General features: G+C 44.2%; 1 protein-coding gene across 1 annotated transcript; it reads left to right on the forward strand.

Annotated features, from left to right (window-relative positions):
- Window positions 1-12,384: 12,384 nt before the first annotated feature.
- Window positions 12,385-105,214, forward strand: TBX15 (T-box transcription factor 15; the record flags this gene model as incomplete). Its single annotated transcript, XM_079762117.1, has 8 exons — window positions 12,385-12,589; window positions 63,977-64,190; window positions 68,580-68,681; window positions 70,356-70,527; window positions 71,625-71,792; window positions 79,813-79,877; window positions 93,502-93,599; window positions 104,430-105,214. 8 exons carry the CDS (start codon window positions 12,385-12,387, stop codon window positions 105,212-105,214), a joined length of 1,809 nt encoding a protein of 602 aa, XP_079618243.1.
- Between the last annotated feature and the right edge of the window lie 38,965 nt (window positions 105,215-144,179).

Raw genomic sequence — 144,179 nt, forward strand, 5'->3', positions numbered from 1 at the left:
CCGCGTTAACCCTTCCTGCCCGGGCAAGGAAACCTGAAGTTCAAACCACCAGGAATGGCCACTCGGGGACCACTCAGACCAAGAGCAATGGAAGCGACTTGACGTGAGCACTGGGTCTTTCCAGGAAAAGAAACGCTGCCACGGTGTGGGAGCAGCCCGGGCTCCTGGCTTCAGCCCCCTCCCCCGGGCCCGCCCGGAGCGCAGGGCGCCCAGCAGGGACGTGGCGGTCCCTCACGCTCCCGGCCCCGGGAGGCGGCGGCCGCCGGGCTCCGCGACAGCCCGCCCGCGAGGGTGCTGGCGGCCGCCCCCTCCCCGGGACCCGGCCCAACCTGGATTCACGGCTTTGGCCGCAAAAACTCAAAACCTTGCGAATTAGCGGCGCTCCCCTCGCGGCTGCGGGCGCTGGCGCCCCGGCCCGCTCGGAGCTCTGGGCTGGGTGGCTGCCAGCCCCAGACTTTGCCCCGTGAAGCGCGTGGGGGCCGAGGGGGCGCCGGCCGCAGCCACCAGGCCTGCAGGGCCGCCGGCGGGCTGTCCCACAAACACAAATCCGTCTCCCAGGGCCTCGCTACCCAAAGCCTGGGACCGACCCGGGTCCCCCGAATAATCGGAATCCTAGCCTAGTCCCCAGTCCTGCGGGCGGCGCAGAAGTGACCTGGCAGCCTGGGCGCAGGGGGGGCTGGCACGGCGCCTCAGGCAGGCACTGGAGTAGGAGCAGAGCGACTTGGGGGCGTCTCCGCGGGTTATTTGGGAATTTGGTGACTTGACGGCCCTCGATTAGCCACCCTCACTCACCACGCCCCACCCCACCCCCCCGCACCGTCCGCAGTGAGGTCTCAGCGGGAGCCTCAGGCTCCGGCCCAGCGCGGGCACCTAGGCGTCGAGGCCAGGTTTCTCCGCGCGCCCCGAGGCTCCCCCCACCACGCCCCCCGCGAAGCTGGAGGGAAAGAGAGTCTAAAATGCACGGGCTAAAACCCACTCTGAGAACACTTTGAAGTCGGGTAACTGTGACTGCACCACTCTCCCCCTCTCCTCCCCCATCTCCCGCTCAGCCAGATGCACCAGAAAGCGGCACTTTGATCTTGCAAAGCAGCAATTTATATTTCTTTAAATTTTTTTTCTGTAAAACGATGATTGGACCGGGGAGAAAATAATGTAATTCCGCGGACACAGGGCTGAGGAGCCGCTTTCTGGGCCGGACCAAGGGTGGGCCCGGGGCGCCAGGCACATCTGTTCGCCCGGGTTTGCAGCGCATTCCTCTCCGCTAGGCTTTTGCTTCCCCTCCCCTGGCGGACCGTCCGTCCCTGTGATTTACCCCAGGCAGGAAGCTGGGCATTATTCGTACCTGACCTGGAGATGCTGGGAGAGGTGTGTGTGTGTGTGGGGGGGGGGGGGGGGAGGCGGGGGTGCAGTAGGAAAAGCTAAGACTGAGGCTCCACGTCCGGTGAATTGAATTGGAAGACAGGGGAGGAGGAGCTCAGAGAGAAAAACCACCTCCTGCCTTCAGCCTTCAAGTGGAGAACTCGCTACATCTCTCCCCCCCACACACACACCTCCAGGAAAGGGGAGAGGGCAGCTGCAAACGTGGTGGGGGAGGGCTATATCCACCCGTTCCCATCGGTCTTTGCAGCCAGGGGATTTACTGAAATAAAACCCACCGGTAACCTTTCCCAGCATTTGGACTAATAACCTCAAATTGGATTAAAATTTGGGAGAATATTAAACTCCTAGAGCGCCGAGCTCCAGACTTTCCACCAACTCCTCCCACCCTCACACCCAGCTGGAAGGCCCTCCCTCCTCTGCCTAGGCGCCCTGGCCCAACGCCCGCCCCACCAGGGCCTGAGCGGAGTCTCTGATTCCCCGAGGTCCTCAGCCCTTTCTCCTCAGAACTATGCTCTTTTTTCCTGTTCTCTAACGGAATCTTTTCCCTTTCCCCTCCCCAGACCCGGGGTCCTATCCAACACCTCAGTGCTTGAGCAAGTGGTGCAGGAGACGCCCCCATCCCTGCCCTTCGGTCTGCAGGTCTGCAGGCTGGTCCATGGAGGCCATGGGGGTCTCTCTCTGCAGGAGTTTGGTTTGTGCTAAGAACCCTTAGCCGAGGGCGGCAAACTCTAGGCGGTGGGCCACAGGGGCTCTGCCGTGCTCAGAAGACCCATTCCAGGCCTCCGCCCTAAACCTCTGCTCTGACTCACCCCAATCCTACTGCGGGAAGATGGTTCAGAGTGGGAACCCCAATTTTACGCCCAGACCAGGAGTGGGGCTGGGTTTCAGGAATTGGAACAGTCCTAGCCTCTTCTACTTTTCTTTCTCTTGGTTTTCTTTCCTATTTTTAAATTTTCCCTTTCTCTTCTTTACTTCTTCCTTAACCTTTGTCTGTTTCTTGCTCCCTTCCTTTCCCTCTTACGTTTCCCTGGTCCTTACGTTCTCCAGCCTAGAGAGGGACTCGGTGGTCTTCCCAGCACGCCCTTTCCTCTTCTTTGCCTAACACCACCTCTCACCCACCTCTCCCCACAGCCTTCCCCAAAAGACACTTGCGAGCTCAACTTCCAATTGTAACACGTAAGTCAGGAAAAGCAGATGGAAAGACAGCAGGCGGATGTCCAGGGCAGGTAGGAGAGAAGACGTGGCCAGCTGGCTGGGTGGAAAAATGCATCTGTGGCACCGAGGGGGAGGGACACGGATGGAGGTTACTGGTGAGAATGTGAGAGACTGAGGAGCAGCGTGGCTCTCCAGCCTGGGGCAACACCCCCTGCAGGCGGTTACTGTGGTGTCTGCGCGCAGCAAGTCTGCCAGTGAGACTGGGTTTGCCATCAGGGAGAGAAAGCGCCTCAGAGGATGGCTGTCAGCATTCCGCGGAGACACCAGAATGGGGAGAAGGGAGAGGGAGGCGGGAAGGTCTTGCATGTCATCACTTCCAGGGTCTCTCAGCTCCCTTAGCCCTGCAGCCCCAACTCCCAGGCCAGCCTTGGGGGGTGGGGGGGAGGGCTGAGCCAGGCCTGCGACCTGGGCGGAGGGAGGAGGCTGCAGCCACCCCTACAGGAGACAGGACCAAACTCAACTTGAGCCTCTCAGAGCCTGAAGGTGGCGTAGGACTTTGGGGCATCACTGCCTAGATGCACCCTTTAAGAAATGGGGACACCGATGACAAGTCTGGGTCTCTGTGCAGCCCCACTTCCCAGGCTGGCCTGTGGCTTCGATAGAAGCTCTTCTTGGATGCTGGGACCTCTGCTTTACACCCTCTTCCCACCAAATTAAGCCCCAAAGCCCCCCTCCCCCCGCCCCCTCACATACACACCAAGCCGAGGTTTTTCTTAGATGCTCCGGAGTTCTCCCTTCCCCGGAACCTGGGTATTTTCCCCTCGTTTGCAACAAATCTGAGTTTGGAACCCTCAGCTACTCTGAGGAATAAAAGTAAATGACCCACGGGTGGAAGTCAGTGGTTTTTAGTGGCATGTCAAACGGATCCGAGCTGTAGAACTGGGGATTACAAGAGGAAGGACGTGGGAACCCAGCCCTGTGAATGAATGTGTGTGTGGGTGACGGAGGCAAGAGGGGAACTCAGTGTAAAGACATTGGAGGGCCCTAGGGGGGCGGGGCAGGCATCAGGGGATGCAGGGAGAGGGCCCCCAGGCCTGATGGACACACCCCGCCCTCTGGAAGCTCCGGGTCCGAGAGCGGAAATGGCCTGCACGGCACTACCTTCCTGGACCTCGAGGACAAAAACCACTGGAGAAGGACAGGTGCTGCCAGCCGACCTGGATGGAGTCGCTCAGTTGCCAACCCGCACGTGTTGTGTGGAGGACGGGGAGCTTGGGGAGGGTGGGCGTGGAGAGAAACCAGGAGACATTCGGGAATAGATTGTTTGGGGTTGAATCAATAGTGGTTCGGAGCCCCGGAAAAACGAAGCTTTACAATGAAGCAGCCCAAGCCGTGAGGGAGGGCCCGGGGCCGGCGAGTCCGAGGGGAGCGGCCGGCTAGAGGCGGGTGCCCGGGAGCCACGGGAGCCCAACGGAGTTTTGCGCCTTGATCTTAGTTGACGGAGCCCGCGCCAGGGACGACAGTTCCCTCCCCAGAAGCAACCAGTGGGGCTGGCAGCTTCGCCTTTCCTGCTGAGCGCCAGGCCACACCATGCCCGGAGGAAAGACCATGGAAACGCTGCAAAGATGCTGCACTCACGCTGGGAAGGCCTCCTGCGCGTGTGCGTTTTAGATGGGGGCAAACTGTGTTCGCCCGTATTAGCCAGTTCCACCAGGGCCCTCTCCCCAACGCCAGCCCCTCTGCCAGTCACTTGTAGGCAGAGAGAGTGGGTTTGCGCCTGGAGCGACTGGAGGCGTAGGGAGGAAGAATTCTGGCTCTAGAGCTAGGTGACCCGCATTAAGAGCTGTGAGACCCATACCGAGTTACACAACCCCTCTGTACCTCCGTGTTCTCCTGTGTAAATGGGGCTGGTTGACACTGGTTCTTGGTTCACAGAACGTGAAGTGGGGGGAATGAGTTAGGGTATATAAAGCACTTGGCACGGGCCTGGCACAGAGTATAGGCTGAACGATATCAGCTCCTCATGAGTGGTGCCAACCAAAGAGAGGAGATACAGAACGGTCCTGGCGGCAGGAGGGGAAGGTTGTGAAAGGAAACACTTATCCTTTCTCTCTCCGATCCTCCTGGAAGCAGGGGCCTCTGGCTGGAACCGCCTTCTGCTGTCTTTTGAGATGGGTCAGACGCTCTCATTTCCAGTGAAGGCGGCCAAGGAAAGCGATGTTGGGGGCATGTGTCCGTGGTACAGTTCCAGCCCACCGTGGTGCGCCGGCCCCAAACCTGCCAGGCCCGGGGCCGAAGATGCTGCTGAGAATTAGGAGAAGGGGGATTCACGCATTGTTCGGCCGAGGGAACGCCTTCATTTGCCTGGAGTTGTTGACTGTCCTGTGAAGTCGTTGGAAAGTATGTGAAGTTAAGTGAGTATTTTTCCTGATTAGGGAGAGAGAGCTTTCCTCGCCCCTAGCTTTCTGGGTTGCCTGGCTGTGGGCCAGAGCGCAATGCCTCCTGCAGCTGTTTGAGTGAGACCAGTGTGGGGCTGCTCCCTTCCCCCACCTCTTCCGAAGCAGCGGGCCCTGGAACTCCGGAGATGTGGGCCTCTCCACAGAAACCCAACATATGTCTTTGCTCTGAAAAACCCCGGTCAAGATAGAAAGCTGATATATAATATATAATACGTATAATATATATTATATAATGGCTTTTTAATATATAAAATATATTATATAATGGCTTTTTAATATATAAAAGTCAATTTCGAGGGCTCATTTGTCCAGCCATCTGGGGCTCCCCACATTAGTAAGCTTCCTACCCCGTTAGTTTTGGTGTCACTGGAAACGCCACACACTTCACCCAGGAGTTCTGGATTCTTTTTCACCCCCTTCCTTTGATTTGGTTTTGCCTAAGGGTCAGAAAGGTGGCCTGTGAGTTACGGACTGAAACTAACCAAAAGCCTCCCACGAACGAGCTCACCTGCCCCCTGCCAGTTCCTCCCTCCCCAGTCCAAGGGCAAGTGGCCAGCTACCCTGACCTCCACACACCAAGGACTTATTCCGAAGGCCCTCCTTGGAGCTGGTCCGTGGTTTCCACTCTCCTTGTATAATGGACAATTCGTCTCCACTCGTGGAGAGGGAGCGATTGATCCATAAGGAGGCTGTAAAAACCTACTTATTCTCGTTTGCAGGGAATGGCTCCGGGCCGGGCCAGCTGGCATAATTCTACCAAGGGCATTTTGCTCCTGGGTGGCCGATTTTTATTAGTGACAAGTGAAATCTAAACATTTCTGGCAAAAAAAAAAGGAAAGAAAAAAGTCATCACATCAAGGCCCTATGCCTCAAATCATTTGACTTTAGCTGGTGGTCCTCGTGACTCCCCCCTCCCGCCAGCAGTGCCCTCTCCCCTGCCTCCCCTGCATAACTCCTACCAGCCCCCTCCCCGGAACTTCAGGTACCCTGTTTAGGTGCCAGCTGGCTGTGTTAGACTTTGAGGCCTGGCTCTTCCTTCCCCTTGACCCCCAGAAACTTTAGATAATCCTTTCTCTCAAAACCAAAGGGAACTCTTAACCTTGCTTAATCAAGCACCTGCAAACCCAGCAGGAAGGGGGAGATGGAGTCACTTCTAGGGGACAAACTTGGAGGACCTGGTACTCCAGGTGTCAAAGGAACTGAAAAGTGTGCTCTGCCTAGGAGGTGTCTGGCTCCAGGAGTTCGGCTTTCTGGCTGGCAGCCTGCTGGCTGGAGGGTGGAAGGGGCTACATGTGCTTAAAAACAAGGAGACCAACCCCTGCTCGCTCCTCCTGCCTGGTGCCAGTATTTCCCGCTGTCCAGTCTGCCAGTCCCTGCTGGGTCTCCCTCAGGCACTGGATGGCTCTCCCAAGGGGTGAGGTCTCAGAGCTGGGGGTTTAGCATGTTTCCCTGCTTTTGTCACCTAAGAGACTTTTGTCACCTCACAGGTAGCTCCGTGCAGATGAAAGAGAGGAGGTGGGGGACAGCCACATGGATTAAGCTTCAGGGGCCAGGGTTAGCCCCGAGGGAGCTGTGGAGTCAGGGAGCTATGAAGCAGGCTGCGGAATTCACTCGTGTACATTTCTGCAGGCTTTGGGCAGGTTGAGTGTGTGGCCAGGATGCTTCCCCATATGCCTGTGTGCACCCAGGCATGTGTTGTTTCTTTGTGCATGTTTGATTCTAGAAAGGTATGTGTGTGTACACAAGTGTAGCTGTACATGGTGTGTACATGCACGGGTGTGCAGCTGGATGGATATAACCATGGCTTTGTGCAATCGGGGAAAATACATGTTGAACCCTGTGCTTATAAGCTTACTATACAAGTACATAGTAGTTACTGATGTGTGCACATTTATTTCGGGAGGTGGGCACTTTGGTGGCTTCCAAAATCCGCTGACTTAGGGTTGAGTTGCCTAGGGCTGCCAGGCAACCTGAGTTCCTGAGGGTGTGGATGTCACCTTCCAGCCCAGCCGAGCTGGTGGAGGAGAGGGGCGGAGGGCCTTCCTGGAAGGCCCCTCGCCTGGAGCCCTTTGCTTAGCATCTGGGTGCCCAGAGCCAGGCTCCTCCCTTGCACTCAGTGGGCTCAGCGCAGGCTGGAGGTTTCGCTTCCGGCGAAAGCTGGCAGGGCCGGACTGGCAGGGCTGGAGCTGGCTCCCAACAGGGCAGGCGGACACTGAAGGCCAAGGTCAGGCTGCCGGGTGGCAAGATTTGCCCAGGGGGGAGAGCAGCGGGGCCAGGGGGAACAGGATTTCCTCCCCTCCCGGCCGCACAGGCCCCCTTTGTGGAGGGCCCAGCTCCAGCGCAGACCCAAGTCAGCGAACAATAGCGCAATGTTGCTGCCCGCTGGCCAGGCTCTCCCGGTTACACTGCGGCCCGCCGAAGGCGAGGAAACCGGGTGGCGCTTTTTTATAGTCGCAAATATAAAATTGGGGCTTTCTCCCCTTTCGCTGCCCCCTACCCCAACGCCGATAGAAAGCAGATAAATTTATGAAGGGCGAGCTAAGAGAATAATTACAGAGTGAAGGCCGTTAAATTTTATTTCCAGTCCCAAAGGCAAAACCTGCGATTTTATTGCAAACATCTGGAAGGACCGAGAGGAGGGCACGCTGCTGGTTTAAAATAAAAACAAAAGATTTTATTTCGCGAAAACAAAAAAACATCATTAATGACCCTTTTGCCCCACGGACTTTTATTTTTGAAAAGTGTGAGGGGGCAGTTGAATAGTCAACGACTCACGGACCCGCAGCTCCCCTCGACTGGAGGTGCCATCTACAAAAGTGGGCCCGTGCCATCTCTGCGGAACTGGCACTGGGCAGATATTTCTAGAAACCAGCTCCCTCTCGAGCCCACCTGAAGGCTCCAGGACAGTTAAACCACCCCATAACTGGGCGCCAATTTGGGAAAAGAAGTGAAAAGTGGGTACTTGGCCTCACATTCCCGGAAGATTCAATCACAATAATAAGATCCTGGGTCTGTCCAGCCTCCCACCCATTATCTTGCCTGCTTTGCTTGCCTGTAAAGTATTTAGGGCCCCTTCACCCTGCCGACAGGGAAACTGAGGCACAAGCCATTAAGTGACTTACCTAAGGTCACAGTGTAGAGCTGAATGGGACCTGGCTGCTAGGCTCCGCTTGTCTTGGAGTCGTATGGTTTCCTCGCACACCATAGTCCTCTTAATGTTTTATACCTGCCCAGTCAGGTTGAATTCATTGTAAGTCCCAAGCTCCCTGCCCACGTGTTTAAGGGCAGCCTAACATGGCCTGCTGGCCAACTATTTTTAAACTTTGTTTTCAATTACTCACTCAAAACTGCAAAAGCACAGCGTCTGGTGGCTCACCTTGAGGCATTAGCAGTGGTGGGATTGCGGGGGATGTTCAGTGTGGAGAGAAATACAGAGCATTTGGAGGGGGTCGGGCTCCGGACTCTTGTCCCTAAGCCGGAGAATTCTGTCTGGTTTCTTTGAAAACATTCCAAAGTATAGGACGGTGCCCGTTTTAGGTGAGCACTGTGCTGTCCTTCCTTTCTTGGTGTTCCTCCTATAAGGCTAGTTCTGGCTTTCTATCTCGCCCCCCCACCCCACAGGTGGTCAGTGAGTTCATCTTCCCCTCCCCCCTCCCAGATCCCCCCTAGAATTTTCAGTAATTAATTATCCTCTTTGGGGCCCCTGCAGGGGGTAGGGTGGGGCCTCCTGCTTGGTCCTTGTCAATGAGCTTCAGACCTGAAATAGACCTGAACTGGATTCACCACCTACAGACTCTACCCAGGGCCCTAAGTTGGAGCCTGTGGTTGGGAAACTCCAGGATTGCCTTGGAACATAGCCTCATACATGGGGACCCCCCTACTCTTATTCCTAAGAGTTAAAGGAGCGAGAAACCTGGGTAACCAGAGGAGAATCTGAAAGCCCTTTGATGCAATTCGTGGAAGGAAAATGCATCCATTACTCCCAGATTTTCACATGTAATCCCCTAACCCTCTTTTTCTTCTCCCCAATCACATAAATGTAAACACCCAAGTCACAGACATTACCCGTGGTCGGCAAACTGCGGCTTGCGAGCCACATGCGGCTCTTTGGCCCCTTGACTGTGGCTCTTCCACAAAATACCACAGCCTGGGCGAGTCTATTTTGAAGAAGTGGCGTTAGAAGAAGTTTAAGTTTAAAAAATTTGGCTCTCAAAAGAAATTTCAATCATTGTACTGTTGCTATTTGGCTCTGTTGACTAATGAGTTTGCCGACCACTGCATTAAACCCTCCTGCTTAATCTTTCTCCAGACTCTTCCCCATCAGCACAGGTCACAAGTCAAGGAGTGCATGCCCCTGGGAAAAAACTTAGATTGACCCCTATGGTCACAAAAAGAAAATGTCCCTGCCCCTTCCATATTTACCTAGAGGAAAACTCCTATTTTCCTGATTGTTCCGAACCAGCCTGGCTTCATTACCATCTGATTTGTTTTCATGGCCTAACCTACTCTTAAGGACATGAGTGTATATAGAATGGGGTGGGACAACCTATGTAACCTGAAGGATGCAGGGGCTCTTTCTGAACACTCTGCTGAGCGAATGCTTTGGGGAGGCGGGGGGGCCTAATGCCTGCCCTTGAAAGCTTTGCTCACTTCTCTAGGTATGTCTCTGGGACTTGTGTCTGTGGACACCTACATAGAGCAGGCCTTTTGGACCTGTATGGAGGTGTGTGGATAACCCAAAATTCCTCTTTTGGAGAAGCTTTTACAGCCTCAGGGAGAGTGTGTGGCCTATGGTGCACCTACTTCTTAATCCAAATCAGGTCTGTGCGAGAAGGCCAAGGCAAGAGGCTGCCGGAGGGAGATGTGAGGTACAGACGATGGGGAGAACACAGGCTACCCCACTGGGCCTGGTCCCACTGGGCAAACTCCAGCCACCAGTGGTGACACCAGAACCGGGAACCCAAAGAGTGGTCAGAGCCTCCGGGGAACATAACTGAGAGCTCTTGGACTGTGTCGTCTCACTGAAGCCCAGGGGTGGTGAATGCTCCGTCACTTTAGGCAGCGGCTCCTGGAAGCAATGCCAGGTGGTGACTGAAGCGGGAGACACTGTGCCGAGACACCCCAGCTCCTGGGGAGTTTGCGAGGCAGCGTGGCGGGAGACACTGAGGGGCTCAGCACCCAGCTTCTACATTCCAGGGTTTTTAAGAGCAAGTCAGAGACGCAGGCTCCTGGAAGGCCGGGGAGGCCAAGCCTGGCTGAATCACACTCATCCGGTGGTTTTTCCATTATTCTTTCTGCATTTGCTGCCCTGCTGGCTGATTCTCATCTGGGATGAGGGGGCTCCAAAAGTGGCCTGTTTTGCTCTCCTGTGAAAAGGCCAAGTACATTCAGGCACTAGGTTGTTGCCTCCAGCTCCAGAGCACTTCCAAATACAACAGCAAGGACGAGATTTCCCCGGCCCCTCCGTGGTCAGGAGGGGAATGTGGCTCTTCAGAGGACTTACAAGCCCTCCCTTCTCACCCCAGGGTGGGAGGATCACTGGGCGCTCCTTCCAGGGGGGCCTATGACAGGCCTGGGCCCCTCTGCCCTAGGCCTGCGGGTTCAGACCCTGCTCAAGGCCTGGCTGTCGGCACGAATAGTCTGCTGGGCCTGGAGATCCGTTATTCTCACACCAGGGAGCTGACTCTTTCCTGCCCCTTCTCAGGGGCATAGAAGTGTCTCCACCAGGGCTTTGGCACGGGGACGTCAGGCTGTGGCGAGGAGGTGGTCCTCTGGGAAACCCGAGACCCTTTTCCAGCTTGGTAAGACCAACAACTTCTGGCCCCTCTGAACGTGCTCTGCGTTGGCCTGGGCTCGGGCTTTCCCTGTGGCCCGGGACCAGTAGCGCAACCTAGGAAGGGGTGTGGGAATCAGAATAGCCAGAAGAATTGGACTTTAAGTTCCTCAGAAATCCCTAGCGACCGCACTGCCCTGAAATTTTTAAAAAAATTTTTTTTTGGTAAGGGTGGTGGGAGGATCAGCGGGGCGGGGAGAGCCGTGCTCCCGAATGATCGGATTTGAAGGGAATTTTGAAAAAGTTCCTTCTCTTCAGTCCAAGTTCCCGGGCTGCACTTGTGCAGCCCTCTCCGCGGGTTCTCCAGAACAAGCGCCCTGAGCGGGCGCAGCTCCTCGGCTCCGCGTCCCGCGCCGAAGGCCAGGCGCGCCTTTGTTGCGTGCGGGCCCAGTCGGGATCCGTCTGCAGAGCGTGCGGTAAGCCGGGCGCCCCACCCGGCCTCCGGCTTTGAGGGGCCTACCTCTCTTTCTCCAACAGGTAGAGATGGAAGGAGGAAGCGGTCCTTAGATTTTCAACAAGATTCTGGCTAGCAACGGGGGGTTATAGTTTGTTTCTTTCGTTTTGCGTTCACCAGAGTTGTTTAGAAGTAGTTCAATCGGCAAATAAGAACCTTGTGTCGAAATCCTTAGGAACCAGTGAATTTAAAAGCATCTGGGGGCAAGCGCGAGATTACTAGAGTCGTTTTCTGGCATTTTGGTCAGGTTGACGTTTTGTCTGAGCCCCCAAATGACAGATTTGTAATGAAAATGACTCTGGGCTTGCAGCATCTTTGAAACCTAGCAGATTTGGGAGGAAAAGGTACGGACTGGAGGCTGGCAGGCGTTTGTAACCGCACAAATCTGACCTCGACCTTCAGCTCCCCTTCTCCCGCCACGAGGAACCCACGGGACACTGGGAAGCCAGGAGTTAAAGTCAGCCCTGGAGCATCTCGGGGACAACGGGCGCTGAGCCCTGGCCCGAGCCTCAGTCTCTCCCCTCTGCTCATTGGCCCGTGCTCTCAGGGTTTCTCCTGTTCCCTCCTCGCCATTGGTCGGGGGCTTGCTTTTTCCCCCCCACAGTCTTTCTCTTCCTCCCCCCTCCCTCTCCCTCGCCCCAAGGACAGGAGCGCACAGCCTGCCCCCAGCTCCTTGGGAAGGGAGGAATTCAGAAAAAAAGTTTCCCAGAAGTTTGGATCAGAGGAAGGACGGGAAGACCGAGAGAGGAAGAGGGAGAGGGAGGAGAGGAAGGGAGAGGGAGGGGAGAGAGAGAATAAAAAAAAAGATGAAGTCCAGTCTACACAGCCTGTGAGCGCCTGCCCGGGTGGGTGGGAAGCAGGACGCGGGCGCTCATGCTGCGAGCGGGCGGCGCTCCGGGCGCTCGTGCTTAGCCGCTGGGGCAGCTAGGGGCGCCGGTCCCAGCCAGCGGCGGAAGGAGGGGGAGGGCGCAGGGGGAGGGTGCCAAGTACCCGCGGAGCTGCCGCCTCTCCCGGGCCCGGCCCGGCGGGCGCTCGGAGCGTGAGGGCGCGGGCTGCTCCCTCAGTAGCGGGGGCGAGCGGGGGCCAGGGTGCGGGCGGCTAAGATGAGTGAAAGGAGAAGATCTGCAGTCGCCCTGAGCTCGCGAGCACATGCCTTCTCCGTTGAAGCCTTGATCGGCTCAAATAAAAAACGGAAACTGCGAGACTGGGAGGAGAAGGGGCTGGACCTGTCCATGGAGGCGCTGAGCCCCGCGGGCCCACTCGGAGACGCGGAGGACGCGGCCGCACACGGCCTGGAGCCTCACCCGGGTGAGTGCGTAGGGCCAGACCGCGGGAGGCGGGCGGCGCGCCGGCGGGCCGAGTGGTGAGGAGGGAGGCCCTGGCCGCGGACGCCCTGCCCTGCCTTGCTCGGCTCCTACGCGGCTGTTTCTGAGCACAAATGCCTTGAGTCTGCCCCAAATTCGCCGGAACCAATTTGGGAGAACTGGCCCAAGCTTTGCATTTCGTCGCCAAATTCAAGCAAGGAGGCCTCCTTGCTCGCATCCCCTTCTCCTCGGGGAGCGGGGCGCGGCGTTCCTGGTGCCTGCGGCGGAGGGGCTCGCAGGGCCCTGGGGTGAGGAGGGGCGCCGACGGCCGGCAAGGACGGGAAAGGAGGGGGGCTAAGACTAACTTCTGAGAGCCCGGGAGATCGAGCGCGGAGGTCCTAGGTCCTGGCCCGACATCCCCTCTTAGGGAAATGCCCCGTTAGCGTTCAACCTCGGCCCTAGCCCTCCCCCTTCCCCCACCAATTTTTCTAGGGCTTAAGTTGTCGAATTTCCCCTCCTCCAGTGACAAGGGAGCATGGTCATATTTCTACTTCGTTGACTTTTACCGAAAGAGGCATGTTAGACCCCTTACCCTGCGCCCTGGGTCCGTATCTCCGTGTATTGGAGGGCATCGGTACGATTGATTTGTATCTCGGATCCATATGCACACATCGCGTGTGACAAGAGGAGGAGGTCGATGTCAGTATTTTAACGGAATGGGGGGGTGGGATGGGGAGGGGAGACGACTTAACGTTTTGTATTAAGTGCCAAGATTTCAACTGTGCAAAACAGTCGGGGGAACAGCTGTTATCAGAGGAATCTTGTACACACACACACACACACACACACACACACACACACACACACCCGGCTCGCAGCTGGGGTTAGCGACTTCAGAAACTTTCCAGCCAGGACTTCTAAAACTATTCTGGAGGTGCTCCTTCTGACCAGCTAAGGCTGGGAATGAACCTGGGTCAGCGCACAGGCCAGCGCGGGGGGAGGAGGCGGCGGTGGCCTGCGTAGGGATGGGGGAGGCCTCGGGCCCAGGAACTTGGGGGCTGGAAAACTGGCCGACCCACGGAGGGACAGCTGTCGCTTACCATTTTCCCTTTCGGCAGTGACAGTTCAATTTCCATGCTCCCGGGGCTAATAATAACGCGATTAGCGGGTGACCTGCAGAGACAGAGTTTTATGAATTCTCCGTGTTCTTGCGGCCCGTTATGGTATTTGGGTTTAGTGTTGGGGAATTATTTTTATTAGTCGATGAAAAGAAAATTAAAAGGAGATTTATTTCATCCGCTCAAGTTTTCCCCTGTATCTGGATGCGGGTGCCTGCCCACTCGGATAACTGAGTGGGCAATCCAGAAAGAAATTCTCGGCTAATGTGTTTCCCGTCTCCGGCCAGACTATTTCCTCACCGCATTTATTTGTTGTTAAAATCTTGCTTGGGCCTTCACATGGTTTAGTGGCAGTTCTTTCAGGCCTTATGACAACGGACGATTTGGAGGGTGGATTTACTTTACTTTCCCAACGGCAGCAAAGGCACACGTTATTTAATTGCGCGTGGCAGACGCCCTGTCCTCCTCCACCCCCGCCCCCTGCACTTTTCTCTAGGTAGCAGGCCCCAGGAGCCCGCCTCAGTCCGCATGTTAAAAAAGGACCAACATGCAGGGTCATAATCGGACTCAGCAGGAAGTTTTCTTTCGTCTGGTCTTCTCAGCCATAAGCCAGGAGAAAACAGTGAGGGCTTGGGCAAGGGGATGCCAGTCCAGGGCCATGAACGCGAGGACCTGGTATCCAGAATGCTGTTCCCTCGCTGGAGCTGGGAGTGAGTAGGTGGTGAGGACCTCACCCTGAACTCCACATAACAGAGTTCAGTGGATCCGTTCTCATTACCTTTATCACTTTTTTTAAAAAAGAAAAAAATATGGCCTTTGGGTTAGAAAAAACCGAAATAAGTCTGTGGGGCAAAGGTCCAGGAGGAGGAAGAAGCCGGAAACCGAGAGCACTCGCGGGCTTTCTGCCGAGTGAGCGGGCCTACGGGCGGGTCCTGGGCACATCGTGGGCTGAGGGGACTCCAAATTGGAGATCTCAAAACCCTTAGAAATCTCCAACGTGGAGTCCCCCAATGGCCAAGGTTTTCGTAGCAACCGGACATAGGGTGAGAAAAGATCTCTCAGGAAAAGGGCGAGGTGGCGTGGAGACTCAGCAGGCAGGGGAGCTGAGGAGGCTGAGCTGTGTGGGCTCCAGCGCCTTGGGATGGAAGCAGAAGGCAGGGCCAGGGTTTGGGGTCCCCTGCCGGTACTTTTTTTTCTTGTTTGTCTCTCATTCAGCGCCCTAACAGCCGCACACAGGGCCTCATTTAAAAGTGTGTATACGGTGGTGGAGGTGAGAGATGCGGCCCTTGTGACTCCATTGTGCCCAGGGCCATGCCTCTGCCCAGCCGGGCCTCACAATTCTGTTTTACCTCTTTTCCCAATTAGGACCGAGGGGAGGGGGTTTGGACCTGCTGCGTGGCTCGCCCGTCTGCCTTGATAAAAGTCTGGAACAGAAAACAAAAACCAAAAACTACAAGAAAAACAAAATTGCCGCGGGGCTGGGGAAGGATAAACGCTGGGTCGTGAGCGCGCGCTCCCACACCCACAGGACGATGGCTTAGCGCGACTGTATTTGTCAATCTCTCCATCCCCGCTCTTTGACTGATACCCTTCTCTCCTGCCCTCCCTGTCCCAGCCTCAAAACCCCGGGAACTCAGGTAACTCACGGAGCAGATTTAACGTTTCGCTTTTATTCAAAGACGCGGCCTTTGCCTTTTCGCAGCCCGTTTTTCTTTCCGCCGGACAGAGCTGGCTTTAGTTGGCACGGCGCGCCGGCAGCCCGAGGCGCCAACCTGCGGCAGCGGGGGACCAGCCCGGCCTGCACACTGTGGGCACCCACACATCAGAGGGCACACAGTATGTATTTCAAAAATTTCCACCGAGCCTGGTGGTCCCGAAAACTCCCCGAGGCCTCAGGGCTTTGGAGAAGGGCCTGCGAGGTGCTTTCAATATTACACCCGGGCCAGCGCTCCGCGTCTTTGGGGGAAGCCGCCAGGCCTTGGCCACGGCGGACTGGGGAGGGTCTCAGAACCCATCTTGGAGGAGCGTGGCTCTTGAGCCCGCTCGCTCCCCCGCTTCCGTCCGTCCCCCAGCGGGCAACGGAGGAAACTTTCTCCGGGAACAGCTGCTCGGGCTCGGTGGCCTTGGAAGTATGTTCCAGGCACGTGGCGGCGCCAACGGCGCTCTTACCGCAACCCCGGCTCCCCTGCTTGAGTTTGGGCCTTTCCCGCCCAAATCCGTAGCCCTGTGCACCGAGGCCCGGTCTCCCGCGGAGCGAAATAATGTAAACCTTCTGCGGGGGCATTTAGGCATCTCCCGCTACAGAGCCCGCAGACTTGAGTCTTGAAGCCACAGCGTCCGGCGGTCTTAGGAGGTGGCGAAACATGCGGGTGGGCGCACGGAACCGCACGCCGGGGAACACGCGGGTAGCGGCACTTCGTGCACTTGCACCCACGACAGGCGCCCGCGCTCGCTTTCCCCTGCGCACCCGTCTACACAACCCTAGTGAACCGGGACAAGAAAAGCCCTCGCGGTGCCCCAGGGCATTTTATTCTCTGGAATTATCAACTGCCTCTGAGCATTAATATGCCAGTTTATGGCTTGTTTGCTCAGAGTAGAGCTCCAATATTTTAATTCTGACACCACCCCTCTACCCACCCCTAACGCCCAGCAGGGAAACACAGACCCGTTACTGACATTTAAATAAGGCAGAGAAAGTGACCAGCGAGAAGTCCGAAGCCAGTGGGGAGAATGTGCTTAGGCGGGGCAAGCACCAGCCAGGTCTGGCTGGACCAAAGTGCAAGGGTGCGCAGCGCGCGAGGTGAGCCGCGCAAGGGTCTGCCTGGGGTACAGTTCCCGGATGGTGCGCGCGCCCCGGCACCCGTGAAGGCCTCAGGGGTGCCCCGCCTGCGCCCCCAACGTGCCCAAGGCTCCTCCTGCTTGGTCCAAGCAGCCTTTCTCGGTGGTTGTCCCTTTGGTAAGTAACCTTGCGTGAAGGGGAATGGGGCGGGGCGGGGGGTAGGCAAGATCTGAATTCTTCCTAGGCCGGTGAGGATGGTGATTTGCTTGAGATGACGGCCAAATCATTTTTTCGTGCGCCCGTGGGATGGTGGCTAAATCAGACGCCCTCTGGATGTGCGGGCCCTGGAGGGCACCCCCAATGGCTTGCAGGCGTGGGGAGGGTTATGAAGCCTGTCTTGTGTAACAGTGCGGCCTTGGCCTTGGCGCAGTGGCACAACAGAAGTCACTAGGAATAAGGAGATAATTCTAACTTCTTCCATCCCCCAGACGGAGCAAACTGTGGGAGACCGGTGGGGAGGACAGGGAATGGGGAGAACCCTGGTGCCCAGAATTTGGACTGCAATGGAAAGAAGGTGGAGTGTGCTGTGGTTTGCACCTCCTTACATCCTCCTCTTTCCCCAGAGGTGTTCAGAAATCCTTGTGATGGGTGCGAAAGGTCTGAGGTTAACAAGGGAGTGTGGGGGGAAGTCTTCTGGATTCTTGGCGAGGGCAGCCCCTGGCCCTTGGGAGACCCGTCCAAGGGCAGAGGCCTAACAGGGGACAAAAGCCGTCCCAGACAGATCAGCCCACAGGCCAGGAACACAGCAATTCTGAATTCGTGACTCCACCGCCCACCCAGCACTATTTCTCATTAAACTTTTTTTTTTGGTTCAGAGTTAGCCACTTTGGGTTTCCTGATTTTATAGGTGAAACTCCCAGAAAGAAAAGTTCACGAGGTGATGCTCATGCAGACGAAGGGGGAATTCAATTTCTTATAGTGCAGTTCGGACTGAAATTATATTGACGCGTACCCACTGTTTTCCTGCCCCCCCCCCCGCATACCAATTACTTCAAATGGTATCATAAACGTTTTTAATTATTAAAATTGGTTTAAAGCCTCTTTAGTTAGCACAACCCGAACATGAGTGAGTGAAGAATGGTTTGAGATGCCTAACCTGGGAGCCAAAATTAAATGATGGGACTGGTGGTTTGTATTCCCCTACTGATTTGTATAATTTCCTTTGCGTGTGTGGACTAGAGTTTAATGGAAGCAAGTCCCTCATTATTAATCCTTCATATTAGGCCACAAGGAGAGAAGGACAAGTACGTTTTGGCTCCAAAGACTGAAACATTTTGTTCATCCAAGCCTCTCCAAGGGCATTGCTAGCATTATTGAGTGAAATATTCCAGGTCTGTCACAATCGTTCTCTCTATTGCCAAAAATATTAAGAAGACGAGAACCCTTTTTGAGATCCTGATTATGGACTCTGATAAAAATTTATTTCTCGTACTAGGGAGGGAAATGATTGCAGCACTTCTTAAATCTGTAAGTTCCTTCTCTAAGTGACTGCAGGGGTGTGTGTGTGTGTGTGTGTGTGTGTGTGTATGTTTAAAAGCAAGGCTGAACTGTGCATATTCCACAGGGATAAAGAGCAGACTGGCATTTCACTTTCTGGAAATACAGACATCCATCCAATGATTATTCTGGGGTGTAGCTGGTTATTGCTTTCTTAGCCCCCCAAAGACGAAGATGTTCAGCAGGAGAGAATATTTTAAGTGGTTTTCGAGTTTTGACCTTTTGGGGATACTTTTCCACAGAGAAAAGTAGGGAACTGGTGGAATGTGGACTCTTCCCCCCTTCTTTCTCTCCTCCATGTGGTTTATTTTTGTTTTGCCTTTCCTGGTTTCTAGTGAGCTTTGAGTTTTATATGTGCATGACTGGGATACTCAGGGGTCTGCACTGGGAAGGGCAATTAGCAAATTTATCAATTAGGGTCTGTTTACACTGCTTCGGGCAAGGATAATCATTAGTTAATTTAAGTGAGGCCCTGGCTCTAAGTGTCAGGGTGGAAAATGAGACTCAGTAGGGAGGACCGGAGGTGAAATGAAAAGAGGTGGGGAATTCAAGAGACTGGTGACGACAAATCAACATTTATTCATTGCCATTAATGGCCTCACTTTGAGACAGGACATTTTGCTGACTACAAACTGATGACGAGCTTTTGATACCAGAGTGAAAATAGGTCTTGAAATCATACATAGGAGTATAAAGTGTATTAAAGCGTCTGTACACAAATTTAGCCGTTTATGCACAGATTTATGTGGGAACACCAAGTTCTGAATGGAACGTAGACAATATTTCAGAGAAAAGAAACTGCCGTGTGTGTGTGTGTGTGTGTGTGTGTGTGTGTGTGTGTGTGTGTTTGGAGCCAGTTTAAAATAGTAGGAACACATAAAATTTGGAGGCCAAACATTTTTGTCAATTCTAGAGAGAATCCCAAATTTGAAAATTCTAGTTATTGGGAGAAAACAAGACTCATACAGATGCAATTTAAAAGAAAAGGGTGAGTGGGAGTTTTCCTACCTTCATTGGCATTTAATTTTGTGTAAAATGCCATCTTCATTTCGGATGCATTCTGCCGAGCAATTAACTCACTGGGAGAAACTCGGATAATAATAATAATGATGGTTAATAGAAGTAACCAGTAAAACACTGTGATTCGGGGAAAATAATTTTAGAACGTAGGTGACATATGCAAAAATATAGTTGCTGAGGCTCTAATGGGCTGTTTCCAAATTGTCACACACTTTAGCGGATTAAAAAAACAATCCCCTAATTCTGGATTGCGCACGTAATAGCCTAATATAGTCTCCTTTTAAAAACCAACATACTAGAAATAACATTAGAGCTCCCTCGGAAGGGATGACTGGAGGTCATTACCATACACCCAGCCTGCCTCGGAGTTTTAGCGCCTAGTTCACCGGGTGAATCGAAATGATTCGGAACTCCTGCTGCCTTCTTTTTACAGTCCCACAGCCTAGAGTGTATTGCCAGAACGGGGCTCGGAGAGCAGTTAGCCCGCCTTTTCTTCGTCCCCCACCTATTTCCCCTCACCTCGACATCCTGTTCCCTTCCCCCAACCTCCTATGCACACATTGAAAACGCCCATATTTCCCCCCACTCTCAAAAAAGCGTCAGCGACATTTCACCAAGGAGAAGGAATCCGGATTACGTCGTGTCCCGTGAAACCGTGCTGGGGACAGCGGGTAGCTCAGGGGACCTTCACGGGTCAGGGCGACCGGCTGCCCGCGCCCGGTCTGGCGGCGGGAGTTGTGGCTGGCCTCGGTGCGCACTGGCCCCGCGCTCCTGCCCCGCACAAGGGAATGGTGGGTACCTTTCTCAGCCCTGGAGAAATGCGGGGACTCAGCAGTCCTTGGGAAGGCCTTGACCCCCATTCCCCCTCCCCCACAAAAAAAGATCAGGGGGAAAAAACCCTCAAACCAACCAAACACCAAACGGAACCCACGGGCCCTACACCTCGCGCCGGAGGGGAGTTTGAATTTTTGCTTTCATCAGGCTGAACAAATTTTCGAGGAATCAGATTGACTTCAAACATTAGCAATTAGGAACCAAGAATCCCTGGGCCCGAAGAATTTTTAATCCCTAACCATTTCCAAATGGGTAATTCTAGGGTCGGTAAATATCCTAGCCGGCGTTAGAAAGGAAAGTCAGAGGTTCCCCGGGTGCTTAGGACCCGGAGAGGCGGAGGCGCCCCCGCCCAGAGACCCGCATTGCCCGCCACCGAGACAAAGGGATAGCAAATAGTTGCCCTCCATGTTCTTAAGGAGATGAAAAACAATGAAGTAATTCACATCTTAAAAAAAAGAAAGAAAGAAACCACTCAACCTTGCAAAGTAGACTGAGAAATGGCTAGTTCTGGAAGAAGCAGGCAGGACTGGCTGAATATTAGCAGAGAGGGAAGTCCAGCCTCCAGCCATCCTTGCTTCAAAAAGTCAGTCACATCAGAATTGTAACCTTGGGGTTAGGTGACTTGGGTGGCTCAGGGCTTCTAAAAAGTACGACTTGATTTTCACAGTGGGGAGGGTCAGGCATTTGTGCCAATAAGTGACTGTGAACAATGCAGAGTTTTCTCTGGGTTTGACAAAACTACCTTAACTCAGAAGCCTAATAATTTGATTTCTTTATTTCATTTTATTTTTTGTAGCGAGCTGGGGAAGGGCTATACATCTATGCACAATTTAGAAAAAGGAGGTTTAGTTAGAAAACAAATAGTATAAGCAAGCTAGCAAAGGAATACTGAATTCTAAAACATTTCAGAAACCATAATTGCTCATGCGCGTGTATCTATGAGACTTCACTATACTACAAAGCTTTCATATTCTAGATTATATCCACGTATCCTGGTAGGAAGAGGGCTAGCCCTGCTTAAATTAGACTTAGATTGTAGTGCTAGCTTAGCCACTGATATTGGAACCAGGGATGTTTGTTTTAAATGCAGACGTGTAAATGTTGAAAAAAAAAAGTTTTAAAGTTGCTGCATAGCCACTGATGGGGCCTCAATGCCTGGTTTGTGAAATGAGGGTGAGAGGCTCAAATGACACCTGAGGCCCCGTCAGCTGTAAGAATCCGTGATTCTGTTAATTTTTTTTAAAAAATTACCATTTTCTTCTAATGCACCTTGGCCATCACTTGGCTCATCTTTACTTTGTTGCAATGAGGAAAGCTTTGCTGCGGTTGTAGAAAGTAACAGTGCAGCAATACAAAGCCAAAAAAAAAAAAAAGATTTTTACAGCTAGAATTAAGAGCTTTCATAAAGCTCTTGAAAAGTTTTTAGATTAATATCACATGTTCAGAAGTCCTGGATCGGTGATTCTGAGTTCTTTGTGTTTAATGTAACCTGTTGTTGCTTGTGTGAACGCCCAGGACCTTCTTGCCAAAAGAATTCTATGGCATTTGTGAATTTAAAGGAAATGTGCGTTATTTTATGCTCTCACCATTTTTTGTGCCATTCCCAAAAAAGGCTGGGAAAATTCTGTGGATTTGAAAAGTGAAGACTGAGAAAAGCAACTTCATCACTGGTAAACTGAATTGGTGGAATCCCACCCCCCCAAAAAAAAATCAGTTGCCCCTTATTACTATTTGAGCCTAATGGAAAGCCCTCATAACTATTTTCCATGTCTAGTCTGCTAAGCCGAGATCTTGATCTGGCAGAGAGTAAGAATGCTAAAAGGATGACTTAGTAACAGGCAAAACGCTTGTCAACAAGATAGATCAGAAGACAGCTTAGCATTCAAGACCTCTATTCATAGCTGCTGAACTTGAAGGCAGGGTCAGACAAAAAAACTGGGCCCAGCACTCACTTAGGAGGGTTTCTCATGTTTTTATCTTGTGGGACTTTATTTCCTCACCGACTTCTACAGCTGGGCTTCAAATTCCGGTGACAGCTCCCCACCCTCAGTGGACGCCCCCCGTTCTCCGCAGCCCCCACCCCTGTGCAGGACCCTGTCAGCACGGAGCTTGTGGAATGACTGGTCATCCAATCTCTCTACTGCCCTATGAACTGCTGTGGGGCAGGGACCTTGTCTTATTGCCTTTTTATCTCCAGAGCCTACCACAAGTGGCTGCTACGGAGCAAACACTTAATAAATAATAAAAATATAAGGATAATACAACAAAAATAATGATAACTAGTAACATATATTGAACACTATGTGCCAGCCAGTGTACTGTTTTATATATATATATATATATATATATATATATATATATATATATAATTATATATAGTGCTGTTATATATATGTATACATATTCAAAATGTGTATCTACATATATAACATATATCCTAAATACTAATATGCAACAATTATATATTTCAAATAATATATAATTCCATACATACACACACACACACACATATACCAAATATCATTACTTATATATAATACATAAAATTCCAAAACACTCATTTCTATTTGGCATGATGCGTGAATGAGTGATATAGGATAGTGGTTCAGGCTCAGGTTCTTGGGGTTAGACTGCCTGTGTCTGAGTCTGGGTTCCAACACGTGCTAGTTGTATGACCTTGAGCAAGTTTCTAAATCTCTCCCAAGCCCAATTTCTGCATCTGTGAAATTGTACTAGTAAACGTATTCATCAAAACATGGTCGTGAGGATTAATGAGATAATGTACACGAAGGAACAAAGGATTGCGCACCGTGCCTATTATTCCTACACAGTCGAACTGACAGGGATTACTCACCTCAGTGACTAACCTGGGTAAGAAGCTGTTGCAGATTTCATGTGTAGTGGCACCGCCCGTTCCTCCAGTTGTTTGCTTTCAAGGAGATGTTGGACTGGGAGTGGGCTCACACCTGGCGTATAGCCTATGGTTAGAAACAGAACACAGAATCTGAGTACACGTGCTAATCAGGTGAAATACTGAGTTGAGAGCTGCTGCTATTCAGGGTTTCACTGAGGCAAAAAGTCAGTACCTGCGGGAGCACCTGAAGGAGGAAAAGAGGGCTCCCAAGGGTGGGGATCAGCCTCTGATATAAGGTAGGAAGAGGGGGTGGGCAGAAGGCGGGGCTGGGGAGCCCCAGCTTTACCAGCTCCCCAGCTTGGCTCTGGCAGAAGGCAGAAGAGCCTTTCTGAATGCAGGGAAGTAAAATAACACACTCATGTTTCTTTATGGAACATATTTCTATCGGAAGCCCAGAAATCCCCACAAGGTTAGGTTAGGAAATAAGGAAGATTCGTTTGTTTAAGGCCTTATGGACCCTAGGATTCTGGGCACGATGAGCCAGTTGTAGCAATTAGTTGGGGCTACAGTAAAGGATATGTAGGTGTTGCTTGGTTCAGTTTTTTGTTCTTCTCCCCTAAGTGTAAGGGAAACCTCTGATTAAGCTGACTATCTGGGAAGAAGAGGTTGGGAAGTCTTTTTAGGGAAACAGCAGAAGCCCCAGCCGTTGCGTTAGAATTCACATTTGACCACACAGTTTTGCATAGTTTTCTTCGAGAAAACAGAAGTCTGGATTTGATCATTTACTATTTTAAAAAAATAAATAAAACCAGTTACACCCTAGATTTTATTTAAGTTGATTTCTGGCAGTGGAGGGCAAAGGTGCATTCCCAGGGGGAGAGGAACAGAGAAAGGGTCCTATTGAAGCCCCCCCCCCCCATTCAGGGAGCCCAGGGCACGTCATCAGCAGTGCTCAGCCCCTGCCTGACCCTCCAGAGGAGCAGGGAGCTGCTCGGCGTTAGCTGGAATCCAGGCCTCAGTGTTCCAAACAGCCTCCCTGCCCCCCACTTTATTTTCAGGACAGATGTTTCTCTACCTCCCCAGCACCATCTTATCTCACAGAGTGCCCACAATGCCCTCCAAAAGAACTTCCATGGATCGAGGGTGCGTGCTGTACCAGGCACTGCACTGATGTTTTTATTCACCTTCTCTCATTGCATCCCCCCGAATAGTCCTCAAAGCAAGCTCATTGTTTCCCCATTTCACAGAGTAGGAAATTGAGGCTCAAACAGACTAAATAACTTGCCCACAGACACACAGCTCCAATCCAGTTGAAGTGGACTGGCCAGAATTTAAACCCAGGTCCCTGTGTCTCCAGAGTCAATGTCCTTAACCACTAGACTATATTGCCTCCCCCTGCAGATGGCTTTTCAGTACTCTATGGAGAACTTTGAACTTTTGTAGATGGAACTTGATGCTTGCTGTTCATTCTGCCCTTCCAAACAGAAATTGTTAAGTCATAAATGTGAGAGAGCTGGTTATAGTTTCTGGTCTCTATCTTCATTTCCTACTGTTATTTTAAAAATGTATGTTTTTATTGATTTCAGAGGAAGAGAGGGAGAGAGAGAAAGAAACGTCACTGATGAGAGAATCATTGATCGGCTGCCTCCTGTGTGCCCCACACTGGGGGCTGAGCCAGCAACCTGGGCATGTGCCCTGATGGAATGGAACCGTGACCTCCTGGTTCATAGGTTGACGCTCAACCACGTGGGCCAGGCTCCTATTGTTATTAGTCTGTCCAGTCCTCAGGTGCCTTCTTCTCTACCAGCTAGCAGAAGCTTCTGTGACCGTGATGTAGGGTTGAGTTTCTAAGCCACGGCTTTGGATTGGCACATGCACAGCCTTCCCAACATGACTTGCTTTTTCTCTGACTGTAATGCACAGAAATCTCAGTGTCTGAAATGCGGTGGCTACATATTGAATTTGATCTAAAACCCCCTCATCCTAAATCTCCCTGTGCAGTGAAATGCAGTGAGCTCTGTTTTACCCATTGCCTTCTCCATTCACAACGGGATGGAAAGAATCTGATTGGTAATTGATTCAAAATGGAACAGCTTAGAAATGTATCAGTTGCAGTGACGAGCAATTCGTGCATTTCTAAGTATGGTTGATTTTTTTCAAACTCAGCAATCACAGCTGAAATCCCTTTGCCATGGATTGAATTTACAAAGGAAGAGATTCTGATTTCCACAGTGGCTTCTTTTTAATGCCCAAGGATTAAGAAACCGCCTCGAGGACCCACAGCAAGTACACCCGCTCTCAGAGTTGTGGCTTTAACTTTAACCTCTGAGTGACTGCTCTGAGTCATTTATTTTGTAACAGCTCTATTTAGAGTGGCCTTGTTTGGTATGGGACCAGTTAATTGCAGAAATCTCTCATGCCGTCAAACACTGACACCCCTTTGCTCCTCTGACATGGTAAAAGTGAATGTGAGCCAGGCAGTGAGTTTTAGGGAACTTAACATTGGTTTTCAGGGCTTCTTGGTCCACCTGTTCACTGTTTCTCCATCACTTTTCCTCCCACTCCCACTAAGCATCCTCTTAGGAAGTCTGGTGTCTCCAACAGGGATTTGGAGAAAAACTACACCCTCCGGAGCTTTTGGTGGGCGGACTTCATCATTAATGCATTTCTTGGCTGTTGGACTGTAAGGTCTCTCATATTCCTGTCTGTTGTGCCCAGTGATAGAAAGTGGCTTTTATAACTGAAGAGAGAAAGATGTAAAATCCATGTCTGTTTTAAATCTTTGCTTTCTCCTATTGCCCACCCCACTCTGTGCAGGCAACGATTGATGGGATTTGATAAGCTCTTGTAGCAACAGAAGCATATGAATCTCCGGGCCCATTTCCTTTCCCAAAGAACCCAGGTGGAGCCAAACTCTTGAAATATAGAGTGTGGCAGAGGATAAGGTGAATGCTGCAATTTCGGTGATTTACTGGATCTTACCCAGGAGGTCCGTCCTATGAAAAGTGTAGATTCTGCAAGATAGGAAACCAGCCAGGCCTGGGCCGTTCGTTTTCCCTCCAGTGTTCAGAGCACTAGTTGCATGACCAGCAGTAATCCTGGGAGTGTTGGATCTCAACTGTTGCAAGAGCGAGTTACCCAGAGATCTGACACATATCTGTGATATTCTGATGGCCTGGTAGGGACTGCAGGATGTGCTTCCTGAAGACATAGGAACATAGGACCACTTAACTGGTATAGGGGCCAGCAAATGGTAAACCAAGCCCGAGAAAGAGAGGGAGGGAGGGAGAGAGGGGGGGAAAAGAGAGAGAGAGAGAGAGAGAGAGAGAGAGAGAGAGAGAGAGAGAGGGAGGAGGGCTGAGGCAGAGGCCTCAGGCATGTTATGAAGGGCTGGGTGTAACGGTTCCCCAGCCTGCGTGGGCGAATTGGTTCCGGATGTTAACATTTTTTTGCTTGGGGCTTGAATACATTCTCCTTTTTCTTTGCCTGTTTTCCTGCCCAAACTGTTAGGCCTCCACAGCTGTGTGGCTCATTGCTGGCGAATGTTGAGAATGACAGATCTGGCTTTATTGCTGGGCCAGTTTGGGGGCATGTGTTTAGGTAGACTTTTGAGACGTTTTCACCTACCCACTTTCCTGAACTTTGAGGCCTTTTTCTGTCCATCTTGTCGGCTGAGTACCAACTCTCTACCGCACTGGATGGCCTGTGCTAGGGAATGAGGATGATGTGGTCCTTCATATCCTAGAAGCAGAAGAAATGGCTGGTGTGGGAAACTAAGACAACAGAAAGCTTGGGGTCCGGGTCAGGGAGGCCTGACCCAAGCACACAGTTCTGGCTGTGACCTTGGGCAAGTGACTTAATTCTGTGCCTCAGTCGTGTACATGTGAAACAAGATACCCGCTTCCAGGCTATGGTGAGAATTAAGTGCAAAATGCGTGGCATGGTGCCAGGAACATAGAAAATGCTCAGTATTAGCACCTGTCTACCTTGCTCATAATTAGACTTTTGGTAAAGTGAGAAAACTCAGAAACTCTTCAGTATTCTTATGAGAAACTGTTTGATCAGTGTCAGACATAGGATGGCCCCAAACTACCCTCCTTAGCTTAGCCACTGATGCCCTATTTATAGCACACAGTCTCTGTTTATAATTGACATGTACATTGTATAAGTTTAAGGTGTACAACGTGTTGATTTGGTACACTTATATTTTGCCATATGATTACCATATCTTATGGTGAGACATTTAAAATATAGTCTCTTGGCAACTTTAAAGTATTGTTGACTGTAATCACAATGCTATGGGTTAGACCACCAGAACTTATTTAGCTTCTAACTGCAAGTTAGTATCCTTGGATCAACATCTTCCATTTTCCCACTCCCAGCCCATGGCAATCACAATCCTACTCAATTTCTATTTCAGCTTTTGAGATTCCATATGTAAGTGATAGCACACAGTATCTGTCTTTTTCTGTCTGACTTATTTCACTTAGCACAATACCTTTGAGGTCAATCCATATTCTCACAAATGATAGGATTTCCTTCTTTTTTCATGGCTGAATAATATTCCTGTGTGTGTGTGCATGTGTGTGTCTATCTCACATCTTCTTTACCCATTTATTCATTGAGGAACACTTAGGTAGTTTTCATGTCTTGGCTATTTTGAATAATATGTAATAAACACAGGAGTGTGGATACATTTTCAAGATCCTGTTTTCATTTCCTTTGGACACAGGCTGACTTTTTATCATCCTCCATGCAGTTGCTCCTGCTCCTCTTCTGTCCAGAGCACTTTCTCCTTTTCCTCCCTTAAGTTCCTTCTGAAGAAAGTTTAGCCTATTTTCAAGACCCAATTTAAGCACCTAACGTGACAGAAATATTCCAAGATGAAAAAGGGCGATTTGGTATAAATATTAACTGACAGGATGTACAGATTCAAACGTGTGATGACTTCAGAAGAAAACTGCATATGTCTATGCAGAGCTCACATATAGTTTGGGTATTGCCACGATGGAAGGAAGTCCTCAGTTGTCATCAACTTTATTTTCACTTGGAGCCTGCTGGAGGGAGATCTTCTTTTGGGGTCTACCTATGGTTTCCTTTCAAAATGGTGCTAGTGTGCTTCTGTGATTTTATAGTCACAAGGGAGTCTCAGCTGGGTAATCTGTAACGCTCAAAGGTGTAGCCAAGATGGTAAAAACACAGGGGTCTTCCAATGGCGACCACCATCAGAAAGCTCCTCTTGAGATGAAGTCTTCCCTTCGTAGCCTGATTAGACTATTTCTGAGCAAGGCTCCTGTCCTGCCCTTAGCTTCATAGAATCCCCACAGGCTTCATATTACCAGCAGTCCAGTAATTCCACTTTAGTCCTTTCTTTCTGTGGAAGGATATACACCTGTTCTCTTCTAGTTGTCCTACTGGATTGGCATTAACCTTTAGGCTCTTGGACAATGGATGCCTGTAGCCAAGGAGAAAGTGGCTTTGGCTGACTCTGTTCTGTGGCTCTCTTTGTGCACATGAACACACCCAGACATGCTCACACAATGCTTCTGATTGACCTTTTCTACATTTTTAAAATTGGTCACAGAAAAATGGGTAAAGTAGAAGCCTATGCAAGTATAGTACATTGTACCTTTCTTACATTAAACAATGAAAGCTTTTTGGAGGGTGCATTTGTTTTGTAAGTTGGTGAGATAGGGGAGCCCTGGAGAGCACTGTGTCTTACTCATCTCAGAATCCCTGTTAGCACTCCGTGAACATTTGTTGAACTCAATTGGTAGTTGTCAGAAGTTAGCGATGGGTTTTGTAGCCACTACAGCCACTTTACAGGTGATTTGGCTTCAAGATGGTCCTGGAGGCCCGGTAGGAGGTGTCTGCCAGTTGCTTCTAGGTGTGATCTTGGATGTGTCAATTGATATCTTCATACTCTCAAGTCTCTATCTCTAATGGAGATAGACCAGTGGGTTTTAGTAAGAAGGAAAGGATATCAAATTATACTACTGACAAGGCATTTTGTAGCTAGAAATTGCTGAATGTTCTCTGCCTGGAGTCTATTTCAGAGCTCTCTTATGTCAAGGTATTAGCATTTAGAAATACAATGAGTCTGTGAGAATAACTGTACCGCATCTTTCCCTATTTGTTTCAGGTCTTATGTTCATGACAGCCTCTGTTTTCTGCCCAGCAAGGAAGAAAAAGAAATAGAGTAAAGGCAGTTTGAAAATCCCCAGAGTTAAACAGAAGTGTAAAAATATCTCTAAATGAAAGACAGATTGCCCGAGGTTGCCTAAGAACATAGAGTTGGGTTAAGCTGAAGCAGAATGAAATTCTTCTTGCCTTCCCATGAGCAGTGAGAAATATGTGCGTGAACTGATGTGGGTGGGGGTTCCCAACTCCGGTCTCAGCCCCATGATGGGGGAGAAAACATGTTGTCAGGAGAAAGCCCTCTGAAACACAGGTAATCTTTGAGCAACATGGAGGGCTGAGGGAGGTGAGACAGCTCCTCTATGGGAATGCATTCATAGTCAGCACAGTCACGGTGACAAGTCAGGGACAGATATACAAAGTGCCAGGTACTTTTTGGTAACCATCAAATTACTTATGAGATCCGTAGTACTGTCCTGGGTCTGGCTCAGATGGTCAAGGAGAAGAAGAGCCTTACTTTGCTATTTCCTTGTGTCCCTTGTCTCCTGACCTGCCTGCCTCCTGCTCTGTGTGGCTGGACCTTGCTTTGGAGGAAAAGGCTCTCTAAACTCGTCTTTGTGTGGGCTCTCAGCTACCATGTTCATAGTGGTGGCTGATGGCTGGGACCCACCCAGTGCCATTATGGATTCTGCAGGGATGGTGGCCTCCAACCCATTGTTAAATTGTAAACACAGCAAAGTGGAGACAGACCTACATGGAGGTTGACAGACTGGTGCGAGTTGATGTCTTGAGCTTCAAGTTGTAGGTACTATGAGAGTAAATGACCAGGTGACTCTGAGTCTCTTTCTCTGGTGATGATCTTTGATCCTGAATCATGAGGATACTTCTTCAAGATGAGTTTTTGGACCCCTACGTCTTTTTAAACAATTAGTACAAGTAGCTTCCTATTGTATTTGCTTTATATCTTGCTTTACAAAGTTATGAAGTTCACAGCTTTATACCAAAATGCAAGAAGGTTAAGCTATTTGCTTATAAATATTTTGCAGCCGAATGTCATCTGATTTAATTGTTCTGATCCATATTCAATATAAAAATTCAGATATCAGGGATACTGGAGCAGCTCTGGATAAGCATTTCTCTCAAGCAGGAGAAAAAACTTCACCAACCTGACTCACTCCTCCTCCAGTCCTGTTGGGCTACTGCCTTGACTTTAGAGCAAATCTGGAAAACTCTGGTTGCCATTGACCCAGCAGGGCCACATACCCAATCACAGGTTCCAGAAGGTCAGAATTAATAATCTCGTGCTCCCTGTATTAATCACACAGATTGAGCTCCCTTCTTTTCTGTTTCACAAAGATGTGAGCCCTATTGAGGGAAGGAGAGCATGGGATGAACTTGAGCTGCAGGATTCTGGGAGAAACCTCTCCATTGAGCTGCACTAGGTACAGGGAGAATGCATATTTGCCCAGGATGCTAAGCAACGCAGTGCACATGCTCTGGGAAAAAAGATGTTCTGACCACCATGCCTGTGGCCGTTCATTACTTGCAAGACAGCTTAACCCAGATCTTGCTAACAGTCCCTGCTGTAGTGAGTGTGACATTTGGGCCATTTTGTCTTAGGGAAATAAAAAGAACTTCCTAATCCTACCCACATTTATACTTTTCAAAAAATCGGGAAGCACCTAAGATTGAATTTGAAGCCTGGTGTCTTAATCTGATCAAACAGGGAAGCTCCCTGTGCCTGGCTCAGGGCCTGTGTTCATTGCAGACTGCAATCCAACACCCACATCACATGCTTCTCTATAGATGGGAAGTTATGAACCACCAGCCCCCAAACAAATTTCCATGATCAGAACATTCAGGTTTATCCTCCTAACGGGCAGTAGGTAAACAAACCATCCTGTTTACCTACAAGTGCCAAATATTCTTACCACCACTTCTGATATCTGAGTAGCCTATGTCAATAAATTTATACTTAATTTTAACCAGTGGTGGGACTGTTGACATTTAGGTAGGTGCTGCTATACCTCAGTTTTTTTTAAAAAGTATTTTTATTGATTTCAGAAAGGGAGGGAGAGGGAGAAAGAGATGGAAACACCAATGATGAGAGAGAATCTTTGATTGGCTGCCTCCTGCATGCTCCCTATTGGGGATCAAGCCCGCAACCCAGGCATGTGAACTGTGACCTCCTGGTTCACAGGTTGATGCTCAACCACCGAGCCATGCCAGCCAGACTATATTTTACTTTTTGGAGTATACAGATTTTCACCAAATATGTACATTGACTCTTTGGGCACTAAACTTACTTCTCATAGTACAAAGAGTATTTATTTTTTGGGATGTTCCAGCATGAAATGCTATGAGAGAGAAAAAATAAAACCGTTGATAAAATGAAGACTAATTCCTATCACTTTGTCAATGCCAGAGTTTCACATACCAAATTTACTAAGATGAAGTTACAGCTTCCTGTACCAGATTCTGTATTTGTGTTGGGATTTGAAAGTAGACTTGTTTTGTACACTTGATGACTTGAATTTCACCTTCTGCATTGCCAAGCTCACCAATTCAATGTAATTTTAATTGAAAACCAAAGTGCCTAGTTTCAGGGAACTTCTTAAAGAAAAATTCAAAATACTTTACAGAGGTCAACTTCTAAGACATTGCTTAAGTCATGGCTCGGGAAAGGGCCCTGATTCCATTTGCAGTAGAATACTGAATGGAAAGTCCTACAAGGGAAAATGTCAGAGGCTGCAAGTATCAGGTAACTGGCAATACAGTGCAATCATCTACCCTCTCTGCATCCTTGTTTCTCATGTAAATGGACAAGAACACAGCCTTCCAACCAGCTATCTTTCAGAGGCAGTGCAAAATAGCCTTGAATGGCAGAGACAGGCTCCGGTTATTACTGCTGTTCTCTTTCAATTAAAAAACATTTCATTATGAAAAATTTTCAATATGAAAACACCATGAACCCTGATGATCCCCATCATCCACATTCAATACCATCTATACTTTTGCTGCACGTGGCATCTCTCTGTCTGTCTCTCTCTCTCTGTCTCTCTCTGGAGCACTTTAAAGCAAACCTCAAACTTTACGCCATTTCACCACTGAGTACTTAGGGTCATTTTCTGACCTACATACAATGCCATCATCCTATCTAATAAAAGAGTAATATGCAAATTGTCACTCAAACACACAAGATGGCCGCTCCCTTATGGTCAAAGATGGCTGCCCCCCTGTGGACACAAGATGGCCACTACAAGATGGCCAGCAGGGGAGGGCATTTGGGAGGGACCAGGCTGGCAAGTGAGGGCAGTTGGGGGTGATCAGGCCTGCAGGGGAGGGCAGTTAGGGGCAACCAGGCTGGCAGGGGAGGGCAGTTAGGGGCAACCAGGCTGGCAGGGAGGGCAGTTAGGGGTGACCAGGCCAGCAGGGGAGGGCAGTTGGGGGGGACCAGGCCTGCAAGGGAGGGCAGCTGGGGTGACCAGGCTTGCAGGGGAGGACAGTTAGGGGCAACCAGGTCGGCAGGAGAGGGCAGTTAGGGATGACCAGGCCAGCAGGGGAGGGCAGTTAGGGGAAGTTGGGCTGGCAGGGGAGCAGTTAGGCTTTAATCAGGCTGACAGGGGAGTGGTTAGGGGGTGATCAGGCTGGCAGGCAGAAGCAGTTAGGGGCAATCAGGCAGGCAGGCAGGTGAGCGGTTGGGAGCCAGCAGTCCGGGATCGGGCCTAAACGGGCAGTTGGACATCCCTCAAGGGGTACCAGATTGGAGAAGCTGCAGGCTGCGCTGAGGGACACCCCCTTGCCCCCGTGCATGAATTTCGTGCACCGGGCCTCTAGTTATATATAACATGATTAATACTAATTCCTTGATATCATCTTAGTCAATCATACAAATTTCCTGATTTGTTCAGAAGCTGTTATACCACCAACCTTTCTCCTCTGATATGCTTATTTTTTAAATTGATTTTTAGAGGAAGGGAGAGGGAGAAGGAGGGGGGGATCAATTGGCTGACTCCTGCACCCCCCTACCGGGGATCAAGCCTGCAACCTGGGCATGTGCCCTAACCAGGAATCGAACTGGAAACTTTTTGGTGCATGGGATGATGCCCAATTAACTAAGCTGCACTGGCCAGGGCAGTTTTTTTTTAAAGGATGCCTCACACCAAACAAGAGTCTATATACTAGGTTGACTGCCCAATGTACCTGAACAGTACTTCACCAGTATGGATTCTGGGGTCCCAACCTGGAGGCCTGGACAGGGAGGAGGAGGTGAAGTCTGTGCTTTAGAAAAGTACTCAGATTATTTTGAGGGGCAATCAGGTTTGGAAACCACTATTCTACATTGCTGTCTTTTCCTTAGAAAGGTCTAGGAGACAAGGGACGAGTTAGTCCATGATTGGCATATGATAAGAGTGCTCTGGAGCCTGTATTTTAAAAATTTATTATAATAGTTCTACCAGCACCTAAATAAATGCCACAACTGAGAACATTCCTTACTGTAGCAAGGCCAGAAAATTACTTTTTTGCTTTAATAGGAATGACTTGTGGCAACTGAAATAACGTGGGGGCAGTAAGTAATATTTGATTCCTGGCTCTCTAGGCAAGTGAGGCTCAGGACGTTTCTCTGGTTGTAGCAAATACAACTTGTTATTTTACAGAGGTCAGGGAAAATGAAACTCCTCCAGGGTTTTCCCATTCGCAACAGAATACCATTCTGGAAGTGAATTAAATTAGAATGAAATTTAATTTTATGCAGGTTAACTCAGGGAGCTCTGCCTAACATTTGCGACTCAGAATGTTATTTAGACCTAAATGAAACACCAAGTTGAACAAAACACAAGTTTAAAAGTGAAACATTTGGTTAACCTTTTCTTTTGCCTACATGGCTTTAAACCACTGTTTTGTCTGTTTTATCTGTACTTGTCCCTTTCTTTCACTTCATGGATGGTTGTGATCCACCAAATTGGTGGAGAGCTGCTGTTTGGATGGAATACAGCTTATGTTTGTCTGGCACATGGAGGAATAAAACCCGAGCTCCATGCTGGTGAACATAATATTTGAAGTTATCTTAATTGAAATATTGCCTAATAATGCTGCCACGTACAGGCCATTTATTTAACTACCAGTGTTCATACCACTGTGAAATTTGAAATGACCACCAATAATGAGGTCATTTTTGGTCCTTTAGATTTGAAATTGTTCAATGAAAGGGTTGACTAAATCAAAACAATACTAAATGAATATATTGACTAATATGCTATTACAAAAGACTACTACTAATCACTCGAAGATTTCCTTACAAAGAAATGTACAGTTTAGTAAGCATTTGGCATTTTGCTTGTACCCCTAATAGAGTACTGTAGTAATGATGTTCATGTGTCCCTTTGTCTAGACCGGACCTCGCATTCTCCAAAGGGCAAGAGTCTGTCTTCTCTTTGTATTTTCAATCCTCACACCACCCCTTGCTTTTAATGAGTGCTCAATAAATGTGTGTGGTAATTAATGATTTAATTGATGTTTGGGTTTGTGCTGGACTCTCAGTATTACTGTTTTGACTGAACCAACTGACTTGGACAATTTAGTCAAATTGCTGAAAAGTTCACCTGTATATACTGTTAATATTTTACATTTGTATAGCCGTTTATTTTTTCAAAGCACTGTGTGCCTTAGGATGGAATATCATGTTGAAAATCCCATTCTTCTCTCAAAACCACACAAAATGGAGCCAACAGTCATCTTATTTTAGAAGTGGAAAAACAAATGAAGACAAATGGCCCCAGATCACAGCCAGGTATGAGCACTTGTGGACTTCCCATGTCTCAGTACACCCCACTTCCCTTACCCTGGGCAAATAATGTGGTGGGAGGTTGGAGGATGTGCTGGAGGAAGGCTGTATTCTTTCTTTATTTTTAAAATATATTTTTATTGATTTCAGAGAGGAAGAGAGAGATAGAAACATCAATGATGAGAGTGAATAACTGGCGCCTCCTGTACACCCCCCACTGGGGATCAAGCCCACAACCTGGACATGTGCCCTGACTGGGAATTGAACCGTGACCTCCTAGTTCATAGGTCGATGCTCAACCACTGAGCCACACCAGCCAGGCCAGAATACTGTTCTAGATTCTGAGGGCCTCTGGCTGTGCAGTGGTTTCCTTTAGTTCTGGAAGGATCTAGCTGAGGGTTGGGCCACAGGCAGGTGGTAGGAATGTGGAAGGTTTCCTTTACTCTTTTTGAGGAGACAGTGGTTCTGGGCCCAGAATGTCTGTTGTGTGTTCCCCCAGCTCTGCCCAGCAGGCCCAGGAGCACTGCCCTGCACTGTTAGCTAAATCCTTGCTGAGTAATAGTACTCCTTAGGTACCTCCTTCCGGGCATGGGCCTCTGGTTACCTCTACACCTGTTAAACCGCTGCTTGGCAAGTTCGTTTACAGATTTTCCCTGAATCACAAGATGGGTTCTTCCTTAAAGTACCAGGCCCACCTCTAAGTCTCAGATGATCATATTGATGTGCAAGATTCTGCCCTCTAATAGGCTCTGACAGTTGTTTGTCTCCTCTTTTACTTACAATTTTTTAAAAACTCAGATAATTTGTACACATGTAAACAGTTCAAATAGCACCAAGAAAATCGCTGAAAAGCATCCATTAAAAAGTAATCTCCCACTCATAGTCTCCTAGTTATCATCCCTGAGTCATTGTATGAATGATGTATATGAATCACTATGTATGTATACAAACATTAAAATTAAAAACACAAATTGGGGCATAATACCAGTAAATAGTACTCTGGACTTTATGACTTCAATTTCAAACTGTTATACTGGAGATTGTTAAATAAACATACTTATAGGTTCCTCCTTCCTGCTGTTTTAAAAGAACCAAATATTTCATTGTGTGGATTTGTCATAATTTTCATTGAACCTATTTTAACAGACCTGTAGGTTGTTTTTAATCATTTGCTTCTATAAATAAAACTCCATGATTACGTTTGGACAAGTTTGTGATAACATTTATAGAATAAATTCTGGAAGTAGAGTTGTAGTGGAAGTTAGATCACTTAAAATTATGATGGATGTTCCAAGTTTCCCCCCCAAAAAGGTTGTTCAATTTACACTTCCACCCACAGGGTATGACAACCTATTTTCCTACCCACTTGCCATCAATATACTAGAAAATGTTTCCACCTTTGCTAACTAATGCCTTTGTCTTTGAAAAATGTTTGCAAAAGTGGTCTTGTCATTAGTCCTCTTCAGCTCTGCCTCCACTTCCCTATGCTTTGCAGGTACAGAGCTCAAGTTTATAGGTCTGCAGGGCAATTCTTCCCTGTAAACAGGCATAGGGTTTTATTTAATCTCTCAGGCTTCCATGCTTCTCCATTTATTACCAATCTACTTTAACTTAATTCTTTTAGGATCCCGGGGTGCAAGTCATCAGTGCCCGAGGCTTTCAAGGTATTGAGTAAATAAGATATGGCAGCAAACACTTCTTGTTAGTGAGGGAGAGAATAAAAGGCATGTCACTCAGGGTTTCTGGGCGCAACTTTGGTTCAATTATCTTCAGATGTTTAAAATCAAGGCTGTTTCCAGACCATTTCAAAGAACAGCAGGGCAACCTGCTGAGAACTGTGTGAAATGAACACCCTGTTACAACTAATTAGTGTACTGTTTTCCTTGCAGTTGGGGGTGAGAGGAAATATATGAAGGGTGTTTATCCCTTCCTGTAGTAGGAAAGAATTGGAACCACTGGAAAGGCCTAGAGGGGGACCTAGAGGAGGTTTGTCCCCACCTTTCTCCAAAGAATGGCTGAGAGCAGTTATGATCACGTTGCTGATTTGATTGCAGTGCTCATGCTTTTTTGGAGCCCTGCACCAGCTCTTCTGGTTGTTTTTACAACAAACCTAAGACAAATAGTTCATTCAATGAAATCCAGTAACTACTCACTGAACACTTAGAGTATGTAGATGAGTAAGGCATGAGCTCTTCCCTAAGGTTTTTAAAATCTAGGCACAAAAAATAAGTGAGTAGGTAGGTGTGTGAGCCCCCGTAAGATTTCGAGGAGAATAGAGGTCATGGGCTTAGACTAGGTTTGAATTGTGACTTTGCCCCTTACTGGCTCTGAAAATTGGGGCAGGCTGCTTAACTTCCCTTGACTTCAGTTTCCTAATCTCTTATAAGAATGGCATAAAAGTTATCCATGGCTTGTGATTAATTAATATTAGTAGGTGTTTTGTCATTAGGGCTATGCCTCAGGAAGATTCATGTGACAATAGTAACTGAGATGACAGAGTGTGGAATGGGAAAGATAAGGGGGAGATCAGAGATCATTTATTTTTTAAAACTGATGAGAGAGAGAGAGAGAGAGAGAGAGAGAGAGAGAGAGAGAGAGAGAGAGAAAGAAAGAAGAGAAACATCAATTTGCTGTCTCCAGCATGTACCAGACCAGGGATCAAACCTGAAATCTGAATATGTGCCCTGACCAGGAATTGAAACCACCACCTTTTTGGTGCATATGATGACACTCCAACCAACTGAACCACACTGACCAGGGCAGGAGATCACAGTTTAGTCAGGATAAGTTGTGCAGCTGTGACAAACATGCCCTGAGTAATGCTCCTTTGCTCCAGCAAAGATGGCCACCTCATCCCAACCAGTGTTGTGAAAACAAGGACTGCTCTCCAACACAGCAGTACCCCCTCCATTTCAGTGGAAGGAATGACTCACACTTTATCATGGCAGTAGTTCACTCACTCATTCCACAAGCATTAACCTAGGCCAGTGATGGCGAACCTATGACACACGTGTCAGCACTGACACGTGTAGCCATTTCTGATGACACGCGGCCGCTGAGGCAGCTGCATGCCGAGGATGAAACATTTGCTGCTCCTGAGGATGAAACATTTGCGAAATAATGTTTTTTCCTCAAAGTGACACACTACCCGAGTTATGCTCAGTTTTTTGGTGAAGTTTGACACACCAAGCTCAAAAGGTAGCCCATCACTGACCTAGGCAGACAGAGAGGTGAATAAAAAGAATCCCTGCTCTCAATAAGACAGATATGCAAACAGGAAAAGGAAATACAGGGTGATGAGTGTCCCGACAAGGTATGCACAGCCTGGGGGAGCACAGGGCAAGGACACCTGGCCCAGTCTGGGTGAGGAAGGAGCCAGGAAGTCATTTTTAGTCTCCTGATTCCCACCAGGTTTCCTGGAAGCAGGGGCTGGATGAAGGAAGACCTGGTGTGAATGTCCAGTCCCTGTGTGGTCACCCCTTCACTGCTGTCCCACAGCCCAGTACCTCTGCCACTCCCCTTCTGCTCCCAGCCTCTCCTGCTACTCCTGTCTGTGGGTCTCTGGCTATGGCTGCCCAGTGTCCATGACCACAGCAGTAATAAATTGTCCCCCCCTCACACCAAGAGGATGGGTTGGGCTAAGCCCAGGATGATTAAATTGCACCACGAGTCACTGCTGGGTTGACCAGACCCTGGTTCCTGCCCTCCTTCCTCTCCTCCTGACTTCAAAGCAACGAGTAGCAAAAATTCTGTCTGACTGAGTCAGAGTGGCCACTTGTCTCTATTTCCTCACACCCGCTTAGCTTCAGAACACGAAGGCATGATGCTGAGGGGAAGTCTGCCGGCTCACACGCTAGCCTGCTTGCGAGGCTGTGTCATGTCCTATAAATGACAACCCTGTGCTTCCTGCCCTGACATGCATTCCCTCAGCCCTTCCCTTCATTCTCCAATATGGCTCCTGCTCGCCAAAGCCCAGACTTGGGTGCTTCCTGGGACCGGCTCCCTCTTCTGGGGTCCTGGGAACCTGGCAGCTATGGACACCAAAGCCCAGAGATGCCCAGTCATTGAATCTGGTCACTCAAGCTGGTCACTTCCAAGGTTAGACAGGGGGGCTGGTGGCAAGTGCAGTGACGAGCTACAGATGTTCTCTAGGTCTGATTTGCACTGTTGTTTCCATCCGATGGCAACAATGCATTGGGCTCTTGAAAGCAGAGCTTCCTGGTGTGAGTCCACGGAACCTGAACTGTGGAAGGTGGCATGTTTTCCAGGGTAAGCCCAGTGAGTGTACTTGGGTGGAAAGTCACGTTGGGCCTGTAAACACAGCAAGGTGGACAGACTGCCCAAAGCAGAAGCAGAAAATAGCTGAGGGGTCCCCCCCACATCCTGTCTGCCTCTCCCTAACCCATTAGCTCCTGCCAGACATCCATCTCCCTTATTCCACCTTCTCTTTCTCATCCTTGTTTTTCTTTCTCTCTCTGCAGTTGTCTTGCCAATCTCTGAGTTGCTAGAGCTTTTCTTGGGGTGCAGGAAGACACAGGGAAGCTGTTTTCCCCACAGGCTTCTCCTCGCTGGGAAGCCACAGGAAGCATGCGTTCTCTGCTCCACCCCAAGGCAATGTAGTCCAGGTGTCTGGACAGGAGGCGGCATTGGCTCCCAACTCAAATTATAATCAGAGTGTTTTTGGATGTGTTGAATTTACTGCAGATAGTTGTGCTTATTCTGGTTTCGAAGTCAGATTTCATCTCTTTCTCATTTGGTCTACAGGTAGCTCTCCTTACACACTGAACTGAGTTCATTCTCTATTCTTCACTAATGAACCGGGAGACTGGAGCAGGACGGACACCGTTCTGGAGAACAAAGCTCAGTATTTTGCTAGTGCTCAGAGTGTTAAGATTTTGGGAAACGGGTAAAATGCAATAGGAATGAAATAGGTGCTGTACGCAGGCAGCTCCAGGGAGGTGTCAGCTCAGCTTGGCAGGGATGGTGAGGTTTTTGCAGCTACAGAGAGAGGAGCCCCTGCAGTGCTGACAGAGGTCAGGCACCGGCAATATCAAGGATCATCTCTTAGACACCAGCCCGAGACATTTTGTACATTTCATGTTCCGATGCAAAAGGCCTTGCACACCTGGCAGACCATAGCTTTCTGCCTTCCAACAGGGAGAGCGGATGGTCTCTCTTGCAGATGTCGGTAAAAACATACTCTTATTCGCCTGAAAGCTTTCGGGTATGGAGCAGAGTGTACCCTCCATAGCCCGGCGCTGAGGTGGGAGGGTTCAGTGCGGCCATGTGGGAAGGAGCACCTAGCATGCGTCGAGGTGCAGAGTAGGCACATAATCACTGACCTTTCTTTCTCTATTCCACCTCCCTTTTCTTCCTTATTCTGACCTTCTCCCTCAAGGAAAGTTACCAGAACCTGCGTTTAATTTCCCACTACATATATAATGGAAGATGTTACACTCTTTGCTGTCTGTTAAGGCATCATCTCTCAGAGTGAGACTTCTCATGAAATAGTATTGATAATACTGGGACACTAACCATGATCTACCATCCTTTATCAATTTGCCATCTCACTATGCTGATCTCTCTCTTTGCCCCTCCCAGGGTAAAGACATCTGTTTAATATTTTCCTTCTTTGGAACTAGGCCATTGAAAGCAGAAGAGGCAGGGCTGGCCAGGTGGTGTTGCCTAACGAGGCAAGACATTGCTAAAATGCAGACCAGAAACCATGGAATGTGGCTACTTCGCTGTGGGAGTGTGGGCTGGTGGTGATATGTGAGGATATTGTGGTGGGAACAGAGAGGAAGCCTTAGACTGTGTTTCCTAGGGCAGGGCCAGGACTAGAGTGAGGCAAAACTTCCTTACTAATCAAGATAGGTAATATTTTAGGACATTATTTTTATTTTTAGTATTTTGAGAGTGGAAGGGAGGGGAGAAAGAGAAATATCGATGTGAGAGAGACACATTGGTTTTAGGGCAGTATTTTTAAAAAAAGTTAATGTAAAAAAATCTATGGTTAACATATTATATAAGAAATGTAGAGTGATACTGGCACCTGAGGCTAAAGGAAACGTTAGCAATACTGATATTGTCTGTATGAGTGGGCTTGGGCTGCCATAGAAAAATATGATAGACTGGGTGGCTTCAACAGTAGAAACTTATTTAGCACAGTTGGAGGCTGGGAAGTCCAAGATCAAGGTCCAGCAGAGTTGGTTTCTAGTGAGATCTCTTTTTTCAGCTTTCAGAAGACTGCCTTCTCACTGTGTCCTCATATAGTGGGGGCAGAGGTGAGAGAATTAATTCTCCAGTGTCTCTTCTTATAAGGATACTAATCCCATCAGGAGGGCCCCATCCTCATGACCTCATTTATCCCTAATTATCTATCCCAGAGGCCCCATCTATAATAATATAAGCGTAATGTGCTAATTAGATCTTCCAAACGTCCTTCGGATGGCCTTCAGGACGAAGCTGGGGCTGCGAGGGCAGAGCCCCTTGCACAAATTTCATGCATCGGGCCTCTAGTTTCCAAATAATATCACATTGGGGGGGGGGGGGGCGCGGAGACACAGACATTCAGTACATAACACTGTCTTTAATATTTTCTCTTGAAATTTTTGTTGCCTCCTTAAATTTTGCACTCCAGGCCAGTGCCTCACTCACTTCACATTAATCCTGGACCTGCCCTAGTGAAACCCCACCTCTTGGGGTCTGGGGTTGGAGCACTGGGCCAAGGCATCACCATGAGCTAAAGGATCAAGGTCTGACCTCTCATTGGATTGGTCCAATGCTGACCAAATCCTTTATTTCCTTTTCCTGGCTTGATTTTTGTCAAGTATTTGGTTGCATTTTCAACACTTAATTATTTTTACTGTTTCACAGTATTTTGCATTTCATCCAACACTGCAGTAATGAGTCAAATATAATATTCCATAATCAAGTCTAATTTCCTAAATTTCTCATTTGAATGGAGATAGGCAGGAAGCAGAGAATCCATTGGAGACTTCAGCTTTGTTAAGTAGACTTTTGTTAGGACTTCTGTAGTTTGGGTGTGCCAGCAGATTTCATCTGATCTAAGGAGTATGGATGTCTCTTCAGCTCTCTGATATTGTAGTGACATTTTCAGTCTTTTTAATATTTTCTCAAAATTAAACATTTTTTTAACTTTTGGTTTTGATATAATATAGTGTTTATAAAAATATTATAGGAACTGTACAAGGAACTTCTGTCTGTATACCCTGTACTAGTTTCACTTATTGTTTATATTTTGCTTTATTTGCTTTATGTGTGTGTGTATGCTTATATGTTGCTGATATATATACTTATGCATGTATATATACACATAAGCATACATAAATAAGCATATACACATAAATGCTTATGTGTGTGGGTATATATATCTTGCTTATGGGAGGCAACCAATCGATGTTTCTCTCTCACATTGATGTTTCTCTCTCTCTCTCCCTCCCTTCCTCTCTTTCTCAAAATCTATAAAAACATATCCTCGGGTGAGGATTAAAAAAAACCTCATAGAAGTCTGGAGCCCCACTATGACTGTGTCCCCCTAGAGTTTTTAACTCTCAGATTTGTCCATGTGGAGCCTCAGCAATTCATCAGTTTCAGGTCAGGTTTTCCTACCTGGCTCTGGTGCCTGTGGAGGTCTGTGCTCATGGGTTTGTTCTCCAGTAAGTCATGATTCTCAGGACCCTGTCTCTTCAATTTTTGAGGAAGTTATTTGCTCTGTGATCTCATTTCTCTGACACATCTGAGAAGAGTTGTTGATTTTCCAGTTTGTTTGGGTTTTTACTTGTTGCTAAGATGGAGTGATGACGTCTGCTCCTTACATGCTGGACCAGAGACTGGAAGTCCATTGACGATAATATTTTCATCTTCATCATCCCTTCTATATTTATTAGTTGACCCTCTATTTTAAGGAAGAGCTTTTATTTTTTTATTAGTTAATTAAAGTATTTATGTATCTCTTTATTTATCTATGTATCTATTTAAGTGAACCCAGGGACTCATGGACTCAGATCTATTTTATTTAATGGATTATAATCTGTTCTTATCATTATTTATTTTGATACTCATATCATTCTGATTAACATTTTTTAAAAAATATATATTTTATTGATTTTATTACAGAGAGGAAGAGAGAGGGATAGAGAGTTAGAAACATCGATGATAGAGAACATCGACCAGCTGCCTCTTGCACACCCCCTACTGGGGATGTGCCCGCAACCAAGGTACATGCCCTTGACCGGAATCGAACCTGGGACCTTTCAGTCCGCAGGCCAACGCTCTATCTACTGAGCCAAACCGGTTTCGGCCCGATTAACTTCTGACATGTTCCCAATACTTGAGCATTTTTTCTTTCTTTCTGATGCAACAAGATGTTCCAGGCTGGTCTTGCATTTTCTCTGCCCCAGGGCTAAAACAATATGATTACATTTTAATTAATTATTTTCCTTCTGGGGGAGGTTATTGTAGCAGAGGATGGAGTTTGGATGTGGAGTCCAAACTGGTTATTTGTTGTGTTCACTGTACTTTGCAGCACATTCTCTGTGTGATGTCATCAGCATTTCCAGTGCAAAGGGGTCATCTGTTAGCCTTCTTTGAATCCCCTGTTCTCCTTTGGTTTGACATTTCAAGCCTGGGTGTGATTCATACAGGTGCAATGCCTTATCATTTTGATTTATGTGATTGATTTATTTGGATACATTTGTTAAGAACTGCAATAAGCACCCTAGTTAATTCAATATGCTTCTTTCTAGTGCTCTGAGCTTAGACTTTGTTAATTCTGTAGAGCATAAAACATGGTCCCTGTACTCGGACGCTGTGGCTAAGTGGTTGAGCTTTGACCTATGAACCAGGAGGTCACAGTTCGATTCCAGGTCAGGGCACATGCCCAGGTTGCTGGCCTGATCCCCAGTGTGGGGTGTGCAAGAGGCAGCTGATCAATGATTCTTTCTCATCATTCATGTTTCTCTCTCTCTCCCCATCTCCCTTTTTCTCGAAATCAATACAAATATTAAAGAACAAACAAACATGGTCCCTGCTCTCATGAAGTTTTATATACTAGTAGGGAATACAAAAAGAGCATCTACTAAGCCATGGCAAATACCACACGAAAGCATGTAAATCATCACCATGTTTTACGGTGCCAACAGTAAGTCTACCAATTCTAAGGAGGAGGTTATGGATGGGACAGAGAAGACAAGCAAGACCCCACAGCTCATAACTGTCAGGACAGGAGGTCTTTGCAGACCTAGGATGAACTCTGTGCACATTTACCTTGCCTGGAAAGAGAAACTCTTTTCTAGGCCACCTTTTCACACCTGAGCTCTATGGCTAACGGGACGCACATCAGGAAGAATGGGCTGCTGTTACCAAGCCTTGAGTCTCACTAAATTTCCATTCCTGAGCATTCCTTGCAGCCTAGAACAGGGTTGTGGAGAAACAGGAGAGCATAACATTAAGAGATTCTCTGTCTTTTTTCACTCCCTGATGGGTCCTAGAGCAGGGAGCTCTTACTTTTTGTAAAATTGCTGCGTGAGCTGTGTTTCCTGGGCCTCACAGAAAGAGTATCACCTAGCAGAAAAGCATGCCAGGATTTTTTTCTGGCCCAGCAATTTTATATTTCCATGGTGTCTACAGAATAAGTTGTAAATGCCTTGGAAGCAGGGCCCTCCACTGTACAAATTAGCACCCACCCCTCCACTGTATGTACTCAGTGATTGATTGGCTCCCTGTAACAACCCTGTCTGCTTTGGGATGTGTGAGATGGGAGATAGATGATGAGATTTGTTAATTCGTATAAATACAAAGCGTCTGTGGTGTTTGCTTAACCTTATGGCCCTGGGGTGGCTCTAGACTTTCACTCGTAGAAGCAAAATCACTATAGCAGATCCAGACCTCACTTTTCCTAAACATTTTTTTAAACCACATTATTCCTTATTTAAAAAGCAGATGGCCTTTTTAAAAGAAGGGGGCTCCTATATATTGCAAAGTGTCTTTTAAATAAAAATAAAACCATAGTCTAGATCAGCGGTTGCTAACCTTTCGGACCTCAGGAACCACTGGTTGCCGACCGCTGGTTTAGATGACTTCCAATGTTGAGTTGTAGGAAAACTTAGGGCAAGAGCGGTCTTCCTGGCAAAACTAAAATGACTTCTGTGCTGCCCATGAAGACGACTTCTGGAAAGATGGCTTCCATTCTTCAGACTTGATGTTATATTGGGCCTTCCTCTTGGGCCTGATGATACCTGCAGCTTGGTTTTGAGTAATTCTTCCAGCCAAGGAGGTGTTGGAATTCTGTCCTCTTAATGGGAGGGGCAGGAGAAAGTGCTGGTGGAGCTTGAAGGTTGTACTGGACCCGTTGGATCATGTGGTGCTCCCACTGGGATGTTCGTGAGCATCACTTTTAAAAACCAACACTTGGATTAGGGAAATCCCCCAACCTGAAATGAATATTGGCTTGAGTTATTAAGCCCAGAAATATTTCCTGTCTTTCAGATTTGCTGGTAGGCCAAGCTCGCCTTAAGTTAAGGGGTTGGATTTTCCCGTAAGCACTTGAGCTCTCTTGCTATTTTGGGTAATCACCTCTCTGCACACGTATGCTTCATCAGGAGCCGGGGCACAGTGAGTTTTGTTGACTTTGTCCTGTGCTGCATTAGGGTCTCTTCTGTGGCCAAGTGAATGCTCTCGATGAGTTTGTTCCCTTCCGTGAGCAAGTTGTAGGGCTTTGGATTAGACATTGTTGTGTGTAATCCATCCCCATGTTAACAGGCGTTCCTCCAAGTGACGACAAGATCCGTCCCGTGGTGGATGACGGCTCTCCCCTGGGATCTGCTGGGGACAGACTGGTGCTTTTAGAACTGCCGTGTGCCTTGATCTTAATTTATCTGTTGTATTCAATATCATTGGAAGCCGGGAAAAGGCCACATACCTGACCTCTGTTCCAGGGCTGTGATATTGCACCCACTCCAAGCTCCCTTTGATTCCTTTGATCCTTGCCTTGGCAAGCCAAGTAGGGGAACTCCTTAGCTTTCTCTAGTCCCCAAAGATTCATCTGACTCTGTTGATTTGTGACATTTAGTCTTCAGATTAGAGTTTGATTTGATTGCAGGCTGCAGAAAAAGAAGGCTTTGACCCTATACTGGAAAGTAGCTGATCAGACTGAGGCTTTCCCATGCGTCTTCATGAAGATCAGTATTTCTCTGTCATTAGCTGGCTGTCATGTGACAGTTCTTGAGGGATAGGACACTGGGCTTTATTTGGGCTTCCTGGTTATGAGAGCTTAGAAGGGTGGGCAAGGGCCACTATAGACAGCTAACAGTATTTCTGTGAAGTCTGCTCCCGTTCTAAATAAGGATGACTCTTTGGCCCTGTTTATTTTAGAATGTTTATTTGGAATGAAATCAACTCTACTGAAATATTATCTACCTTTGTGTGTGGGGAGAGCAAGAAAATATTCACTAAATATTTTCATGCAGTAAAGAGGAAAATTGTTGACTTTCTTGAGCATCAAGACCAATAAACTTGAAAGAAGGAAAGGAAGAAAGAAAAAAGAAAGAAAAGAAACTTGAAACACCCTGCATGTCAAATATTAGTGCTGGGTTAGGAGGACATGGGTTTCAGATATAGTTCCCATATATGTAACATTATACATATTATAGGCACACAGCCTTTCTCGTGTATTTTCCATTCCCATCTGAAATCTTATGTGAACTGTGAAATAATGAAAGTGCATTTTAAAATGTATTTTATAATTAGAATCAGTGGCCTTAATGAATTTTATCACAAAGTAAAGTCTTATAGAGAATATTCTCAGCTGTCTCCAGCCCAGAAACAAGTCCATGGCAATATAGAAAAAATGTCAGAATTTGGGTAATATATTTTTAAAACTACCCCCCTTTCCTCCTGCCTCCTTTCGTGGCTGCTTTCTCAATTTCTACACTGCTTTAAGAGGCCCGAGCTGAGCTTAGATCTAAATATAGGATGCACCATTCCTTCAAGTGCTGAGGGCTTTTTTCTTGGTGGTTTCCTGCGCTTGGTTTCTGAGACAGCAGAATTTCAAGTACAAGAAGTACTTGACTTCTGTCTTTTATGGGCTCTAGTGCAGGTTCTTAGCCCAGAAAAAAAGTCTTTGTCAGGTTTCCCAGAGCAAAGAGTAGCTCTAATTCTTTTGCTGAGCTTCCTTTGGCTAGTCCACTGGGGAAGTTCAGCAACACTTCATGAGAATGCCCAGTCTGGACATTGGTGGGTGTTTAAGGCTCTGTTAGGGCAGGTTGCCCAGGAGACGGAGGGATTAAACACCTGGAACTGATGGTTGGCTCCAGGATTGTAAAAAGTCTTATAGAAAGAGTGGGCCTCTCAGTGAGGTCCCTGGGTAGGGAGAGAACTCACACTGAAAATAATTGAGAATGCAGAGTCTTGGTCTCAATCTGAAGATATGGTTGGCTTTGAGCACAGAAATTATTTTAAAAATTACACTGTTTGATGTATACTCACATCATCTTCCATTCCAGCGCTACATTCCTGTAAGCTGAAGGCACTGTTAGAGTTACAGGGTGGGACAGGGTCCTCTCACACCCGTGGTAGGGATGGCACGGGCGAGAGAGGGAACTTGTAGGGGCCATCGGTCTGGAGAAGCAGCGAGGTGGGTGTAGGGAAGGGGACATCAGACTGGTGACCTTCAGAGTGACTGCTGCAAACTGGCAGGGATGGGAGCAGGTCAATAGTGCCCTTCAGCTCCCCCTCCGCCCCCCCTCCCCCAATCCCCAGCCAAGGCCAAGAGGTGAAGCAGAAATGGCCCCTGTGGCTGCAGCAGGTGAACTTTAATGACAGCCAAGGAGAGTTCAGGAGCCATATGGAGACCCTGCCAGGCAGAGGGAGGACCAGGGCCTGGGATTCCACACATCTCCTGCCCCGGGCTAGGAGCCAATGACTGATGTTACTGTGAGTGAAAACCCCTCCAGGGCCTTTCTCCAGCAGGGAGAAGCAGAACAGCACAGCTCACTACTGTTCCTCAGCAGAGACACGTCCCGGCTTCTCATTCTGTGCACTTGCTCTTTTGCAACGACCCGTGTATGGCACAGCACAGAACTCAATGGAGGACTTGGCTAAGAATTTAGAATACCACACCAACTGGGGACAGTGCCTCCTACTGATGGGAGCTTAAACTTCTTCCCCATTATTTTGTTACCCTTCCGATAGCTGGAACTTGGACATTTCTAGACTTTGAGGGAGGAGAGGCAGAAAAGGTAGCACCTGCTTCTGTTGTGCTCAGACTCCAAGGCCTCAGCTGAGGGCCTCCCCACCAGGTCCCTGCCAAGGCCTTTTGCTTTCTTGAATGACTTGATAGCACACTGATGTTTCAAGGCTGGGTGCTCCCCAGCTGGAGCCCTGGAAATGCTTGCGTGGCATGCTAGAGAAAGGAACTAACTTGAAAGAAACTCCCATGAAGTAAATCACCAGGACCGGATGGTTTTCATCCAAGAGTGGAGGAAGGAAATGAAGTGTGAAATAGCACAGATACTGATGAAGACATTAGTTCTCCATTAGATCCACAGACGTGTCAGAGTGGAGGAAGTTTGCTAACATGGTGACCTATTGCTACCGGACAGAGATCAGTGGCCCGCCTGCTGCCTCTGGATAACCTGCCCCATCTGAAAAGAATGACACAAAATATAAACGACACAATAGCTTTTGTCACCTTAAAACAGGTAAGAGAGACAGGTGGCTATTCATGCATGGCAGCATTTTAGTACAAACCCTTGGAAAAAGATAGTGAGTATACAACATGTGGGGTGCTATCCCCTCATCCTGTGCCCATGGCAGACATCACTAATCAATCCCGTACTCTCCTCTCTAAGCTTGGATCGGTCTTCGTACTCTTTAATTTTGTGCTCTCAACTGCCACCATCCAATGACCAGAGTTGACATATATGTTAAAACTCACTCACCATTCTTGCCTAAGAGGATGTATTTTATCATGGACCATACTGGCTTCTAATTAAATTGTAAATAATGGCACAAAGGAAGCCCTTCACAGGTAGTTTGGTTTAGGAGCATGACAAGAAACACGCCACATTCTTTCTTCTAAAGGCCGAGTTAGCAGAACATCTATCTCCAGGGACAGCAGTTTTGTGAGAACTGAATCCAGATGTGTAATCCCCGCCCCAAACCAGGGGAGGGTCTCTGGGAAAGCAGGGGAAGTCACTTCCTCTGAGGCAAGAAGCAGGCTGCTTCAGAAGGTCCTTTTAATAAATGAGAATCAGCGGCAACATCTTTCATTAGCCTGTCCTTGTAGAGTTTAAAGGAAGTTGTAAGCATGGTTGAATCCTGCCACAGCAGCGGCTCTGTGGGGCTAAGGTGTGAGCTAGGTTTTGAGAGAAGAGCTACATGGAGGCCAAGAGAGAAGAGACAGGAACGTTGGATCCTGGGGAAGCTGAATAACTTGGAAAACTGGAGGTTTCACTGGGACTGGCCTTTATTTCACATGTAGGGAGCAGAGGCCAGGGACTCCCAAGGGCTATGCACACAGCACTTTGCCATGGAATTGAGCAGAGCCTCCTGTCACTGGTAAGGATTGAAGTGATTTGGCTACTACAACCACTATCCTACAGCTTAGTAACCTCCATGTTGAGGGGTGTGTGATGGGGCAGACCTCCTGGAGTGGACTGAAATCTGGCCATTTGAAGAATGAACTCGCCTGCCCCATTAGGGAATGGGCTGTTTAGCTTGATCAGTGAAAAGATGCTACATAATTTGATTAACAGAGAATCAGAATGCAGTAAAATGCACTTAGCATGTGCGAGACCCTCATTGTCCTGTGATTTCTCATTGATAATTCAGGATCTTTGTACCACAGGTTGTCACTGGGGGCAGGGCAGGTGCTGTGGTTCTGAGGCCATGGCAGCAATGATAGGATGGCATCTAATTGGTCAGCAGACCCAGGTGCTAGTTCCCACTGCACCCGTGACCTTGGTCACATCCAAGTGGAGTCATAGGTCATGGAACGAGATGCTGGTTGACTATTTTGTCTGGATCTTTGCCTCATGGGAGCCAGGGATTATAACCTTCATCTTCGGGACACTCAGTAGATGAAGTAAGCAGCACGGGGAGGTGTGGATAAGCGAGAGAAGAGACGTCAGGCCCAGACTTCACAGCTTCCTGAGTCTCAGTTTCCTGTCTTTAGTGGGTGCTGTGAAGTGAGTGTGGGTTTAGCGTGATGTTTACAGCCCTGGGGAGAACTCTCTGTGGGGAGATGATTAAATGTAGTGCTGATAATGTACATTTCTAAGGCACTCACAGTTTTCCAAGTGCTTTCATCTCCGTAATTTCACCCTGCTGAAGACTCACTGAGTTGGGTAAGCAGTTGGATTCCTTAACCGCTTTCCACAGACGCATTTACCGGGACTCAGCTGGATGGAAAGGCTTCCTCAAGGTCAGATAAAGTTCAGCACCAAGGCTCAAACTCCTCCTACCTTCTGATTCTGAATCCAGGGTTCTTTTCCCCATAGAATGATAAAGAATGGAGAGTTTACTGTAATGATTTTGACAGTAGTCTTCGGCGTCACAGTGTGGTAAAAATAGATTGTGAGGACAGGGAGGATCTTGGGAGCAAACAAACTGAGCTCACCAAGGTGTTCTCGCCCGGCAGCTTGGTAGCCGTGGCCTTTAGGAAAGTCTTGGCAGTCCCGCCGCAGGCATTGGGCAGCAGGCAGGGGCAGCGTCACCTTCTCACTGTACCCAGCTTTCCCTGAGAAGCTGTCCTGGAGGCCCTAGGGCAGGGGTGGGGGGAGAAGGACTTCTTTTGAGGTGTGGGGACCAGGGACGAGACTACATCCCAGGTGAAGGGCCTGAACTGTATGTCCCCCATAGCAAACAGGCCGTGGTTGTGGCACATGTGGGGAAAAACAGCCTGGGAGCCCCGGGTTCCTGTGCCACAGAAGTTTTTCTGAGAGGCAGGGGGATGGAGGGGGAGAGTCCGGGAGAGTTAATGCAGTCTCATTTTCATTCACATAAAGATAACTTCTATTAATTTGTATATATTAATACATTTAATAACCATTAATATTACTAATAATTCCCTACTTCCCAAAGTGATTTGATATGGCATATAGTAAAAAACAAACCCATATATACATACATGTATATGTGGCTAAAATAAAGGTAAAGGGGACTTGGAAGCACACAGAGAAAGTTGGGGCGGTCCCACCGGGCCATTTCACACTCACAGAGAAACACAAACACTCTGTCTTTGTAAAAGAGACAAAGGATAGGTGTTTATTAAGCTGCAACTCTATATTTTATGTCACATTCTTTGGGATCTCTCTCCCATTGGAACTATCTGGCTGAGGGGAAAGGCTGTATATGACAGAAGAGAGCTGGGCAAGTGGATGTTTGTCACACGTGAGGAAACCGAGGCTGCCAGCAGTCGTCTTTTCAGGTCTTCGATTCCTTTGTGAACCCCATAAACACCATCCTCTTCCCAGAAACATGCAAGCTCCTGCAAACGTGACTTAAGATATTAGGCCACTGACAAACTCCCTAAGCCCATCCACTGACTTTAGGTGAATAAGCTCGCTATTTAAAAAATGGGAAATGAAAATTTTATAGATTTTTTTTTCTTTACAAAAAGGTTCATTGCATGCAGGTGAGATGATTGCAAAGGAAAATGTTCTATTATAAAATATTCTGATGTCTATGAAATTCCCTAGCCTATAACATTTACTTTTACACATGTAGTCATCGTACATTCACTTATAATTTTTCTTAGTCTTTTACTGGTTCTTTTAAAGATGCTATATAATGTGTACTCCACTGTAATTTGTATCTGATAACATGAGCAATATTTGATATAATAAGGAAAATGTGCCTTTACTGTTAAGTCCATTTTGATTACATGTAGAGTATGGCATATAAAGTAATACTTTAATATATTCCACAGCCCACACGCCATCAATAAGATCTCATCCTCCAGACTTGTGAATTCTTGGAAAAAAATTACTTCCACATGTTCTTAAAACTACTTAAGATTTTTGACTGGTTGGTGGTCTATTGATTCTAAATATGTGACCTGTCAAAACGCCATCTTTAAACTTCAGTGATGCATAGAGGTTTGGAATTAGCAGGGCTGAATTTATTACAGAACAAAGGGAGGCGATGATTAACACACGCATCTGAGCAGTAGGGGAGAAAATAATCCTTGAATGGATTAGATGCCATGATCCTAAAACCACATTCTCTGAATGTTGGGTCCTTGCCCAGAAACGGGGTGAGGCCAAACACTGATGTCTTTTATATGATGGGGTATCTCCATGGAACTCTGATCAGGAACACTGGGGCTGAGAGTAGGGGACCTAGACCACTGTGTGCGCAGTGACCCTCAAAACTGGGAGCCCACTTATTGAGTGTCATGCAGTTATCAGTCTGCCTGCCGGGTGGACGTTACATGAAAATGTAAATGAGATTTTATTTTATTTTACCACTAACCAGGAATCACTTACAGGCTGTTGTTTTTTTTTGGACTCCAGTTGGCTACTTCCAAGGCTGGCACAGGGGCTGCCAAGATGAAGCCAATTATTTTTCACTGTCCCACTAGAAGCCAAGAGTCATAGGCAGGCTCTGTTTACTGGCAAATTCTGGTAGATTCTGAACTCCCAGGACGTAATTTCAGGGAAACTGATCTTTGTAAGAATAGTCCATGAACAGAGAACACTAAACCCATTTTCTGGTTGACTTTCCCCATTATTTCCTACTGATTCCACCATGTCTTGCAAGCTTTACAGAAAGCAAGTATTTTTCAAATATCATAGAATGGCATTGATGGAGACTGACACTATGAGAGAGGTCTCTGACAGACAGGTACCTTTCCGAGAAGAAAACAGACCATTAGGAAAGTCATTGTGACCCCCATTCCCTGGAGGGAGGAGGAGCATTTGAATCACAAGCCCAGGTGCTCAGGAAATCTCCTGTCACTCTGAGATGGGCTGGGACATGGTGCCATGCCCGAAGCTTCTAAATACAGTTCAGGCTGGGTCATCATGACAGATGCTGAACTGGCACCACTACAGGGACCGGAGTGGGAACTCTGACAGCACTTAAATGCCACAGCCCCTGGGCTCGAAGTCTTCCTGGGCAGGGACAGGGACAGGCAGTGCAGAGCCTTATGGGGAGGCAGGCAGGAGCCGCTTTGGCAAGGAGATCCTGCTGCTTCGGTAACACCACTGCTCCTTCAGAAGGCAACGGACACCCAGCCACACTTCAGCTATTTTAGAAGTGGTCAGTTTCTGAATTGCTGGCACACTTGGAGGACACTGTCTCTTCAATGGTCATTCTGACCCTTCAAGGTAGGTAGGCCTGGGAAAAAAGAGGCATGCTTTGTATGGCCAAGGCGGTGGATGAGGAATGAGTGCAATGAAGTGAGCTGATCAAGATGACTCAAGGAGTCAGGAATGGGGAGGTAGGAATAGTCTGTTGACTTTGGGATTCCCAAATCGGTCTTTAGTACACAGAAGACAGTGTTAGGCACTTCCTTACCTTGCTCCACCCTCTTCTTTTTGGCCATCACCAAAAATCTACCCTGGGGTTAGCTTCCTTTAACAACTCATTCTCTTCTGGGGAGGGCTTTAGAGGAAAAAAGGAGACAGGAGGACAGGAGAGACTCGAGAGAGACAGGATTTTGCTGGTGTGTGTGTGTGTGTGTGTGTGTGTGTGTGTGTGTGTGTGTGTGTCTATGACGTGGGATGTGAGGGTGGGGTTCTAAGTTTTGCAGGTGTCCCAAGCTGGAGTTGGTGAGATGTAAATATAAAGACACTACTACAAATACAATTAATCCAGGGTATTTGTTTCACTCTCAATGCTTGCCCCGTGCCCCCAAAGTGGATCTCTTTCTGTTGTCAAAGCATTTGATTTTAGGGTTTCTGTAGGTAGTGTGGGGTGGTGAGTGAGTTCAAGCCTTGGAGTAAGACCATGCATGGTTCTTCTCTTCTCTCTGATGCTTCTTGAGTGTTGCTTCTTGGGTGAGTGTTGCTGGGCACGTTTATTACCTTGGCTAAGTCTCAGTGATCTCACTTGTCAAAAAGGGTTATAATGCCCAAGTCTCGGTCAGCCTCACTCTCATTACTCTGGAGACCCCTTAGGCACTAGACCTTTTCTGCCTCCTCAGTCTGTACTTTTCTCATCCTGAGCCACAGGGTGAGTGCTTTTGACAAGGTTGCCAATTTGGAGTCAGGGGACCCTGCGGTCTCCCAGTTGTCTTTCCATATTCCCACCTCTCATGGAATCTAGGGCTGCCTCTTCTGCTAAGGTTGATCTCTCTCCTTCTCTATTAAAGGCCCCATTTCCTTACTGAAGGTCCAACATATATAATTTTTCAATGGACCACCTGTTCTCTCTTCTTTCAGATTCTAGTCACGTTCCTTCTCAAATAGTGTGGCAGTCAACTTGGGCCAGGAGAAGTAGACCCACTGAAGTAGACCCACACAGAAACAGGCTCTCTCGGCTGCATGTTTGCTGTTTCTTTGCTTTACATCCTGCCTTTCTGAAATTTCTCCTTCTAACACCGTTTAATTTTGATAGTTTTTGCTTGAGGCCCTGGAATCTTTCCTTCACCAAGCGATTGATCGCTTCCTGTTCTACATTAAAATTTTTCTTTATTAGGATTTGCTTTTTGCTTTTCTCCATTTGAAAGAACACAAACCTTCTTTTTTCCTCTCAGATATGGTCAGAGAAATGACCAGGAAAGATCTAACCCTTGTGGTCACCCCCTTTTCCAAATGATGGAAGGAACTAACATTTAAAATACTTCTACTATGTGTGAGCCATAAGCATCTCTGTTTTGATGAGGAGATTGGCTCAGATAGGTTAAATTGCTTGCCCAAGGTCATGGCTGGGTGTGTGCGATTCTAGAGGACTGTGCTCTTTCCCCTTCCAGGTGGCTTCTCTGGAAACCCCACTTCACTGCAGGCAGTAGGAACACCAGGGGTATAGAGGGTGCAGCAGCTGTCTGTGCAAGAGTCATTCTGTTCTCAAAGGGAAGGACATCTCCGCCATCCTTCCTGCCACCCCCAACAGCTTCACTAGCTCCAGCACTTGGGGAAAGAGATTGTTTCTTCCCCTATTTTATCCTCAGGACCACAGGCACCTATCTGAGTTACTGAGAATTTTCTAGATGATTGACCTTGACTCCTACTCATAGAAGTGACTAAATTCACGGAATTCATTTGATGCCCCTGAAAGATTTGATGCCACTGAACTCATTTGATGCCCCTGAAAGTTTTAACACAACTCATAGTTGTGGAAGGAAAAGCTAGTTTCCAATAGTTCAGATTGTGTGTGGAGATGACATTTCTGAGATTTCATTGGGAACATGGCATTCAATGAAGACACCTCATTATTAGGGATATACTGGTCTCCTAAAGAAGATCAGAAGACTGGCATTCCAGGTTCTACATCTGGCTCAGCTTACCCTTCCTCCCAGCCCTTCTCTGGATACACCTCTTCTCTTACTTGGTTACATATACAGCAATTCATTCATTCATTCACTCACTCACTCATTCATTCAACTAAAACAACATTTTATTGAGTGCATAATAGGTACCAGACCTTGTCACTGGTGCTGAGGATACAAGAGGAATAACACAGGTGTGTCTGAATTACTTGCTGTTCTCTAATCTGCTAGACTCTACTGCCATGCCTTTTCCATAAAATTCCCTTTTCCCAGAAGATCCTTCTCCTTTCGCCAGCTCTGCCTTTTCATCTTGCAGACATCTCTTCATTAGGCCCAGAAAAGACCCCTGGGCTGGAAGAGGTGCTTTCCCCATAGCATTTGGTTGATACTGCTCTTACATAATAAAATACATGGAAATTAGCATTTATATATTCCTTTTACTATTGATAAATGTTTACATGCACACACTATGTTAGTGATTCATAAAAATTTCACCAAGTGGAAATAATAATTTCATTTTTTTTTACAAATGATAAAACTAAGGCTTAAAAAGGTTAGGTGACTTGGTCAAGATTAGACAGTTGATAAAAGAGGAGGTGAGCTTTGGAACTCAGTTCTTAACATGTTATGTGACATGCTGGATTTTGACTTTTAATTTTATTAGCTTATTTATTGACCTGTCCTGTTACTTTCCCCTCACCATTTATCCTCCATCTATCCTCTTCCATCTTCCCCCTTTCCCCTCTGCACTCACCACAGTTTTCTGTGTCTATGAGTTCTTTCTTTTTTGTTCAGTCAGGTTTGAGTGGATTTTAAACCTCGAGTAGCTGGTGGTCTCCCAAGCATAATTTGAAAGGCATTGCATATTCCTGGCTATACTCAAATGTCCTACTTACATGTTTGCAATTTCCACCTCCAAAGGGGACTGTCTCCAGAAGTCATTGTTAAATTACACTTGTTGCTTAGAAATTGGCGGCTTCGTTCTTCCCTTGTAGGTTGTTAGCATGAACTTGTTTATTCATCGGTGCACGGTGAGAATATCCTAACCAGGTATAAGGCGAGTTCTTCTAGGGCCTTTGGGGGAAGGCTTCCTTTCACTTCATGGACGTTTAAAGAACAACCAACGTGGCACACGACTGTCGGTGGTGGTGTTGGGAGGTTGCAAGTAGTTGTGGTTGCAAAGAGCAAACAAGCGCTGGCTTGGGGATGAGTGAATGTGTCACTTCTCCCAGAAAAAAAAAAGCCAAGAGCCTCAGGAGGGGCCTATGTTGACAGCTGCTGGCCTAACATTGACTGGCAAATCTTGAAGACCACCCAATCAGGATCAACTTTTGGAGGACCTCTGATGCAAGAGGTATTTAGATTGAATATTGCCATATGGCTTGTGACCAATTATTGATTATTCTATCTATGCATTGTCTGTGCTTTCATCAGGGACATTTTCTGAACCAAAAGTTGGTCTTAAGAATTTTAGCTCTAGCCGATTTGGCTCAGTAGATAGAGCGTCGGCCTGTGGACCAAACGGTCCTGGGTTTAATTCTTGTCAAGGGCATGTACCTTGGTTGCAGGGTCCTCCCTGGCCTGGGCCCTGGTCAAGGCTCGTGCAGGAGGCAACCAACTGATGTGTTTCTCTCACATTGATGTTTCTCTCTGTCTTTCCCTATCACTTCCACTCTCCCTAAAAATCAATGGAAAAATATCATCGGGTGAGGATCAACAAAAAAACAACAACAAAGAAGAATTTTAATTTCATGGGGAGAAAGACATAAAATATTTGAATTAGGACCATTCTAGAAAATCCAGTACATGTAGGTATTCTTATTTTTTCTTGGTCTTCCCGATTAACTTGGTTATTGGCACATAACGTTATATGTTAATTTGATATATTACTATTTATAAAGTGCTTATAGTTACATTATTATCAGATGAATTCTCTTCAAGAATATATATCCATTTAAAATCAACAACTTTGGGGCCTGAACTCTGACCCGAGTTAAGCCTAAATAAACCAAATTTTGCACAAGAACTATTTCAGCTGCCTTTTATGTCTTTCAATGCTGTCATTACACATTTCTTCAAGTCCAGACATCTTCCAATGTTATTTTGTACCTTCTAATGTTACGTTGCTTATGGTCTAGGCCAGTGGTTCTCAACCTTTCTAATGCCGCGACCCTTTAATACAGTTCCTCATGTTGTGGTGACCCCCAACCATAAAATTATTTTCGTTGCTACTTCACAACTGTAATTTTGCTACTGTTATGAATCGTAATGTAAATATCTGTGTTTTCTGATGGTCTTAGGCTCTACAGCAGCGGTTCTCAACCTGTAGGTCGCAACCCACAGGTTGAGAACCGCTAGCAGGGTCGCCTAAGACCATCGGAAAGCACAGATATTTACATTACGATTCATAACAGTAGCAAAATTACAGTTGTGAAGTAGCAACGAAAATAATTTTATGGTTGGGGGTCACCACAACATGAGGAACTGTATTAAAGGGTCGCGGCATTAGAAAGGTTGAGAACCACTGGTCTAGGATAAAGCAAAAGAGTGATTGATGTTGACTGTGACTTCAGTGGTCTGTCACATTTGGATGTTTTACCCAGAGGGTATGGCGACAGGAAATAAAATAAACAAAGATGCCAAAACTGGTTTTGCTCAGTGGTTAGAGCATCAGCCTGCGAACTGAAAGGTCCCAGGTTCGATTCCGGTCAAGGGCATGTAACTTGGTTTTGGGCACATCCCCAGAAGGGCGTGTGCAGGAGGCAGCTGATCGATGTTTCTAACTCTCTATCTCTCTCCCTTCCTCTCTGTAAAAAATCAATAAAATATATTTTAAAAAATACAACAAAGAGGACCTTTACCAATGTACTTATTTATTAAATAATGTTAAGTTTGAGACGATACCTAAAAGATTCATGAACATAACTACCATGCTACTGAGAAAGACAAAGTCCCATATGACCTTGGGTTTGAATATTCTCCTCTCCCAAAAGAACTGACGATGTTTTAGTTTCCATAGAGCTATCTTCTGACTGAGCCTGAATATGAGGTCTGCATTGCCAAGTTCAGATCGGGAAGCACACAGTTTTGCAGGCCTGGTTCTGAAAATGGGCAACAGTGTCTGGTGGCCAGAGCATCACCTCTAATGTCAGATTAACTGAAGTCCCACTTTGACTCCTCCCAGTTATGTAATGTGAGAAAAGCCCCTTCATCTTGCCAAGCCTCAGTGTCTCCATAGCAGCAATCATGCCTACTTTCTAGGGTTTTCTGTGAAAAATTGTGTAAGATGATAGAGATAACTATCTAGTGTAGTGCCTGCTACTTCTAACCCTTTTTTTTGCTCCCACCTTCAAAGCATGCTGGAGCCCTTTAAGGCTGAACCTTTGATGGACATTGGGCCTTTGATCGACAAGAAATAGATATAAAAATTACTGCTGCCACTTCTTTGCAGAGCCTCTTTAAAAGGCTTAGATCTCAGGGATGACTTTGGGTCCTCACCTCTGGTTCTATGTACCACCAAGAGAGGTGCTGGTTGTCGGGTGGAGAGATATGTGCTCTTACTCTCCTTAATTGGCTTATTGGCATGAAAACTGCAGGCTTCAGGTTACCTCCTCCTTTCTCCCAAATAGAACTCGGAGGACATGGATTGCTTAGAGACTTCATTCCATTACTAATCATCTAATGGGCTCATTTGAGTGTTTGCTATCATCATAATTTTATTTTAATCCAACCTGGGTTATAGTTCATTCGCTTGAAACTCTGGACTGGGTATCAAATTTGGGCTCAGTCCGTACTCAGGTCAATGCCAAATGCTCTGCTTCTGCCCTATTTAAAATTACTCTGAAAATTTTCATCACCAGATTTCTCTAAGCTCCCTGATAAAATCTGACATCCCAGAACCAATTTCCACTGCAGAGGTCCTCTGGAAATAGTTTACTTGAGCCTGGTACAGAGAGTACTGCCCGGGTTATAAGCTTCTGATGTCTGCCCTGGTATGAAGGGGAGCCCAGAGATGGCTGTGAGAGTGTTGGTTTTAGAAACTTCGGGGCTTAGGAAGTAGACCAAGGAATGGTTGCCCTACCAATATCAGATAGGAATTAACACTCAATACAGTTGTGTCCCAGTTATTGGCAGGAAAATACCCCAACCAAAACCACCACGATTGTTTATCATATAGGTGGGGGTCTTTCTCCTTTGTTTCAAACTATTTTCTTCCTTGGGGTAAAATATGACAGCTGAGGTGCAGTATTATGGAAGTTGCACTGTGCATCTAATCTCAGATGCGCATCTCTTATCTACATCTCTTTTTTTCTAAATATATTTTTATTGATTTCAGAGAGGGAAAAGGAGAGATAGAAACATCAATGATGAGATAGAATCATTGATTGGCTGCCTCTTGCACACCTCCTGCTGGGGATCGAGCCCACAACCCAGGCATGTGCCCCTAACCAGAATCAAACCTGGGACCCTTCAGTCCCAAGGCCGACATTCTATCCACTGAGCCAAACCAGCCATGGGATCTGACTATAGTAGTCTTCCAACACCCATCTCCAACAATGACACCAGGCTATCATATCATACATCATTGATTCAGGAGAGACCTACCTTCTAAGTCATATTGTTTTCTATTTTTCTTAGACTCAATTTTCTCATTCACAAAATGGACATAAAAATATATGCCATGGCTACCTCATCACATGGAAAGGCATGTTAGATAATGTACAATATATAAATTAAGAAACTATTTCATAATTGTTAGTATTTTGCATAAATTGAGAATTGAACTTGCTCTAAGCTAACCCTCACTTTCTGTGGGAATTGAGTATCCATTTTATCCAAACGAGATAAGTAGAGATAGAAAGTGAGTAACACTATGAACTGATGGTTAGAATTTCTTTAAGGATTTTTTCGATGGGATATGTTGATTTGACCCTATGAGTCACACAGTGTTCTTCAGTGACTTTTAACTGACTCAGTGCAGGTCCCCTAAGTTTTCTCCTCTAACTTCCTTAGTTATGTGGGATGTTATCATTTATGCTCCTGATTTACTGAAATTCCCCTTGCTAAAGTACTATGCACAGGAGACATCTCATAGCCAAGAAGTCTTTCCGGGTCATTCAAATGAGTTTCTAATGGTTATTTTTTGAAGGCAGGAAGTCACAAATTGCCAAGGATAAAAGAACTTGAAAACACAGAGGTATTTTCTGATCTTCAAGGGACTGATTATATTTCTGAATGGAAGGTCTGATTTGATTGAAATAACCTGTTATGCATTTCTTATGTTCATGACTTAGGTAACTCGAGTATACATTCTGATTAATAGCTGAAATAATTGATCTGATTAGCCTATTTTACATGACTATGATTTAGAAATGTATTTTAAAAATAAGTAAACTTTATTTTTACCTAAGCTGTAGATCTTGACTCTGAGATTACTATTTTAAGGATATTATAGGTAGCTTATATCACAGGTAGCCCTAACTACTCTAGAAATTTATACATATAGTGTCCCAAAAAATGTATATACACACATTGAATAATTATAAAGGAAGTGTTTATTAAAATACATTTCATTTTCAAAATTGAGCTATCAGCTGTTAAAGTATGTATACATTTCTTGGGGATACCCTGTGTATATATATAAAATATGACATTCATTTTATTTCCAAATTATGACATGTAAGAAACAACTGAAAATGAAAAATTACATAGTGCCTTCATGTTATTGCAAGTGTGGGCCAGTGTCTGTATTCTGTATATAATAGTCACTTGGGTTCTATTTTGTGGGGGATGGAGAATCTAGGAGCACCAAATACTTCCAGGGAAACAAATGAACGTCTCTGGAAATCCTCTTCATGGGCAAATATGACCTATGCCTCCGTAGACTTGTCCATTTCTTTGCCAGTAACCATGGGTTCCCCAGGACTGTTCTCAGACCCCTCTCTTTTCTGGATTCCTATAACACACCAGACTGTATATAATGGTGTGAAAAACTGTGATAGCATTTGGCCTTGTCTCTAATTATTTGTGAATGTGCCCAGTTTCCACTTGTACTGTAAGTACCTTTAAGAGGAGCCCCATTATGTACTTCGATATTTCCCAGAATCTAGCACAGTACTGGGCACATAGTAAGCACTCAATAAACACATAGTTAATCAACATTAACTGGGAAACTTCTCAAGGTCTGGAATTCTGTTTCAAATTATCTACATGGTACCTCATATAAGGCCACATGCTAATAGGTGCTTATTGATTGATTTGATTGAAACTATAAACAGAATACCCATTCAAGTCTTTAACTCCTGTGATGATGCAAACTTGGGCCCCCAGTCTTTTTCCTCATTAAACTTATCTGGCCCAAACAGTTTTAAATTTGATGCTTCTATCTGAGATTGCCTCTAAAAGTTACATTATAGAAGATTCTTAATTCTTCAAGTCATCAGAGGTAGAAGAGATTAGAAAAGTTTTCACTTCATTCCTTCTAACGGCATGATGAGGAAATAGGTCCATTGTGGCTAAGTAACTTGTCCAAGATTATCCATTCATCCATTTAATGTCACATTTGAGCACCCATTTTATTCCAGATGACATGGTGAGTTAAGAGTAGAGCCTCTTATTTCCTAACTCTCCAGTCATAGTCCCTGTTTCAATCTCAACCTCAATTTGGCTACCATTAAATATTTATCACTTAGTGCAGTGATATTGTTCCCTCCTCTCCCCTTTCCTAAACACACATCAGAGAAATCAAATGTCCAAGTTTTCTGCTGGGCCCTACTTAAGATGTCTATTTCCAACTTTTTCATAATTATAGTAGCCCTTATGGCAAGGAGATTTCATAACAAAGGTAAGACAAGACTATTTAAAAAAAAAAACTTGCCGGGAAGTTTTTGAAAAATTTACAATGTTCATGGTAAGTGAGGAACTCTTGGCAAATTACAGAAACAAAATGGGATTTGGGAATCCATGTCTCAGAGGATCAGAATGACTGTGTTTGGCCGAGTATGTGATGACATAAGGGCTCTGCTACTGAAAGGCATATAGGACCGGGCTAGGAAAGAGATTTGTCACTCCACAGCAGCTCTCGTCTTAGATAAATAGCTTCACTTTTCTGTGCTTGAAGGAGACCAAAATTAGTAGCTCCTGTTAAGTCCAGGGTATAAAATTATATGCTTAGCCATGTAAAACTAAGTCATAATTTTTTTTTTGTAAGATGGTGACTGGACTTGTGATTGTGGATACACTAAAGATCATGGGCAGAGACTTTTGTGTGATTTAGGAGCTTGGTACAGTTCTGCAGCCCCCCAAATGCCGTCAGCAGTGAAGGGTGAGGAACTGGGAAGGACGCAGAGAGGTGGCACTTTGTTCCCTGTGGCCTTTGGCAAAGCTGTGGGATTTTCCTGCCAGAAATGCTGCCTGGGTTTGAGAGAGGAACACACCAGGGCTACAGGAAATGGAAATTAAAGGTATCATGGGCTGGGTTGTTCCCAAGCCTAGAACCTGCTACAGGTAAGTGAACATGGCAGCAAGGTGGCCTGGCCTTCTGTGCCATCCTCCCCCCACCCTGCTGGTGTCAAGGACTGATGCTCAAAAGATCATAACCTCTGACAGCATTGCAAAGTCAGGTGCCAGGGTAACACACCGCTGTCTCCAACCTTTATGTATGTACCTATTTCCGGGGGAAGCAATCAGATGTTAAGGTTGGTTTAGAGAAACAGCTTCTTAGGTTTGGCTTGAAGTATCATTTGGCCTAAGAAAATTGTCCTAGCTAATCGGAGCTTAAAAATTCTTAAGAGATACAGTTCTTGGCACTGGGCCCCTGAAAGTAAAAGTTAAAAAATTACAGAAAATTCTCTGGTAAATCTGACACGGTCCTTCTCCATTAGTCTACTTGCCACCCCTTCCTCCCCCATGGGTATGGAAGACACACAAGGAAAGGACCATCTGGCTCAGCATGACAGCTTTTTATTTGGTTGCTCTCAATCCTACCTTCCTGTTTGGATCACCACTCTCCTCTGCCCATACTTCAGAAACCAATCAAGGTGTCTCCTGAGCTCATTTATTCCCTTTGTTTCAGCCGCCTTCTTGGGTAACTTTTTCCATATGCTTACATCCTTGCCTCACAACGGATTTTTTTTTTCTTTCTCATCCAAAATGGCCTGATTGAACTCTTAGAAAAGGCCATATACTTGGATATAGGACAAAGTGCTTCTAAAGATCCCCAACAACATTTCATTACTTTTGATGACCAGGATATATACAGGAGGCGGGGGGGGGGGGGGGGGGGGGAGAGGGGAAGGAGAATCGCTGTGTTTAAAAGTTATTGACTGATGGGCAGTGATGCCAAGTAGGATGGAATTCAAGAACATGTTGTTGTTAGCATTGAACTCCCCACTCCCTCCGCCCCCCTGAAGTGCACGAGACCAATCTAGGTTTGGAGCTAGAGTCTGTTGTTGTTGTTGTTGTTATTATTATTACTATTACTAAAATGTGGCCTTTATGTAATCTGTTGCCCCAGCTTGGCTTCAAGCCCTTCAACATGGTGACATTAGTATTCTTTATATTGCCTGTTGTGGACCAATTTTCTTCAGCTGTTGCTAAAACTTACTAAAATGCCAGATGTCATGTTGGAAACCTGAAACCTGAAAGAAGGTCGTAAATCACAAAAACAAACCATAAAAAAAATAATAAAATACCCTGAGTGCTGTGCTCTGGAGCTTCCCAGCTTCAAGTCTCCCTTTGTTCACCTCTCCCCCTCTCCACTCTGCCGCTCTCCCCACCTCCATCTTTCAGGGTCGGGGTGTTGAGGGTGTCCAGCAGTTTCTCACCCAAGGCTTGATGGTGTGTTTTGCAGATTCTGAGCAGAGCACTGGTTCAGACTCGGAGGTGCTGGCTGAGCGGACTTCCTGCTCCTTTGACACGCACGCTGACCTGGGCCCGGGTGCTGCAGGCCCTGTGCCTGCTGCCATGGCTTCCATGGAGGAGATCCAGGTGGAGCTGCAGTGCGCTGACCTTTGGAAGCGGTTCCATGACATTGGGACGGAGATGATCATCACCAAAGCGGGCAGGTAAGGACATGTTCCTTTGAATGGCCACATTTAAAGAATGGAGGTCAAAGTAGGAGCTGTTCCATTTCTTTTTTTCACTTATTGGTGGTAGGTAGCACTGGTGAAGCCAAAGTCATGTGCACTCAGGTTTTTGCATCTGGACATCTTGGCGAAGCGATCTTGTGTTTTCTGTGACTTTGCCATTTTTCTCCAAGGGCCACAGAAACCTAAAACACCTCTAGCCTCACAAACATTTCTGCCTACACGTTTCAGTTAATATTGGAGATCCACGGTACATAACAGCCAAACCGACTGCCAAAGCAAGTGTTTCTTCACCATCCATCGTTCTCAACAGAACAAGTTTGCTCCCCAAGCAACAGCTTGCATCTTCTAAGGCTTTTTAAAGCAGCCAGATGTTTTTGTAAGAATTTTGGTTTTGGTACGAATTGGGTTTGGTTTATCTTCTGAGCCCTGCTGTCGATCCATTGTATTTATTGAAAGTATTAGAAAACTTTCATGCATCCTGGTGGAAACTCTTGCAAATATTTATGTAGGATAATAAAAGTTTTTAAAACACAATTTCTCTTTAAAATACACTAAGCTACTCCTTCATCGGTATCTTTCAATTTTCTTGAAGGACACAGTTTTGTTAGTTATCTATTTGCGCTGGATACTCAATGTACACTACATTATTTAAAATTCACGGAAATTCTATGAGGTCAGATATGATAATTCAAAATATGGATGAGGATGTGAAGGCCGAAAGAGATTAACTAACTTGACTACAGCCACATGAGCAATAATGGGCAGCTCCAGAATTCTACACAACTCTGGCTCTAAAACAATGGTCTCAACTATTTATAACTCTGCACTGTTAAGAAATGGTTGTAGTTCTTGCCCCTTGGGTTCAAAATGAAAATGATTTAAATAAAGATAAACTGGGGCTACACTTCTTGAGTACATAGGGATACTTCACTGAAATAAAAACAACAATGCTGCTTTCATATTTTCCAAGCCATTCTATGCAGTCTCACATCCTGGAGACCAAAAAGACCTACCTCATTGATCAAAAGCTGTCTTCATGAACATGGACATTTAAAGTAAAAGAACATTTTGATTGGGTTCAGTTATCTTCAATGAATATAGAGAAACCTCCAAGTATAATAAACCACCACAAAAACATGAGGTTAAAACGAACCTGAAATATTGTTCATTTTCTTTCTCTTCTAGAATTGTTTTCCTTCTCTAAGTTTTAGCAGTGAATAAAACTATTAAAACGCTTCTTAGGAGGCACAACTTTGAAGGAGAATTACTTTCCATACCATCTCCTTTTTGTTGCTTGGGTTTCAGTTCTACATTTTGAGATGTTATGGCGTAGAAGGAAATAGAACAATTCAAGGAAAAAGTGTTTATTCTTTTTCTTAGTTTTGAGCAAGAGGCTTGGTTTGGAGAGAGAGGGAAAATTACTTTTTTATTTGTCTATAAGATTTTCCAGTTTTTGTCTTGGATTTTCACTTTCTACTATTGGGTCTGTGTATTTTGGCCATTTTTGTTCTCAGTATCATACCCTTGTTTCCTGCACTTCATTGAATTCAGTTCATCTGCAAAGTTCATCGACAACTCTTCTGTGACCTCCTTTTGTGATTTCTTCTGCAGTGTTTTCTTTTCCATATCTCTACCTTCACAGATTGACTTTGATTCCTGAATCTATGTGGATAACCACAGGACAGACAGACAGTTTGTTCTTTAGTCGTACCCCTTTATTTAGGTTTAGAAATTACATTCATTGCTTCTGTATCACATTGCCTCAGGTGTTTCAAAGAAGGCTTTCTCTTCTGTTGTTCCCTCCCTCCCCATTCCCACAGTTGTTTTCTTCCTTTTCACTTCCTTTTTCTCTTCCTATGTAGTCTCCTTTTCAATTTTCATTTCAATTTCCATTTTCTTAGTTAATGTTAGTTATGTATGACTCTCTTTTATTTTTCCTGCTCAGGGGGGCTTAGTTATCATCTACTCCTCACACCCAAACTGTAATCCTGTTATTTAGAAACACTGTTGTCTACAAAGCTCTGTCTTTGAATATAGCAACATAATCTGTGTAATCAGCACCATGGACAGAGGTGCGTGTAGGGCCTAACGGCCTTAGAAGACAAAAGAATTGGCCTAAATTTAGTCATAAAAATAAAACCAAGCACATCTCACTTTGTAAACCTGAAAAATTATTTTTTCTCTAGGGTTCTGACTTCACTTGGTATTCTGTGCTAAAATGCTAACAAAAAGAAAAAGCAACTTTTGATATATTTTTAAGAAGAGAATTAAAATATAGTCATAGAGTTTTGAAGCAAGAGGGCACTTTGGAGATGATCTAGTTCCTTTCATTTGTGTTAGAAGGGATTCCAGTCAAGGGCACATGCCCGGGTTGCAGGTTCAATCCCCAGTAAGGGGCTTGAAAAGGCAGCCAATCAATGATGAATGAGCTGGGTCCCTTTGGATAAGTCCTTACTGGGGATTGAACCTGCAACCCGGGCATGTGCCCTTGACTGGAATCGAACCCAGGACCCTTCAGTCTGCAGGCAGATGCTCTATCCACGGAGCCAAACCAGCTAGGGTGACAGGTAGCTTTTCTACTTTAGGTCATATAAAATGTTCCTGATAAAACAGTTAATCAGTTTAAAAACACCTAATCCCTTTTTTTGAAATAACCAGAAAATAAGTTAATCTTTTTCAATGTAACAAACAAATCTCTATAGGTGGCTGAAAGGAACCACATTTTCTTATCACAGATAGCAAGTTAGAGGACTTCCTCTCTATCTCTGGCAAGATGCTCTTCAGCCACTTATACATATAGGACAATTCTAAGTCATTGTTATTAAAAAGGCAATTACTAATCTATATTTAAATCTATAACCAAGGTTCTCAAATTTTTGGAATTAGTGTGGATCAAGGTGCTTAACAAATGTTAGATTTAGTCATTATGAGTAGCCCACCATCAAATTTCATTAGTGCAGTATAATACTAAAACATAGGGCTTCTTAATTAAACTTGTGAGGGCAGAGGGAGAAAATCTAAATATACCAATAGAAGCTTCTGAAAAATTATAAAGTGGGAAAGAAGGAACAGTTAATTACATATTCTTTGAAAATACTTAAGAATTAGCCATCATCCCTGTTATAAAGACTATGGTCTCTCTTATGCTTTCCCCAAATATGATTATGATGTCACTGACCTCATACGGAAGACATTTGCTTTTTGAGTTGCTTTTGTTGGAATGTGTGACTAGAAAGCCCCTCATATAAACAACCAGTGCACATTTGCAAGATGGCTGTCTGGGGCCAAAGTATGGTCTTTGGCCGTGAAATGAAGCAAAGCCAATTAGGCTGTATGTGGATCAAACCTGTGACCTTGACCTCATTAGCACTGTGCTCTGCCCAGCTCAACTAAATGGCCCCAGATGGTTAAACTTAATGTAGCATTTTGTGTACAAGTACCCTACAGAACATTCAGGCAATCCAACTTTTTGAACCGAGCACTTTTTATGTCTGGCTCCTAAATGAATGACATACAAAAAGAGCTTGATGTTTTTCTTCTTTCTTATGGCTAAAGAAGAATGGTGAATTTTATTCTAGACTTGTTGAAACACAATACCTCTTTGGGTTGCTCCCTCTTCAATTATGAGAGTAGTTGTAAAGTGCCATATCCTGACCTCGCTTGCTTTGGCAAGTTTAACAAGCCATTGTGGTAGAAACAAGGTATTGCCCAGAGGCCACTAGAATTCATTTGGTATTTGCTCCCTATTCCACAGGGTCTTTCTCATGACACACATGTTGACAGCCTGAGAACTTGCAGAAATTTTTCTACATTTTACCCATTAAAAAAACACTTTGGTGGCCCTTTGTTTGGGAATGGTAGCACCTTCCTTTTTTTTTCTTAAGACATTATTTTTAGAGTGGTCACTTTCAAATAGACTCAGCCAATCAGAAAAATTTTATGATCAGCAACAAACAGCTGTGATAAGCTATTTGGAGAATAAGATGATTATAAATTATTCAAGTATGGTAAGCATATGAGTATAAGTATATTCAAGAATGTTATAGCCTAATAAGAAATGTATGTGTGGATTCATACACATCATCCATTTATCTAATTACAATTATGTATGTGCCCTTTGTGTATATGAATCATCAAATAGGTCAATGTAAGTTAAGAAGAGGCGCTATTTAAGCAATATAAGTCCTCAGAATATTTTATAGTGATAATTCTCAAAGTGAAAAAAAATAAGCTAACTTTGAGAATTAGAGGACACTGAACTTTGGCATTCTTAAAGTGCTTAATGAGAGGAGACTTTCTGAGCTTTTACGTCTGCTGCTTCTTCCCCTCTGATTGCTCGGCTTCCTACTTTATTCCCCTTCATAGGAGGATGTTTCCTGCCATGAGAGTGAAAATCACTGGTCTGGATCCACACCAGCAGTACTACATAGCAATGGACATTGTGCCTGTGGACAATAAAAGATACAGGTAATGAATGACTCTGAAATGTGGAATTGTGGGTATCACTAAAATTCTAGAACTATTCTTTAAACTCATTTGATGAAGTATTTTAATAGTGCACTGTATAATGCTCTGTACAGGGAATAAGGATGGAGAATATGCCAATGGCCTGTGGCAGAACACCAGGCAGGAAGGAGTCACTAGAGGCAGGAAATCAGGACTCAGTAATGGCTGGGTCTGGAATTCATCCCCACTGCATCTCTGGAGAGAGTGGGATTGTATATAGTCTGCCAGGGTAGCAAAAATCCAATGAAATTAAGTCTAAAATTACTTCTGTTAACATTGAAAGCAATTAACATATTGAATGATTTGGTTTATGAAATGCCGAGGTAAAATGATTGATTTTGAAGAGGGGAAAGAGAAGTAGACCTATACAGTACATTCAATCATATATTTGAAAGATCACCCTGTGGATGGTGAAGGAAAAGAATAGAAGAATTGGGTGAGACCTTAAGAAGAACATCTAGTTAGAGTTATAATTCATTGATATGGGTTGTGAGTGAGTTTGCTAAATATTTTTCCTTCAAAATCATGAAAAGCCAACATAGTCTCCATGGCTCTTGGATGGCTCACATGGAGTTCTTGTCTGAAACAAGTTGGGGCTTAATTGATCTCTTGAGATCTCAATCCAATCAGTGAATCATGGCTGATTTTTGAAATGCCTGAGAACGTGGCCTTAAATCCATGAATTTGCAGGAGAGAGATGAGTGGCGAAGACCAGGACTAGTGTGGTGGGTGAGAGAGCTGGCCCACAGAGAAGTGGTCTTGAGTGCAGGGCTTAAGAAGGGAAAGGCTTCTGATCTTTTTAGAGGATCTTGGGAGTTGAGATTAGGACTCAGTGCCTCTGTTTGCCAGGTCCCAGGGCCCACAAGCTCCTTTACTAAGAAACAGGAAGTGTCAGATCCATGGAGAGCAGCCTTCAGAACTACAGGGCAATTGGCAAAGTCTGGAAAACTGACCTCCTTTGCTACCAACAGCATCTCATTTCCAGTGGCTTTGTGGGAAAATAATGTGGGAGATGATGACGTTCAAGATGGAGTTCATCAAAGAAAACACTGGGAAGACTTGGTGTTGTTTCTGGGGATGGTGGCACTAAGGCAGAGGCCCTCCATTTTCCTAGAAATGCCTCAAAATCGAGATCTCTGGCAAGGAAATGGTTAACAAGTGAGCTGCTTGGAGGGTCTATGCACATGGCTGTGTTTTATAGGACGATATGGAAGATGTTTTTAATAAGGAACCAAATCCTGAACAAGTGGCCAACAGATTATATGGTTTGCATTTGGAAGGTGAAAGGTTGCAGTAAAATACCTTTTCCATAGCTAGGCACGTGGGTTCAGGATGCCTGTGTGCACACAGGGGTGCAAAGCAAGGAGAGGGAGAAGAAAGAAAAAGGACTGCGAGAATGTTTTTCTTGTGAGGGCTGCAGCTTTGATCATTAACCACAACACCTTTTTGCTCTCCCCCACCCCCACCCCATCTCATTCTCCATTTCCCCTTATCTTTCCTTCTCTTTTTCTCCTTTGTGTACTACTTCTCCATTCTTGTCATCTCTTTGCTACTCTCTCCTGTCCCTACTTGCTTTCTGAACCTTCTATTCCCTCTCTGCATACCTCTCTGAATTCTCCTCTCTCCCTCTCTCAGATACGTGTATCATAGCTCCAAGTGGATGGTGGCTGGCAACGCTGATTCCCCTGTGCCACCAAGAGTTTATATACACCCTGATTCTCTAGCTTCCGGAGACACTTGGATGAGACAGGTGGTCAGTTTCGACAAACTCAAGCTGACCAACAATGAACTGGATGATCAAGGACATGTGAGTCAAAGAACCCCATCTCCCTCTTCCTCCTCCCTGCTGTTCCCCTTTTTGCTTTAAAGCCCACTAGCCCCAGGCTTTTACAAACAGGTAAAATAAGAATCTCCATGCCACTTTAAGTCATCTTAAGAAAATAAGCATAACATTTTTTTTATTCCTGTGACATTTCATTTATTACAAATCTAACATTTAGCAAACGTCTGCTATGCATCAGGTTGTGTTTAACATACAGAAGTCCAGGTACTCACAGTCTAGTCAGGGGAGAATTCAGAGACAGAAACACAGGACAAATAAAAAAATGGTGAAAGAAATCACAACATTCATAACAACGCACAGGGAAACAACTGAAGTGACAGTTTTGGCTGATTGTCGAGGGAAGAATTTATAAATTCTGGCTGAATTTCTAAGAGAATTATAGGCCCTAAGGCTTTCCAAGTATAATTAGATCACCTGATGCTATCAATTTACCTTCTGAAGTAAAACATATACTGAATTTTCACTGAATGACATGATCCATATTGGGTGCTATGGGAAGACTGAAGAAGCTAAAACCATGGCTCACATCTTGAAGGAAATGACAATTTTCTGAGGAAGGGAGAATGTACTTACACACTACTCACTCTCACGTGACATAAGAGAATGTCTATAAATTCAGTAACAAAGTGCAAATAACAGCTTGTAGAATATAAAGACAGCATGAGCCCATGTTGCAAATTTGAAGCAGGAGGGAACCGCCGTCATGTGGCAGAGGTCTGGGACCTTTTAGCGGAGTGACGTCTACTGGTACCAGAGCATCATTCAGCATTTACCCAGTTAAAGCAAACGTATTGCATCCACCGCCCATAATCGGGATAATTTGCTATATAGTTCCATATGATGCTCTCTAATCACTTAGTCCTGCCTGTGGTGGTCAAGTATACCGACTTCTGGTTTCTTGTACATCCCGCCCCCTGATTTCTGGTTTCCTGTACATCCCACTCCCAATATGTACTCTTTCTAAAATGCTTCTACTCTGTGATTTTATTTGCATGAGAGCTTGAAAAGATGTAGGGACCTTAGAGCCAACCCTGTCTTAATGTTTCTCCTTCTCATTCCAGATCATTCTGCACTCCATGCACAAATACCAGCCTCGAGTTCATGTGATTCGCAAGGATTTCAGCAGCGACCTTTCACCCACCAAACCTGTTCCTGTTGGGGATGGAGTGAAAACGTTCAACTTTCCTGAGACCGTGTTCACTACGGTCACAGCCTATCAGAACCAGCAGGTAGGAGGCTGCCTTGAGAGTTTCTGGCGGTATCTCTTTTTAAAGGAGCTTATTCAGGCTTTTGGTAAGAAAGGCTTCGTCCTTCCACATGGCACTGAGCATGGAATGAGAGACAGCAGGCTTGCAGGGCACATAAGGCACCCGTGATGACAAGGCAGGAATGCCTAGGAGCAGCTGGCATGGTCTCGATTTAGATCAGAGACCAGATCTTTGCTCAGGAGGAGCAAACCTAAGTCATCTTCATGTCTCTCTGTACATGTAACCCATGTTCATAATCTCTACCACATCCTGGCAAGTGTTTCTCATTTGCAAGTTCTGAGGTTTGATCCATTCCTTTCCTCTTATCTGCACTTTTCCATGTATCCCAGCACCTGGCTACACTAGAGGCAACAGGTGTCTAAAATTCCATTTAAGACCCACGGCTTCACTTACACTTTCAGATGAAATTTACTTACCCGTGATCACAAGCTACACCCTAAGATCTGTATGTTTTAATGTCAGTAGTATGTCCATTAATTCCATAAATATTTAGTGGATACTGATGAATGAACTCATTGAGATCAGTTCTGGAGACCAGGAGGGTCACTATTGTAACTCAGGCTGAACTTAGAAAGCCACAGATCACTGTGACAATGAAAGGAAACTGAACATGGGTACCTGAAATCCCTTTCTCTTCCTCAAACTTCTCTCATAGGCACTGTCCTGTGTCAGAGTACATTCTCACTGTATACATATTTTGTCTATATCTGGACTGGGGTAGGGGCTGTAGTGGTTTGGAAGGGGTGGGAAACCATGATTAAGATAATGAGATTTGACAGCAGACATATCTGGTTTGATTTATGACTTTTCTACTGATGAACTTTTAACCTGTGTTTCCTGGTCTGAAGATGTTCTAGCATCACAGAGCTACAAGGACTAGAAGAGGTAACATGTCTAAAGTCACTGACACAAATCTGGCATCCAATTAATAGCAGTCAGACATTACTAAATGACTGGGTCCATAGACATGAAGGAACATGGGAAGTAGCAGCCATTTTAAAGAATAAATTGCTCAGCCCTGACCAGTGTGGCTCAGTAGTTTGGAGCATCATCTCATGCACTGAAAGACAGCAGCTCAATTCCTGGTCAAGGCACATGCTCAGGTTTCAGGTTCGATCTCCAGTCGGGGTGTGTTATGGAGGCAACGAATCAATGTCTGTCTGTCTGTCTGTCTCTTTCTCCTCCACCCTTCCTCTCTCTCTACAATCAATAAAAAACATATTCCCAAATGAGAATTTAAAAGGAATAACTTGCTCATTAAGGAGAAAGGGGATTGTTGGGAATTGGAAGAGCTGCCTTGGCTCTTGAAGACATTATAATAAATAGGTAACTACTTTGATCTCTCTGTTCTCATGTCATGTTGGTGAATTCATGATGTGCTGACATTCAAAACAGATGAGTCATGCTCAATTCTGCCTATTTTGAAGTCAAGATAACAGCTTTTGCCTGTTTAACAAGCCTCCAGTCCCTGGATAAATCAACAAGCACGATTGTTTAACATTCCCATTGGCTGCATAGATATGATTTAATATAATGCAGTGACTTACAATAAAGCAAACTAACCCCAGCCCTTTCCCCCAGGAATCTTACGGTCTGCATCCTGTAAGTCAGAGCTGTGAGCAAATAATAATTTTCAGACCTGTCTTGAAGATGCTGGGTAGCATAACCTGCTCTCTTTTGTGAGCTATATGCACCTATTACTGTGTTTTTATTGCCCTCAACCTTCCAGAATGAGAACAATTAATATTTAATGGCCAAATTGTTTAGTCCTTATATTTCTTTTTAAGGGAATGGTTAGGAAGCCTATCAGAGTAAAGAAGAAAAAAAACAGTGGTAGGTTCATTGTTCTCAGGAGCTTGTTTGCAGTAACACAATGAGGAAAGTAGAAGAGAGGGCAGAATTCAAATGAAATGTTACCCAGTTTCCCAAGGAAGGAGTCTTGTCCACAGAAAACAATGGGCTGGACATTTGGAGACCTGAGCTTTACTCCCAAATTTCCCACTAGTTACCTGTGTCACTGGGCTCTGTGTCTTTCTGGGCTTCACTTTCTTCTTCAAGAAAATGAGCAGTTGGCCTATGCTTTCTAAGGTTTCCGTTAGCTCTGAATTTATCATTTCTCCCTGCTTCTCCCCTGCATGCTTTTTAATGAGGATTGGGAACAATTTATCGCTATCAAACCGAAGCAATAGACGTGATTTTCAAGTATTAAAAATTATGAATGTTCACGTTTGTAAACTTGTTTAAACCCTCACAACATTCCAGACCAGTGTAGTTTTAGCAAGTCTATCCTTGAGAGGTGGGGACATGCTGTTTTGTTGACCTGCACTATTCATTTGTTAACAATGCTTTCTATTGACTTCCATCTTGTCACCCAGGCTGGACGCCTGACTCTCCCACATCCAATCTACCATTAAACTCTGATGCTTCTATTGATGCAATATTTTCTTCTTTTTAATCTCATTGCTTCTGCCCTTGTTCTGGACCTGCCCCTTTTCTCCCAACCTTGGGGTGTTGTGATAGCACCCGGCAGAGTCACCTGGACTGCAAGCTCAATGTCTCATTGCCGGGTGGATCTTCCAAAAGCACAGCTCTCACTGCATCATTTCTGTGTCAGAAATTGCCAGTGACTCCTCAGTGCCTTGGGAACAAAGTCCAGGATCCCAAGTCTTTCAATTAAGGTCCTCTGTAGCCAATTACCAACTACATTTCTAAGCTTACTTTTAATTAATCCTCATTAAGCATCCATAAGAGTTCAGCAATCTAGTTAGAATTTTACTATTTGTACTTTGTAGCTGCCTTACTTTTGCCTATCTTCTTGTCTTTGCAGAAATGTGCACCCCCCCTTCATCTTTATCTGTCTAGAGTCCTTCTATTCTTCAAGTTTGGTGCACATACTATCTCCCACCACCTTCCTTACTTTTTCAGCTGCAAATGAGCTTTCCCTCATGAAAGTGTTAGTGAGTGTATCTCACTTGCTGACCTGTGTGTGTTTGTTCAGTCTTCCTCTCAATATTTTAAGCACTTTAAAAACAAAGGTTGAACGTTCTACAAAAAACTGTGCGACATGGTAGAAAAAACCAGGTTGGTAGTTAAGAGACTTGAGTACTAGACCCAGCTGTGCAGCGGATGGATTGCACTGCCTTTGACAAATCCCTCCACCTCGGTATTCTCATTTGCAAATTGGTGGTTTGGTCTGAATCAGTGCTTCTATGTACTCAGCCAATGGAGAAGGTTTTTATGGTCCATTGAAAGGTGAGAAAAATAAGAGACAGTATAGAGACTTTTCATACATGTAAACATTCATTTTAATAGACACTACAATTTTTATTTTGTCCTTTTAACTTTTTTGATGCTAGAATGTCATTGAGTTTTTGAAATAATGATGGCAAGAGATAATAGACATTAAGTCCCTTCACTTGGTAGAATAAAAAAATTGGAATATCAATGTTGATCTCTCAAATATTGGAAGGGGGAATTAGAATTGGCCTATGAAATTTTTAAGCCCAGAAACCACTAATTAAGATGAAGGACAACTCCATCTCCATAATTCTAAGACATCTGTGTCTGTCCCATAATGCAGAGCTCTGAATATTTCCTTGGAAAATTGCTGAATGATTAGTTAACACCATTCTACTACCAGTTTCTTTATATATCTGTGGTTCTGCTTTTTTGGATATAAATAGTAGTGAAGTGTGAAGAAAGAGTTTCTATTTCATGAAATATCTTATGCTTTTCTTTCCCCTTTTCCCATTTCTTCCTTCCCCCCTCTCGGACTGACCCATAGACTCCTGGGGCTGCTAGCATACTGAAGTTATTATTACTGCTATTTGCTCTCAGCATGCCAACTTGGCCAGCCTGTGGCAGAGATGAAGGTACCCCATGCCCAGAATCTCATCGTGGAGAATAAGGTGGTAGAGGTTGGAATAAAGGTGACTCCACACTTTATGTGTTTTCTTGGAAGAGGCTGATGCCAACATGTCCTCATGGAATTAGCAGGAAATTTCCATTACAGAATCTGTCTTCTCTAGGGGGAAAAGCCTGCTGAATCTTGAGGGCTTTTTATTTTTCCCAAACAGGAAACTAGATTTCCAAAAAGATACAGCCCCATTCTCCTCAGGTAACACAGTCTTATTTCTTGATGAGAATTGGCTACAGGAACCAGGAAGTCTGCAACCACAGCCAGGTTTGTGTAAGCAAATCCAATAGGATTTCTGAGTCACTCATTATATATTAAACTAGTGAGCCAGTTTTAAGGTAACTTTCCAATCAAATCAGTGTAGAATTTTCTATTTCATACAGGCTAAGGTTTAAAAAAAATCCCAATGGAATACCCTTCAAGCAGTATGATAAAAATAAGCATAACTAAGAGAGTGTTAATAAGGGCAGGCCCTATCCTGTAAAAACCATACCCAAGATTTAATTTACTTTGTAGGTTGTGTTATTTATGTCTGCACTGTGCATTGTGAGGTATATCTCATTTATTAACAGCCTCTATGTTACTAGGCAAAAAAAGTCAGTGAAAATGATTAAAATGAATGGTGGCAGGCCAGCAACCACTCCCTCATGTGCCACAGCCTTCAATAACTCAGACTGCACCAATCAGTGTAAGGTTATGGAAATAAAATCAGTGAACAAAAATGCTTCCATAACCTCTGTATTTTCCATGTCTCCTCATTATCATTGGACCGAGTTTGCATATAACTCCTGTAGAGTAGCTTTGGCTGCACGGGAAGCTACTAATAGATCTTGTTCTCACTGGAAGAACATTTAAGACTTTTGTCTGTAATGCCTACAGTGAAAGCAAATAGGATTGAGGGAACTGTTTGCTCTGTAGTTCTTAAGGCTTGTTATGGCTTTGGGACTGGTGACCCCTGTTTCCCACACCATCACTCCCTCCCCCTCCCTCCCTCCCTCCCTCCTCTCATATTCACTCATTGAACAAATATTTTACTGAGCATGAATAGCATGTCATATTAGATCCTGCTTAATAAAATGGTATATAAAATAGATAGGGTTCCTATCCGTAGAGCAGGGGGAGAAATATGTGAAAAATAAATAAATGTATACTAGTAATTGCCAACTATGTTAAGAGTAAAGACTGAATTAAAGAGGGTGCAGTTAAAGAGAATAGCAGGCCCTAGCCAGTTTGGCTCAGTGGATAGAGCATCTGCTTGTGGACCCCCAGGTTCGATTCTGGTCAAGGGCATATGCCCAGGTTGCAGGCTCAATCCCCAGTGGGGGGGCATGGAGGAGGCAGCCAATCAGTGATTCTCTCTCATCATTGATGTTTCTCCCTCTCCCTTCCTCTCCGAAATCAATAAAAATATATTTTAAAAAAGAGAGAAGAAGCATGCTATTTTGGAGGAGTGATCAAGGAAGACCTCTCTCATGAGATGACATTTAGAGTGAGACTTAGGAGGAGGAGGAGGAGGAGGAGGAAGTAGCTTATGTGAAGAATACAGAAAGGAGCATTTTTTGTCTGGAGATAGAGTGTGAGGGGCCTGAGCAGGAAATGTTTGGCACATTCCAACACTTAAAGTAGCTCAGTGGGCTCGAGCCTGTGAACCAGGGATAGAGGAGTGTGGGTGGGGCCAGGAGTACAGTGGGAGTCACTGAAGAGAATGACATGATCCAGTTACATGCTAACAAAGATCACTTTTTTTGCTGTTTAGAGAAGAGATTGGACAGGGACAAGAGTGGAAGAAGGAAGATCAATCTGAAGGTTAGAGTAGTTTAGTCAATAGATGATGGAGATCTGGTCTAAGGTGGGGTGATACAGACAGACAACCATATTAGGGTCTAATTGATCAATGTTATGATGGAGTAGGGTTGAAAATGAACTACTCAAATGCATCCCACATGCTATCTCCTAAGTAAGACCTCAGAGCATTTCAACTTGGAATAATCCCTACATTCTCTAAGCACTCACAGCACTCTGGCTTTATGGAAAACGCAATCACTTTCTGTTTCACATTGTAATTATTAGTGCACATGTCTTCTTCCCTAGATTATAAGCTCCTTGGGTTGGAAGGAAAGACAGTAACAGCCATGTACTGACTGTCTACCATTCTGCCACCTGCGCCACCATTCTGTCACAGTGCTTTGCACACAAAAGGCGCTTGATAATAAATCAGTAATGAGTAGCACAACCACACTCCCCATGAAGTTCTCTGAATCTCACATTAAAAACTTTGAAACAAGTACAGAGATGTTGTTTTCCCTAACATTTGGTGGCATTTGTCTATTAAACTTCTATACAGGCCCCTTGGCCTGAGATCCAGTGAATTGTGGGAAACAGGTTTTCAACCGTTTCTACCAGGCCCATGAAATAGAATGTCGTTATATTTACAAAGGTCTGTGGAGGTCCCCGAAACACAGCAGCACAATCATATATCATAAACCTCTATCATAAATGGGTCGGACAGGATAAGCCAACTTGAAAGAGAAAATAAAATATTATAACCCTGACTTGAAAAGAAAATATGGTGTGTGGTTTATTGCTGTGGATTATGGAGGAAGAAATAACTGATTTTAAGTCAAGAACAGAATGCAGTGACAGTCTTTAAACTCAATTCAGTATTCACAGGGCAGACAGTGGACGTTGGAAAGCTGAAGCGCCAGGCTCCTGCTCTGGTCTTTAAAATACATGTAAAATTGCCTCTGCTGTATTTTTAGTGCTACATTATTAGTATGTCATTCTAGAGGCAAGGAACGTTGAGGGGGGAAAATAACAGGTACTTTCAAGTTTTTTCATCAGAATCTCACATTGCATTTTAAAGACCTTTAAAGACTGTGATTTGAGAAACTCTGCTCTGATGGAAGAGGGTCTTGAGTAGATTTGCAACATTGGAAAGAATTTGAACCATCCCAGTGATAAGTTCTGCAATTATCAGAAAAAGATGATATCAAATAATGAGATTCTCTTATTTCTAGAATGACTTTCCATTGAGCATGCCTTCCCTCCTTTTCTGAGCTCCCCAGCCCCCACCCCTAAGTCTCTATTACTTGATTGTAGAGAGTCATTCACATCTGGTTCAGACATGAAGGTATCGAAATATGTCCCATGACCAAGGCTGAAAGCAGAAACACTAGAGCACATATGCGATTTTTTGGTCAGGCTTGTTCTAGTCTAGAGGCACGAGGACAACACATACAACCACCACAGAAACTGACAGAACTAGGATAGGATATAATAGAGAGGAGCTGATGCACTGAGTGGAGGTTGACCAGATAGCTCCTAAGGACTTGTTCAAGCTGGGTCACATGGTTGTTTTGCTGGGTGTGCTCAGCCTTATGAAACTGCCTCTATTTCTTCTGATTCTCTTGTAAGCCTTGCAGATTGAATAAGATATGTTGTATTCTGCCCCCTCAAGTCTCATGTTTTTAGATTTTCCTTTGGGTTCAGCCTGACAAAAGAATAGCTACTTCTTGTGTCTTTTATGAGACCATTTCAGGTCATCAAAGGAACAATCCCTAGTGGCTGGAAGACACAACTTAAGTAAAATGGGTAATGCAGCCAATTATTTGGATCCTTCAGATGAGGCAGGTTGTCTTGGTGATTCCTCCTGATTGGCTTGGCTGAATGCATTCATTCATTATTCATTCACTTGCTCACTTATTCATTTACTCACTCATTCAATAACCACTTTTTAGGGGCCTCCTGTGTATCATGTACCATGGACCCAGTTTTCCATTTCAATACCTTTATCACCATTTTGGGGCAACAAAGGTGAATGGAAAAGAGTTTATGGAGCCATACTGGGAAAACCTTGTTTTTTAGGGAGAAGAGGGTCAGGTGGGTCAGACATCTGTGTGCCAGGCCCTAGTCCTATATCAACTTCATTTAAAGCTCCAACTAAAAGGAAATGAAATAAAAACACTAGCTGTTATTAACAGAATGACTTTTGTTATTTTTCTAGGAGCAACCAAAAAGGAAGTCCATTAATGAAAATACAATTCATGCTTCTTTGTTTGTTTCCAGATCACCAGATTAAAAATTGACCGAAACCCTTTTGCTAAAGGATTCAGAGATTCTGGAAGAAACAGGTAAGAATTGGGAAAGAGACTCATTGACACTTCTCTTATATGTGACATTATTCCAACCACACCCCATTGGCTCCTGCTTTTTGGAAAACACTTGCATGTCTCTGTGCAAAGACAAATAGATAGCTGATCCAAGAGTGAAAAAGCTGCCCTCTAAAGGCTGAATTATCCAGATTGGTTGGTAAAACACTCTAAATTAAATTACCAGATCAAGTCCCTCATGGTGTTTCCTCCTCTACATCATACTTGGTAATTCAGGCACTTAAAACAAATTTTATGGTGATTTATTATAATCAAAATATGACTTTTTCTGTTAAGCATTTATATGTGGCTAGAGAACCTACAGTGATATCTCATCTATTTTTCATTATCAGAAAATAAGGAATTGTGGACAAATAAAATTTTTCACACAATTATTACTTTTAAGAGGTAAAACGTTGTTAAAAAATTAACCATTTTTCTGAAATGATTAATATGAAAACCTGAGATGTTTCTGCTTTAATAAAGAGAGTTTATAGAGCAGCACCTCTCTGGGTGCCCTAACATCACCATTGATTAGGTTGTTATATAGTGAAACTCTTAGGAACTGTTGACGTTTATAGAACTATTTGCTCCTGTTGTAAATGGCCTTGGAGACTATGGTGTTTTTCTAGTTAATTCTTTCTTCTCTCTAAATACCTCCTTTCTAAAATGAAAATCTGTTATCCACAGAGTTAAGAGAGAATTGAAATTGCCAGGGAAACCAGATTGATCTGTTATTCGATCAGAAAATTTCACTTTACACAAACCACACTGAAACAGCAAATGTGACATGCATGTCTCATAAAGTGTGTAGGCTTTGTGATCACTATTCACTTTAGTGTTAAGACATTTTCCAAATTGGGGACATTTCTTTACATCGGAATGACAAAATTGTTAGGAGTTATCTTTTCTATTTTCTCTGCAAGAGTTTTCAGATGAACTAGTTTTATATTTAATCACTCCATGAACTACATAGATAGCACATATTAGAATACAGATTTATGCTAAAAATCAGTCACTGATTATTTCCTTTACAAAATGATTTAGGAAAGTTCTTTTTTATGAGACACTTATCATATATGTAAAAGCTTTTAGATTTCTATATAATTTTATTTACCTCAGAATTTTTTAAGGTCCCATCTATTGAATAAAGTAAAAGCCACTTAAATTTCCAGTTTGCAAATGCCAAAGTTGAGTAATATGTTTTAGGTCAGGCAACTAGTTAGTGATACAGCTATGTGAGAACTCAGGCATATGGACTCCAGGCCAGATGCCTTCCTGCTCAAGGGCTCTTTGTTTAAAATAAGACAAAAGCCTTTGTTTTCAAAACGTAGCCAATGAAGAACGAATCCCTCTTCCTTTCAGTTCAGAGAGATGGTCCTCTTCCTCACAATGCGTTTCTAGTCCATGTTCAGGTCACAGAAGGTGCCTGGGAGCTGTTTCCTATTGCCTCCCTTCCTGGGCTGGCTCTCTGGGCATATTGAGGACCTTGTTAGTGATTGGAGCTCAAAATAGAAGCTGGCCCTTCAGAAAGAAGCCTAGGGTATTGGAGATCTTTAACTTGGAGTCCAGGGATGGATGTCATGGGTTCTGTGCATTTCCAGATATTGTAAGTAATATCGTGTGCGGATGAGCAGGTGTGCATTTTTCCAGGGAGAGGTCTACAGCTTCCTTCAGATTCTTGAAAAGATCTGTGAACAGCAGTTAAGAATTTCTGCTCTAGATACAACTGTATTTGCCCAGGGCCCAACCAATCCTACTGTCTTTAGTTATTCAAGTACTTTCCTTTTTTTTTTTTACTCTTGTCTCACCAGTGGCATTTATTGTGTTTATTTTCTTCTTGGAGCTCCAGAGCTTTTCTTCTTCTTCTTTTTTTCTTTGCTATACTTTCCTAGTGGAATCCTTGTTTGTCAGAGGCGTGACCTGGACGGAAAATCTGAATAGACAGGCTGTACTGACCAGCGTTAGAGCTGGGCTGTGGGGTTGGAGCCACATTTTAATGGACTTAAGAATAAGGCCATGCACCTTGAAGCATTTGCCTCTGGTTATGAAGTTGTGATGACATCTCAGTTCAAGTCCTGAGGTCCCTCTGCCTCCTCAGTGGGCTGGAAGGGACCTTGACTCATCATGGGGCCCTGGCCTGTGTCTGCTCTTATGGCTGGTCAATGTCTACTGTTCAGTAACTGCCTATCCTGCCTGGGGAACTGCTCTTCTTTGTAAGGACTCCAGGAAAGCAGAACTATAGTCTTCACTTGCCCGTTTCCATGCTTTATTTATTTACTAGAGGCCCAGTGCATGAAATTTGTGCACTTGGAGGGGGTCCCTCAACCCAGATTGTGAGAGGGCAGAGGCCAGGCTGAGGGACCCCACCAGTGCATGATGGGGGTTGGGGAGGGACGCGGGAGGTTGGCCAGTTGGGGAGGGACTGCAGGAGGGCTCCAGTGTGTGTCTGGCCTGTCTCGCTCAGTCCTAATCGGCTGGACCCCAGCAGCAAGCTAACCTACTGGTCGGAGCATCTGTCCCCTGGTGGTTAGTTCAAGTCATAGAGAGCAGTTGAGTGGCCTTAGAACATTAGCATATTACACTTTGATTGGTTGAATGGATGACTGGACACTTAGCATATTAGGCTTTTATTATATAGGGTTTTTCTCATAGCCTGGAAATACCTCATTAAGTCCCATTAAGCCCTAGCTGGTTTGGTTCAGTGGCTAGAGCGTCAGCCTATGGACTGAAGGGTCCCAGGTTCGATTCCAGTCAAGGGCACATGCCCGGGTTTCGGGCTTGATCCCCAGTAAGGGAGCATGCAGGAGGAAGCTGATCAATGATTCTCGCTCATCATTGATGTTTCTCTCTCTCCCTTTCCCTTCCTCTCTGAAATCAATAAAAATATATTTAAAAAACAAAAACAAAAAAATAAAACCTGCACGCTGTTTTAAGTAATATTAGTAATTATAGAAGTTATCTGTGATCAAATGCTTACTGTGCTCCAGACCTTTTACTTACATTCCTTCTAATCTTCAAAGCAACCTGTATTTTACAAATAGGGAAACTGAGGCTCAGAGAGTTTAAGCAGCTTTCCTAATGTCACACAGTAAAGCTGGAGGAGGGACTAAAACCCAAGTCTGCCTGACTTCCAAACCCATGCACTTTCAGCTCTATGAGGCCAATGATTGAAACTGAACTTATTTTATGTTCAACCGGTATGGAGAATAGATTTTTTTCCAACAAACCTTCACCTATTTAAAGATAAAGGACCTCCTATTTTCTAAATAAAACAACCTGTATATACTAGTACTCTGCCCTTCTTTGTCTACTTCCCCAGGACTTTGTCATCTGCTTTCTGCACCCCTGTAAACAAGGTGTTCCCTAATAGAGGCAGGAAGTCAGGCTGAACTTCGCTGGCAGGTGAAACTGTGATACAATGACACTGAAAAACTGTGTCATGATGGGGCAAGGATGCTCATTAAAGGTGGAAACCATTTTTGTCTCCCAGTACTCTGGGAAGCTGGACTAAAATACACTGTTGTGGCCCTGATATTTTCTCTTTGAAAAGCTCCAAATTATCCGATTATCACAATTTAATGATCACTAGCTGCCTGCAGGATCTGATGAGGGCAAGAATGATTAATGCCATTGTGCAGATGGGACGGATTGATGGGCGAGGATCTAGAGGATTATCTGTAAATCTTCTGGCGGTTTGTGCCAATATCAGAGCCCAGTTTGTCACCTTCCAACCGGTGCCTCATCTGTTGCCTTTCTCTTGCTAACAGAGTTCTTATGAATCTGTGATCCTCCCCAGGCCTTTTAGACATTGAATGGCTCATACAGACGAGCATGGTTTGACGAGTTGCATATAAATGTACCCCAAACATACGGATTACATTTCCTTTCAAAACACATGGGCTTAAAAATTAGGGGGAAAAGCGCTCGGCCAATGTTTTTTGGTTTTGCAGAACACAAAACATTTGTGGAATACTTTGGAGTCCCAGAATTTGCCAAACCTCAAACCAAAACATGTTCAGGTTTGTTGATCTCAATCCTTCCTAGCGCAACACAGAGGCCCAGGAAGGGAGAAGTGTCAGAGGAAGGATGGAGGAGGACACAGCCGCCTGATAGTATCTTAAGAGGCCTCGTGCCAGTCTCTAGGCCAGTAAGCCTCTCATTGCAGCACATCGTCCTGCGTCTGGGCTGACAGCAGTGCCCGCTGAGGGTAGCCAGAGTGAGGATACTTATTTCCCATTCTTCCTTTTTCAATGTAAAGAGATATCCATGGAGAAATACTCCTGGCTTCTCGCCCCATCACTTCCTCCTTCCCCTTGATGGGGAACCAAGGTAACTGATCTGATTGCTGAGTCTGGGAGGAGGAACCCTTCAGGACCTGCTTGCCTGCAGAGAGGTGGCCTTCTGGGCTCTTTCAACTGTATGGTAAGCCCAGCAGAAGAGGCCCACAGTTTGGGGGAGTAGCTTATTTCAGTGGAGTTCTAGTCCACTCATTCAGCCTTTATGCCTATGCCATAGTCTCCAGACCCCTTTGCCAACAGTCAAACTGGTATTTTGATCTCCACTTCATCAGGCTCCTAGGTCTTTCTTGGAAATTATTCTGAGTTCAAATAAGGATAAGAGGTGATAGTCACGGGGCCTTCCAGAACCCCAACAAGAGCCTGAGTCCAGTGTCAGCCCTGTGGTGTCACCATCATTGGAGCCTGTCATGGTTCTCCTGCTTCTTTAGGAATCGTCATCACACTCTGGTGTGAGAAGGTCATCACCCTTCAAACTCTGCTTATGACGCTTCACCTTTTTTTCATTTGCATGTAACCAGGTCCCTGATGAGAAGTCTCCACCAGAAAGACACATGTGTGTGTGTTCATGTGGGTGCATGTATGTGAGTGCGTTTGTGTGTGTGTGTGTGTGTTCACGTTTTTACTTGATTTTACTTTCAGACATGGTCTTTGCAATGGGTGGGAGATTTTACTTACTTCTATTGTTCCTCCTTCCAGATTCCTCAGAAATAATGTGGTCTAGATCTGGCTTTGGGTGGGGAGTGGGTCAATACATTCTTACCTTTAATCAGACCTAGCCCCAGGACACAATTTCCAGCATTACCTCTGGGAGGTAACTCCTCCTGGGAGGAGACAGTAACACCCTCCTGTTTGGGGGTAGGGGGGTAGATTCCTTCAGCCTGAGATGACTGTTGTCTTGTGCTCTGGGTTCTAGGACTCTGCCCCCTGCTGGAATGTAAGCTCCTTGAAATAGGACTCTACCTTTTTCAGCTTTCTATTTTTAGATTTTCTTCCTATAGTGCCAGGTATACAGAGTAAAATAATACTTGTTTGTTTAGTACAAAACAGTAAACAGCTAGGGAGTGGCAGAGAAATGAAAAACCAGGAACTCTGGAGCAAGAAAGCCTTACGCCAACCAAGGCTGATGGGGAGCTAGCTTTGGACACCAAATAAGAAGGGAAGAGAGAATGAATTTATAAATAGGCTTATTTTGAAAGAGTAAAGGCAATTTTGGTTCCAATCTGCGATGGACCGCTGCTGTGAGACACTGATTTATCCCAATTGTGGATTAGCCACCCCTCCCACCCCCTGTCCCTCAGGCCAGCTGAGCTGGCTCTGGATAGTGGGGACCGGTCTGCGCTGCCTGGCTCCCTGGAAAAGGAGGACACCCAGTAGGTTTCAGAGTCTGTGAGCCTCAGGGAAGCAGGGGTCCCAGGGGCTGAGCCCAAGCACAGTAAGGTTTGGTTGAGAAAGGTCAGTAGCAAACTGAGAGGTAAAATGACATCTTTGGGGGTTTGCCACCCCAGTGGGAAGCCTGTTCCAAAGAGAAGACAAAGGTCATGAAACTGCAGAGAAGCAAGAGGCTTTGCTGTGAGTGTCACGGTCCAGAAGCAGCCGCAGGAGGTGCGTCCGCTCCCATGCCTGGACAGTCCACTACGCTCAGCTAGGGGGAGCATTGCAACCACAGACCTTGTGCTGGGAAGGGGCAGCTGGAGGAGCAGAGGAGAGAGGGCTCCTGGGGCTCTCGGCACACATCTGATGTGAGAGCCTCGTTGTTGTCAGGGTGGCTGCCAAGATTTTCCAGAAAGCCCAAGTCAGCTTGGGAAATTTCATGTAATTCCCAGGGACTTCCTCCAAAGCAAACACATACATAAAAAAGGAGAAGATTGAAATTTTGATCTGTCTGGGGACTGAGAGGTTCTATGAACTTGCTTTAAAAGTGCCATAAAGTCCACGACTCTGGGTCCTCCTCTGTCAACAGCCTCCATCCTGCCTTTGACCTTGTACTTTACCCTGACTTCCAGGCTCATTGCGTCTACGACAACTGCAGAGGGGGGCTCTCTCATGTGACGTGGTTCCTCCACATGCTCCTAGCTGGCCTGGTGCCCCAGCTCTGCTGTTGGTTCCACGAGAGGTCCCAGGCGGAGTGGCCCTTCTGTAGTTCAGGGAGTTGGAATACTTCAGGAGGGTATCTTTTTTTCTAAGGGGTCCACTCTTGGAGGCTTGAACCAGGACACTCAAGTTCCACATCAGAAAGGAGCTGGTGGCAGGCCCTGAATGATGGGGAGGTTGGTTTATATGGGCAAATAGTTTTAATAGGTTGCCCCTCACTGAAAAGTGACAGGGTCTGCAGGATGAGGTGTAGGAAGCAATTTGAATCCGAGCTAATTGTTGGCCGGCACTGTTGTTTGCTGGGAATGTGACTGGCAGGTGGCAGTCCGACTGGGTGCCTAAAGTCCCTTCGCATATTGTTTCAGGGGATGGTGATCTAAAATGGAGCCATTAAATGCATTACAGGGGTGGATGTATTTGTTTGCTGGAAGAGGATGCTTAACGAGGCTCATACTTAAGCCAAAGAAAGGAATCTCTACTGGTGGTGAGGAAAATATTTGGGAGTAAAGAATTTTCCCATGCTCCCCTCTTAAGCAGCCGCTATCCTAAGGCCATGTTCATAGAGGGAGAAACCATCTCCCTGAGCATAGACAGGAACCCCTGTCAAGGCCTAGCCCCTCTTCATAACACCCACTCAAGGTTGAGTGTGCAACTAGAAAGAGATGTGACATGAGGAATTAGAGTGGCTGAAGTTCACAGACAGGAAAAGGAAAAGTCAGCTAGAAATGAGCCCTGGGACAGTTCATCTTTGCTTAGATCCCACAAGAAACAGCTTTTCTTTGGGAGTCAGGGGAGGAAGGGTGCAGGGCGAATCTCCTGATTAGTAGAGTTCTCTATTATAATCAAGCATCTCAAATCTTGCCTACACTCTTACCTATTAAACTGAACATATAAACTTACTATGGTAAAATATCAGCAATTTTATACAGTTTGATCTCATGCATTTATAGGCAGTCCTCAGGTTACGTTGGACTCGTTTCATGGTTACGTCACCATCTCCCATTTATTTATAAAAAAAAAGGTCCGTCATTTCGACATATGTGCTTTATGTTTTTTTATTATTTATTTACCACAAGTAAAGGTCAGGAATTGTTATCTTTCTTTTAAATTTTTTTTACTGTGTCACTTCCTTACTGCTGTGTATGTGCTCCATGTGAGTGATGTAGGTGCTTATGTAGGTGGGTTCCGACTTACGGCGAAAATCATGTTACATCGCACGGTAGGAACGGATCTCTGATGTAACCCGAGGACCTACTGTATTTACAGTCATTCAAATTGTAAATATACAAGTAATAGTAATCATTTCATGTAGTATCTGTGGTCCAAGTCATCTACTTTTATCTCTGAGTTGATCAGTATTGGTACAGTGTTACCTATTTTACTGATGGCAAAACTGAATACAGTAAGATAGTAGCTTTTAGAATTTGCAAATCCAGCAGGGACAGCATCCAGAGAATGATGTCACCCTCCTCGCTAGGCACTGCTTGCCAGTCAACAGACAACTTCGCCCTTGTCCACCTCCAGTCCCCTGTCGCTCCCAAAGGCTCACGTAGCCAGCATAGAGCCAATGAGCTAACCACTTGCCTACTTTCGACAGCATGACTTTCCAAGTGTCTCACTTTCAATTTCTGTATTTTCATTTGTCCTCCCTAGAGCCATTGGCTGTATTTATTCCAGCCAATCTCCTCCTGCTCTTTCCTGGCAATCTTTCTAGCCTCCGTAGATTTTGCATACTCTTTTGTTATCCCTGGCATGGGTAACATTTAGCTGAGCTATGGGAGTAATCAGTACTGGACTCCCTCTCTGGCCAGCATGGATGCATCTACAGTTCAAGGTAGCTGGCCCAGCACTGGACTCTGGCAGCTGCCTCCTGCCAGACTCCTCCTAATCACCCGGGCCAGAGCTGTTCATCATGTCCCCTGGCTTACGGTATTTAACAATTTTCTCTGCCTTGTTATTTGTTCCCCCTCCTTCATCATGAACCTTTTCCACCATTGTCCTCTTGGCCATGTGGATTTGCCAAGGAAGGTTGGCAGCTGTTTTATTATCGATGGCTCTTGCCCAGCAATGGTGTCATCTAACAGAGTGACGTCTTTTTAATGGCTAACATATTGGAGTCTGAAATATCTGCAAGATAATGAAGCCTACAGAGGCTTGAGGGACACGTTTTTGGTTCCTGGAGGAGAGAATAAGAAATGGGATTAAGTAACACACAGATCCCTCCACATTCAGTCCAGAGCCAGAGGGCGGACACAGTTTTGAATTCCAGTGAAGTAAGAAGGTTTTCTCTTGTTTCAGGTTGTAACCTAAGCAGTTGGAGTGATTTCTTTTGCTTGAGTTAGACCAATGGTGCTCAAGCTTTCATTGTTTTCTCTCCTTTTGATATATTTTGTCTCTAATCAATCTGCATTTATTAGTTAGCAATTAGGAGAGAGTAGTATCATGACCTCCATTTTACAGATAGGAGACTTAGGCATGAAGAGGTTATGTAATGTGGCCAAGCTGGCATGAATAAGCAGCAGGGCTGCAATCTGAACCCAGGCAGTCTGGCTCCAAAGTGCGTGCTCTTAATCACGATGCTAATCTGCCCCTCGTGTGATTTAGTATTACCCATTTTTTTTAACCAGTCATCTTTTATTAGGTGTTCATTACAATATGAAAGGATTCAGAGTTGCTGGACAAAGGTCATGATCAGGAATGTGGAGTCCACATTGGGCCCTCTGCAGTGGCACTTGCTCACTGCTCATATTTGAGTTCCTTATAAGAATGGCAGTAGTTCAAAAATACCTAAGCTGCCAGTACTATAGAAAGCTCAGCAATGTTCCTTTTCTTCATATTGACATAGCTGTTGTAATACCGGTAGTAACCTCTTTGAAACACTCCAGCAATGCCTTCAGGGGTGGAATCCCGCATCAATATCCAGCTTGGCAGTTGCTGTATTTTGATATCCATTAGTTTCTTCTCCTTCAGTTGTATGATTGACACCATCTTGGAGTCCAGGGTCGCTATTACCAAAGTAAAGTCAGACCATTCCAGTCAACTGCAAAGAAACTTAATATTTTAGTTAGCTTGCTTTGTGTTTTCATTGCTTTTTATTATACTTCTTGAGGCCGTGAAAACTCCCTATGGACTGCCATTGCTACCTATTCAGACTCAAAGGGGACAGGGTTCCCAAGTTGGAATCACTGTGTAAGAAACACTTTTAACTCAACTCTAAGCATTTGTCCATTGGACATATACCTGCTTTTCCAAATCATTATAAGGCACACCAGTGACAACCAATTCATCATGTAGATATACTTTTTGTAGCATCTAAAGCCCAGTTTTGAATTTTGGCTTGTTTTGTTTTGTCAATTTGCAGACCTCTAGTTGGGAGGTCTTTTAAGACTATCCCCACACAACAAATACTCTGAGGAATCTATCTAGGTGTTGGAGCTGATTCCAGATCCAGCAAAGGAGAAGGGTGTATGGAAGGTATGACCTCACCTCGGTGGACCAAGGGAGGATTAGAGAGTTGAGATACAGTAATGAGATCTGAAAGAACAGTATGTTCTTGTTTTGTGTATTTTCAAATGTTGGAACAGGAAGAAAAAGGAGCTCAAAGACACAGTACTACCCATTAGATAAAATCCAAGCACTTAACATGGAATAAATATCTATGGTTCCCACATCCCTCTACCCCCATCTTGCACCCAGTCATCCTGAACTATTTTCAGTTCCCAGAACAGGCCTTCTCTTTCATACTTCCAAGTCTTTGCATATACTGTTAACTCTACTAGGAAAGCTCTTTCTGCGTCTTGTATGTGGAGAAAACAGTTGAGTACCCTTTAACATGAAGCTTAAATAACTGGCCTTTTATGGATTCTTCCTTGAGTTTTCAGGCATATTAAGTGCTTCTTGCTCAGTGCTCCATGGCATCTATATAACTCCAGTGTAGGTAGCATTTATCACAGTTCAGAAATAGTCATTTATGTGTGCTCTTTTTGTTGAAAAGAAAACATCTAAAGGGTAAAAGATTTTGTGTCTTTTTTACCTTAATATCTTCTTAACTTAGAATAATTGTTTCCTGGTTGGATAACTTGTTTATGACTTCAAGATCCTGATCAGTAGACTTCCCTTAGCTCTTGACTGTCTTCTATTGAGAGATAACCAATGGTTTTATCAACTCCTAGCATATGTTCCCTTTGTTACAAGCAAATAGGATGGGGGAAGTGTCAGAAGGCAGAACTACAGAGAAAATAAATAGAAGAAACATAAAAAGCAGCTATCTCAAGACAAGAAGCAGAAACCATGCATTGGTGTGCTACCTAACAGGCTCATGAATGTAGTTGTAATTGTTATAACTGTCAAATATTTGCTGAACTCCAAAGGGATGGCCCCAGCATTTTTTTTTTTTTTAATGAGAAGGTTGGAAGAATATTTCTTTACAGCCTGGCTATTTTTCCAAATCAGTTATCTCAAGACATAATCAATTTGTAAAAGAGCTCTTTGGCTTGCTTCCTCTCTTTCCTCTCCTCCCTCCTCTTCAGCACATTCTGTTGGTTTGGCCAAGGAGCAGACTGAAAAGTCTAAAGAGACAAGGCCTGGAAATCAAAGAGGCGATTACAGCCAAAGGACTAAACAAAGAGGGTTTGGGTATGGCCTCTGTTGTCACTGTAGCAAACAGGGAAAAGTAAGCAAGAGGGCGACACTTGCCAAGTTGATCATCTCTAATTGGAAACCTCAGAGATGACATCAGTCTTTGGTGTGCAACAAACCCAGAGTGGCTCACCATGTGGAACATGTTAATAATATGTGGTTACCTAAGACCACTTTTTTATATTTGTTAGACAATGAATTCACATTTAAGAACCTTGAGGTAAAATTTTGCAAAAAATAGGGTTTACTGATGATGAATAAGTAAACAATGAGTTACATAGGATAAACTTTGAAAAGATATCCAAATGGCTGAAGATGTAAATAAGTGGTTGGCAAGGACTCTTGTAAGAGAAGATGAGGGAGGAACTATTGGCCTTGGCTAAGGGGACTCAGACTCTGTTGAAGGTCAGAAATTCCATGACCGGAACGGAAGAAACCAAAGGAAACCTGAGACAAGAAAGGCACAATCAGTTGTAGAAATGACTCCCAAGTCTCCAGTACTAGGAGGTTTCCTTCTGTCTTCAGTCTTGATTTTACATCAAGTTGTTTTCCTCAATTTTAGGCTTTGAAAATGAATGTGCGTTAAAGTTCCTGAAATAATGACTCATACCATTGAGATCTTGCCAAGTAACAGGCATTGCACTAAGCACTGGGACATAAAAAAACCCATGGGATCCCCAAGTAAACACGCTAGTAGTGAGAGAGGTGAATTATTTAATACTTATCTTGCCCTGGCACTTCACCAAATCCTGATACATAGAGCTATATTTTCTAACAATCGGATTTAGCCAATGAAGCTTAATGGGGTTTAAGGACATATAAGATGTGGCATACAGTAAACAAATATGATTAATTTTTCTAAGAAGAGATATACTTAGAGTACATAAATAGATTCTAATAGATCTGATAAAAAACTTAGTATTTTCCTGGGAAAATAATCCAACAGAGGCTGGATAACCATCCAAATGGTATCATACGGTGACACCCAACATCCCTCCCATTTTTAAATCTGAGATTCTGGAACTCAGTCTTTCAGTTGGATTTTGATTTGGATAAATGCTAAATGGTCACTATCTTATATACAGTTGACTGCTTTAAATAACAATATTAATAAATTTGCCACAGATTTTCTGCCTGTTATGAAAATACTAGTTAATTTTCCATTTCTTTAATAATATTGGAAATACATCATAGTGGTATTGGTACTTCACAGTCTTCTATCACCTTATTGTGAAATGAAAAGGGACTGTTCATTGTTCTTGAGCTAATATTTTGTTACCATCATTGATACATGTTCTTATGAAGAATGAAATAGGAGGTCAAACATTAAAAAGGTCGCCATTTACAGTAAGCCTCCCATGCCACCAAAGGGAACCCTAAGATGTTCCGATGGGCCACAATATTGCAAAACAAGGCAGTAAGACCCAGCCTGTCCTGTTTCTTAAATTCATCAAGGCTCAATGTGGCTTTACCTGCTTATCCCCTTAGTATTCTGAACGTCCTAATTGCTTGGACTCTTTCTCTCCACAAATAGTTTCATGTACTGTATTCAGCATTAATGTAGGGTGACTATGTAGAGATGTCTTCTATTCCTACTTTTAGCAGATTAACAGCTAATAAACACCATGCAACACCCTCTCCTCCCCACCTCTTCTAAAAATACAGAGTTTGATTTGCCAACATTGGTGTATTTAAAGCCTCCAAGATTCCAGAGAAGACTTGAGAAAGTTAACTGTGCAAGTAAGGCGTGTTCAGAGAGGAAGTTCCAATACAAAAAGCTAATCAGTTTATCAGCTGCTCATCTGAGAAGAACCTCAGGGTATTTTATAGTGATTTATAAGAAAAGGGTATTTGTCCTCACTTAAAATAAAACTTCTCACTTTCCTCTTGGGATGCAAGACAGAAGAGAACTCTGGAAATATGTATTACCCAGGGAGATAAGTTTCATCTCAAGAGGGAAAATTTGTCTTTCTTAGGAAGGGACACCATGTTATATTCCAGTGACTTATGCCATTTCTCTACCCTCCTCCATAATCCCTGAACTCCCCTTCCTCCACTTAGATAGAAGCAGTTAATTCTAAAGAAAAGTCAATAATCAGAAGCTGTGTTCAAAGCTTTAAATGAAACCCCATCTAATACTCTGTTTTGATGATAATATCAGCAAAAAAAATGTCTGAGAAAACCTGGATAGTTATGCTAAAATGATGTCCGTCAACACCTCATATAAATGATATAGAATTTACTGAAGGGTAAAGTAGCTACTCTCTGCTCAACTCTACTCATGATATTCGTGACCCTGACCTTAACTTGTTCTTTTTCTCATGCAGACCAAACTTCCTTTGAAGGTAGGTCAGGGTGAAATTCCATTATAGTTATGACTTGCTTGCAAATTATCTTCTTCCTCTGGCCACCCAGCGTCATTTGTGCCTTGTGTTCTTCCTGATCAGTTTACTGGTGCTGTTGTCTCTCAGTGCTTCTGTATATACCACCTGCCAGACAAATCACCCAGGACCTGTAAAAAGTCAGTGTTTCTTGGGATTATTTACGACTTCCTTTGCTGGCTTTTCTCTCTGCAGAACCGGACTGGAAGCCATCATGGAGACTTATGCGTTCTGGAGACCCCCTGTACGCACACTCACCTTTGAGGATTTCACCACCATGCAAAAGCAGCAAGGTAAAGCCCTGGGCAAGGCCTCTGGCTCAGAGGTAGGGCCGGGGAGGAGGTGGGAGCTGAATTAATATAGCACATCTGGCCCCAAGCCCAGTCCGATTTTCCCGGAATGAATAATTTGGTAGCTCTGTAAAAACTAGAGCATCAACACTTGTATAAACAGGCCAGTTCCAGCATTTCACCTGACACCCCAAATTCTCTCTCCTTCCCAAAGCAAGGTTATACATTCATGATTATGGTGGTGGTGAAATAATTTCTATCACTAAGCATTCACGAAGCCCTTGGCATTGGAAGAGATCTCCATAATTACTTCACTTATTCCTCATGGCAGCCTTATCAGTTCTCTTGTTCTAGTTTTGTGGATGAGAAAACACTTAGCTTTGGCTGGTGTAGCTCAGTGGTTCAGCATTGAACTATGAACCAGGAGGTCAGAGTTTGATTCCTGATCAGAGCACATGCCTGGGTTGTAGGCTTAGTCCCCAGTTGGGGCGAATAGGAGGCAGCCTATCAATGATTCTCTCTCATCATTGATGTTTCTCTCTCTTTCTCACTCTTCCTCCCTTTCTCTAAAATCAATAAAAATGTATTAAAAAAAATCTCAAACTTAGCTTTGGACAATGGGAATAAATCACTCCAGGTTTGAAAGTGAGGAAGAGGGCTGCCTAAATTTGTAGCTTGTGCTCTCTCCTTGGCTTATGTGGGACATGCCCCTCAAGTTGATGTGGTAGGTAGAATTCCCTTCCCCACTGCTTTGTGCTTTTCACTCTGTTTCGAATAACCCTTCCCTCATAGCTCAGGTTCATAAACCTGTGGCCATGTGTACAGATGGCTCTTGGGCTGATTTCACCTCCTTTTCTCCATCTAGTCAGTGACTCTCCCCGGAGCAACACCCATTCATCTGGGTACTGGAATGAAAGCTTTCCACTGTGTCAGATGCCTTATGAGTCTCCCTCTCCAGTCTTTTCTTGCTCAAAAGTGACCAATCAAAATGACAGATTAAGCCTATTCTGTTCCATCAACAGGCCACTGTTCACAGAATCCTATCTTTGAACTTGTGGCTCTGTGATATGGGAGGCCATTCTAGGACTTGACAGTTCATTATATTACATTCCCTCTCAGGGGAGCTCCTGGCAGTTTATATACTAAAAAGGGTTTGTGACATAAAACACTGAAATGTCTCAGGTTTTATGATGAAAACAGAGATTAAAAATATAGGCTCTGCAGTCAGATAGTGTGGGATAGGCTCTTCCCACAGTTCCTTCCTAGCTTTATAAACATAGTCAAGTGTCTCATCCTTTCTGACACTTAGTTTTCTCATCTGGAAAAAGGGAGAATATAATAGAACTAGAGGCCTGGTACACGAAATTCATGCACGGGGTGTGTGTGTCCCTCAGCCCAGCCTGTACCCTCTCCAATCTGGCACCCCTTGAGGGATGTCCGACTGCCCGTTTAGGCCCGGTTCTGGTAGGATCTGGCCTAAATGGCAGTTGGACATCCCTCTCACAATCCAGGACTGCTGGCTCCCAACTGCTCGCCTGCCTGCCTTCCTGATTGCCCCTAACTGCTTCTGCCTGCCAGCCTGAGCACCCCCTAACCACTCCCCTGCCAGCCTCATTGATGCCTAACTGCTCCCCTGACAGCCTGATTGCCCCTAAATGCCCTCCCCTGCCGGTCTGGGTCCCTCCCAACTGCCCTTCCCTGCAGGCCCAGTTGCCCCCAACTTCCCTCCTCTGCCGGCCTGGTCACCCTTAACTGCCCTCCCCTGCAGGCTAGATTGCCCCCAACTGCCCTCCCTTGCAGGCCTGGTCCCTCCCAACTGCCCTCCCCTGTTGGCCTGATTGCCCCCACCTGCCTTCCCTTGCTGGCCTGATCGCCCCCAACTGCCCTCACCTGCTGGCCATCTTGTGGTGGCCAGCTTGTGTCCGCATGGGGGCAGCCATCTTTGACCACATGGGGGCAGCCATCTTGTGTGTTGGAGTGACAGTCAATTTGCATATTACTCTTTTATTAGATAGGATTCTTGTAAGGACTTAAGGAAATGCATTTAAAAAGACAGGAAGCACTCAGTACATGCTAGCTCTCATCATCATCTCACCATCATCATCACCATCAAACTTATGTCTCTGTATATGGATACCAAAGAGGAAGATGAATCAGGGATAAGAGATGTTGCTTTTCTAATGATTATTCAGAACATGATGAGCCCATTCATCTTTATCGGCATCTGGTGAGGCAAATGATCCAGAATTCCTATTTCTATTTTTATAAGTGAAAGAGAAATGGAAGTGACTTCCTCCCCATAAAGTTTCGGTAGAAGCAGGTCAATATTCAGGGTGTTATACTTTTAAAAAAATTCTCACCCAAGGGCATGCTTTTATTGATTTTAGAGAGAGAGGGTGGGGGGGAGAGAAACTTCGACTGGGGATCAAACCCACAACCTGGGTATGTGCCCTAACCGGGACTAGAACCTGCGACCTTTCAGAGTATGGGACAATGAACCACACTGGCCAGGGCCAGGGTGTTATACTTCTTTCAGGCTTTCTTGGCCCTTTTGAGGCATAGGTGTTTTGGGCAGGTGCAGCAATGGGAAACTGCATGAGTTGTTTAGTTATATAACATCTCAGGTTTCATGGTGCTTCTACTAAAAATTTATCGATACAAAGACTTATTGCTGATACTTTGCAAACAATGGTTTAAGAGAAATTGAACTTTTGAAGTAAAATGTCACACTTATTCAGTGACTCCCTTTTTCATCAGTAAGGGGGAGAATGAGCCTGAATTATTGGATACATATGGCAGTGGGATGGGCTGGAGGAAAAGCCAAGACTCTATTTAACTGAAATACATTTTTTAACCATACACTGAACTTGATCCAGATTTTCATTATTAAAAAATATGTTAGTTTCTTGACGTTAACAAAGGGTGTAAAAGTAACAATCCCCATTTCTTCTTCCTTTAAGAAGTAAGAATTTCAGTAACTGTGGACAGTATCACTCATAAAATGAAGAAAAGAGAGCCATCTGTGTTGAACTCTTTTTATGTCTTAGAAGAAGTAGAGAGTGGTGAACTTCTAGAAAGAACTTCAGTGGCAGACCGACTGTGTAGCAATTACCTTTTAGTGAGGAGAATATTGAAAGTGTGGGCACTGGACCTAACATCCAAATGATGACTGACTCACCAAGGTGTCCATATTACCTCATTGCTTCAAACACATGACTCTCTGGCATGTCACATACATGGCCCAAGGCAGTTTTGAGCTGCTGCTGCTACATCAACCTAACTGCTAGATGAGGTGAAGGATGCTTTATTCATCCTGTGCTTGCTTCATTTTTATTATGTTTTATTAAGATCCATTTTTGATAAATTTCAAGGAAAGCACCTAGGTGAATTAGCCACAGGTTTGTAAACCTAATCCTTCTGTTTTTAAAAACAAAGTGAATGAGCGTCCTCATTGTTTTCTCTTATAAGAATGCATGGGATTCAGTGTCCTCTGCCCTTTACACAAAAAGAAACCGAGGCATAGTGCAGTCTAGTACCATATCTGCAGTTACATGGTGGAAGAATTGAGTTGAGAACTCCAAAGTGGATCTCCTACTTGACAGGACAATTTCCACCAGACCACATTATCTTTCCTTATTCTACCTTAGTACAACTTTAATTTTCTATTAAAAAATTTAGTTTACTCTTCCAGTTGATGGCTTATTGTTCAACAGCTTATGCAATAACTCTCAATAGGTCCCTATTTCATTTTAATGAAGTCAAGTGCTTGGTCTGACCTTCAGACATATTCATGTAGAATTAACAAGGGAGTTAATATTTTTGGAGAGTCTGGGGGTAGAAATTTTACTTCAGGAATGGCTTCTTGTTGAACACTGCTAGTGACAGGGCCAAAATGAACTAACCAACTAAGTTATGCTTGGGGAAGTTGACTGATACAGAGACAGAAGAAAAGAAATAACAGCCCAGGTCAGTTATAACCAAGTCCAATCCTGTTTTCCCGATGATGTTCAGATGTTGTTCTGTTAATGATGTTATAATGACATATATGATGGAGCTATTTGTATGGCCCAAACTGAAAGTACCTTTGTGAGAAGTGTCTCCAGGTATATGACAACTGTTATGCTAAAAGGAACCCTCCTGGACCAGTGACACCAGAGCTGCAATATGTCTCCATCTGTGGAAGTGAGGAGACGTGCCGTTGACAGAAGCCCTCCCTCTCCTCAACTGGTAGCAGACACCACTAGACAGATTTCAGCACCACTGGTGTTTTAATGTTTGTCAGGTAGTTGAAGTTAGGATTATGAAGGTCTCTGTTGGTTTTGGGGATTTGTTTTAATTAGAGGTTGGTCAGTGAGAGGAATCAGTTACTGAGTAAATTTATACTAGTGAGAGATTGAGAGTATGGGTAGCAGCCTTTGAACTACTGTGTGATCACTGTAATGATTGAAAAATAGCAGATTTTACTTATCACTGAGATAAGGAATAATGCCCATGAGGAGCATCATGACAGGGATTGGAGAACACATTTTAATTATCACTAAAACAAACAGTTATTGGTTACATTTTCTATTTTGTTTCAAAAGTCCCTTATACTCAGTGTGTCCAAACTGATTCTATGATTTACCTCACAGATTTGGCGCCCTCTCCTGGAGGAAGGACACCACCATCCATTAATCCCCCACCATATCCAAACATTATCAAGTTCTTAAATCCATCCACATCTTAATTTCCCTCGCTACCACCCTACTCCCAGGTATCATCATTTCTCACCTGACTTTATTCTCAGGACCCCCAGGGTGGTAACTAAGCTGCCAGCATCCCTGGATCTACATTTTTTAAGGTCATGTGCCTCTCTCCTAACGTTTCTAGACAAAATCCCACTGAGTCTCATGGACTCTAATTGAGTCACCTGAACCAATTGCTGAGGCAGGGACGGGGGTGGGGGGGGGTGAGGCGGGGTGGGGGGGTGGGGAACGTGATGCCTGGATTGTCCAGATGCAAGTCATGTGCTTTTCCGAGTCTTGTGCTTTTCCAGGAGGCCGGGCAAATGGGTGAGAGTGGAAGGAGGGGTGTTTCTCAGTGGGAAACCAGGTACTATTGCCAGGAGAGAAGCAGATTAGTTCTAAATTACAATAACAACGGATGTACACTGCAGCAAGGAAGGCAATAAAACAAGTAGCAGAGAAACAAACAAGTTTATGGAAGGTGGAAAAAATAGGGGCAGTCCACCTAGGGAATGTGGAAGGCATAAAATAGGCCACCTAAGAAACAGAGGGACCAAGGTGAAGAATGAGAATTGGGCAACTATATAAAATGCTGTTTTTAAGGGGAAGAGGTTTGGATCTGTGCATATCTTTAAACTTTATGGAGAAGGATGCACTTGGAGTCTTTTTAGACTGAAACCACACAATTCCCATTAGTGCATTAGTGTTTCACCTTTGCACGTTGAGAGGGGTATTGATTTCCACTAAGGGTAATTCATTGGTTGGGATGAACAAGGCTGTGATCATTAAACTTTATGGCTACTGGGTTGATTCCCTGGAATCAGTCCACAGGGTGCTGACATTTTACCTCTTACCTGTTTGAAAGCCTCAAAGAAAGCCACTCAAGGACACATAGTGAATCAGCACTCCTCAGGGACAGATGCCATCAAGTTCTATAAGAGGGGTGCCTGGTTCATGGAACCAAGTAATTACATGGAAATTTATTCTTTACTAGCTCAGATGGGGTTTTGTTTTACCATTTTTAAGTTTTTGTGTTTTGTTTTGTTTTTGGGGAGGGGGATGGGGAAGCACAACAAATTGAACCCAAAAGGAAGCTGTATGTGAAAGCCTCCATATTACAGTCTGGAAGTGATCAATTTAAAGATGCAAAAGTCAGCAGGTTTGCTATTCGGGATTTTCACGGTCAAATTTAACTGTCTTCATATAGTGCACAAGTATATTCTGAGCTATTGTCTTCATATGGAATCCCTGCTACACATGGATTCTTTTTGGTTATTTTGGCTGTTAGCCTTGAATATTGGAGCAAATTAAAGTTGAGTTTGAATGTTAATGAACACCTCCTCACTTTGGTCAACAAACTAGGGTGCAGGGAGGAGGAGTGGGTGGAGGATTGGTCTTGGAATGCCAGAGGGTTTTTGGTTACTCAGGGCATTATGTTTTTAAAAACATTATATTAGTTTCAGATGTACAAAATAGTGATTCGACATTTATATACTTTACAATGTGATCACCATGACAAATCTAGTCAATATCTGTCCCTGTATATAGTTATTACACTATTACTGACTATATTCCCTATGCTGTACAACCCTGTTCACTTATATGTGGAATCTTAGAAACCGAACTAACAAAACAAAACAGACTCACAGAGACCGAGAACAAACTGATGTTGTCAGAGAGGAGAGGGGTTGGGGGATGGGTTAAAAAGGTGAAGGGGATTAAGAAGTACAGACTTCCAGCTATAAAGTAAATGTCATGGTCATTATATTTGAATCACCTCTAGAAGTAGATTAAGTCCTTTGAGTAAACTCAGTGGTCGTCATCCATTGGGGAAAGTATCTATCTATCTATCTATCTATCTATCTATCTATCTATCTATCTATCTGTGTTCAATGATGCTTTGCTTGATTTGAAAAGAGATGGAGACATAGGGCATCTGGTGTCCACAGGGGCACAGGTGAGTGGGGAGGGGCCAATATTCAGAGAGGAAGCAGAGTTGGGAATATGGCCCTGGTGAGTCCATAGCTGTCATGTGCCCAGTGCTCTGTCTTCTAGCCTGTTACATTGGGGCATCTACCTATGACACAGTGCTCACCAGTGGAGAGGCCGAGATGCTCAGCTCCACGGACAGAGGCCAACATCTGTGAGCCATCCCAACAGAACCCAAATGCACCAAGATTCCATTCTCTTTCCTTCATTCCTTCACTCATACAAGAGAAGAAGGAAACAAATATTTAATGCCTATATGTACTTTGTAATATATATTATTCCATCTATTTCTTAAAACATCCCTAACCAGGTAGAGATTCATAATTCCATTTATGTGGAGTGGCTAACTTGCTAAGCCAGAAAAACATCTGGAATTGGAACTGAGTTTGTTTGACTCCATAGACCATGTTCATCATTAAGTAAAGTTTAAATCAAGACCCTAGAGCAGTTGGACCTGGCAGGTAGAGAGGGGATGAGGGTGCAGGAAGGGAGCATGCTTTTCTCTGAGAGGCAGTTCTGACCCCTCTGTATCAGTGTGGCCTGGCCTCCCACTCTGCCCAAGCTTCTCTGCGATGAGAGGCCTTAGGCAGCCAAGTGTTGAAATGCACAGGGAGGGTGGCCTGCCTCCTTATGCTTACTTAGCACTTGGCTGGCACTCCCAATCTTGTTTAACAGCTGACAAGTTGTTAGATCATAACAGTAAAGACTTCTCAGTATCTTGGTTTGGTTCTCTGCAAAATGCTTACCACAGTCTTCTTTATTGGACTTTGAAAACTCACTACTATCTGTATTGAGTAGTTTAAGTGCATTAGAACATTTATTCAAAGCCAATGGAAGCATCGTGACCTCTTGGACAGGTTTGCTCTCCCCTCTTCAAACACTAGTTCATATGGGGGGCTCCCACCCCTGAAGCTCAGCAGGCCACCAAGTCTCATTTCCAGTGAGTGTCGTTTAAAAGCCAAAGCAAGCTGACTACAAACTTTTTAACATGTGCCTCTCATCTGCTCAGCAGAAATCCCTGTAACTTGTTAATAGTTCCCGTCTTATTTTTTTTGTAATGAAACCAATTGAGGGCTTAAATCAGTACCATTCGTTCCATCTCGGGTCACCCAAAAAAAACCATTAGAGTTGTAAAAAGTCATCTGCTCCATCCTACACTTCCTGCTGCAGGGTGAGGGCCAGCGCCTGATGAAGCCTACCTGTAACAGGACAGTGCAGTGCCCTGCACAGGGGGCTCTCCGGGGGGCGGAGGGGGGGGGGACGACTGCATAAACACCAGATCTGGGAGAGCAAGGACAGGCTTTCAAAGAGAGGAGACCAGATACAGAGCCCATAAAACACAACTCTCTTTACAGCTGGAGTCGAGTTTCTCCATTTGTGCCATAGCAATTATTTCACGGAAGCTCACAGCATTTAGGGTGAAAGATAAGGAAAATGCCTCCAAGAGGAACTATAAGCTTACAGAACACGAATTCCCAAGCTTCCTGTAAGGCCCTGCAGGATAGGCATTCAGAGGTACAAACACAAGATGCACCAGAGGTATTTTCTCACTCTGCCCAGTCTTCCCTTCCAGAATGCCTTCATTCTATTAAAAGGATTCCTGGAAAGGATTTGTTGTTGGCTGTTTGCACTTTGTCATCAATTGAATCCTCAGATACAAATATAATTTTGAGAAAAACAAACTGAAGTCTATCAGTTCAAGCCCCTCATTTCACAGGTGAGAGGAATGAATAGGTAGCCCACCTCGCCCGCCCGTAGTCATGAGCTGGGTGGATGGAATCAGGCTTGGCGCTCTTCCTACCATGGTCAGCTGCTGGCTCATGTCTTCCAGAAGTAGTTACAATATTGGCCTTATCTCAATTTATGGAATAAAAGTCTTTGTGACCTCTCTTAAAGGAATGTAAGGCATAAACAAGAAACCAGGAAGGTGAATTTCCTGAAATGACTTTAAAATCAGCAGCTATTTATAACTAAATCCAATTCTACCTCAGAAGCTCATTGGGGAAATTACTAGTATTTTGACCAAGGAAGAGATATTATGTGGGCTCTGTAAAAATCTGAAACTGAAAAGAACTATTAAGAGCTAAATTTGCATTTTTACACCCAATACTATTACCATTTCTGTATATGTAGGCTGAGGCCTTTCTTTTCCTGTTAAAAATGAACTTTTGGCTTCTCTTTGAGGTATCTGCCTCTCTATGTGCAAATCTGGACCATTTTCTCTGGCACCCTATGGGTGGTTTCTTTGCATCCCAATATATGGAATCTTGCCGGTTTTCTTCACATTTCCCTCACTGATAAAAACCTTATTCCTGCTTCTTTCCACTTAAAATGTCCTTGACCCTTTTATAGCAGCCTAGGTTCTAAGAGTCCCTAACATGAGTTGTGGGTGATTTTGGGGAATCATAGTTCTCTATCATTCTGGGAAACTCCCAACCTTGCCCTGAAGGAGGAGCTCCACCATGGGAGATTCCCTATGGAAGACAAAGCAGCCACTCATTCTAGAGAATTCAAAGGAAAGGTCCAACAGCCCCAGAACTAAACCAATGTTTTGAATTTCCAATGGGGAGACAGGAAGTGGATGCTGCACTGTTGCTTCCTGGCCTGGGAAAGAGGAGGCTCCAGAAGGTCCTTTTTGGCTTTCTTAAACTATCTGAAGGCCAAAGTAGGTTGTGTTGAATTAGCCCTTTGCCTGTTGGTGCACCTGCCACCAGTCCAGTTCTAATATCCACATGTCGTAAGAGCCCTTTCAGATCCAGATCCAGGGACTTTATGAGTTGAAAGGGACCAAGAGGCCTTCTAACCCAATATGTGCTCCCTAGACCAGCAGCATCCATATCACCTGAGAACTTACTGGAAATGCAAATCCTCAGGTCCTGCCTCAGACCTAGAGAATCAGGAACCCTGGGGGGCGGGGGTGGTGGTGGTGCGTGTCAGTGATCTGGGTTTCAAGCCCTCCATGATTCTCAAGCATACTCAAGTTTAGCAATCACTATTCGGGTACTTTGAAATAAGGAATTTGGTTTGTATCATTGGTTCTCAACTGGGGCTGCCCATCAGAATCAACTGGGGAGCTTTAAGACCATATGGATATGGAGGTCCCATGCTCAGAAATTCTCATTTAGTTGGTTTGAGGTGGGATTCTGGAACTTAAGAAATTTTTAAAGCTCCTCCTACCTTGAGAACCACTGATGTAACTCAAGTTATCATCTTCTAGATAAGGAAATTGAAACCTAGAGGGGAAAGTGATATGCCTAGGGTCAGATGTGGGGGGGGGGGGGGGACGCGCGGAGGGGAGCGTAACCAAGCTGTGAAGCTGAGAGTAGAACAGAGATCTCTAGACTTTATTACCTGATTGGCTCTTGTCCTGGTAAATATCCCAAACCCAAAGATGGCATTTGCAGTATTTGTTCCAGGCTCTGAAACTGGGCAGGCTTTTATAAAAGGAGATTTCGTTTTGGTGAGCCTTGCTTTATGCTTAATCTAGCTCTTGCAATTGTGCTCATAATGTATTTCATATGACAGAACTGCAACCCCATACCTCAGTTCCCACTACCTGGGCCACTATGCTCAGCCCTCCCAGGCCTCAACCTTGACTTGGCCCACCTTACCCCAAGTACTCCATTTCCTCTGAGATTAAGATCCTGAGATTTGGTACCCTATATTTTTAGCTGGAAGATTAAATATGGTGAAGCAAGCAACAGTGCCTGATTAAAATACATATATAATGCATTTCCACTGAGAATGGGAAAAGTTGAGCTAGTTGATTTCAGTGCTGATTACCAGAGGTCTTACTGGAAAGTGAGGTTGATGGTAAGAAATGGCAAAGTAAATATTAGAAGTTATTATTTTTCTAAAGAGCAAGACTTACTTCACAGAGAAACGAAAGTTTGGTATTCTTTTCTGTCTCTTGGAGAGGACACACACACACACACACACACACACACACACACGTGGAATCACTTACCACAAGTTTGCTGAGCTAAGAGAAAACAATGGTTCTGTAAAAATCAGCCCATCTTGGACATTTGAGGGCACCTCCTGCATGGCTTGCATCTGGCCTAGACAGACTCAACTTAAAAGGCCTCTATCTTAATGGAATTCATGTTTTATTTTTCAGGGGGCAGCACAGGCACTTCCCCGACAACCTCCAGCACTGGCACACCATCCCCTTCAGCTTCTTCTCATATTTTATCTCCATCCTGTTCTCCTCCAACTTTTCATCTGGCCCCCAACACTTTCAACGTGGGCTGCCGAGAGAGCCAGCTGTGCAATCTGAACCTCTCTGATTACCCGCCCTGTGCCCGAAGCAACATGGCTGCCTTGCAGAGCTACCCAGGGCTGAGTGACAGTGGCTACAACAGGCTGCAGAGTGGCGCTGCTGCAGCCACTCAGCCCTCCGAAACCTTCATGCCTCAGAGGACTCCATCCCTGATCTCAGGAATACCAACTCCTCCTTCGTTGCCTAGCAACAGCAAGATGGAAGCCTATGGTGGCCAGCTGGGGTCCTTCCCCACTTCCCAGTTTCAGTATGTCATGCAGGCAGGCAATGCAGCCTCCACTTCCTCCTCGCCACACATGTTCGGGGGCGGCCACATGCAGCAGAGCTCCTACAATGCCTTCTCTCTCCACAACCCTTACAATCTGTACGGATACAACTTCCCCGCTTCCCCTAGGCTGGCTGCCAGCCCAGAGAAACTGAGCGCCTCGCAAAGCACTTTACTCTGTTCTTCGCCTTCCAACGGGGCCTTCGGAGAGAGGCAGTACCTGCCCACGGGGATGGAGCACAGCATGCACATGATCAGCCCTTCACCCAACAACCAGCAGGGGGCTAACACCTGTGACGGCCGGCAGTATGGGGCGGTCCCAGGCTCCTCCTCCCAGATGTCCGTACACATGGTTTAAAGGCCAGTCCAAACACCAGCCAAGGCCCCAGAGTCTCCATCATGGGCACCTCCTCCTCTTTGGGAGCCCACGGCCCTTGAAACACAGGAACTGCATATATATTTTTTTTCTGGAGGAGGAAAGCATATGCCCAAGGACAAGAGACATTGAAGCCACTGAAGTATACTCGTGATGGAATCATCTTCAACCCAGTGGCCATGCTCCTGCCTTCCCAAAGCTTAGTTTTATAAAGCATTGTCTACTCCAGAGTGTTCTTTGAAGAAACTGAATAATCATTTTATAATAATGTTAAGGGAGATGCTAGTGTTTAGCAGCCATGAAGTTAGCCACACACACATACAGAATGACCCATACATACATACATACATACATGCATACACACATATGTTCACACAGACTCATACACACATACATATACATGCACACAGACTCAGAACTGGGCGAACTCTGTGGAGGGAGGCCCGCAATGGGTATTTTCGCCGAGAATTGTCTGTGTACAACACTAGATGGACCCGGCTGGCAGTACTGCCCACCTTTCTCCCCTGCAGCTGTCCCTGTTTCTGGAATGAACCGTGTATCCTGGAACCCCTTCCCATCGATGAAGGTGGGAAGACATCAGAACTACAGCTGGACTTGGCTTCTTGAAGAAAATTGTTTTTAAACTTTGGTTGTCTTCACTCAGTGTGACGTTCCCAGTGGTGCCGTGAAAAGATGGAGAGAGAGAGAAAGAGAAAGAATAGAGGGCAAGAGAGAGGCTGAGAGCAAGACTGACAGAGGAAGTGTGAGCAGTGATGAGAGTTTCAATTCATCAAGGAATTGGTTTTGGTTTGTTTTCTCCAGCCCCCCTGCAGGTTATAGAAGGAATCCTGGTGTTGAGGAGTGAGTGTCTCTGGGACTCTGTGCCTGGTCAAGGGCAGTGGTGAGAGGGACCGTGCAAGGAATGAGTCTTGATCCCACAGCTCTGACCATTGTGATCCAGAAGAGGGTGCACCACGTGGGAAGTGTGGATTCTGGAGCATGTAGCCTGGCGTGGGAAGGGACGTAGGGGGAGTGTGAAGATGGAAGAGTGTTATAACCCTGGCAGATGAAACCAAGCGCAAAAGCAACAAAAGAGGCCTGGCCTTCGCAAGTCAGATCCAGATACCTGGCAGGAGAGATCCTGTCATGTCCCAGGGAATTGCAGATGGGCCGTCTACATCCTTCCACCTGCCCTTAGATCTCCATTTTTATCAAATAGTTCATTGCATTTTGATGTTTTGGGTTTTTGCCTTCATCTTTCCCTTCCCCTTCAAATCCTTTAATGATAAGAAAAACAAGTGGAGTTTGGTGCAAGCTAAACTTTTTAAATGGTGTGGAAATGCAAATAATACCAAGTAAAATAATACAGATATTATTAAGATTTTTGGTTTTGAGGTGTTGTAGATAAGTGTATTTATGTGCCTAGTGGGGAATTCAATATTATGAATATTAAAAAAGGGGGCAATAAAAAGGTATGTAAAATATGTATGAAGAAAAGGTGTATAAAAATTTGCCCTTATGCACGGAACTCTTGTTTCTAAGTGCCAAGCACAGAAAGCCGCTAAATAAAATCTTTGCCATTGTTCTCTGTGTGTTTGTTTCTATGGAAAATGTGAACAGCAGCCTATGCACATGCCCTGCGCTTTACAATGAACACGGCGCTCTCATCTCCACTACTTTACAAGACCTTTATTCAGATCCCAAGAGGAAAATATTACTGCCCTCATTTTATGTTAGTAGGTGAGCTCCAGAGAAACTGAGCAAATTATCCCGACCGAATCAGAGAGTCTGTCAGAGAGGGAGGTAGAACTGAAACCAGGTCTGATTTCAGTGGGACGTGCACTTTCAGATTAGCCCTAAAGCCTTCATGAGTCTAAGAGCCTCCCTCATCATAGTCATGTGCTAGACATTACATGAATATCACACGGAATCCTTCCACAATTCTGCGAGGTAGCTATTATTTTTAGCATCATTTTATATACCTGGAAATAAGCTTTAAAAAGTTTAAGTACTTGACCAAGGCCCTCAGGTGGTAAGTGGTTGAGCTGGTGGAATTCTGACTGTAAGGTCTGTGCAATTAGCACTAAGTCATTCCCCTGGAGCTTCAGCAGTCCTGTGAGGAACAATTAGGAAGGAAGACATAGCCTAAGGGGTTGAACGAAGACTGCCTCTGTGGCTGGATTTACTTGGAATGTTTAATTGTAAATATATACGTTCTCCTTTGAATGTACCACCACAGCATGGGAGGGATGATTTGGAGTGGTCATGCACCAAATGATGACTTCTAAGACGCTAATAATGTGCCTAGGGCTCTTCCACATGTAAGCACTTTGCCATATCTCATTTGAACTCTGCAAGAGCCAGAGATGTGGAAAGGCAGGAAGTACTGTTTTGTAAATGGGAGACCAGGATGATAAAGGCTGTGACATGCCTGTATTTAAATGGGGATGGGAAGCAGCAGAGCCAGGACCTGAAATCTCCTGCCCCGACTGTTCCCTGGTGGACAGTTACTCTAGGAACCCACTGACCATTTCACCAGGGCTTGATTGGGGGGCGGTGGTAGGTTGCTGACCGTCACACACATTAACTAGAAATGAAGCTTGGACTGGGGCAGCAAAAACCTTAATTAATCATCACTTTGGTTTTATAAATAGCTCCAGAGTGGCATGCTGGTTAATTCCATTAGCCACCAGACCATTGCCAGAACAGCAGGTACAGTGGCGGACTGAGGGCCTCATGGTTTGTAGGCTCTCTGGGCATGACATGTCTCAAAACTTAAAAAGACTCTTCTATTTGGAAATCTTTGGGTCAACCCTCAGCTTCATAATGGTAGATCTAAAACAACTGCCCATGAAGCTTACGGTTATTTCTGACTTAGCGGCAGCACACCAAATACTGTTCACTGGTCTGTGTTTGAGGATTTTGGTAATAGATAATCATAATGTGCCAAGTAGCAAACTTGACCTAGATATCTCCAGGTTTTCATTTAATAGTAAGAAAAATTTCAGTAGTTATTTAAGAGTATTAGGTACAGACAATTTCTGTAATTTGGATGAATTACAACAATACAAATCAGTTACATCTGAATCATGACATAGTTTCTATCTGTAACTGAGGATAAAAATATTTATTTTTAACAAAAACTGGATAAATACTCAAGAAAATGCTCTACCCAATTCTCTTCAATGCAATCGTGAAAATTCATTGTAATTGGTACATTGGTTACATACAAAGTGCTACTAGATGCTATTATATACAAAGGCCTATAGAAAGATATTCCTTTATAGTTAAGCTGCTCCTCCCTCGCTCCTGTTTCTTGAGGAAAGCTGTCTTGTTCCTCTTTGCATCCTCAATGCCCAGGACAGCTCCTAACCTCTTACAGAATCTCAATACATATTTATTCTTATTGCTGAATTTATCAACCAATCCCACTTGTCAAGGATAGTGCAAAATGGTTGCATTCACTCCAAATTAACGGGACTAAATTTACAAGGATTTATTGTTCGTCATGCTGTATTCTTTGACAGATTAATGTGAATTTACTTTAGATACTAGCTTGTCAGCATCCTTACACATAATGTAGAATAAAAAAATGTTTCTTGGTTTCTTTCCTGAAAGGGTTCACTTTTCACGCAGCTAGGCACATGTGAGAAAAAAGACAGAAGATGCTCCCTGCAAACTCAGAGAAGATGCTCAGTGTAAAAAGGTGAGACTGGGAAGAACTTGATTCAGCTCTGAAGGATGCTCAGAATTTTTATAGAAGGAATGACAGGCTAGGAATGAAATAATATTTTAAAAGTCAGTGAAATAAGGTTTGGAGGATAAATGACAGCTTCTCAATTCAAACCTAGTAATTTAAGAAAATGGACATTCAGAAACTTCTTTCAGCCTGTAGACCAATATCCTCTTTTATGTAATACTTTGTCATTTGTGAGAGAATCGAGGGCCGAGACTGAAGGGAAGAGCTGTTTGGTTGGTGCAAATGTCTTAGTCATTATTGAGCACTCTGAGGATTTCAGAGGCTCTGCTGTACCAATTCGCATTTAACAAACTAAAGGAGAGAGGTCTTCCCAAGGAAACGCACCTCAAAGATACATGTTCACCAAGCTTATCTGCTTATGATTGTCAGTTGGAGATCTGATTTTATCTGGACATAACTTCACTGTAAGTCAAAGTATATACAGGGTTTAGTACCATCCCCTGCTTCAGGCATCCACTGGGGATCTTGTAATGTATCCTCCTAGATAAGGGGGAATTCCTGTCTCTAACAAACAAATGAATAGTATACTTTTAGATTGCAAAAATAATTTTGAGGAATTTAAAAATAATAGGATGAGAGAGACTGATTGGGGAGTAAGGATAAAGGCTTAGTTAGACAGGGTTTTCTACCAATGCAGATATTACCTTAAAATCTGCATACTCCAACTTACGCTGAGGGTGGCATGTCCTCATGGGAAGATGGGTTCTGCTAGCTTTGCGTCAGATGGGGCTGGGCATTTCTGTCCTCCCAAGGGCTTTGGGGCATTGACACTTATTTACAAAAGCCCTGCTGCTGACCTTCTGGGACTGGGGCCATTTAGAGATGCCTCAGATATCAATCTATCTTCTTCATGGCCCCAATAAAGTCCTATTTTCATGACTCCCTTGGCAGAAGGATGAGAGTCATTCCTTCTGACTTCATTAAAAGGTTAAAACTGATGCTCAGAAAACCAATTAGTAACAATGAAATTACTAATGAGCGACAAATAATAAGAAAAATATTAAGTTCAACTTGGTATTCTACAATGTTCTTAGGATTATTCTTTGTTGTATGGGGATGTAAAAAATTTCTACCTTGAAGAAGCTGTCAGCCTGGTTAAGAGGAGTAAAGATGTAAGCATATGAAAGAGTGAACAATAAAAGGATTAAATTGCTGCTAATGGCCATGCAGGCATATCTCCTCTTATAGTACTCTGCTCTACTGCATTTGCAGATGTTGAGTTTTCATCAATATGGAGGCAATACCCTCCACCAGCAAAAAATTATGACTTGCTGGAGGCCCAGGTGATGTTTAGCATTTTTTAGCAAAAAAGTATTTTAAATTAAGTTATGTATATTATTTTTTAGACAAAATGCTATTGCACAGCTAATGGACTACAGTATAGTATAGACATGACTTTTATACACACTGGGAAACCCCTCAAAAATCATATGACTCACTTTATTGCGATATTGACTTTATAGTAGTGGTCTGGAACCAAATCTGCAATATCTCTGAAGCATGTCTGTATATGAGGCACAGTTTTAGAAAGGAACAAATTTTTATTGAGTGTTTATTACATGTTACACATTATGCAAAGTTATCCTATAATCCTTGCAACTACCTTGTAGAAATTGTATTTCAATCACTATTTTATAGATGGTATGGACGAAAGGGGCCACATGCTAACCTGACAAACTCAGGGAAGGCCTGCATGGCGGTCTTGCAAACTCAGAGACCTAAAGTAACCACAAAGGATGATCTGAAATTAAACTTTAACTAAAAGCAGTTATGGTGGATAGTCACATCCTAGGCCTGTATCTTCACTCACAAGTAACTGAGCCCATCTGTCTTTTTGCATATATAATAACATACCCTTTGAAATGTCTAGGTAACTTTAACTTCCCTTTTTCTGGAGACCCTGGGGCACAGCCAAATGTGCTGGGTGCCAGGACAGATACCACAAATTCATTCATTATCATGTTAAATGTTCCTGTACCCACCTAAGTATGTGTCTATCATTTTACTTTTTATCCAATCCCAGGGATTTCCCTACTTTGCTTTCCCCCGCCTCTCTAGTCTATCACCAATGGATTTCATGTAACTCACCTACATCCCTTTCCTTTGATTGCAATGTATAAATACAGATGTAACCCACCATTCTCCGGAGCATTATCTCAATTCATTGAGGTTCTGCTTCCCAGCATATGTCGACAGTTTGGCTCAAATAAACTCACAAAAATTCTTTACAGGTTTTAATGTTTTTTTACGTTAACAATGGGGAAACTGAAACTCATGGAAGTTAGTAATGTGCACAAAATCATAGAGCTTGCAAGTGACAAACAGGGCTCCAACCCAGGCCTTTCCATCACTATGTTCTTCAAAAAGGGAGATTTATAGGGACTACAATAGAGAAGTTTTCATAGAGAAGGTTGAACTTGAGTTTTCCTTTGAAGAATTCATTAAAACTGCATAAACTGAGGAGAAAGGAGGGTGCAAGGGTCGGAAGCAGCATATTTAAGAAAAGTATTCTCCATATGGGACAATAAAATATGGCAGTGGGGTTGGGGGAGAGCATGTTCACTCTCTTAAGTCAAATCTCAAATTTCTTCAGTCAAATGTTCTCCCTGCTGTTCCTGATACCATGACTCTGGATTCTGTTTTTCTTATGTGAGAGTCCTAACTTTGTAATTTAAGCAATTCAGGATTCCACTGTATCTCACTGGGAACACTTACCCTGGGAGGGACCAGAGGGGGCTGGGAGGTGATGGCGGAGTCATGCTACATCCCCTGCAACACTGCCACACATACCCCTCCCCCGGCTAGGGCCTCAGGGATAGGTGGACTGGAACCCTCTATGAGAGCTCTGCATACAGCCCCTTGCTTTCCCCAGGCAGGCATGCAGTGCCATGTGGGATGGTGAAAGGGGACCTTGCTACTTAAGGCTGAGAAAACACTCATCATGCTTTCCTTCTTAGCTCATTTTACTGCGCAGAGCACTCATCTTTTATGGGCCAGTCTAATGGCCTTTCCCACTTCAGATGCTTCCTTCTCACACTTTCTGCCTCTATTAGACTTTATTGCAGGTCCTGCAGAGGCATAGAAAAGCAAAGAGGTTTTGAGTCTTTTTTAGTGTTTTCACCCAGTAAAGCTGAAACAGACAAAGCGAACTGCCAGAGAATTGCCAAGTCAACCCTCCAGCAATTCCCCAATCTAGGAGAATTTTCTTGACTCCATGAAGAGGATTCTTGGAGTTCTCCCCATATTTCCACACTGCACACCTTCCTCTACTCATGCAAAGGTAAAGCTTTCCTAAGTTGTCTTTAGATGATATAATAGATTAACTCCCAAATATTAACATATTAATGTTTATTTCTCACCCATCTCACAGTCCAATATGGCTTCCTGGTTAGGTGGCTCTTCTCAAAGCAGTGACTCTGGGAACCAGTTTCCTTCCCAGATCCACTATCTTCAACACATAGTACATACGGTACCTCTCTATTCAGGTAGCAGAGGAAGAATGGAAACTAGTTCATCAATCCTTTCATCTAGAAATGGTTTCCAGAAACACTTAGGCAAACTACCACAGGTTCCAGGTCCCATTTCCAGAGTCGGAGGAGAGTTTCATGCTTCATTAATAATAGTCTTTTTCCTAAGTGCTGGTTTTGCGTCTTTGCCATGTGGGCTTATATACATCTTTTCATTAAAGCTCTCTAAGCATCACCCTGACATGGGCTCATTTTCTTGGGCCAGGGAAAGCCTTCCTCAGTCAGAGAAGACTGAGGCCTCAGTAAAATAATCAGTGAAAAAGCCAGAAGATCCAGAATGGGAAAGACTTCATTTTCTGCTTAAACCACCATGATGCAAGACTCCTCATCACCCAGGGACACCCTTTATTATGTAACTGAACAGAGATATCCTCAAGCAAACTGACAGTGTTGAAATTAGCCAAGATTATCTCTGGGACACCCAATCTGTATCTAAGATAGAACATGCTTGTGTATTGGGGGTATGGCTGGAAAATTGATACAGAGGGCGAGGGGTCCATATGTCATATCAGATGGTTTGATAATGACCATGAAGTTCAGCAAAGCCTTTTGGGAGGACTTAAGATCAATTAGATAATATTGAGCTACAGACCAAACCAAAGGCCAATCCAAAGTAGCTGCTAAATTTCTTGTCTGTTACAAGGTGAAAGCAAGGGGGATATCAGTCATCTCACTCCATGTGGCCCTCCACAGAGCTGGTAATTACCCTTTGAGTGTTAAACTACTTAGTGTTTCTGTGGTGACAACTTCATCTAGTTGTGTGTTCTTCTATTTGAGTGTCAACACAAGCCATACTTAATATCTCATGACAAAGTAATACTGGCAACAAAAAGAGTTTCTGGAATAGAATTAATCCACAGGCCTGGAAATAATATTACCCCAAACTCATTCAACCAAACCTTCAACAATGACTCATGAACATGTACTGAACATCTATTTTGTGCAGGACAGAGTACTAGGTGTTGGTAATATGTAGATAAATAAAAGATGGTCCATATCATTTAGGACCCCACAGTCTACTATGGAGACAGCAGAAACAAAAACAATTATTGTAGTGAGGAAATTCTATGATACAAATAAACATGGATGCTATGGGAGTAAAGAAAAGAAGTAGTTGGGTAAATCCAGAATTTAAGGAAGACTTCCTGGAGAAAATGATGGTAAAAAGCAAGTCTGCTTAACACAGACACAGGATAAGCTGAAGACCAGGCTGGTCTGTAGTAATGCTCCAAGAACATGCAAAACTCCACTGCCACACAATGCAGTATGACTGGAATTCTGGGAAACTTCCTATAAGAGGACATGGCTCAGGAATGTTAGGAAATAACAGTACATGGTCTAATATTTAGAGTACAAGGGACTAGGTGCCATTAGATATGTGTAAGCTCAGTTTTATTTTTTAAAATATGTACTGGCTAGCTCAAGGAGATCCAAGAGGCAGTGTCATGGAGACATGGAGGGCATACGTCATCTTGCCATATCATTTTAATCCATAATTATTCCAGAAAGAATTACAGGAACCCAAGCAGAACTCCAACCCTCTTGCATATCTGGAGAGCAAAACCATGCATGACCACGTCATCGTCACACCAGGAACCTGATGATGAGAATGTGTGCAGGCACTTAACCCACCACAGAAAAGCCAAGCACAGAGTGAAAAGGTCACTGTGGGAAGGTGTGAAATGTGTAGGGAAAGCCAAATTGCAGAAGGGTTACCCAGGCCAGGGCCAAGTCAAGCAAGATTCAACAGGGGCCGTCTTGCCTGTTCAGGCATTTCATAAGCCCACACTCAAGAGTGCTAGCAAACCCAGAGATCAAAAATTATGAGTTATTTAACTTGGCCTCCAGCATGACTAGCTCTTTTGTGACTTGGCTGTTCTTGGGGATGTCACACCTTGATTTCTACTGGGTTTTACTGAAGAATATTTTTTTAGGTGCATTTTATACTTTCAATGACATAGTGCTTTCTGTTTAGAGAAATAATGAAAAAAGAATCAGTAGTAGGGATGTATTCATTCTAGCTCATTTTCTCAGGGAAAATGTTGCCTTGCAAAGAGTTGTACCACAGGAACACAAGCTCCAATGGGACCTGCTGTTGAACACAAAACCATCCTTATTCTCTCACCACATCTAACAGTAGACATGATCAGAAATAGGAGACATTAAGAAGGAGATCAGAAGATGGTAGAGTAACCCTTTGACTCAAATGAGGAGCATCTATTTTGGTTTCAGCTCTCCTGAATGCCCATCTCCAGAAACTCAGAGGAGGATATTTAAGCCTAAGACCTATCGTCTATTCCAAGGGAGCACAGATTTCACAGAGTGCCCAAGCACAGAATGGAGTGTTGCTGTGATCAGCAGAGAGCAGGAAGCTGGCCTGAAGACAAGATCCAGAAATCTGGAACAAGAGAAATGAGCAGAGACTTTTGTAGAGCCTGGAGGCAGTGACTCTCCAAGAATCTGGTCTTCTAACTCACTTTTATAGGTCAGGAGATGACAGAGTGAAATCCACTCTTATTTGATTTCCATAGACTCCCCTGTGGAAGCAGATATTTTATTAGTATGTTTTGCTTCTAAAGAAGCTACAGTCTTTGGGCCATATCCAGTGGTTTTCCTGCTACATTCACTATGGAAGGCACCACACAGGAAGCCCTAGATATGTTTATAAAAGGCTTGGATTTGAGCCTTTGATTCTATCGTTTATTAGCTGTAAAATGGAGATCATAATCCATCTCCTAGATTGTTAAAAGAGTATGTCATCAAAAGTCCCACTCAATATGGGCTGTTTAATAGGCACTTGATAAATGCTAGTTGTGATGGTGTTTGTCCACCTGTCTTCCTGATATAAAATAACAAGTTAGCAAAAGCTGTTTCAAAAAAGACATGAATGGCATGACTGCCTGTTCCATTAAAGCTGATCTGAGGAACTCTGAACCAGTAGAATCTTGCCTAGGTCAGATTGCAATTAGTGGAAACACCTGCCTGGTAAACAGGGTTACCTAGGAATGTTAGATGTCTCTCTGGATCTTTCATGAGAATGAGCATACCACACATGGGCCAAAATGATAGTAGATTCAAGTTTCAGCCCTGCCAAGTTCCAGATGGCTATATTACAATACAGTCTTCAGGCCTTTCTGGACTACAGTTTCCTGTCCTTAAAATACAGATATCAAAGAGATGATTTCTAGTGTCTCTGTCTCCTCTGATGCTCTATGAAAAATAGCTGGGTTGTGTCCATGATCTTTGGTCAATCTTTGGAATAGATTCTGCTTAAAGAAATAAGTGCAAAGCAAGATCAGCAATTACCTGACAAATATTACTTGTGTAGAAAGTCAAACTGAATATTTGGGTATCTCATCTTCGCCTAAGCCAGTGATGGCGAACCTCTGACACGCGTGTCAGTGCCATTTCTGATGACACGCGGCCGCTGAGGCGGCCGCATGCCGAGGATGAAACATTTATGTTATTTAAACTATAAATATCACGAAATAATGTTTTTTCCTCAAAGGGACACACTACCCGAGTTATGCTCAGTTTTTTGGCGAAGTTTGAAACACCAAGCTCAAAAGGTTGCCCATTACTAGGCCCTAAGCACTTCTGAATGCTTCTTAATTAGGCTGTGTTGAAATATTCTTTCTTCTTCACAGCCGTGACACTTCAGCAAATATGAAACCCAAAGAAGACATTTACCCTTGAAGCATTTGATAGTGAAGATCCCAAGATTAGAACCAGAACCCAGTCCTTTCCTTTGATGTCATTCATCTTCTTTGAACCTCAGTTTCCTTCATCTATAAAATAGGAATAATTATAGCTTTCTTACTTATGAAAGGGGAAGGAGTGGATCACTTGAGTTAAACGATATGAAAAAGTATATATATCTACTATGCGAGCATAAATACAGGATAGGGAAAAAGTAGGTTTACAGTTGTTCATATGGAAAATAATACAATAATTAATAAATACAAAAAGCCCTGACCGGTTTGGCTCAGTGGATAGAGCGTCAGCCTGCGGATTCAAGGGTCCCAGGTTCGATTCCGGTCAAGGGCATGTACCTTGGTTGTGGGCACATACCCAGTGGGGAGTGTGCAGGAGGCAGCTGATCGATGTTTCTCTCTCATCGATGTTTCTAACTCTCTATCCCTCTCCCTTCCTCTCTGTAAAAAAATCAATAAAATATATTAAAAAAATAAATACAAAAAATCTGTTTTATGTCCTCAAAACTGTAATCCTACTTTTTCCCTACCCTGTATATCTATCTCTATATATAAAAGCCTAAGCGACCATCCAACTGTTCGACTGTCCTACCGGTAGCTATGATGTGCACTGACCACCAGGGGCAGATGCTCAATGCAGGAGCTTCTAAGCTGCAGTGACTTGGCAGCTGCGGTTCTTGGGTGATGCACCCAGAACCAGAAAGGAGGGAGCCCAATTCTGGGGTGCGTCACCCGAGAACTGCCCTCTCGCAATCCAGGACCCCTTGTAGGATGTCAGAGAGCCGATTTCGGCCCTATCCTCGCAGGCCAGGCTGAGGGACCCTACCGGTGCACAAATCTATGCACTGGGCCTCTAGTATGTATATATCTCTCTATACATATATCTATATGTATATACATATGTGGATTATAATACTCAAAGATAGGAGGAGTTTTTCTTTTATTTTCTTGATGGGATATAGCACAGTATTGGACTCACAATAGATGCTAAATTAATTATGAGTTAACTTTATCTGATAGGGATTAAATATTTTACACATTCACTTTTTAAATTTATAAAATGACTTCTTGCTTGTTGTAATAAAACATATTCAATAAAAATAAAAATTTTTCCTGGCATACTATTGTTGTTTGGTATGTGTCTTTCCAGATTCTTTTTCTAGCTTTTTAACCCCACATACCTATAATATCTACTTACATTTACACATACATTCACATAGAATTTTATTTCCTTCTATTTATTTCCTTTACAAGTTTTTAACCAAAAAGTGATAATAAATACATTTTATTCTACAGACAGCTTTTAAAAAGTAATTCCATTTATACCATAGCTGGCTATATCTGTTTCATAGATGTGCTATACTTTTTATCCAGTTCTCTACAAATAAACATTTAGGTTCTATCTATCTATCTATCTATCTATCTATCTATCTATCTATTATGCCAAGCCAAATGATGTTGAAATAAAAATTTTAAATATACATTTTGAGCACTTGCAGGCATTAAATCTTAGCTTACTCTAGCTCTAGCCTTTATGGGTTAAATCTGTTGGAAAATTATGTTGGTTTCCAAAGATAGACTTGGCTCTTAGCAACTTATCAAAGATCTTTCAGCTCCCTTATAATGCTCAAATGAGCAAAGCTTACTCAACAGCTGCCACCAGCCCTGCTAGCCCCAAATGGATCATCTTGTGGGCTTCAGCAGACCTGACCGTGACACAGTGGGTGCTGGCTCCAATAACCTCTGCCTCACTTCCACAGATGCAGAGGGCAGGGGTGGGCTTTCCGCTTCTAACCACACAGACAATTTTAGCAACAGCTTGCCTGGCATCTGTTTCACCAGGTTCTTAATCTCAGCACCATTAGTAAGTGACACCATAAATAAGATCACCGGTGAGTGCCTGGAATCTTGGGATGGGCCAGGAATTTGACCTGGAGATTCTGGGGACCTGACAAGAGCAGTCTTGTGGTAAATTAATATCTGTGACAAAAAAAGGGTGACTCTAGCACATAGCTGAGTGGACACGCAGGTTTCCCAGCCTGGAGGTGCTCCATAAATAAGATAAAGTTTCCTGACCTATCTCTGGGATTATCTGTAGTCATGGTTACAGCATGTGGTAACTACAAGTCCTTTCTGTGACAAGAAAAGTGGGGATTCAGATTTTAGATTTTAGGCCAGGGGTTGCAAACTGCTGGTATGTTGTTAGTAAAGTATTAAAGATTTAAAATATAATTTACCAGTATTTAAAAATTGGGAGATTTTACATAAAAGTCTGGGCTTTGGGTATCTCTCGGGAAAAAATTTAAAAAGATTTGTTAATATCGACAGACATGAGAGGAAGGAAAGTACCTCAGTTCCCATTTTCTTCACCAAGGAGAAGTGTCTTACTACTGTAAAGTGTAGAGCAGATATAATTAAAAAGGAATTGAAGGCCAAGGTAGGTGAGGAAGACAGAATGAGAGTCCTAATAACAAGGTAGGTACGGCTCAATGGTCAGGCAGTACCTGGATTTTGGACTTGGACAGACTTAGGTTTGAGTCATGACTCAGCCTGACTCTAGTTGTGTAACCTTGGTCAACTTTCTTCCCTGAACCTCAGTTTTCATGGTTAGGATTAAATGAGTTATGTGTGTTCAACGCCTGGCACATAGCAGACCCTCAGCACATAGCTGAGTGGACACGCAGGTTTCCCAGCCTGGAAGTGCTCCATAAATAAGATTAGGTTTCCTGACCTATCTCTGGGATTATTTGTAGTCATGGTTACAGTATTTGGTAGCTGCAAGTGCTTTCTGTGACTAGAGGAGAGAACTTCAGACTTCAATAAGTTCAGTTCTTTAGATCCAGATGAATCAGACCCTGAGTACCAGAAGAATTTATAGATAAGTTGAGGACACTATCCTTGGTAATGATTAAGAAATCACAAATATTGAGAAAGGTCCTAGAAAAAGTGAAGAAGGGAAGATGTCATTATTTTGAAAGAGGAGTTGAAAGGAAGAGAGTTTAAATATGAGACTTGGTGTCAAACCCTGGCAACATTCTGGAATATATTAATAAGCAGATGGTTTGAGAGAAAGACAGCAAATGATTTAGAAAAAGCAACAGATGGTTTAGAACAGCCAACAGTGATTACAAGGCGTCAGCCCAGGATTGTTTAGAAAAAAGTTATTCTAATCAAATCCCATTTTAACTTTTTGTCTGTATCACTGAACTAATTAATTAGGAGAACACTTTGGATTAGCTAACCACACCATTGGTGTGACATTTGACAAAGATTTCAAGGTATTTTGTTGATGAGATTGTGAAACTTGGGTTGAATGCAACAAAGTCCAGGCTTATATAACTCAAATACTGTCCATAAGTAGACCACTCTCAATTCTCAAGGGAGCCCCCTGGCCCTGGGCTATAACACAGGATTCTCTACTTGGCCTTATCCTTATCAACAATTAGGATGAAAATAGATTGCATGTCAGACAAATTCATATCAAAGCTTAGAGAGTAAATAATATACTGAAGGAGGAATCAAGATCCAAAAATATATTGCTAATCTTAAAAATGGGCCAATGATGGAAACCAGCAAACTCACCAGAGGTGCTTATTTACTTTTTAATTTTAGAATGTTCAGTTCTTGAAAGTACAAAAAGGAGAATTATATTGAAAGAAGCACATGTAAAAAAAGATCCAATTTTCTCTTTCTGCTTGGAGTTGTTGAATGAAATTTTAATTTAAGTATATTGTGACTCCCAAAATGGTGGATTTAATTTCAAGCTGAAGTGAGATAATAAATTGGACTCCAGTCAGACCATGTCTGCAGTAGGAGTAATTACAGTAGTTGTAGTGATAGAGGTGCTATTAGTGGAAAAGGTGCTAATATTTATCAAGTACTTTCTCTATACCTGGCACTGTGTTTTTACACAGATGAATTAGTTTAACATACATAGCAGTACTAGGCTAATGGCTGAAATAACTTTAAAATCTCAGTGACTTAATATATAAAATTTTATTCTTGGCTACGTGTGGGTCAGGGGAGAGGGATAAGGAGATGCAGTCATACAGACTCAGTTCTATCTGTCTTTTGATTCCCTCTTCCTCTAGGTCTCTGGCATTATCCCCATTTCAGTAGACAGGTGAAAAAAGAGAAGAAATGTCATACAAGAACACTATTGTGGGAAGAGAATAGATCTGAAAGTGGCACGTATCACTTCTGCCCACCTTTCATTGCCCAGAACTCAGCCTCCACTGACTTCAATGAAGACAGGAACATGTACTGCGTGTCTGAGAGGATGAACAGAACACAGATACTGGTGAGCACTCACATCCTGGATTATTTCTTTTAATATTCAACACACACCTGTGAGGTAGATACTACTATTAACACCCCCCCCCACCACCCCACCCCACCACCACCACCATCTTAAAAATGGGAAAGATAGATTCAGGGTGACACAGTTTGGATCTATGTATTATACTTAAAGAATAATGACAAGTTACATGTTTCAAAGAGACGGGACCAACCTCTTTATAGATGTGAGTTTGCAGAATTGTTTACGTAAAACTTGGAAAGAAAAAGACAAATGGATGCCCAGATAAATATCTTCAAATAGTTGAAGCGCTGATTTAAACTTGAAGTAAAGGAAATTATTTTCTAAAAGTTGAAGTTATTCCATAAAGCCATGATCCTGGCATTGCTTCTAAGAGCTCTTTGTCCCTGGAGAGTTCCCGTGGAGACAGAAGGAGTATCTTTGAAAGAACTCCCAAATTGGGTAGAAGCTTTGGTTCTATAATTTTATGAGGTGGGGGAAAAAAGACACTCTGCCTATTTAATATTTTTGCCATGGGCCTCCACTTTCTCATTTGGCATCTTGGATGGAAACATGCTTCTACAAATTTACCATGCAAACACAGTAAAATTTCTTCAATTTACATGAACTGAGCAGGGTGTGCATGTGTGAAGTTGTGGGGGTGGTGGTAAAGAGGAACTAAAATTACATATTAAGAATTAATAAGATCATATTTTTAAAAGAAATTTGGTTTTATCCTACAATTTTCAACTCAACTAAATCTTACCTCACTTTATATGTTTTTAGTGAATAAGCCTAACTTATTATGCATGTTCCTTTTTAGGCAAATAAATCAATGTTTATAAATGGGTAAATGGTTTTCATTTTTTATTCGTGAGTTAATAGCAAATTCCCCATATTCTTGTATTTTCCCTCCGCTAATTGGTTTAGACCATCTTTCTTAGTATGTACTAAAAATGCAAACTAAGATTAAGGCCCTGGTCTAAGCATTAAAAACTAACTTTTAGGACCATCTAAGTTAGGGCCATTTGAGTGAATGAGAAACATACAAATAATTTCTGTTCCTTAGGCAAATCTTTTAAGGATTCCTACTAAAACTCCACTTAGGTGAAAACAGTAAAGTAAAACTGAATTACTTTGGAAACATCCTTTATTTGGATTCATGCTAATTAGAACTAGACCTCAATTCTCTCCTTCCTTCCTTTTTTCCTTAGCCCACCATCTGCTTGCTCTTGATTAAGTCTGACTGTGTGGTTTTGTGATCTTCCCTTCTTCCCATGGGTGGTGGTAGTGATCATATATCCTGGGCTCTAGAGCCCTAAGAAATCTGGGGGAGGGTACTGAACTGCCAGAATAACAATTTGCTGAAATGACTAACATTTTCTATGATTCATTTGAAGAATTTTATTGGTGTTATGTAGAGCCAGTCTTACTGGAGGTAGGTAGAGGCATGGGCTGGAGTTCCAGCTCTGCCTTTCCTGAGCTATGGAAATCTGGGCAAGAGTTAACCTTTCTGAATCTCAGTTCCCACATATTTAGAATGGGAATAATAAGGTCACCCAAACTATCTTCATGTACTTCTCAGAGCAGTGGTCGGCAAACCGTGGCTCACGAGCCACATGCAGCTCTTTGGACCCTTGAGTGTGGCTCTTCCACAAAATACCATGTGCGGGCGCGCACATACAGTGCGATTGAAACTTCGTGGCCCATGCGCAGAAGTCGGTTTTCGGCCTGGGCGAGTCTATTTTGAAGAAGTGGCATTAGAACACTCAAGGGCCAAAGAGCCGCATGTGGCTCGCGAGCTGCGGTTTGCCGACCACTGTCTCAGAGTAATGGGTCAACATTGAGTGTATGTGAACTTTCTTTGTAAGTAAGAAATTGCTTTCCTCCTCCCTCACCCCCATCTCCTTCTTTCTTTCTATTTTCCCTCCATTTCTTTAAAAAATATTTCATGTACAAAACAACTAGAAAGCCCACTGCATGGGAGAACGTATTTGCCAATGTTATCACTGATAAGGGTTTAATCTCAAACATTTACAGGGAACTCATACAACTTAACAAAAGGAAGATAAACAACCCAATCAAAAAATGGGCAACGGACCTAAATAGATACTTTTTGAAAGAGGCCATAAGGAAGGCCAAGAGACATATGAAAACATGCTCAAAGTCACTAATCATCCAAGAGATGCAAATCAAAATGACAATGTGGTACCATCTCATACCTGTCAGAATGGCTATCATCAACAAATCAACAAATGACAAGTGCTGGCGAGGATTTGGAGAAAAAGGAACGCTTGTGCAGCATTGCTGGTGGGAATGCAGACTGGTGCAGCCACTGTGGAGAACAGTATGGAGTTTCTTCAATAAACTAAAAATGGAACTCCCATTTGACCCAGTGATCCCACTTCTAGGAATATATCCTAAGAAACTAGAAACACCAATCAGAAAGGATATATGCACCTCTATGTTCACAGCAGCACAATTTACCATAGCTAAGATTTGGAAACAGCCTTAGTGTCCATCAGCAGATGAGTGGATTAAAAAACTATGGCACATCTACACAATGGAATACTACGCTGTGGTAAAAAAGAAGGAATTCTTACCATTTGTAACAGCATGGATAGAACTGGAGAGCATTATGCTAAGCGAAATAAGCCAGTCAGAGAAAGATAAATATCACATGATCTCACTCATTTGTGGACTATAATGAACAACATAAACTGATGAACAAAAACAGATCCAGAGACAGAGAAGCATTGATCAGACTGTCAAACCTCAGAGGGAAGGTAGGGGAGGGTGGGGGTAAGGGGAAGAGATCAACCAAATGACTTGTATGCATGCATATAAGCCTAACCAATGGACACAGACACCGGAGTGGGAGTGGGGTGAGGGCATGAGTGGGGGAGGTTGGGGAGTCAACAGGGGGGGTAAGGACACATATGTAACTAGAGACCTGGTGCACGAAATTCGTGCATGGGGGTGTGTGTGTACCTCAGCCCAGCCTGCACTCTCTCCAATCTGGGACCCCTTGAGGGATGTCTGACTGCCCGTTTAGCTCATGCTGGGATCGGGCCTAAACGGGCAGTCGGACAGCCCTCTCACAATCCAGGACTGCTGGCTTCCAACTGCTCGCCTGCCTGCCTTCTTGATTGCCCCTAACCGCTTCTGCCTGCCAGCCTGATCACCCCCTAACCACTCCCCTGCCAGCCTGATTGATGCCTAACTGCTCCCTTGCCAGCCTGTTTGACCCTAACTGCCCTCCCCTGCAGGCCTGGTCCCTCCCAACTGCCCTCCCCTGCTGGCCATCTTGTGGTGGCCATCTTGTGTCCACGTGGGGGAAGCCATCTTTGACCACATGGGGGCAGCCATGTTGTGTGTTGGAGTGATGGTCAATTTGCATATTACTCTTTTACTAGATAGGATACCTTAATCAATAAAGAAAAAAATTCATGTACCATTACAGCCAAAAGATACTTAACCTTGAAACAATTTCCCCAGAATGACCATAATGTATGGAGTCATATCTTCATGACTGAATGAGTCTCCTCTCTGAGGCTCCAAACCTGAGACCTGAGTTCAGCAGTGAGAGAAGCATTCTATGGCAATGATTTACTTCCTTGAGAGACAGGACATCTTTAGCAGACAGACCCTCAGGGCCAGGGCCAGGCAGAACTGCCAATTCCAACAGAAAGCTGAATGCTCTTTGACAAAACAATGGCTCATGAACAACTTCCTTCACATTCCAGGAAGATGTTGGACTAACTGAATTCCTTGCAGGTAAGAGTCAAGAGAGGATCTGGCTTTGGCACCAATGCAAAGTGAAGTTCGATGTGGTGGTCATGAAAATGAATTCAGAGCTTTCCAAATACGAAGAGAATAATTGGCCAAGGGCTTACATGCTTTGCCCTGAAATCCACAGCCTTGTTTGCACCTAGGCCATGCTTCCCATGGGCTGCTCTAGCTACTAACTGAGCATGACTATGATATGAGACCATTCCTGGGAAATGTGGGACTCAGTTGACAGCTAACTGGCTGGAGGGCTTGCCTGTGCTTCTTCCTTAGATAGCACAGGACTCTAGGACACTTCCATCCCATTTTCTCTCACTCTCCCTTTCACTCAGAGTCAGACTTGCTCCTGATCTGAGGACTACTTGGTCTGATGGCTCGTCCATCTTTTTTTTTTTTTTTTTCCTGGCTCCCTCCCTTTCACCCACGCAGGCATTTCCCTTAATAAAATCTTTGCGCATTTAATCTGAGTTGAGTTCTGCTTTTCAGAGGACCCAGAATAACACACATGGCAGATAATTTAAAACTCTCAGTTTTCATTCTTATATCTTGCAAATTAGGCGAGTTAGGGGAAAGAGAGAAGAGCCAAAAGAGGAGAAACACCTATTCAGTGTCTACCATGTGCCAGACACTGCCACATATATTACTTTACATAATTATCACATCAACTCTACTGTGGCAGGCAGTACTACTATGTTGCAGAAGAGGAAGCTGAGGATCAGAAAAATTTATTGAGAATTTCAAGATGCACAGAACTAATTAAGCCAAGTGTGGGACCAATGAAGCCAGCCCTGCTAACAGAATTGTCAATACAGGGGTAATCAAATTAAGACTGTCGAAAATTTTCGAGGAGAATAAATCAAGAAGTTAATTTTTCAGAGAGATAATGTATACAAAAATTCCTATGACCTATGGAAATCTGGGCAATGTCACAGAAATTATCTTTGGGAGAAGCCACCACACATGTCAAACAAAATAGACACTTCTGAGCCAAAGGGATTCGATAATGTTTATGAGAAAGCATGGGATAGAGGGCAAGATGTGTCTGTAGCAGTTCCTTACCAACTCCAGTGTTTCTGGTGCTGGATGTCTAGGTTTCTCCTAAAGACATCCAGGGGCCTCTGCTCCAGTTTAAGCTCATGGAAAAGCACAGATCCGGCTCCCTTCCCCACTGAGCTCTATAGAGCCCTACCTGCTTCGTTAGTTTTGGGCTCAGTTTTTGAGGCAGCTTGCTTTCTTGAGGGCAGTGCTGCTTTCTTCAAATATGGGGCAAATTCTCTTTTGGGCCTGGCAGAAACTCACACTCCCTCTGCAGACCGGTAGCACCATGGTTCTGTGCTTTAGATTCAAGCAGCCTCATTAAGGGTCTCTGGATGTAGTATAAATATGACATTTTAAGGTAGGCAAAACATCGGTATGATTTCTCCTGTGGCTGGGAGCATCATGGGTTGGATCAGGCATCCATTTGTCAGGAAAAACCCACATGAGCCTCCTTCTAAGGCAGTGCAGGATATACAGTATATGCACACTATCCTGTTCTTTGGTGCGGTTAGTTTTCAGTGAGCATACGGATCCTCTTAAACTGGGCGGGAAATCCATCAGCATTGTCCTCTCCTGTTTGGGTTTGACCTTCCACTTTGAGCTTTTGACATGGTTAATAAGAGCTACTCTATCATTTTGTGGCATAAAAGCTGGTGACAGCCTGTAGGAAAATAGTCATGAATCTTAGTTATTAAATGGCGAGGGCCTCAGTTGTCCATCCCTCTGTGTTTGGGCAATCTAGCACTAGCCTCATCTCTCACCACTTCCCCATTTGTTCTTTGTGCTAACACCATACTGTTTTACACTTGTTTACTCTTGTGGATATCATGCAATTGGCCTGGAATGCCCTTGTCTACGTTGTTCATATGAAGAACAGCTACTTCTTTAGGATGTTGCTCAAAAATGTCAATTGCTTGCTTCATTCTCTGAGGTCTCTATAACTCACATATAGTCATCATATAACCATCATTCATTTACATGTTGTTGTCCCAATTAGTCCGTGAGTATCTAAAGAACTGGAATTGTTCTTCCTGGTCTCCATAAGCTTGAGGGCCGCAGTGTCCAAACCATAGTAAATTTTAATTAAGTGATTAACGAATAAGTAGTGAATGAATTAATCAGCCCATCCAAAGATTCTTTCCCAGCATCCTTCCACAGAAACAAATTGTTTTCTAATCCCACTTTCTCTTATTCTGGCTTAGCTGTCCCTTAGGTGCTGGTCACTGCACAATGGGATAAGGCTTTAGCTCTTTAAGACACCAGATTTGTTAGATGTACCCTCAGGGGTTTGTTTCCATGGCAACAATTACAAGGTGGGTAGGCAAGATCTAGTCATTTATACATCTACCCTGTGAATCAGAGAGGAGGCTGCTATGACCCCAGAGGGAGGCCTCTGGAAGAAGTGTGAGCTCTCTTTGTGTCTGGTCACTTGGCCTCTTTGTGGCTGATTTCTGTGCAGTAGAAGAGGCGAGACTGGGCGAAAAACAACGATACCTCATAATTCCCCTGAAGAATTTCAGGTTGGACTACATTAGTGGCACCAATCTCATTAAGTTTCTCATGAGGGGCTAAAAATCTGTCCTGTGGCTGACCATGAGAGAAAATTAGGCAGGACTGTGTACAGAAGGCTCAACTTTGTTTAGATCTGTCCTGATTTCAAATCTCTTACCATATTTTTAGACTATGTCAGATCACATTGTCTGATTTTCAGTTCAGTTTCTCCCCGAGGGAGCTCATTGAAATTAGGTATCTGAGAGGACTCGCACACTGCATTTCTAACACTTCAGAGAAGCATTTTCCAATAAACTGTTAATAGGTGTTTAGTAAAATTCAGAGCTGTGGTTTAATGATTGGGGGCATTGGGTTAAACAAAGTTAAACAGACAGCTTTATTCAGGAACTTCTCAGAGCCCTTAATTTGCTAACATAAACTGTGACTATGAAAAGATGTGTGGGAAATGCAAACTTACTGCCTAAGGCAACCTATTGCTCTAGGCATCTTTTGCTACAATCATTCAAAAGAACTTCTTTAGGAAACAGACTTTGTAATGAAGTGTCTTTATGACTTGTCATTCAAGCCAGGTCAATTTTGAGAGAAAAAGTGGCACTATTACATCAGCACAAGTATAAACTAGAACTGTCTTAGGTCAACTGGGGACATCTGGTTAGGTTCTAGGCTTAGCTTCTCCCAGAACAGTCTGAATGGCATGGCTCTGGTGCATTGGGATTTTTAGGGAGGAGGTAGAATTGATGGAGACTCTTGCCAAGGATGTAGGAAGCATCAATAGTAAATTCAGTGGGCTTAGAGATTCTCAATGTACAGTGAGGGAGGAGGACTTTGGAAGGCACCCTGGCAGAGCTGCAAAACAGTAGCCATCAGTAATGAAGGTGGGAAATGCATTGCCCTCCTTGGACCTGGCCTTTTGCCGCTCAGCTGACCCTATCCAAGCCCTGTATTTCAGTGAAATAATGTGGTCACAAGTGACATCAGCCCTCCATGTGAGTGCCTGTGACCATTCCTTGTAAAATGGCCAATTGCAAAAACAAACAAGCAGCTTCAAGGACCCTGGGAAAAGAGGATGCCATTTCACCTAGGATCTGCCAAATAAAACAGTCTAGGAAACACAAAATAAATAACTTTCTTAGGTCTAATGAGAAACAGCAAGTGTTTCTAATTCAGGCTTCCTCTGGGTCTCGTCTCACTGATGGGCCATTGGAACCTGGTCTCACAGAAGTTGCTGCTCTTTGCCCAGCCGATTGGGCCTGGCTCACAGTTGGCTTACATGGCCTGGGTTTCCTCTAAACGGCTGCACATATTTCAGGTAGCATAGTGCCCATTTCCTCCTCCCACATCAGATAATTTTTCAAATCTTTCATCAACTAAGATCTTCTGTTTATTTTGCTTGACTCCAATCCTGGGGCCTCAACCAGAGGGAGTCTAGCAGAAGACCATTCCTACCTCCTCTCTCCATGGATCAGAAGCTGGCAAGTTCTGGGCCATTCATCAATTCATCATTGAAATATATTCTTTTGGAAAAGTTTTTAAGCACAGAGTCAGTGACATTATTAAATTATTATTATTTTATTATTTTTTAAAATGACTCTTTTAAATGAATAACCCAGTGGAAAGACTGGATTGAAAGGGACATTCTAGGGGCAGGAGTTTAGCAGGGAGGATTTTGCAGGAGTCCACTGTCTCCTTCTGTGCTAGAGGCTGAGGGATCCCAGACCCTCCAGCATTCACAATGATTTTTCTGTTTCTTTCAATCATTGCTATAGACAAAAGACAAGATAAAGCAGCTGCCTGTAATAAAGGCTTATTATTTGTATTTTTATATTTTTATTTATTTTTTGAGAGGCAGGAGAGGGAGAGAAAGAAACATCAATGTTAGAGCAAAACATTGATTGGCTGCCTCCTGCATGCCCCCTTCCAGGGATCAAACCCACAATCTGGGCATGTGCCTTGGCTGGGAATGGAACCAGCAAAGGTTGGTGCACGGGATGATGCCCAACCAACTGAGCTACACCAGCCAGGCAATTATTTGTACTCTTAAAAGCACTTTCACAACTATCTATATGATCTTCACAGCTATCTTGTGCATTTGGAAGTGTAGGAGCCTATATTTCCATTGCAGAGATAGGGAAACTGAGTCTCAGAGTGGTTTAGCATTTTTTTAAAGCATTCCTTTTTAAGTAAAATTTTATAAATTATTTTATTTTATTTATTGGGTGACACTGGTTAATAAAATGTTTTAAGTGTCCAATTCTATAATACATCATCTGCATATTACATTGTGTGCTTGCCATCCAAAGTCAAGTCTCCGCCACCACCAAATATTTGACCTCCTTTACTTTCTTCTATCTCCCCTATTCCCCTTCCCTCTGGTAACCACCATACTGTTATCTGTTTCTATGAGTTTTTGTTTGTCTTGTTTGATCATTTGTTGCTTTCTGTTTTATATCCCACACATGAGTGAAATCATATGGTTCTTGTTGTTTTTCACCTGACTTATTTTGCTTATTTAGCATGATATTCTCAAGAATCACCCACACTGTTGCAAATGGCAGTATTTCATCGTATGGTTGAGTAGTATTTCTGCTAATGGCCACTGTAGTGGTTAATGAGAGCCAGAGTTAGAACCCAAGTCTCCTAATTTCCAGTCCTGAGTATGTTTTACCTCAGCAAGCTCCTCACTAGATAGCAGATCTTTGTCCTAAACACAAGCTCCTCAAATATCCACGGCTCCTCTACCAGGGAGCATCAGGTCTAGCCCTGCCCCTGGTACCACCAGCACATCTGGGATAGATGGGATGAGGCAAAATTCCTTTCCACACATGCTGCTTCCTCACTATGTTCTAGGACCTTGGCTTGGCTGAACCTTGCTTCAGCTCTCTGCTTTCTCCCAGAGACAAAGGATTCTCAGTCTTCTGGTTCCTTCCCAGATATTCATCGTCCAGAAGCATATATTTAAGGACACATTCTTCCATTTCTCCCTTACACCGATGCCCAGGAGTGAGATAGGAACCATGGGTCTGAGTCTGACACTGACAGATTTTCATGCTGATTCCAAAGAGATGCCCAAACCAAATGTTACAAAGACAAACCATATGGGAGCCCCAGCACTCTGGGCCATTAATACGAATTTTTAAATGACTGTGATTGATGGTGTAGCCCTTACAAGTCCAAGATCAATGAAAATGCATCCTGATCTTTTGAACTCCCTCATTTTTTCTTGGATCCTTTTCCTGTACAATGAAGTCCATTTCTGAGATGCCTGAAGGCATCTGGGGCCTCCTCAATAGATTTGCCATCCTTGCCCTTGCCAGTCAGCCTGATGGTGGAATGGCAGAGGGTGAGGTGAGGGCCTTGGAAACCAGAATTTTCATCATGAAGTTAAATGCCAAAACAGGCCTTTCAAAGTAGAAATTTCACATCCTGCCTGGGAAAGGACTCTGGGCCAAATTAGGAACATCACTCACCTTGTTATAGACCAAGGGATGGTAATATTAAGATAGACATTTATGTTTTTGAGTTTGTTTCTGCATGCTTATTTACCTGGGCATATAAGAAGTCCCCTTCCCTAACTGCATTGTACCAGGGTATTGAAGAGGGGCTTTGTAAAGAATTTGCCTTGCTTTGGAATCTTCAACTCCTCCCCAAATCTGACAAGCCTCTCCTGATAATACATACATGAATACAATTTTGCACACAATTTCAGGGCACTCACAAACCTCCTGTAACCCATACATGGACCTCACATTAAGGATAATTGATGCAGAGTAACTATTATGGGATTGAAGTGAGGCAGTCAAATTGGGGTAGGATATTGTAAAAAGGCAGGAAAACATATTTTTTTCTTGTTTTATATGTTTCTCTAAAAGCCAAAATGAGGTGAAAGTCTTGTACTTTGAAAACGATAGGACACTGAGAAATTTAAGACAACATAACTAAATGGATAGCTATACCATGCTCATGGATTGGAATAATAATTATTAAAATGTCCATAATACCTGAAGCAATATACAGTTTCAATACTATCCCCATAAAATACCAATGGCATTTTTCATAGAACAAGAACAACAACAATAAAAATCCTAAAATTTGTATGGAAGCAAGAAAGACCCTGAATAGCCAAAGTTATCTTATGAAAAAAGAACGAAGCTGGAGGTATCATACTTCCTGATTTCAAACTGTACTACAAAGCTACAGTAACCAAAGCAGTATGGTACTGGCACAAAAACTGATCAATGGAATAGAGTAAGGAGGCCAGAAGTAATCTCTAACATACACTGAGTGGCCAGATTATTATCTCTGAATGCATAATAATCTGGCCACTCAGTGTATATTCGATATAATAAAAGGCTAATATGCAAATTGTCCCCTCAACCAGAAGTTCGGCCAGCAGGCAGGCTGGCCAACTGCCCATGTCCCCCATGTCACTTCCCCCTGGCCAGGCTGGCCGGACCCCACCCATGCACGAATTCATGCACTGGGCCTCTAATACACACACACACACACACATACACACACACGCACACACACACACAGAGTGGTCAGATTATTATGCGTTCAGAGATCATAATAATCTGGCCACTCAGTGTATATGGCCAATTAATCTCTGAAAAAAGAGGCAAGAATATAAGGAAAATACAGTGTCTTTAATAAATAGTGTTGGGAAAACTGGACAGAGCATGCAAAACATAAAACTGGAGCACTTTCTAACACATATTAAAAAATAAACTCAAAAGAGATTAAAATATATGACTAGAAATGATAAAAATCCTAGAAGAAAACATGGGCAGCAAATTTTTTGACATCATCCTAAGTAATATTTCTGGGGGATACATCTCCCCAGGCAAGGACAACAAAAGCAAAAATAAACAAATGTGATTACATCAAAATAAAAAGTTTTTGCACAGCAAAGGAAACCATCAAAAAAATGAAAAGGCAATCTACTGAGTGGGAGAAGACATTTGCAAATCATACATCTGATAAGAGGTTAATATTCAACATTTATAAAGAACTTACAGAAGTTAACATAAAAATACAAACAACTCTATTAAAAAAACTGGCAGACAAAATTAATAAGACTTTTTTTTTCAAAGAGGACATAAAGAATGGCCAAGAGGCACATGAAAAGATGCTCAATATCACTAATCATCAGGGAAATGCTAATCAAAACTGCAATGAAATATCACCTCATACCTGTTATCAAAGAAAAAGAAAGTGCTGGTGGGTATATGAAGAAAAGGGAACCCTTGTACACCCTTGGGTAGGAATGTAAATTGGTACTACCATTATGGAAAGCAATATGGGGATTCCTCAAAAAAATTAAAAATGGAACTACCATCTGATCCAACAATTCCACTTCTGGGTATTTATCTAAAGGAAATGAAAACACTAATTCAAAGAGGTATGTGCACCCTATGCTCATTGCAGCGCTATTTACAATAGCCAAGATATGGAAGCAATCAAAGTGTCCATTGATAGATGAATGAATAAAAAGATGTGATATAGTCCCGGGTCCGGGCGAGGCCGCGGGCCCCTGGAGCCGGGTGAGCCTGGGCCCCGGGTCCGGGCGAGGCCGCGGGCCCCTGGAGCCGGGTGAGCCTGGGCCCCGGGTCCGGGCGAGGCCGCGGGCCCCTGGAGCCGGGTGAGCCTGGGCCCCGGGTCCGGGCGAGGCCGCGGGCCCCTGGAGCCGGGTGAGCCTGGGCCCCGGGTCCGGGCGAGGCCGCGGGCCCCTGGAGCCGGGTGAGCCTGGGCCCCGGGTCCGGGCGAGGCCGCGGGCCCCTGGAGCCGGGTGAGCCTGGGCCCCGGGTCCGGGCGAGGCCGCGGGCCCCTGGAGCCGGGTGAGCCTGGGCCCCGGGTCCGGGCGAGGCCGCGGGCCCCTGGAGCCGGGTGAGCCTGGGCCCCGGGTCCGGGCGAGGCCGCGGGCCCCTGGAGCCGGGTGAGCCTGGGCCCCGGGTCCGGGCGAGGCCGCGGGCCCCTGGAGCCGGGTGAGCCTGGGCCCCGGGTCCGGGCGAGGCCGCGGGCCCCTGGAGCCGGGTGAGCCTGGCCCCGGGTCCGGGCGAGGCCGCGGGCCCCTGGATCCGGATGAGCCTGGGTCCCGGGTCCGGGTGAGGCCGCGGGCCCCTGGATCCGGATGAGCCGTGCCCCGGGTCCGGGTGAGGCCGTGGGCCCCTGGATCCGGGTGAAGCCGTGCCCCTGGGTCCGGCCGAGACCAAACCAGAGGGAGTCGGACCTGCATTACCACCATTTGTCCACCATCCAGAGCTGAGGGGTCAGTGCCGACATGTACTCATAAGGAACTGGTGGACATTGATATTGGGTCTCAAAAGAACTGTGGGTCCAGAAAGAAACTCACTACAGACTGATTCATTTGCCTGTCAGCATAACTATTATTGCTCGTCGCACATTCAATTCTTATAAGTATATCTCTAGTGACACATGAGTTCGCTCATCTAGGGGAAATGATGAACAACATGGACTGATGAACAAGAACAGAACCAGAAACAAGGAGGCACCGATTGGACTATCGGGCCTCAGAGGGAGGATAGGGGAGGGTGGGGGGAGAAGGGAGAGATCAACCAAAGGTCTTATGTGCATGCATAAGAGCCTAACCAATGGTTAAGTTCAACAGGGTGTTGGGGCATCCATGGGGAGGGGTGTGGGATGGGAATGGGGGGATGAGGACAAATATGTGACACCTTAATCAATAAAGAAATTAAAAAAAAAAAGATGTGATATATTACACAAAGATGGAATATTACAGAGTTATATAAAAAAAGAATGAAATCTTGCCATTTATGACAACATGGATAGACCTAGAGGGTATTAAACTAAATTAAGTCAGATAAAGACTAATATCATATGATTTCATTTATATATGGAATCTGAAAAACAAAACAAATAAATAAAAGAAAACAGAGATGACCCATAGATACAGGAAACAAACTGGTAGCTACTAGAGGGAGGAGAGGTTGAGGAGCAGGTGAAATAGGTAAAAGGGATTAAGAGGTACAAACTTCCAGTTATCCTACCTAATAATAGACAAATATGCAAATTGACCGTACCTTCGCTATGCCCGCGATTGGCCAGGAGGCACCGGGGGGCGGGACTCGGGGGGTGGCCGGGTGGCCGATTGGGCCGGCGGGACGCTGAGCTCGCGTCGCCAGTGGCGGCTTGAGCTCAGCGTCTGCGCCATGGCTGTGCTGCGGCACAGAGGGGGCCTCTGGGGCAGCGAGCTCATGTCCCACCGCGGACCATCAAAAGCGGGGGAGGTGGGTGCCTGGTGCACCAGCAGACAGGCACCCAGCTCCCCCGCGATCGAGAGCAAAAGTGTGGGAGCTGGGTGCCTGTCCACTCAGGCACCAGGCCTTTCAGGAGCCTCCATCGCGCTGGAGGCTTCTGAAAGGCCTGGTGCACCAGCGATCAAAAGCAAAAGCGTGGGAGCTGGGTGCCTGTCTGCTCAGGCACCAGGCCTTTCAGAAGCCTTCGCCGCGCCGGAGGCTTCTGAAAGGCCTGGTGCACCAGCGGACAAGCACCCAGCTCCCCCGCAATCGAAAGCAAAAGCGTGTAGGGGACCCTACACGTGCATGATTCAATCATGCACTGGGCCTCTAGAAATTAAATAAATCATGGTGATATAATGTACAGCATAGGGAATATAGTCAGTAATATTTTAATGACTTTGTGAGGTGCCAATGGTGATGATTTTGTAATGTATATAAATACTGAATCACTATGATTTACACCTGATACTAATACAGTAGGATATGGTATGTCAATTATACTTGTTTAAAAAAAGAGAGCCATATGATGCTTAACAATATATATGTATATGTATATGTATATGTATATGTATATGTATATGCCCACCAGCGCGCACCCTGCCCATCTGCCTGCCACCCTGCCGTGCTTGCAGCCCTGCCCACCCACGTGCACCTCGCTGCGCAAGCAGCCTCCTCGTGACCCATCTTTGGTCGTTACGGCGTTAGGGCCACTGGGTTTTTATTTTATATATATATATATATACACACACACACACACACACACACACACACATACATACATATATGTGTATATGTATGTATGTGTATATATATATATATATATATATATATATATATATCTATATTTTGTTGTTGTTGTTGTTAATCCTCACTGGAGAATATTTTCCCATTGATTTTTAGAGAGAATGAAAGGGAGGGGGAGAGACAGAGAGAAATATCAATGTTAGAGAGACACATCAAATTGGTTGCCTTCTCGCATGAGCCCTCACGGGGCTGGGGATCAAGCCTGCAACTGAGGTACATGCCCTCAACTGGAATCGAACCCGGGACTCTTCAGTCTGAGGGCTGATGCTCTATCACCAGAGAATGTTATTTTTGTGTAACACCTCAAACATCCCACAGAATATACTTTGGGAAACACTGAGCTACATTACATCTGGACCAATGTGTATAGACCATTCCATACCTTGGTTTCTCCTATGGAAACTGGGTCCTACTTTTTTCTCCACTTCAAACCACAATGTGTGGTCCTGTCTCTACTGTCTGTAGGTAGCATGGCCATCAATGCACATGGCTAAGTGTGAGGAGGCTGGGCTATGAACTAGTACAGCAGGGCTGCCTTTTTGCTCAGGAGGCATCCTGCACATTTTATTTTGCTATAGAAGGCACCATTGTCATAGAATACAATGTTAATTAACAATGTCCCCTGGAGTTGTGCAGTGGGGAGTACTGGAGTACAGACTTAGTTCTCAGAGGTGCTCACTGGCCTCTGCTTTTTCTTTGGTTTGTGGACAACTAGGATTTCTCTTCGGTGACAACTCTCTGGAGCCACTCAATAGAAGTGTAGTTGTCAGCCTGTGTGATAGACCTGGTTGAAAGATAGTCAAAGAAAATGTCTCCAAAGCACTGAAGGTGGGCCTTGAGAGACATGAGGAATTTCATTTGGCAGTGAAGGGCCTCCTTGGCAGAGGGGATGGTATGGGAAAGGGCATGGGGACTTTAATCTCGTAAAACCATTGGTCCATGGGGCACACCGGAAAATGGCACACAACAAAAGGGCATTTGACTGCATTTTTCATGGTTCATGTTGGGAGAAGGCTGCAGAAGCATACCAACTTAACTTCATTTAGGCTCCACAGTTGTAGTGGGCTAGAAAATGAAGGCCCTGACAGAGGAAGGTGTTTGGCAGGACTTCCCAAATCATCCTTCAAGGGTTCTTACTTGGACAATTGCCAAACACGGTTTCCATTTTTAAAACTTTTTTTTTTTTGTAATTGTTAAATCCTGGGTATTCTGTGGGAAACAATCCATCTGTTTCTGATTGTTTCACACTTAACTTATCGAGATGTTATTTTGTAAGAACTTTTGGATAGCCAAGCATCTTTCAGAACCATTTCCTTAAGCCCTTTAAGCCTATTTACTTTAAAGCAGGAAGTTGCTATTTTGCCAAAAGAACGTGGATCTTGGGCCCAGGAATCCTACTGCAAGACATTCTGCCAATGTCATGGGGTTCCCCACCTGGCCAAAGCATCTCTCCATTCCGACATGAGGCTTCAGAGTTTCCCCCAGTTCTGTGACATTATAGGTAGAATTGGTCCAATATTTTCTTGTGTTTGCCATAGAGGTCACTGCACCTAAAAGGTTGATTAGTTTCTTGGCACAGTTAACTTACTTCAGGCACCAAAGGAAGTGAGCTCAGCATGCAATTTTCAAATTTCCAAATCAGATTTCTTCAAACAAGGTAACTTGCAGGAACATGTGGATACCTAGTTAGAGGGCAGCTGCCCCTCCAATTTCCCTTTAGGCACGATGTCAGGAACCACTTCTCACTTATCGTTGAATCTGCACTGTTTATCACTGGGCTCAGCGTAAAGTAAGCGCTCAGGAAATGCGTGCTGACTGAATGACGGCTGGCTGAGGGGTCAGTGTGTGAAAACAAAAATCACAGAAGCTCTCTGCAACTGAACTAAAGTAAACTAAACCTTCTTTTAAAAATTTCTCAAGGGATCCTTGCCTGTATGGATACTAAAGTATGCATCAGTTCTTAGAGGCAAAATTTTAACCTCTGCTATATAAAGAAAATAATTAGTGCCTCAATGTCAAGAATATCATGCTCATCAGAATTCCAGGTTTAATTTCATGAGGGAAGATGGATGGATTTTAAAAATATAACTTTTTTTTTCTTATGGAAAGTAGAAAACTAGTAGACTGTATTGGTTCATGGTAACTGGCTTTTGCCATAATGGTTTTGATTAGACTAGTCAGAGTTTTCAGGGGAATGTGAGGGTTTGAGATATAAATGCTTCTGATCTGAGGGAGTAAAAACCCTGAGCAAAACCCAATCAGACAGGAGGTGTGGACAGAAGCAGCAGGTAGAGGTATTGGCACCATAAGTCTAAGTTTGGTGAAATGGTAAATGCTTAGCAAGCATTTCCCTAGCTGTAGACACTGTTTAAGTGTTTAATTTGCACTACTTGGTTTAATTCTTACAACAGCCTTATGAGCTAGGAATTATTATTTTCTCCACTTCTCAGTGAGGAAACTAAGACACAGAGATGTTGCTACATGTCTAAGGTCACACAGCAGAGGCCTGTTTTGATTCCAAGTATTAGAACTTCAGAATCTGTGTTCTTGGATCCATGCCTAGTAGTTGCCTGCACTACTTCTTAGCTATGCAATATTGAGAAGAGCATTTTGAACTCTTTAACCCTTGATACTCAGGACTATGACAGGCAGGCACAAAATAATTTAATAATTGCTTTGTCTACATCACAGGATAATTCTATGGAACATTTCAGGTAATGAATGTGAAAACATTTATAATAAAGTCTGAGACACAAGAGCCTTATTCAGAGTAAAGGCTCATTTTTTGAATAATGAAATGAGGAAGAATAGGTTTGTAATACAGTGAAAGTCACTTTTCTCTCCAAATCCACTATGCTATCTATTCAGCATATTAACAAATTTTAAAACACACTTACACTTGAAGGCAAGTTATAATATTTGACATGAAAGGGACATAGACCTACACCCTCCCAAGGATCACCTGCATTTCAGGATCCCTTCATCTTGAATGCATTTCACTTAATAGTGAATACTAGGTAAGGTGGCCTTTAATGGACTTCAGACAAAAGAGAGGCAAGATTTAAATTGTATATCCCAAATATTATCAAACCTTGTCTTTCAAATATATGTAACCTCCCTTGCCCCATTGCTGAAAATTATTCTAATTCAAGAGGCCTGTGTCTCAATGAGGAACACTTGTGAGCTCCATGACAGCAGGAAATGTGTCTGTCTTGTTTACTGTTAGATTTTAGAGCCCAGAATAGAGTATGGCTCATAAAATATTCAACTATCTACTGAATGGATACATTTGATAGAGGTTATTGTCCTGTCTTCCCTCTTCTAGGCAGAAATGGGGGCCCAGGCAGAGGTCAGAGTTGGGGGCATAGCAGCAGTTAATGGGACACTGCCTGGGCGCCGGTCTGTGGGGTGAGTGCTGTCCTAGGAGGCAGCCATCCAGGAGGCATTCATCCCTGGTGGCCTTCCTCCTCAGCCACAGGGAACTGTTTTTCTCTCTATGAAGCTTTAACACTCTCCTGTGCACCCAGAGGTCGCTTTCAACAATCGAGCGCAGTGCTTAGTGACAGAATAAAATAAACTTAGATAAAAATCAAGATATGCTTATCTGTGCACATGCACAGACCTGATACTCACACATCCATGTACACAACATGCACAAATACATGGGCATGAACTAGAACAGGAACCCCTGGCTGACCTACCAAACTCCACCAGAAACTACCTATGAATCTCTTTCTGAACTTTGAACTGCACTGAAGCCTCTCCTACAATAATAATGAGAATAAAAACACTCAAACACATACATGCAAACCAAAGAAGTAAAAACACTCCTAATGAATCAGTTTGAACTAAAACTGACCCTTATAGTTATAAAAACTAGTGAGCCCCAGATCAAAATATTATTCAAACAGAACATTAACCAAAATCATTTAATTTAAATTCACTTAAATATAGTGACATTGATTTTTATGCAAAAGGTAGATTCAATGAAAGGTTCATGGATATAGTTTTTGTGAATCAAGCATATTTTTAACAGTAGCTGAGAATGAGATACATCCAATAACACTATTCTTTAATTTTTTTTCCTTTATTGATTAAGGTATTACATATGTGTCCTTATCCCCCCCCCCCATTGCCCCCTCCCCCATTCATGCCCTCACCCTCTGGTGTCTGTGTCCATTGGTTAGGCTTATATGCATGCATACAAGTCATTTGGTTGATCTTTCCCCCTTACCCCCACCCTCCCCTACCTTCCCTCTGAGGTTTGACAGTCTGATCGATGCTTCTCTGTCTCTGGATCTATTTTTTCCCCCATTAGTTTATGTTGTTCATTATATTCCATAAATGAGTGAGATCATGTGATATTTATCTTTCTCTGACTGGCTTATTTCGCTTAGCATAATGCTCTCCAGTTCCATCCATGCTGTTGCAAATGGTAAGAATTCCTTCTTTTTTACCACAGTGTAGTGTTCCATTGTGTAGATGTGCCATAGTCTTTTAATCCATTCATCTGCTGATAGACACTTAGGCTGTTTCCAAATCTTAGCTATGGTAAATTGTGCTGCTATGAACATAGGGGTGCATATATCCTTTCTGATTGGTGTTTCTAGTTTCTTGGGATATATTCCTAGAAGTGGGATCACTGGGTCAAATGGGAGTTCCATTTTTAATTTTTTGAGGAAACTCCATACTGTTTTCCACAGTGGCTGCACCAGTCTGCATTCCCACCAGCAGTGCACGAGGGTTCCTTTTTCTTTACATCCTTGCCAGCAATTGTTGTTTGTTGATTTGTTGATGATAGTCATTCTGACAGGTATGAGTTGGTAACGCATTATCATTTTGATTTGCACATCTCAGGGGATTAGTGACTTTGAGCATCTTTTCATATGTCTCTTGGTCTTCCTTATGTCTTCTTTCAAAAAATATCTATTTAGGTCTGTTGCCCATTTTTTGATTGGGTTGTTATCTTCCTTTTGTTAAGTTGTATGACTTCCCTGTAAATGTTGGAGATTAAACCCTTATCGGTGATAACATTGGCAAATATGTTCTCCCATGCAGTGGGCTTTGTTGTTGTTTTGTTGATGGCTTTTTTTTCTGTACAGAAGCTTTTTATTTTGATGTAGTCCCATTTGTTTTTCTCTTTAGTTTCCATTGCCCTAGGAGCTGTATCAGTGAAGAAATTGCTTCAGCATATGTCAGAGATTTTGCTGCCTTTGGATTCCTCTAAGATTTTTATGGTTTCCTGTCTACGTTTAAGTCATTTATCCATTTGAGTTTTTATTTTTGTGTATGGGGTAAATCGGTGGTCTAGTTTCATTTTTTTTGCATATATCTGTCCAATTTTCCCATCACCATTTATTGAAGAGACTGTCTTGACTCCATTGTATGCTCTTGCCTCCTTTGTCAAATATTGAGCATAGTGGTTTGGGTCGATTTCTGGGTTCTCTTATCTATCCCATTGGTCTATATGTCTGTTCTTGTGCCAGTACCAGGAAGTTTTGAGAACAGTGGCTTTGTAATACACTTGATACCTGGTACTAAGATCCCTCCTACTTTGTTCTTCTTTCTCAGGATTGCTGCAGCTATTCGGGGTCTTTTTTCATTCCAGATGAATTTTTTGGAGAGTTCGTTCTAGGTGTGTGAAAATGCCATTGGTATTTTAATGGGGAGTGCATTGAATCTATAGATTGCTTTGGGTAGTATAGACATTTTAATGATGTTGATTCTACCAATTCATGAACATGGTATGTTTTTCCATCTGTTTATGTCTTCCTCTATCTCTTTTTTCAGTGTCCTGTAGTTTTCTGAGTATAGGTCTTTTATCTCCTTAGTTAACAAGAACCCTATTCTTAATAGTTTTCTAGAGAAAGATTTGTAACAAGATTCATTAAGTCCTGGTTTACCTTTAAGTGAATTTTGAGTTCCATATCTTGGCTTTTCTTAAAGTGGGTCCACCAGCATAACATGTAGACATGTTTCAATGCCCTGGGTCAGGCTGTCTTGATTTCCTCACAGCATCCCTTGTCATTGAACTCCTGCTGTGAAGGACAGTTGATCCTTGAACAACGAAGGGGTTAGGAGCACTGAGCCCCCACACAGTTGAAAATTTGTGTATAACTGTCAACTCTCCCAAGAACTTAACTAGTAATAGCTTACTATTGATCAGACAGTCAGCCTTATTGATAATATAATCAGTTGACTAAAATATATTTGGTATTTTATATGTAATACATACTGTACCCTTACAATGAAATAAGCTGGAGAAAAGAAAATGTTAAGAAAATCGTAAGAGAAAATACATTTATTTTTGAAAGTTTTTATTTAAAAAAAATTGTGTATAAGTGGACCTGCACAGTTCAAGCCTATGTGGCTCAAGGATCAACTGTACTTTACTGGGCCAAGTCCAAAGACTTTCCTCTGCTGTGACCTACTGTCCAGGTTTCTGGTCAAGGTGGTGGCACCTGAGTCTTGGTGCCACTGTTTCCAAGATGAATGTGAGCCAAAAAATATCCAAACACCCTAGTGGTGGTATTGCCTCCAGTCCTGATCCAAAGGGAGCTGCTGTAAATCACGGCACTGTGAAGGGGCTGGGCAATGGTGGCCTCAGACTCATCCCAGGACACCCAAGAGATTGCACACAGCACTACATCACAGACAAAGTCGACTTCTAGCCCCAGGTCAACTTCAGTGACTTATGCTAGCTCATACTAGTTTGTGACTATTGATTCTGCCTACCTTGTCCCAACTCTGCCGTCAGTGACATCACACTGGTAGTTTGAAATCCAGTATTTACATCATGGAAATCTGCACATCCTACAAATGCCTTTGTCTCCTTTGAGACCTGACTTTACCACTTTGAATGCTGTACTTTGCTTCTCTCAAGAGGAAGACCATATAATTAAGCCATGGGAGTGGTGAAGGGACATAGTTCCCAGAAACCTTTGCCTAAATATGTCATATTAGTTTTTGTGACCGAATGAACTATAAGAAGGTCCACAGCCAGAGAGCTCCCATTAACATGCACTCAATACCCATCCTCAGTCCCCTGCCAATCATCTTTTATGAAGTTGTGTCAATGTTTGCACAACTCTTAATGAGGCCATGTCTCAAGTTCTGGTACTTTACCATCTCTTCTGAATTTCTCTAGGGTGGAAGGATATTCTGAAAATCTAGTTAAGCCAAATCTTCAGGGACTGATTATACAGGTCATGGATAATCCAGGCTCTCTTTCCCCCTCCTCCTCATTACCTTCTGGCCTTTTTACTGCTCATTAATTAGCACCTCGGCCAGAGACCTGAATTTGGGAAGAAGTGGATGTGGAACTTCCATCAGCCCATCTGGCTCCTTGCCAACAACTCTTGTATAGGTTTGTTGGGAGAAGTAACTTAGAGACAAGTTAATGGATCCCTAGCATATGTGGATTTTATTCAGCTGAGCTCCCCACCTCAGCCTCACCCATTCCTAACACACCCTACACTGATGACACAGATCATTGAGTGTTGGCTGCATTAACTGTTGTCCTGCCTGATGGCTGTTTTATTCACTTCAATATATCGTATTGTTGGCCAATTTAGTTAACCCCAGTTGTGGATATGGCCAAGCACTGTGCAGGGTCAGGGTGGGGAGAAACTTCAAGTAATACTCAGAGGGTTAGATAAGTAAAGGACACCTATGGCAATATTTCAGCAGCATCTCATTAGCTGCTGCCCCTTAGTGCTTCCTGAATTTGCATTAGGTGGATAAAACATTTTAATATATACTACTTCCCCCCCCAAACACCTTATATACATTACATCATTTATATATATAAAAGCCTACGCAACCGTTATGGCGGAATGACTAGAACAACCAGTTGCTATGACGTGAACTGAACAGGCAGGCTGGCAGGTGAGAGGTTAGGGGTGAGCAGGCAGGCAGGTGAGCAGTTAGGGGTGAGCAGTCCCAGATTGCAAGAGGGATGTCCCGGATTGCGAGAGGGCGCAGGCCAGGCTGAGGGACCCCCCCACTCCATGCATGAATTTTGTGCACTGGGCCTCTAGTTATAAAAGCATGTCTATTATTCAAGTCTTTGAGTATGACCATTTGCTTGGTTATGAATTTACCTCTTTCATTAGTGTATTTATCCATCAAATATATTTGAGCATCTACTATAAGCCAGACACAGAGATGCAGATGTATTGCTAAGTAAAACAGTCATGGTCCCTGCTCTCATGCTGTTAATAGTCTTCTTGGAAAGATAATCAAGCAAATCAACTAAATAAAAGTAATACAAGATGAGATAGGTAGTAATAAGGAGGTCAGTTAGAGGCTGTTAAGAACTTCTAGATGAGAGAGGATGACAGGATGCACCATGGTGATAGCAGTGAGGAAGAAGCCACATGGATAGGTTCAAGATACAATTCAGAGGTAGAACTTACGGGACTTATTTAATGAACTCAATTTGTGTCTGTGTGTAGATTAGAGATTAATATGATTCCCAGATTTCTGCATAGATGGTGGTACCATTTTTTAGCTGGGGAACAGGGTGAGTTAGGTTAGACAACAGTGGGGAGAACTGTGTTCTGATTTAAACATGCTCCTCTTGGGATACCTCTCCCCTAAGCTCCCACTCATCATGCCCATAAAGATACCAGGAAAGACTTCCTGAAATAACAATAAAAAAGCAGCTGTTACTAACAACTAAATTGTTTGAAGTTTATGCATTATATATTATGAATGAACCTACACTGGCTTCTAGTGATTTTTTCCCCCAGAGTACTCACACTAATCTAGTGTGCACATCTGCTCTAGAGTCTTACTAGAAATTATTTTGGTTTTCAAAAGCATTGTTTTGCTTTTTAAAAAAATGAGTAGCATTTTCTTTTCTTTTTTAAAATATATTTTATTGATTTTTTACAGAGAGGAAAAGAGAGGGATAGAGAGTTAGAAACATCGATGATAGAGAATCATCGATCAGCTGCCTCCTGCACACCCCCTACTGGGGATGTGCCCGCAACCAAGGTACATGCCCTTGACTGGAATCGAACCTGGGACCTTTCAGTCCGCAGGCCGACGCTCTATCCACTGAGCCAAACCGGTTTCAGCTGTTTTGCTCTTTTTTGAAGATTAGTTAGTATAGTTATCTTTAGTCTTATGCCACCTTCCTCGTATTTGTAATGCATATGGAATTCTGAGCTCTCATCTGCCAGTTCCTTCAGCATTAACAATTATTCACATGTACTGGGCAC

The sequence above is a fragment of the Cnephaeus nilssonii genome (genome assembly GCF_951640355.1).
Source record: "Cnephaeus nilssonii genome assembly, chromosome: 21".
Taxonomy (NCBI): domain Eukaryota; kingdom Metazoa; phylum Chordata; class Mammalia; order Chiroptera; family Vespertilionidae; genus Cnephaeus; species Cnephaeus nilssonii.